Raw genomic sequence first — 144179 nt, 5'->3', positions numbered from 1 at the left:
CACTGTTTGCTTCGATAAATTTAAATCCTTAAAGTTTTTTTTCACCGCTGTTATACCTTGTTACGATGGTTGCTCTTAATTCTGATTTTTTTTGTATCGAAATAAAAACGAAAAAACAAAAAAAATACTTACCAAGTTTTACCTAGACTTCTAGTCAAAATACCTCTGCCTATACAAAACGAGCACTATAGTTAAACACGAATTTATGTATACCTACTCTCGAAAAGCACGACTCGAATAAATTGAATTATCTTCTTCTTCCTTTTTTCTCGGCGCTGTTATGATCTCGATGTCGAGGGGATCATAACTATCCCACGTTACTGCTTCACACTAGTGATCCGCTTGTGGGGTTCGCCGGGTTGACCTCAGAAATCGGCGGCAAGCCTCCCGGTTTTGTATTGTTCCATTTCTAAGGCCAACTGAATGCTGGTGTTTTTGCATTTGCTTGTACCAGGAGTTTTTCTTTTTATTTCGAATAAATTGAATTATACTGTCAAAAAATGAGAAATAATATATGCTTACAATGATTGAGGAGTCGGAATATCTCACTCAGCACTGTGGTCAAAATAGGGCCTCCGCTAGTTGTTGGGTTGGACGTGGTCTGTTTAAGAACCTTACATTCCACGTTGATATTTGAAATTGATTATCCTTATTTCGTTTTCTGGGTTCATCATCAGTAAACCCGTCCGTATCCGTGGCTTTTCGTCGTTCCTCGTTCCACAACTACATCCAGGCCAGGCGATTACCTCGACACGGTAGGTCCTTCAATAACTTCAAGAACGGGAGGCCGAACAAGCCGCTCATTATTGTCCTTAGATCTGAATAGTTCATCCTAACTGGGAACACTTCTCCCTCCTCTTTCGTTTGAGGACTTTCAGTCCTGGCAATATTGTTATTTGTTGTGAAGGAAACTTTTTAAGAAAATATAATATTATTACATATACGTAATAAGTTAATGTATATTATTCTTTTAAAAGTTGTCAAATATTTAAATCAAAGTCAACAAAAAAATTAGAAAAAATGATGACAAGCGAAAAAAAGGAAACTAAAACTGTGCATCATAACTGTACTCGGTTATTCCCAATAATTGCCACCTCACTCTCAAAACCCATATTCATACATTTACATATATATGTAGGAATATGACATGCATGATGTGCTTTGTATTTGCTCATCCTTAGGCCAGGTAGGTTAGCTAGATAGATAGGATAAGAACCATCAGGAAATGCACATAACACACAGAATATACAGAAAAGCCACATTGCAAAAGGAAGGCCTTCAGCTTTTTCTCTTATTTGTAAGTTTGGGAGAACGTGCAGAGTTGGGTCGTTGGGTGATTGTTCCTTTGAATTAGTCCTCTGTCTTTGTCGTATTTAGTTTTGAAAAAAGAAAAGCGAGTATTGCTGAGTTATGAAAACTTTGTCATCGTTTGGCTTGTTGGCATTTTTTTTTTTTAACTTTTGTTTTGTTTTTGCATTTCATTTGTTTTTAATGATGGTTTTGTTTTGATCTAGTGTGACGTAACGAGGAAGTTACTTTCATGCAGCTTTGTGTATGGTAATTGACAAACAACAGCGGTTGTCAGCAGTACTGTGTTTGCAATGGCTTGACTAGCATGTTAGGAGTTGGTTTTCATTTTTGTTTAAGTAAAACAATAATTATGTAGAAAAAAAATCCAAAACTATGTGTTTCTTTAATAGACGAGTTTGTGGGTGGTGTGAGTTTGTATCTTTTATGTGTGTGCATAAGAAAACTCTCGGATGAATATATAAGTCATTGTCATAACATCTGAAAGAATCTGACCCTGAAAATAAAGTTTTTCATTTGTGTATTTATGTTGTGTAACACTTTCTTGGAATTCTTTGAAAATACCGGGAAGACTGTTAATAGCGTATTCGACCCGTAAAAAGAGCATTAGTATGTAGAAAGTGAGGAAGGTGTTTTTATTTGTTTTTTTTTTTTTTTTTTTTTTTGAATTTCTATTGATAATAAATGGAAGTCATACATTTAAGTCGGTTATTAATTAGAAAGTTGAATTGATTGGGCTATTTTCCCAAGCTCAATAAATTTTCTTCTTTTGAAGTACATTCTGCGTTGCATGTACTTCCTCTTGCAGTTCAAATTACTTTTAAACTGTAGATTATAAAAACCTCTTAATAAATTTTAAAGAAATTAAGTTGGAATGATGCTAACTCCAATTGTTTCTTAATTGAGTTTTTGAGAGAAAACAAAAATGCACTTTTATTGAAATTAATTTTAATATTGCATGTGCAATATGTGTTTTATCAAAGCGGTTAGAGACGCTTTCGAGGAAATTTCAATAAATTGAAAATTTTGTATTGGAGGTACACTTTTAGGCGAGATGTTAAAAAAAAATTACTTTCAGAACTCTATAAAAATAATCTTTACTAAATTTGAAAAAAACCTTTCCACCCGTTCAGACTGTGAAAATGCGTACAGATATCTCTCCAGTTTAACCTTTTGTTCCCGGAGTAACTTTTTTTTAAATTTTTTTTACGAAAAATTACAAAAATCTTGAGAAAAAGTTTTGATATTTTCTAATTACACACGAAAACGAAAAAATAATGATTGAACTAGTAATTCCATTGATAAGGAATGCTTTGAGCTGAGTACAAAAGTTGAAGTCCATTTTTTAGTAAAAAAAAAAAACAAAAAGATAAAAATGCGCGTACAAACCAATGTGTTTTACCAAAAGGTCTTAATAAACTAGTATTTAGATTGGAAAAGCAAATTTTCTGATGAAAAACATGTTAACATATTCCATAGATTGAAGAACTATTATAATCATTCTCTTTCAGTGCTACCGTTATTTAGTTTTATAGCTCAAAGCTTAAGGCTACTTGAAAAATTGAGAAAACCCTCACAAATCCTGCATTTTTTTTAACTAAATATTAACTTTTATACAGATATTAAATTTTTTGTTGATCGTACTACTCATAATGCAATAAATAGCTCATGCTATAATTTTCATATTTTGGTTATTGCCAAAAAAAATAATTAATAGGTGGTTTCATGGTGAAACCACTAGGAAGCAAAGGTTAGGTTATGAAAAGAATTTCTTTTCGAATGAGCATTTTCTAATATATTATTTTTTGTTTTGCCTTTCACCATCAAGAAGAATTCCACCTCTAAATAAAAAAAAATGAAAGATTGAAGAATGAAGTCCAAAGTCGATATGCTATAAAGAAAAACTCGAATTTATCAATAATAAAATAATCAAGGAATACATACATACGTAGTTAATTTTGATCTGTTTATAATTGGATATCAAAAATTTTTACTTTGAAAAACTATTCAATCTTTAAATAAATAGTTTTCTATTTAAAAATAATTTAAATATAATATTTTCATTTCTTTCTTGATTATTAAATTCAATTAATTTAAAATTTCGTATAAATTTGTGTGATAGAGATAATTGTCAAAAAAAATATCTTGTTTACGAAATGTATACAGTGGAGTATTTGTCATATAATAAATCCAATTCATTTTTGTATTTCAATTAGGGGATATATTATAGTTTTTAATAAATGCATTCAGAAAAAGTCATAAAAAGACTACTTTTAATACTTTTTACCCATATTTTCTTTTTTTAACCATAAAAACTGAACCTGCGTTTATAGGTGACTGTAATTAAGTATAATATTTAAAAAGCTAATAAACAACATTAATAAATTTTCGACAGCCTTGAATGAAAAATTTAAATTTAGAAAGCTAACATGTTTATACTAAACACCACAAATATGAGCTCTATTCTTAGTGTATTATAAAACCATCGTTTAAAACCTGGCTTTACTTGGTAAAGTAGTAAAAACTAATAAAATTGCACTTTTTGGACCGCATTATTTTTCTTGAAAGCAATCGGACATTTGAAAGGTTTTCATCTTTAAAGCTATCAAGTTTAGTTCGTTCCCCATATGATCTCGTGAGTTTGGTACCAATCCATTCAAGGATTTTGTTTTTTCCTTATGTCATGAAATTATTGTTCTTTTTATGAGAAACAATTACACCGATCATTCTTTCAAATATATGAAAACCAGTAGCCTTTTTCAGAGCAACTACAAGATGAAAAAAACACCTAAAAACAAGCAGATTTCTGCAAAAATGAAAACTATTTAAAATTTTTTTTCAAGGAAATTAAAACTTATTAACATATTTTGTATGCAACATTATTTAAACATTGCATATAAACTTGACGAAATTTGCAAAAAAATCGTAATAAACGTAATATGTAAAATACAAATTAATTTCCTTTTCGATTTTTGTTATTCAAGAATATATTTTTGATAATATCTTGGAATGCAATTTGCTTAGGATAATTTTGATTTTAATTGTGCAAAATTAGAACAAAATCAATCAAGTCGTAAAGGAATAATCCAAAAAAAAATCCCAGAACAAGAATTTCACTTTGACAAAAAGCGAGTAAGGGGTATAGATAAAAATCCGACAAAAATAAAGTTTTTTTTTATTTGTTTGGAGACGATTGAGCGGATGTCTTCCTTAATTTTCAAAAAAAAGCAAATAAGGACCGCACTAATTAATATGTATTCATTTAGATTCTTTTATCAGTTATAGAAGTTATTTTTCACCGTTCCTTTTTGGTAAATAGATAAATCAGGTCACAACTTTTTCAACAAAATAGCCCACTGTTTAACCAATATGACAGTAATATTAACGTTGTGAAAAACAATTTTTTTGTTTATGCCGTGTGTTGGCAATTTTCCAAAATGTGTGAGATTATGACCGAATGTATTTTTGGCTTAACCCATAACGTTAAAGAAGGCAATGGCTTTGAGATGTGCGATTCTATATTCTGAACACACCTTTTTTTTATAATATCAGATAAATATTTCGGCATTTAAATAATCATTGTATATGTAGAGCAAAAATCGCATTTAAATATGTATAAATGTACTCATTTTTGTTCGGTTTAAGGAAAATACGAAATTCTTTTCTTAAAACATGCCCATTTAAATGAATGATATAAAAAAAAACTGCTGTCGTGTTGTCTTGAGTGGGATAAATTATCCACCGCTTAATCTCTGAGGACAATTATTAAAAATCAATCATGTTGTCGGAAAGGAAACTGACACAATTTAAAAAAAAAAAAAAACAATATTTTTAAGGAGGTACCGAGTAAAAGATTTAATGAACTTGAATTTTTAAAATTTTGTATTTGTAGGTATGTCTTCCAATATTTAAGATTTAAACTTAAAACATTATTATATTTGTTGGGTTTGTATAAAAAATGGTAACTGCAAAAAATTGACTTTTTCATTCAAGACTATTGCTTAAATATTATTGCTGATAAACTAACATACATGAGTCATTCCATAAAAATTAATTGAATAATTACACTGTGTTACAAAATAAAAATCATGTTAATTTAATCACTTTGGATGTGACCTAGCAGAGGTTGTAGGTATTACTGACTACATCATATTTCGGCACTTTTTCATGGACCCTCAAAATTTCAAGTTGTCGTCAAAAAATCTTTTTTAATGTTTTCACATTTCAACGATTTTTTACTCAATCATTTTTCGGTCAATTTCAGATTTAATTACAGAGGAATACTTGTTCTTTTTGAAAATATTTTTTTATTTTGGTCAAGCGCCAAATTGGGTGCAGATTTTATGGACTGAATATCAAAGTACAACAATTTTTCACCGTTTTTTAGAATTCGGAGACCGTTTTAAGCTACATTTTGAGTTTTGAATATTTTTTTTATTAAAAGTTTTATTGTTCTATTTATGCTGAATTAAATAAGTTTTATATAGCAAAATCAGTAAGATATTGTGGAAGTTATGATTTTTTACTCATGAAAGAAATTTTAATTTATTGCGGGTGACCGGTCCAAACGGACTTGTAATTCGGATTAAGCGGGTCCAAAAACATATAGAATGATAGGTCTGGTCCCAAGTACACGCCATTTTTTTTTTGTGTGCCGGTGTTATTAGAACATTTTGGGATCAAACACGCAAATTTTTAATTCAAAGTTGAACAACGTTAATTTCAAAAGTTTTTTTTTTTAATTCTATTGTTTGTAACTGTTATTTCTGCAGTAAAGTTGAACTTTTTTCAACTAATTAATAGAAGAATAAAACATTTTGATCATAGGTTAAAATTATTGTTGCTTTTATTTCAAAGCAAAACAAATAAAATTTAAAGATTTTTCATTTATTTTAACTCTCTCATTTTTTTTTTGAAACCTTGTTTGATTTCATATAAAAATTATTTTTTCTTCATTTTTCTACTATTTCCGAGTATCCCAAGTTTTATGTTTATCTCGATGGGAAAAGTTAAACGCATTATTCCTATATCAGCAATCAATTTGTTAAAATTAGAAATTGTTTTTTTTTTTTTAAGCGGATACTGTGATAAGTGCATTGTTCGTACTTTGTTTCTCTAGAAGGGACTTATTGAATTAAACTCCATTATGCTTACATATGCATGCGTACTATATAGGGAAATATGAAAAAATGCAAATAAGGAAGAAAAGTTAGCAGAGGAAAAATGCACGACTGGGTCGCACAAACTTGCCATAAGAGTTCAAATTTTTAAGACTTTTTATACCTAATAATTTTGTAAATGAATATATAAAAAAAAAAAAAAAACAATTAAAAAAAACATCATGTTAAATCAAAATGAGCTCCAAAATAACTATGCAATTTAATGACTGCTATTAAGATGCATTTTTAGAAGAAATATTTTCAAAATCTTAGAGCCGCTTTTTAAAAGACTATTTTTATACAGGGTGATTCAGGAGTAATGTGCCAAAAAGCTAGAGCGTGTAGGTTAGGTCGAGATAAGAAAAAAATCTTATGGGAGGGGGGGTCTATTCCTCTCCGTTTAGCCGGGAGGGGCAATTTTCTAAAAAATTGACTTAATTTGGAAAAAAATTATTAAAAATCAACGGTTATACCTACAACAACGTGTTATACTTTTTTGTAAAGCTAAAATCCTTTTCTTTTATTTGGTTTTTAAAAAAGCTGGTTTTTGAAACAGTTTTTGAAAAATTAATTTTCAAAGTGAAAATTTTGAAAAAAAAAATGAAAAAAAAATTGTTCAACTAATTTTTCTCAAAATTTTATGTAATTAAGTACTAATTTAGTTTCTTAAATTCGATGCTCTCATTTGTTTTGAAGCAAAAACAGAAAACCAGATGCAAAAATGTCTTGTCGTTTTTGAGAAATAAAAATAAAACCAACACAACTTTTTTCTAAGAAAAACCCTTTTTTTTATTTTACGTGGAAAGACTTTTGGTAAATTGATTTATAAAACTTTAACCCTTTTTTAATTATTTTTTTTTAACCCGGAAGTTTATGAGGGTACATAAAGTTACATAGTATTAGATAAACATGGATTTTTCATTAAGGAAAAATTTCGGTTTTATCGACTGAGCGCCTAACATGTAGAAACTATGGGCAGCGGTTTGTTTGTCTTATTGCCCTAACAGGTAGAAACTATGGACAGCGAGCGACCCCATGGGGTCGTCATAAAAAAAATTGACAGGTCAATGGTCTTTCATGATTTATCAATGAAAAAAGGACTAATCCATGTTTATCTAATACTTTATTGTACCCTCATAAACATCCGGGTTAAAAAAAAATAATTAATTTTTTCCAAATTAAGTCAATTTTTTAGAAAATTGCCCCTCCCGGCTAAACGGAGAGGAATAGACCCCTCCCATACGATTTTTTTCTTATCTCGACCTAACCTACACGCTCTAGCTTTTTGGCACATTACTCCTGAATCACCCTGTATAAATAATTTGTTGAAAAAAAATGCAAAATAAAATTGGTATGCAATTTTGAAGCTATCATTATTTTACACCTAAAACCAAAATTTCAAAAAAATAAATGTCACGTTTTCGAAAACTTGATCTTTCAAAACAAGAATTTAAATATTTTTTTTTAATCCATACAAAAACAAAATGCACGACTGCTCTAAGGATTCAAGTAGCTAGAATTTTTAGGACTTTTTATATAGAAACTTAGTAAATTTAATTACTGTTGGTGTATAAAAACAAACAAAAAAACAAAAAATAAAAAAAAAAAAACATAAAAATCGTTTTTCAAAATAATAAAGCAACATCAGAAATTAAATTGCCCTCCAAAACAAGTATGCAATTTCATTTGTTTTATTAAGATGCATTTTTAGAAAAAAATAATTTTTAAATCGTTAGAGCCGTTTTTTAAAAAAACTATAAATGATTTTTAGGAAAAAAAGTTTTAAAATAAAATTGATATGCCATTTTGTAGAAATCACTAATCAACATATTAAACCAAAATTTAAAAAAAAAATTAAATGTCCGGTTTTCGAAAATTTGATTTTTCAAAAATAAATTTTCAATTTTTTTTTTAAATCCAAAAATCAATTTTATCAAAATTTTATTTTTGGCTTATATGTACATATTAAAATTATATAAATGCTTTCTTACAAAAAGTTTAGTTGAAATCGAATAAGCAGTAGGCAGGTACCGTTAATAATGAGTTCCAAAAGTTTTGCATTAAAAGATATACCTTGTCTTAAAACTTACATTTGAATTTTTTTTAACCAAATCGTTAGAGCCATTTTCGAGCAAATTCAACTTTATTAAAATTGATATATGACAGGTACCGTTGTTTTTGGTCCAAAAAGATTCATTCCAAAAAACCCTCTGGAGAGTCCCCAAAAAACGCTACACGCCAAGTTTTACATAAATCGGTCCATCCGTTTAGGCTTTAGCTTCGTATACTGACAGACAAACTGCATAATGCATAACTTGATATTTACCTATGCATAGTACCTATATCGCAAGTAAAAAATTTATTAAAAGATGGACCTTGTCTTAAAACTAACATTTATATTTTTTTTTTTTTAACAAACTCGTTGGAGCCGTTTTCGAGCAAATTCAACTTTTCTTAAATCGGTATCTGAGAAGTACAGTTATTTTTGGTAAAACGATACAATTACCAAGTTTTTTGGCAGCGGAAGACTACGTGTTGTCTGATAGTTTTTCAGTTCTATGTATAAAGACCTTTAAAAATGTCAGATATTGCGTCGAAAATCTATAAATTCATACAATATTGTTTTTAGCACAGGGCCCTAACCTCAATTAAGATGAAAATTCGGACCTGAGAAATCGATGGCATCATTAGTTTTTCGATTTATCGGTACGACTTCGAAAACAATGTTTTCGGAAGTTTTTTCAATAATTTTAAGCATTTTGTCCGGTTTAAAGTCATTTTTTGTGTTTATATTGCTATTTATTCTGCTCAAATAAACAATTTTATGCAATTTGTTTAACAATTTAGTTTTTGTTGAAAAAATTCAAGAAATTTGGATTTTTTTTTGCATTCGGACCTGAGAATTCGATGGCATCATTAGTTTTTCGATTTATCGGTACGACTTCGAAAACAATGTTTTCGGAAGTTTTTTCAATAATTTTAAGCATTTTGTCCGGTTTAAAGTCATTTTTTGTGTTTATATTGCTATTTATTCTGCTCAAATAAACAATTTTATGCAATTTATTTAAAAATTTAGTTTTTGTTGAAAAAATTCAAGAAATTTGGATTTTTTTTTGCATTCGGACCTGAGAAATCGATGGCATCATTAGTTTTTCGATTTATCGGTACGACTTCGAAAACAATGTTTTCGGAAGTTTTTTCAATAATTTTAAGCATTTTGTCCGGTTTAAAGTCATTTTTTGTGTTTATATTGCTATTTATTCTGCTCAAATAAACAATTTTATGCAATTTATTTAACAATTATTAAAAATCAACGGTTATACCTACAACAACGTGTTATACTTTTTTGTAAAGCTAAAATCCTTTTCTTTTATTTGGTTTTTTAAAAAGCTGGTTTTTGAAACAGTTTTTGAAAAATTAATTTTCAAAGTGAAAATTTTGAAAAAAAATGAAAAAAAAAATGAAAAAAAAATGAAAAAAAAATTTTTCAACTAATTTTTCTCAAAATTTTATGTAATTAAGTACTAATTTAGTTTCTTAAATTCGATGCTCTCATTTGTTTTGAAGCAAAAACAGAAAACCAGATGCAAAAATGTCTTGTCGTTTTTGAGAAATAAAAATAAAACCAACACAACTTTTTTCTAAGAAAAACCCTTTTTTTATTTTACGTGGAAAGACTTTTGGTAAATTGATTTATAAAACTTTAACCCTTTTTTAATTATTTTTTTTTAACCCGGAAGTTTATGAGGGTACATAAAGTTACATAGTATTAGATAAACATGGATTTTTCATTAAGGAAAAATTTCGGTTTTATCGACTGAGCGCCTAACAGGTAGAAACTATGGGCAGCGGTTTGTTTGTCTTATTGCCCTAACAGGTAGAAACTATGGACAGCGAGCGACCCCATGGGGTCGTCATAAAAAAAATTGACAGGTCAATGGTCTTTCAGGCTTTATCAATGAAAAAAGGACTAATCCATGTTTATCTAATACTTTATTGTACCCTCATAAACATCCGGGTTAAAAAAAAATAATTAATTTTTCCAAATTAAGTCAATTTTTTAGAAAATTGCCCCTCCCGGCTAAACAAAGAGGAATAGACCCCTCCCATACGATTTTTTTCTTATCTCGACCTAACCTACACGCTCTAGCTTTTTTGCACATTACTCCTGAATCACCCTGTATAAATAATTTGTTGAAAAAAAAATGCAAAATAAAATTGGTATGCAATTTTGAAGCTATCATTATTTTACACCTAAAACCAAAATTTCAAAAAAATAAATGTCACGTTTTCGAAAACTTGATCTTTCAAAACAAGAATTTAAATATTTTTTTTTAATCCAAACAAAAACAAAATGCACGACTGCTCTAAGGATTCAAGTAGCTAGAATTTTTAGGACTTTTTATATAGAAACTTAGTAAATTTAATTACTGTTGGTGTATAAAAACAAACAAAAAAACAAAAAATAAAAAAAAAAACATAAAAATCGTTTTTCAAAATAATAAAGCAACATCAGAAATTAAATTGCTCTCCAAAACAAGTATGCAATTTCATTTGTTTTATTAAGATGCATTTTTAGAAAAAAATAATTTTTAAATCGTTAGAGCCGTTTTTTAAAAAAACTATAAATGATTTTTAGGAAAAAAAGTTTTAAAATAAAATTGATATGCCATTTTGTAGAAATCACTAATCAACATATTAAACCAAAATTTAAAAAAAAAATTAAATGTCCGGTTTTCGAAAATTTGATTTTTCAAAAATAAATTTTAAATTTTTTTTTTAAATCCAAAAATCAATTTTTTCAAAATTTTATTTTTGGCTTATATGTACATATTAAAATTATATAAATGCTTTCTTACAAAAAGTTTAGTTGAAATCGAATAAGTAGTAGGCAGGTACCGTTAATAATGATTTCCAAAAAAAGTTTTTTTTGCATTAAAAGATATACCTTGTCTTAAAACTTACATTTGAATTTTTTTTAACAAAATCGTTAGAGCCATTTTCGAGCAAATTCAACTTTATTAAAATTGATATATGACAGGTACCGTTGTTTTTGGTCCAAAAAGATTCATTCCAAAAAACCCTGTGGAGAGTCCCCAAAAAACGCTACACGCCAAGTTTTACATAAATCGGTCCATCCGTTTAGGCTTTAGCTTCGTATACTGACAGACAAACTGCATAATGCATAACTTGATATTTACCTATGCATAGTACCTATATCGCAAGTAAAAAATTTATTAAAAGATGGACCTTGTCTTAAAACTAACATTTATATTTTTTTTTTTTTTAACAAAATCGTTGGAGCCGTTTTCGAGCAAATTCAACTTTTCTTAAATCGGTATCTGAGAAGTACAGTTATTTTTGGTAAAACGATACAATTACCAAGTTTTTTGGCAGCGGAAGACTACGTGTTGTCTGATAGTTTTTCAGTTCTATGTATAAAGACCTTTAAAAATGTCAGATATTGCGTCGAAAATCTATAAATTCATACAATATTGAGGAATTTGAATGAACAACAACAACTTGTGTGTGTTACCACCAAGTTCATAGGCTGGAGTTATAGCTATTTTACGGGGACCAACCCGATCATCAGACTCCTTTCAGTGGTGCTAAGTCGCTTATGTTCAATTGATTTTGAAAATTGCCCGAGCTGGGCTTGAACTCACGACCTAGCGGTTGGGAGGCCGACGCACTACGCTTCGCACCACCGCTGCCACTTGAGAATTCATAACCCCGAACAGGTTTTTCCAATTATCAAGTTCACTTGAACCGACTAGCATTTTTATTAACTCAGACAAGTCTGTTATTGTTCATTCGGTTTCTTTCACTTTTTCTCCAACTCTATTCGTATGACAACAATTCGTTGTTCGTATACAAGGAGGGAGATGAGCGGAAAGAAGTTGACCACTGGTCAAATTTTAATTCATTATTAGAAGAGGTTTGTGTATTTTCATACTTGCAGGCAGCTGCTTGTGTAATCAATTTATATTGAGGAATTTGAATGAACAACAACAACTTGTGTGTGTTACCACCAAGTTCATAGGCTGGAGTTATAGCTATTTTACGGGGACCAACCCGATCATCAGACTCCTTTCAGTGGTGCTAAGTCGCTTATGTTCAATTGATTTTGAAAATTGCCCGAGCTGGGCTTGAACTCACGACCTAGCGGTTGGGAGGCCGACGCACTACGCTTCGCACCACCGCTGCCACTTGAGAATTCATAACCCCGAACAGGTTTTTCCAATTATCAAGTTCACTTGAACCGACTAGCATTTTTATTAACTCAGACAAGTCTGTTATTGTTCATTCGGTTTCTTTCACTTTTTCTCCAACTCTATTCGTATGACAACAATTCGTTGTTCGTATACAAGGAGGGAGATGAGCGGAAAGAAGTTGACCACTGGTCAAATTTTAATTCATTATTAGAAGAGGTTTGTGTATTTTCATACTTGCAGGCAGCTGCTTGTGTAATCAATTTATATTGAGGAATTTGAATGAACAACAACAACTTGTGTGTGTTACCACCAAGTTCATAGGCTGGAGTTATAGCTATTTTACGGGGACCAACCCGATCATCAGACTCCTTTCAGTGGTGCTAAGTCGCTTATGTTCAATTGATTTTGAAAATTGCCCGAGCTGGGCTTGAACTCACGACCTAGCGGTTGGGAGGCCGACGCACTACGCTTCGCACCACCGCTGCCACTTGAGAATTCATAACCCCGAACAGGTTTTTCCAATTATCAAGTTCACTTGAACCGACTAGCATTTTTATTAACTCAGACAAGTTCGGGCAATTTTCAAAATCAATTGAACATAAGCGACTTAGCACCACTGAAAGGAGTCTGATGATCGGGTTGGTCCCCGTAAAATAGCTATAACTCCAGCCTATGAACTTGGTGGTAACACACACAAGTTGTTGTTGTTCATTCAAATTCCTCAATATAAATTGATTACACAAGCAGCTGCCTGCAAGTATGAAAATACACAAACCTCTTCTAATAATGAATTAAAATTTGACCAGTGGTCAACTTCTTTCCGCTCATCTCCCTCCTTGTATACGAACAACGAATTGTTGTCATACGAATAGAGTTGGAGAAAAAGTGAAAGAAACCGAATGAACAATAACAGACTTGTCTGAGTTAATAAAAATGCTAGTCGGTTCAAGTGAACTTGATAATTGGAAAAACCTGTTCGGGGTTATGAATTCTCAAGTGGCAGCGGTGGTGCGAAGCGTAGTGCGTCGGCCTCCCAACCGCTAGGTCGTGAGTTCAAGCCCAGCTCGGGCAATTTTCAAAATCAATTGAACATAAGCGACTTAGCACCACTGAAAGGAGTCTGATGATCGGGTTGGTCCCCGTAAAATAGCTTTAACTCCAGCCTATGAACTTGGTGGTAACACACACAAGTTGTTGTTGTTCATTCAAATTCCTCAATATAAATTGATTACACAAGCAGCTGCCTGCAAGTATGAAAATACACAAACCTCTTCTAATAATGAATTAAAATTTGACCAGTGGTCAACTTCTTTCCGCTCATCTCCCTCCTTGTATACGAACAACAAATTGTTGTCATACGAATAGAGTTGGAGAAAAAGTGAAAGAAACCGAATGAACAATAACAGACTTGTCTGAGTTAATAAAAATGCTAGTCGGTTCAGGTGAACTTGATAATTGGAAAAACCTGTTCGGGGTTATGAATTCTCAAGTGGCAGCGGTGGTGCGAAGCGTAGTGCGTCGGCCTCCCAACCGCTAGGTCGTGAGTTCAAGCCCAGCTCGGGCAATTTTCAAAATCAATTGAACATAAGCGACTTAGCACCACTGAAAGGAGTCTGATGATCGGGTTGGTCCCCGTAAAATAGCTATAACTCCAGCCTATGAACTTGGTGGTAACACACACAAGTTGTTGTTGTTCATTCAAATTCCTCAATATAAATTGATTACACAAGCAGCTGCCTGCAAGTATGAAAATACACAAACCTCTTCATACAATATTGTTTTTAGCACAGGGCCCTAACCTCAATTAAGATGAAAATTCGGACCTGAGAAATCGATGGCATCATTAGTTTTTCGATTTATCGGTACGACTTCGAAAACAATGTTTTCGGAAGTTTTTTCAGTAATTTTAAGCATTTTGTCCGGTTTAAAGTCATTTTTTGTGTTTATATTGCTATTTATTCTGCTCAAATAAACAATTTTATGCAATTTATTTAACAATTTAGTTTTTGTTGAAAAAATTCAAGAAATTTGGATTTTTCTTTGCATTGTTATCGTTTTATTATGTTTTAGTGGAGTAACTAAAGCAAATTACAGATCCAATTTTGATAATTTCTGTTCTTAAACGTTGGTAATGAAAAATACTTTTAAATCTACTTTAAATTGCCGGTGTTGCCGTTTTGTTTTTTAAACTGAAAATAAATTTCTATTAAAAAAAAACAAAAACTATAAATTACATACATAAACAACAGAGTTCAAGCGTTTATTCTAAGTAAAAACTCGTTAAAAAGTTTAAATGGATGAGTATCAATTTGAGAGTTAAGTTCGCAAGCACTACTGTTTGACTGAGTCAATTGCCACATAATTCGAGAAAATATCTTAAAACGTTTGTACTTTTAGGTCTTTCAACAGTCCGTTGGTTATATTCCCTCGAAAAGGTGGCAAGAGCCTCCTCATTTTTTTTAAATTTCTTTTGGAATAAGGTCATATTTTCATGAATTTAGTTTGCCTGATTACTAAATATTCCCATATTTTGTGAAAAAATTGTTATTGCATTTGTTTGGTTTGTACTTGTCAAAATCAACACGTTTGCCGTTGTGTTTATACTTATCCCTTCGATAGTTTTATGATTTGCTTTCCTTAATTTTATTTATTTTATTTAGCTAAATTTATAAATATACATGTACATATGTAATAAACAATTTAATAAACTAATTATTCATTTTTCTTCTTTCAGGTAAGTTCCTTTAATCGTTTTTTATTCGTAACGTATTCAAGGTAAGTTTCTGAGCATTACACTGATATACCAAGAAAAGTCTTTGTCGATTCCCTAGCAAAATAAAAAAAAAACAACAAAATTAAAAAAATATAAAACAAATATTCTTCATATCAGTATGGATCCCGTTATTAACACAAAACTTCATTTACAACAAAACAAAGCAAGGAGAAGTATATAAAATAGATTTAATACATTTAATTTCTAGTTGGTAATGGCGAGTGAACTGAACTGATTTTACTCTACTTGTGTATTGATATGCAGTGAACGTCGAAACGAAAACGGTAAATAGGGTGGGTGGTGACATTATTTAAAAAAAAAGAACATGGCAGCCATGTACCTATAAATTTAATAATTTACAGGCATTCGAAAAAAAAATCGAAAAAATGGTCACTCCGTAAGGCCCATTTCACACATAGCCGCGAACCGGGTAAACGGCCCGGATACCCGGTTGCTAGGTACACGTTCTTGGGCGCCTTCACACGAATAAATTGAAAGCGTATGAAGTAAAACCCGGGCCAGTTAGCCGGCTATATGTGAAATAGGCCTGACGGTCTTTCAAGCACGTGATTACAAATCTTAATTTTTCTCAAATTTTCACCAAAACATAGCCGTTTAAAAAACTCATATCTTGAGTTCTATGAGTTCTATTGATCGCATCGTCAAGTCTTTCAGGGCTTGTAAAAATAACAGAGCATAAGTTCCTATAAATGTGTAGAACATGGCTAAATTTTACAAACAAAGATACAAAAAACGGAAATAACGCCCGTACCGATTAAAACTAAAAATTGCTGTTCTGTAAAATATTGAAAAAGCAGATAGGTCAGTTCGTGAGATGAGGGACGATAATAATAAAAAGCCGCGATTTAAAGCTGCCAAATTTTTGAGATCGTTTTTCATTCGTTTTTTTTTCATTCAAACTGAAACTACACCAACTAATTTTCACTTCTTAAAAATAACCATCACATAATCAGAAAGTCGGATTTTCAAACTTTAAAATATATTATTAGAAATAATAATTACAAGTATAATAAATATCTTATTTACATAAGATCAAAACATGTATTTTATAATTTTGATTTTCGTTCAGAATGAAACTGACTATTGTGCTTTTGTTTTTATTTTTTTTTATGTAAAAATATTGACAAAATAGAGAAACAATATTGGTTGGTTGTAACGTTCTATTTTACTCTTCACCTTCAGAAGAAAAATGAGTATGAACTTAGCGAAGCACTTTTCACAAATCGAATTAGTACTTTATATTTGTATTGCCATTTTGTTTATAATTAATTACGGCAATTTTGATTTTGTTGCTCCGGTAATTTTTGTTTTATAGGTTGTTTCGCTAAGTTCATAATAAAAGTTGTCGCAACTAATTAACAACAAAATAGTAACAAAGCTTGTAAAGCTAGTTTAAATTCGCTACGTTGATATAAACTCAGCGAAACTAAAAAAAAAAAAAAATCAAAATTGCCGTTACTAATTATAACTAGCAACAATATAATAAACTACACTTCTTAAACAATATTCAGAGTAATCAAAGAAGTTTCCATCAATTTATTAAATAAATCAAACTAAAAATGAGTGCCGTTTTGTCATTTTGTATAACATTGAAGCTTTTACAAAAAGTATTTTATTTGTAACAGGCAACACTGACAGCGAGCTTATTAAGTGTTCGTATTACTGTGTGTATTCGCATCTTCAATGATGTATTTATTAGCAAAGCTTTTTCGGAAATGTTCAATTATTTCATTTTTTAAAATTGTTAATGCATATTTTTAGGATAACACATTTTTTTCTCTAAAAAATACACACACACAAATACAAAAATAAATGTTTTCCAGCATTCTTAATGCGTAGAATTTGTTTATTCATGAACGATATTTCAGTTGAATTTCTTTTTGTCAGTTTCAGCTTTGATAAGGCATAGGCATGCAAGGTTGGATTTATATGGTAATTGAAAGGCAATTATGGTTTAATTGACTTGAACATTATTTATGCCCGAAGTAAAGCCGAGCAATGTTAATGCACTTAGTCACTTTTTAATTAAATTATTTTATTATCAAATAAATAAATGTACACAATATTGAATCAATAATGTATACGATTGTTTTGCAATTTGTGTTCAATTTTGCAGTTATGTAGTTATTTGCTTTTGTATGTTTGGTTATTATATAAATGCATTTTATCCATTTGTGAAATACCTACGTCACAAGGATACAACTTCTGCACGTTATAGGTTAGACCTAAATGATGCATCAAGAAATATCAAAATCATTCATGGCTGCGGAACGTCCACGTAAACTTGCCCCAGCCTCCTTTTTCAAAAGTTGGTACATATGCTAGTGTTAAAGTGTACATTAAAATTTATTTTTAGAAATCGCGGAATGTTTTTAGAATTAAAATAAATTTTTCTTGTTATAAAGCAAATAATAATGACAATGGCTGAATAATTGTGATTTTTGACTTGTAGCGTCTTAAATGCTTAACTGTCTTAACTTGGTTCAGTTCAGTATCAATGAGCTTTTTTTGATAAGATAAGGATGTTCTCTTAATTAAAAAATAAAAAAAAAAACATCTTTAATAATTTTCATTTCAATATTTTAGTCAATTATTTATTTAATTTGAAAAGTTAATCAATTGAAACCCTTTTTTTTGAATTTTATAAAGAGACATATATTTTAAGAAACTTGTTACAATTAATTATCTGACCATATTTTTAGCGATTACCTAAAACGCCGGGTATCTTAAAAAAAGAATAAAAACCGAAATAGCTTACTTAGGATTTAAATTTAATTGTTGTCTGTTTAGTTCTGTTATTTATTTTGAAACTTCCTAAATAGGGTCATTTTTTCTATAAAAAATTAAAAATTAATTTCATTTGTAGGGAAAGTTACAAAAAAAAAAATGATAATAATAATTAGGTAACTAAATAACATGTAAAATTGTAAACAAAAGTTAAACAATGGAAATGTGTTCGTCGGTACTAAGTACTCAACAAGGAGATATCTGTAATTTTATACAGGGTGTCCCAAAAGTAATGGATCAAACAAAGTATGCTGATAGGGGATCTTAAGGGCTCTCAGAATTTGGTAACTTGTTCATCCCAAATCTTTACGGTTTTTGATTTAATGCGATTCTTGTGAAATTTCGAAAAATACCTTCTTTGCAACAGTATTTTGCTTCCTGCGCCCATAATTGATTTTTGTTTTTTAAAATTATTTTACAAAAACATTGCCACATAATTAGGAACAATTAATTAATCAAAATAGTTGGTATTCCATACGCCATTTCCCTGCAAATTAACTAACAGTTTCAAGTTTTATAAAAAATCATTTTCTAACTTTTATTTGAGAGCAACACCGCAAACAAAATTTGTACGGTGTGAGAATGGTTTATTATTTTAAAAAGTTGCCCTGTTATTCTAGTTTTCAAAGATGTATAAGAGTTCCCAAAGTTGCAGTTAGATCGCAAAATATTACAATTTGAATTCAACAAAACAGGGTTTTTCAGAGCAAAAATACAAACAAAAATAGAGGCTTTTGTTTTAAGAAAAATAAACAAATAACAGTTCGAGGAAATGTGTTTATTTTTGGTTGTTTTTTGTTTTCTAAAAAACCGTGTTTTGTTGAATTCAAATTGTAATATTTTGCGATATAACTGCAACTTTGGGAACTTTTATACATTTTTGAAAACTAGAATAACAGGGCAACTTTTTAAAATAATAAACCATTCTCACACCGTACAAATTTTGTTTGCGGTGTTGCTCTCAAATAAAAGTTAGAAATTGATTTTTTATAAAACTTGAAACTGTTAGTTAATTTGCAGGGAAATGGCGTATGGAATACCAACTATTTTGATTAATTAATTGTTCCTAATTATTTGGCAAAGTTTTTGTAAAAGAATTTTAAAAAACAAAAATCAATTATGGGCGCAGGAAGCAAAATACTGTTGCAAAGTAGGGATTTTTCGAAATTTCACAAGAATTGCATTAAATCAAAAACCGTAAGGATTTGGGATGAACAAGTTACCAAATTCTGAGAGCCTTTAAGATCCCCTATCAGCATACTTCGTTTGATCCATTACTTTTGGGACACCCTGTATTATTTAGGTCGAAGATAACAATGTTGATTAAAAGATCAAAATAAATAATAAATGGTGGGATACAGGGTGATACATTACAGAAGGTCTGAGAATGTAATAAAAAGGTTACCCCTTTTTTCACCTTAGGGTAAAGGCACCCATTTTCGTTATTACTTGAGAAATAAATAAAGATATCTATTTCAAACAAAAGCAGATTTATTTTAAAACTATTTCTTAAATACAAAATGGGTACATAAGTGTAATTCAAAGATAATTTCGGGTTATTTTTTGCAAAAATAAAAAACATTAAAAAAAACATGATTGAAAAAATGGAGGCTGATATGGCACCTAATCGAGGGTGATATGGCACTCTATTTCTTCTTGATATTTTTTGGTGACACTTGTTGCATGTGTTGTTGAAAGACGTACACGAATCATGAGACCAAAAGTGACATTATGATTACTGCCTTATTCAGCCAATCTGAAAAAATATTTGGCAAACTTTTAGGTTCTGGTCATTTTAGAAGCCTTTTTAATGTGGTGAAGTTTGAAGTGAATCGCAAAATGCTTAGGTCCTGCTTTTTTTTGACATTCAGTAGCTCCAACCCTTCAAGCAAACAGGTCCGACCTCGGTCCGAATCCGCTCCGCCTGAGGCGGAGCTGAGTCCGACTTCGGATCAGAAACTGGTCCGAAGGCGGCTCAAATTAGTATGGAAATTATAATCACCGCGAAGTCGATTGCATATGTATTAGTGTGGTGAAAATCTCCATTCCGAGAAATTGGAGCCGAAGTCGGAACGAATGACGTCCGGCATTGGAATGGAAAAAAAATGGCGCTTGACATTTGGAAGCATTTGCAAACAAAACAAAACACGAATTATTTTCTTTTTCTTAAATTTTTTTATTGTTTTTTTTTTTTAACACAAAATTTTGTATTTTTGTATTGTATTCGTTGATACAGCTGCTGGAGAATTTGCATCATTGAAGAATAATTTAGCTGTTGTGCGTTGTGGGAAGTTTAGGTTAGGGTGAAAATTCTCAGCTAGCGTCTCATTATTGAACTCCTTGAAAAACAACAAAATCATAAATTATTAATTATAAAATCGCAGAAGCACGTTAAGCAATTCATACCTATTTTTGAAATAAAATTTTCCATATTAATAAAACAATGTATTTAGTTTAAGAACGAGGCACGACGCACGACCCGACCACCGACGAAATACTGCAACAATCGACAAATAATAACAAAATGACGCATTATACCTTGTCTTGTTGTCTTTGTCTTTCCTACGTTCGTTTTCCTTTTCTCACTTTTTCACCACGATTCTCTTTTGACTTTGTGTTCATACACAAAAAGTTGCAAGTGTGTGAGTGCAACCCCGTTTTTCTCGGTCGGAGGTCGGACTGTCTTTTCTGAACTCCGTTTTCTTGCTTGAAGGGAACGGCTGCTGTGATCTGGGTTTGAGTCCACTTGGCCTCGTTTGTTGAAGTTTTTTGTAAATGCAGTTGTAAGTTGAAAAATAAATAGGTTCAAAAGTAGATACGGGGGAAATGGCACCGGTGCCATATATCCCGAGGTCTTTGGGTGACATATCCCCCATTTCACTAAACTTCTGTTTTCTTCAAATGACACGAATAATCATGTTTGCTTAGTTATTGCAATGGGCAAACACAAAAATACAACCGTTACTATTCTTTTTGTGTTAAAATGAACCCTAGGCGTCAAATACTTTTGGAACCATACGTACAACAATTTTACACAAAAAAACTTTTCGCTCAAATTGAACTCACTTTTTTGTTTGTCAATTTTTTAAATTTAAGTGGCTACTGCCGAATGCATCCACTGAAAGCTTACGTCAGACTGAATTCTATTTTGCTCTTTTTGCTTTGAAAAGAAGTCATTAAGTGGGAGATATTGAAAGGGTGCCATATCACCCGACTTTACCCTATTTCAAAATTCTGCTTTTCAAAATTCTGTTTTTCAAAATTCTGCTTTTCATAATTCTGTTTACAAAATTCTGCAAAAAATAAAAAAGGCTTTGGAAAATGTTAAATATAGATACTTAGCTACTTTTTGAAAAAGTACAAAAGTAAAAATATTGTTTTCTCAGTCGCGAAATTAGTTTGTAAAAAATGGTATAGGTGCAATTGTTTTTTTATACCAAAATCCTAGCTTTAGCTTACTGCAAACTATCACAAAATTAATTCTTCTTGTCAGTTTTTAGGGTTTAAGAAGGTTTAGGCATAGTGTTTAATTGGGTATCTTGAAGACAGTGCAAAATAGGGATGTAGCAAATCGTATGTATTCGTTACTAAAATGCGAGTATTTGCTTCAGTAACGAGTAACGAAACGTTACTTTCTAAACAGTATCGTTACTCGTATGTTTCGTTACGGGGTACTGAAGAAACGAAACATACGAGATACGAAACACAAGAGTAACGACCCTATTCCAATTTCAATACTAAATCATCCGATTATATGAGATAAGAAACGAAGTGATACACTCAATTTGTCGCATTTAGCATCTCGTATCGATATCGTTACCGTAGTCGAAATGCTAACTCCAGATAATTATCTGGAGTTTACTTTTGTCTCGTTAAAAACAGTAGTACATAATTTATACAGAAATATCAAAAGAGACGTTTTTGGTATTTTCTCTATGTGGCCGAAATATACCCACGCCGCAACTAATGTGTTTATGACCTTTTTGTTAATGGTCTTGAAATGTAGCTTAAGAATGTACAAGTTTTTTGTTTTTCCAAAAATTTGTTTATTTCCAGTGCAAAATTTTCAACTAAAAAAAAGCAGAGAAAACGAGGTTTGAAAATCACTCTCAATAGAAAAAAAAAATGAAAAATTGTTCGACATGGTTGTATTGAAGTGTTAATATTCCGAGATCTGCGCGATGTACTTTTGAAACAAAGGTCTCTAAAGAATTGTGAAAAGATTACGGAACGAATAAAAACAAAAAATTACGAAAGTTTTGTCGAAAATTAAGAAAAAAAAAATAAAAAAATGTTAAAAAATCTATAAAAAATCAATAAGCCACCTTTAAACTCTTATAAAATGAGAACGAAGCAACTTAAATTAATGTTTATGGCCTTAAAATGAAGCTTAGATTATAAAAATTGTTTTTGTTTTTTTTTCAAAAAAAAAAAAAAATTTACACCCTTATACCAACGTACGAAACATACTTAAAATACCAAACATACAAAACGTATAAAATACATGAAATATACGAAACATACGAAGCATGCGAAAGTAACGAAACATGCGAAACACACGAAACATACGAAATATACGAAAATGCGAAACATATGAAAGTAACGGGTAACGATATTATTGATGCGGGTACTACATAGTACCAAAAGTAACGTATACATGCGGTTACTCGTTTTGTCGTTACTTTTACAGCCCTAGTGCAAAACACATGAAAGATAATAGGAGGTTTTATTTGGGTAACTGCTAAACAAAATTGTTTTTGAGGGTCATTAACGTACTAACCATTAAAGATCATTTAACTTCCAGCAATAACTCTAGGTACTCCTAATGTTTAAGTTAATTTAGTGTTAGGTTTAAATGTTTGAAATTTGAATCAGAATGTTTGATTTCATTTTGCCTGTGTTCAATTTTTGATTTATTTGCACACGATGAATTTCTGCTATTTAAATACATTCTAAAAATTAAGAAAAAACATCAAAAATCACTCGTCTTGAATAATGTACAATGTATTATTTTTTCAATCTTAATAACTTTGTGCCAAACTGTAAAATAGGGTGGTCCAATTTTTTGGTTTTTACATTTCCGTTGTTCCCCACTCAAAAATTGGTTGCATATGTGTTTTGTATTACACACGTGAAATTTCAGCTTTTTAGGTGAAGTGTAAGTGGGCGCTCAACAAGCTCAAAGTTTTTGCTCACATGCTGTTATAGCTGGGTCCTCATGCCTAGTAATTAACTCTTGTTTTGATTTATCAAGTGGATTAAGTTATGATGTGGTAAAGTTTTTCAAAAAAAACCAATAGTTAAGTGATATTTTCACAGATAATAATTTTTGTTCATTTAAATGCGTCTGTAAGTATTTTTTGCTTAAAGTTAACAAAACAGAATTAATCAATGAAATACGAGCTAGTGACTCAAAACCAAAGAAACATGAAAATCATTTACATGGTTGTCGGGAACATGTGTGCTTATCATGTTTAAGCCAAATTCCAACCTCAAGCCAAGTCCTAATACAATATAATCAGATATTAAGGGTAAGGTAAGGGTAACAAAGTCTAATATTCCAAAGCTGATGAGCGCCCTCTTCCTTTTACTTTTGAGGGCTAAAACTTTCAGCATGTGTTGGTATTGATGTCTGAAGCAAAATAATGCGTGGGGAACTAATGAATTATATGGTTTATTTTTTTGCCTTATAACGTGGACCACACTACTGTAAAATATATACAAATTAATGCAACATTTACTGTGCCATGTGTCAGTCACATGACAAGAATAACTCGATTATTATCAATAAAAGATCGAAGTCTCAATTTAACCGCCAACATCGAACATTAAATACCTACACCTACACCCAAACAAATCCAGTTTCTAACAGTTTTATTATCTTTATGACTTTAAACGAAATGTCTGTCGCTGATTCACGCGTGTAAATGATGAATTGACCTCAACCTAGGCTAGAACATGAATAAATGATAAAGAAACACACAAAAATTACCAAAACATAAGAAAAAAAAAAAAAAATAATTCATTCATATATAATTTCACCATGTTATCTGAAAACAAGAGAAGATACTCATGTTATTTTTGGTTTGTGTCACACTTATGTGAGTTTTTATTTTGGTGCACCCTGTAGACATATATTGCTGTGACATTTTCTAGAACAAGGCGCTTATAGATATTTCCGTTCGTAAAATACTTCTCGGCTGGCGCTCACTCTAAAACCGTGTACCTATTGTGTACCCAGTAACATACACTCCCCATGTTTTCTTCTCTTGAATTTTATTTCGTTTGGATAAAAAATGTATGGTGAGTGGTGACGATAAAGAGACTTAAATTTCTCGTCGACCAACATTCAATAAGCTTAAGTTAATTAAACAGGGTCGGATTCATGTATAATTAATATGCAATTAAACAAAAAGGCTAAAAGCTACAGCAAAATTAGTAAAGTAATATGTACCAAACATATCGGTAGTTTTGGGAGTTCTCTTTTAAAGAGCCTAAGCTAATATAGTGTATAATAAAATGATAATTCGCATTGGAATGTTCTGGTGTAACAATTAGTAAAGGTTTATGCTGTGTTTTTAGAGACGAACGCGAATCTCAAGTTATCCACTAAATATTTTTGCACTAAATCATAAGTAAGAAAGATCGCATACTCAAACAAATCTGTAAATATTCTTGATTGCGGCTTGAATTATTAAAAAGTTAACCTTTTCGAACCCAAACTTTGAATATCAATATTTAAATTGTTTTTCAGTATTCTCGTCTTAAAAACATTACAACTAAGAAATATGAATAGCAAAAGGTTATTTTCCAAAATAATAAAAAGCAAAACTAATGTGTTACTCTCATGTTACATGTAAGTAACATACACCATCGACAAACTATACCAAGACTGGAAAATTTCGTACGTCTTACCCCCAACGCCCTTTTGTGTACAGTGTTGTCTTTGAATATATGTACAAGCCACCACGTTGGTAAATGAAGTTAACACGCACACATTTATAGATTCACGACATTCACCAGACATCGATCACGAACACAACGATAGATTCACGACATTCACCACACCTCGCTGCTTGTAGGCAAACGTCATTAGACCGCTCAGTTTATATACATATATATAAAGGTAGAGGTACTACTTCTTGTAAGCTAAAAAACAAAACATTTTCTGGATTTACTTTTTTATATCTTTTTTTTTTCAAAATTATGACAATATAAAAAAAAACTTTTAGCAAAGAAAAAAATGTGAATTTGTCCCTTTTTTGATAAAAGAAAATTTTAAGTATGATATTTAACTAACTTCCGTACTATTCCAGTAACTAGAGATTATTATCTTTGAGCCATAGAAACCTAAAAAATTATTTAATGTAATAATTTTTACGAATTTTTAAATTATGTTACAAGGCTAAAAACTGTTAAAAAAAAAAACAATACAACAGTTGGAATAACAAATAGAACAGATTAACCAAACTGTCACCTTAATTTTTACGATTCATGTATTGCAAGTGAATTAATTAATCTCATCCCCTAAATCAAACCGTTTAAAATTTTTTTAACTGTATAAATTATTTTATAAATTATATAATATCAATATGAAATTGATATTTAATGTTCTATTGCTTTGAACAATCGTGTCGAGCTGTCAAAAATCAAAGTAGTCGACCAATTGGGGTTTTTCTTTTTTCGTTTATAAAAGAGTCATCTGTAATGTCAAAAAATATCGTGTTTCTTTTTTTGTTCAGAGCATTCAGGGTTTGAAAATTGTGTGTATTTTTTTTTCAGAAAATGTTCAAAGCCTGTTCAGAAAAAATTGACCGAGCATTCTAAACAAAAAAAAAACGGAAAAAATGATAAAATTTCAAAAAATCATGAAAATTGGGTTTTTTTTTGCAATAAATTAAAATTTCTTTCTCGAGTAAAAAAACCATTACTTCCACAATTTCTAACTGTTTTTATTGAGTAAAAGCTTTCTTGATTCAGCATAAATAGAACAATAAAACTGTTATTTTTCAAAACACAAAATGTATCTTAAAACGATCTCCGAACTCTAAAAAACGGTGGAAAAGTGTTGTACTTTGAGATTCAGCCCATGAAATCTACACCCAATTTGGTGCTTGAGCATAATAAAAAAATATTTTCAAATCAGAAATTGGCCGAAAAATGGCTGAGTAAAAAATCGTTGAAATCTTAAAACATTGAAAAACGGTTCTTTGACGAAAACATGAAATTTTGATGGTCTACGAAAAATTTCAAGTGCCGAAATATGATGTACTCAGTAATACCTACAACATCTGCTAGGTCATTTCCAAAGTAATTGACATGATTTTTATTTTGTAACACAGTGTTATAATTAACTACTTTTTTGTTTTAATAGATAGAAGAATGAAATTTATACTGTAGGTAGGTAATAAAATAAACTATAACTGTACAAAATATCAATTTTTTTACAAAAAAATGAAAGAGAAAAAAGATTGCTTTTTTTTATGAAAACTGATTGGGTTCAAAAAATTCTAACTGTTTTTGTAGATGTTGTATAGACATGGTCGATAAAAAATTTATTTATTATTCAAATGTGGTTGAAAAAAAAAAATCGAAAAAATCTAACTTAACTCCATCACATTTAAGTTCATTTTTTTTATATGAAAAATGGTTTTTCAACTTAGATGATGTGTCTACGCCTAAAGTTGTCATTCGCACCAAAAAGTCAATTTAGGAAAAAAGTGGATTTATTCTGTTCTTAGAACTGACGACAACACAATTTATGTTTTGACAGATACCTAAAGGCAAATTACAAACGCTTGGAAGGCGCTTTCTCTTTTACTTTTCTCCAGAGCTATAAATTGACAAATAATGATGACAACTTTGTTCTCAAAATTTGTTTTTATAGTTTTTTTTTCAAATATTTCTTTTTTTTTTTTCAAAATAAAAATTCAAACATTTTATATTTTTGAATGCCAACGGCTGCTAAAGTGCCTATTTCTGTAGCACTGCATTCAATCATTTGATGATCATTCACTTAAAACTAAATTGTTCGCCAATGTCTCTATGTTATATGCGTCAAGTAATGAAGGAACAGTCTTTTATTGGACTATCGTAAAAAAAAAAATATTTTTGTTTGACAATGCAAGGCTCTAAAAAAAACGGATCCGACACCGTCGCAGCAACACTAGCACCAGATTATGCTACCTACCAGCAGAAACGTCCATACACCAGCAACATCATACACCAGCCAAGAGCAGAATATATTGGCGGCTCTACAATCAGTGTTTCTTTTCCAGCAATTTAGTATCACTTCGGACAAACGAAACGTTAGACACGCCAGTCAATTTAAGTTAATTTTATATTTTTTTAGTTCAGTACCGTCGTTGTCGTCGCCGCCGCCGATCATATTTTAAGCAATTTGATGCGCATGTGGCTCATATAAAAATAAATATATATAAAAAAAGTTGAAATATTTAAATATACAAAAAGATATTAGCTAGAAAAATCTTTTAGTGAATTAATTGAAGTTTGATTTTTCGTGTGTGTTTTAAGTGATTTACTGTTTTTAGTACTCTTACATAAGCAATTTTACGAGTTTTTTTTTTGGATTAAAACATTTTTTTTTTTTTCATCAAATCAGCTGAAAAAAGAAACCACATATTTAATTGGTAAATACACACATGCAAAAAAAATATGTACTTATGTATATACAATACTGTTTAAGTAATAAAATGCAAAACAAATGCATTCTACGTGTGAACAAACTCTTCGCAGCATGTTTTCAGTTTTCACCACCAACCAACATATTTTTTATACCGAACCCAAAAAAAAAAAACTCATCAATGGAAAATTTTCTGCAATCAATTTTTGTTTTCTTTCACTCTGGGAGTATCTTCATTTTATTGTCTCTTTCACTCGCTTAAACTTCGACTGAAAATCCGAAACCAGTCTTATTTTAAACTCCTACATTTTTTCTTCTTTGCATTTTGCTTTATCATTCTTCGTATATCTTTTTTCTTTTGGTTTCATTGAAAAAAAAGTAAAAACGTTTCTTTTTTTTTTTTGAAGAAAACAAAAAAAAAACACCTCGTACTGAAATTCAAAAAAAAAAAATATATATAAAATCTGCCACACACTGTTAGGCGCTAGTGTAACGAAGAAACGATGGATTACTTAGTTGGGACTGTGCGTTGAATAGCGAGTTGCGACTGCCCCCGTTTATGCGCCAACTTACACGCGCATTCGTACGGCATACCAATGGATGATGATGTGAGTTGTGTGGTGGTGCATTGTGGCAGCTATGGCTGTGGGGCTTTTGGTTGGGGATTTTTGTTGAGGCATATGAATGGTGGATGAAAAGACGGGTTAGAATGCCCTGGGGGCTCACATACCTACATAAAATGGGAGCATTTGTATAGCTTTGTAATGCTGTCGCAATGTAGATTCACATGTCGCGACAATGGTCGATGGCTTGGTGGCGGCGTCTGTCTGATGGATGAGAGATGAACTAAACGCAGACGATAGTATTTCTGCCGACCACTTCGGCAAGGTTCATTTGCAGAGGAATGTTGGCAAATGATTTTTCGTATTCATATTCCCAATTAAGCTCCCCTATAATATCAAAAGTGGGATATATTCATGTAAAATCTTTATTTTTTTACTGCACCGGAAGAGATCGATCGATTTAGATACCCACATACAAGTATCTATAGATACCTACGAGTCTAATTAAGTGTGGAGGGAAACTTTTATTTTATTTTTTAAATGTTTTTGAAAATGTAAATGGAATACTTAGCATTCTGTTTGATATTTTGACTTTACCTAAAAAAAAAATGTTTCATCAACAAACAAAAATTCGGAAGTAGACTGCAATCAAACTGAATTAAAAAAGTAATTTGCTTTAAACTTGTTAAACAAAATTATATGATTTGCAGCATTGTAATTTTAATTAAGAGCGAAGTTTTCAAACGTCTGTTTATGATGAAATACTATCGTTTTATTTATCTTGATCTAGAATCATATGATTTGGATTTAGGAAAGGTTTCTATGCAAATAATCAAAAACATAGGGAAAAGATCAAAGATAATGTTGTTTTACAATTAATTGTACATTAAATAAGACAAACTGATTAGATTAACAGGTTATATGATATTTTTAGACACCGATTAATTCTATCAACTAGCAATTATTAGAAGCGACTTTATAATTTAAGTTTCTATTTTACTTTTTGATCAGTAATGAGCGGCTCTAACTGGTTATCTATCAAACACACAATTCAATACACTAGCAGCAAGAATAAAACTGAAATACTTATAATTTTTTTTCTCAGAAAAAATGTCCTGGGCGAAAGATAAGTTGTGACCTCTCCTAACAATATGATACAATATGAAATCTGAATGCACAAACGCATCACTGCTTTTGCATCACAATTTTTTGTTTGGAAAGAAAGTACTGCCTTACCTACAAAGCATCACGTTTGTACCAGAAATATTTTTGACGCAAACTTTTAAGGCGTTTATGAACTCAGCCACAATTATAAATTTTTGTTATTAGTCTTCAAAATGTTAAGTTTATCCGAACACAGTAGGTAAATATCTACGGCAATTTATGCTGTGCAAAAAAATTTTAGCGACTTCTTCAAAGCATGTGAAATAAATTCGGTTAAGTTTTTTGAGTTATTTCGTTTTTTTTTTTTAAATACTCGCAATAGAATAAAAGCCAATTTCAATTATCATGTTAAAGTTCATTTAAAACTTTATAAATTAAAAAAAATTACGAGAATGAATCTAATATTTGTTAGTTCGGTAGTGACATGATTTGTAGATCATCATTTAATAAAAACATTGAACATATCTTCTCTCAAGTCATAATTTACTTTAATATCTGCACGTGTATTTCAGTTCAGATATAGTGCGCGGCTGTGACAGAACTGGTTAAATTTTGCGAAAGTAATAAACGGAAACGTGATTCATTGAAGGTCAAAAAATAAAATACCCTTGAACGAATCCTGTTTATATAAAAAAAGTAAGAATGAAGTAAAAAAACATGCGACAACATTTGGATGTAATCTGAAACCGAAATTAGTCACTATTACTGCATGTAATATTTTTTCTTAAAATGCTGTAAACTGATTAATATCTCATTTTAAGTTGTAAAATTGTTTTCTTGAAAAAAAAAAAAAACAACAACATTTTGGGGATTCCAAACATTTTGCCAAAAAGTAGGTGGTCTTATGAACAAGCAGACGCATTTTCTATACTGATTATGAACTCTTTAAACTGAAAATTGTTATTTATAACAACAATTTTTTTCAACAATTTCTTATCAAGTAGTGAGCATTAACAGCGCTTTAACCATGAGAGTAACTCCCATTAGAAAGTTATTATAGGTGAAAGAAATTTCCAATCAAAATTCTTGCAATTTGTATGTGCCACTAGTAGTTCACCCGAACGAAGAAACTTTATGATATTTAGAACTGTAATCAGCCATTTAGAGCTGTTTGGAGAGATTTAATCTGCTGAAGATCTGCAACATTTTGATGTATAATCTCGATCTTTTCTTTTTTTCTATTTGTAACTTGTTTTTAACTTAATCTGATTCTCCTTTAAAAAAAATATTTGAAGTATTCCAACCACTTAGAATTTCAACATAAAGTTGGCTATTAAGATTAGAAATTATTAAGATTAAAGATAATAAATCTAATTAACCAATTTGGAACGAATCTTATGGGTTGATTAATATTATCAGTCAAGTAATTGAAATCAAAAATCAAGTGGATGTTAACATACTTTATAAATATTTTGTTCTACATTTGAAAACCAATACAAAAAATATTTGCACATAAAAGCTTATCGTCTTTGGGATCTCTTAAGTATTTCCTCATTCTAGTTTCAAAATGTCTTTAAATTTACAGATAATGTCAAGTAATATGAATTTGAATTTTGTCAAGTGCGATTTCAACCTAAATTCTGCAAAACACCAATGAAAAAAAATTTGCTTTATTAATAAATTCCGGTTTGGAACTGTTAACGATATCAATATCAGTATCTTGGTTAATGAATAAGAATGCTATTTGAATGCATAAGGTTAGCATAGGTTATCGTTTCATTCTGCCAATATAAATATTGAATGGTTTTCATTGCAAATATGTACATACATATGTATATAGATCATAATATTTGTGTATAAATGTATGCATATATAAATACTTTTATGCCTGAAAGTCAGTGTCGAGGTTTCGCAAAAACAAAATACTTCTCACAGTCAGTAAGTCAGTACAGTTATTTTCTACACAAATGCAATTCTAGAAATAACATCTAGTAGTTGGTAATAAAACATTGACGTTCTTTAAATGGAAATTACCATTTGCAAAGTGCAAACATGACGGAACTCCTTAACACACCCACAAAAATGCTTACACAAGAAATACAAGATGTATTTCGTTCGTATTGTGTACCAATCTATGGTTTGGATAGTTTGTAAATTTAAGTGTACACCTGTGTCGCATTCAATTGAAATTCATTTAAAAATGTAAATTGAAATTTGAAAAAAATAAGTGATTTTTGAAATGATTATACCTATAATTCAGGTTTTTAATTCCATATGATATAGACATAACATTTTTAATATGTTTTAATATCAATTTATAATGAAGACAACATTTTTAACACTTTACAATTTTGAGTTTTGGATATGCTTCAAAATTACATATTTATTTTCTAAATATGTAATTTTAAAGCATATTTAGAAGCCCCCTTAACACCATTTTAAATCCACTGTCCTAAATCTAGATTAAGGTTAACGGAAACGCAGTATAACACAAATTACCACACAATGTAAAAATCAATTAAAATAACGACAAGCTTGATTTTTTTATATTTTTTTGTTGATGACGATTTGGTATAATTTGAACAAAGTAATATATAAAAAAAATTCTAATATTGCATACTTTTTGTTCCGGAAACAAAACATTACGAAAATCAGTAAGCAGTATTTAAAGACTTGACGTTACTATGATGTGTTTTTTTTTTTTTCTAACTGATATTTTAACAGTAAGTTGATGGTTTACGCCAGTAAAACTGATTGACTTTTATTATTAAAAATAACGTAAATAATGTGTACCAAAAAAAAAAAAAATAGAAAAGGTTTGTCTATAACACAAACCGGCAAGATTTTTGACACAGAACAAAAATATACTTTTCTGGAGGTTTCAGGGATTCTGAACTGGAATCTGAAGTTAGAAATATTCTATTGTCCTCCTTTTTTGCAATATAGCCATTATAAAATACAAAAAAAAAAAACGTTTGTAGACTGTTTCTGTGGTTAGGCTTTAATGTGTGGTACATAATTTATTCACGCTTAGTTTATAACGATGAAAAAAACGGTATTTTGCATTTTATAACCGAATGGTATTGCTTACTCAAAAATCATTTTTTTTGTTTGTATATACCACGTTGTTGTAGAAAATGAGTGATTTATATCAATTAATAATCCAACGAATACCTACTTACAGTCTTCAGTGCTTAACCGTTCAATTAGTAACCAGTAAGTGCGGCCCATTAGTACATATCATTTCTTTCATGAATTGATCTTGGAATGCTTAGAACTAAAGAAACGGTTTTCCACAAGTCCTTGATAATATTCTGTTTACAGTGGAAAAATGTATATCTACAATGCAATAGTTTAATAACTCGCTTAAAATGTTTCACCTCAATGCATCTCCTTGGTGTTTTGACAGCCTTTGTGTCCATTTTTTGCATTTACTCGACCTTCATAATTCAAGTTTGCGTATGCGTAGAATTCTTCTTCATTATCTAGTTCTTGTTTCTCAGTATTATTTTATACCAAATAAACTTACCATACCTTCAAAAGAATAATTGAAAAAATAAGTTTTGGTAGACGTCATTAACAATATCTTATTTACTGCCTTCAAAAAAATTATGAATAAAATCTAGAGTACAGGGGTGGAACGAAAAAAGTCGGAAACTTCTTTATAATTGGAAGTCCTATTCAATTAATGCGTATATTATCTCGTTTGCGAAGCGTGCATTGATTTTTTTTTTGTAGTTCAATATTTGTTTTTCCAAAAATTGTTTTATCAGGTAAAAATCCCCGTGACCTTTTTTTTTAAAGAATAATTTATAAAACAACGCAAATTGAATGATGCAATGTTTGTCGGGAACTTCATTATACCAAAATTCGACCTTCTCTTTTTGACTTAATACGCCACGTAGTGTTGCTCTGCTTTTTCCTTCGCCGACTTATTGACACAGTAAGTAGTTTAAATCGATAAAACTCTCGCTATGTGTCATCTTTTGAATGAAAAAAAAAAACATACTTTAAAAGTTGGCCGAAATTATACGATTTGATATTTTTCTACCAACGACATAAGGTTATTAATAAACTTTTCAGTATAGGAGTAATAAAATATGTAGATAGCAAATACTATCTCGTTATTTACATACACATACAAATAATACAAACATTTTGAAAGACTGTTGATGTATTTATGTTTGTTAAGGTTGGTTCACTAAATCCCAGCACAGAATGGCTTAACAAAGTTGAGAGAAACTTTATAAAGCCAAGCCCCTTAAAAATCTCCTTACTCTTTTGATACTCCATGGGATTTAATAGGTATTGTATACTTTTTCATGATCATAGCTCTTAAATTTAGCTATTTTATTTTTCACAAAGAATAGCTTTATGTGGTTAAACTTCTCTTAAAGAGAGCAAAAGTGTTTCATACCAATCACAACACTAACTCAGAAAAAAAAAATTCAAAGCAAAAATTATGAAATATAGAAGTAGGAATTTTATATCTGTACAAACATAGACATATGTATGTATGTATGGATGTGTATGGTACATATATTTAAATAAAATTTAAATAAAAAAAAATCTTCGGTCAATTGCTTTTTGATAGTGAAACAGCATTTGAATTACCATGAACTCAGCAACTTATGAGCTTATGACGCACACGCAAATATTGGCATTCGGGTTTTTGTATTTATTAAATGCGTTGGAATAAATTTCTCTAATGAAGTATGGCATGCTGCAGGTTTGCGATTATGTACCGGTTATATTTTAGAATTTAAAGTAACTACATACATAAATAACTTTGATAGAGTTTTTGTATATTTAGCCAGTTTTGGGTAAAGGTTTTAAGGCACTCATTACTCTCATGATTTATTGTATAATGACATAAATAACTGGAATATTCAAGAAAGTTAACTTAAAAGTTAATTTAAAGAATGCAATATGATTCTTCGCACAAAAATGTGGTAGCCAGTTTTTTAACTGTTCCAATCAAAATCAGTTTAACTTTGAAGAATAAAAATATGTAGAAAGGTATGTATATATAGCTTTATTCCTCTTAATTATTTCACGTGAACTTACTGTTCGGATTCTACAATCCATTTATTTCGTAAGGTAAACGTTTACATAGCAAGCTCTTTTTGCGGGCAGCTTTAAAAAACCGGCACGTTTTCGGGAAAAGAACTTCCTTTTTCGAAAATCTCATATAAATTAATTTCTTATAAACGGACTCGGAGGCAGACAATTTTTCTTGCTCATTAAATTAAATTTCGTACCAAACCAACTTTTTTTGAACGCTTAAAAACCTTAACTATTAATCGGCGTAAAAATCCATAAAGCATAACTTATTTTTAACATCCCGGAAACCTTACTTTTCTATGTGACATCAAACTAAACTTAAGCTTTCATAATTTGGTTATGTCTACATTCCCAAAAATTACTTCAAATCTGTGTGACAGCCTACAAATACCGAATTAAATTTGAGTATTTTGTTTTATCGAAAAAATGCACAACATTTTAAATCTTCTTTTACCCAAGGAAAAAAAAAACTTTTTACGTAGTTTATCAAAGAACCATTAAAAACATCATATTCTTGATAAAAAATAAATTTTATAACATGCCCATTTGCACATTTTAAATATAGGACTCTCAATAAAAAATGCATTTCATAAATATTTCAGCATCTCCGTCCATCCGTCGCCGTTATCACGTCATTGCCATTCAAGCTCAAGAAATTTATTTATATTGGTTGAGGGGATAAATCCCTTCTTCTTCTCTTGGAAAATTTATATATCAATTTTTTTTTTCTTCTTTTTTTTAATTAAATTATGCAAAGCACGCAACTCCACTCGAATTCCACTATTATCGAAATGTCATATTGTACGTTGTCTTTGTCATGCACAACGAAGACTGGACATTAATTTAAAAGAGGACATTCTTACAACAATGTGAATTGTAAATAAATAAGTTTCCAATTCGTATGTCATCAAATGAAAACCACTCAACATAAAATAGGGTGACCATGTTTTTTATACAAAAGAAAATTGAGACTTTTTCGATTCAGTTAAAAATAATATTTGTGGCTATAGACAATTAATTTTCATATTTCTTAAAGGAATACAATACTTTCATATTATTTATAATTTCTTTGCCGCCGGGTACAAAGGGGTTAAGTCACTAAATTGCACTTTCCGGGTTTCGATGAAATAAGAATAACCTCTTTTTTCTCTTTTATTTGGTATCAAAAACATACATTTAGAACAACTCTTTTCTATAAAAATAAAAGGATCCATGCTCAAAAGTTCATCGATTAGCTCAACTTCACATTTTCAGGCAAACTATCAATTATGACTTAACCCGGCGGCAAAGATTTATTTCATAAGACAATGCATGCGTAGTTATTTGTTTTTTGTCATTTCAATTTCTGATCTGCTTGACGCCAAAGCTATACTTATTTCATTATTGTGATTGATTGTGCGCTATTAATTTTTATTGGTTTAATGTTTTGTTTTTGTTTATCAACCAAAAAAAAACAAAACGTAAGCAAAAAAATAATTAATGCTACATATATACATATTTGAAGTGAATACACTTTGTCGACAATTCAGAAAACATCGATCTAGGCTAGGTTAATAAAATTGATAATGTCCAGATATATTCGTCAATAATTAATCGTTGATTTTTTCCTTTTTACTTCTTTACCAAATAAACCTATAAAAATTTGTTGGTATTTGCTGATATTACAACTTTAAGTAAAAATACCAATTTCGTTCATTTTTTTTACAAAATATATTATTCGTAAGTTGGTATCAATTTCGTGCATTTTTTTTTCAAAGAATATTATTCGTAAGTTAGTTTAAGTATCTTAGTCAAATGTAGTATTCTAATAGAGGTTTACTTTAAATTTAAATAGCAGTTATTTTTACTGTTATTTCTTGGATTTCCTATTAACTTTTATGATATACGACACCTAGACTAATATTGTTAGTCCGATAGACTTTAAACTCACAGCATTGGAATTTAAATCCAGCCTTCGCCACCTGTTTTTTAGAGGTACTCCGTTTTTGTAGTATTGAGAAAATATCACTGTCATTAACAGAAAATTGTAGGTCCCCTCCCTTCTTATTATGCATAAGCTCACAGGAATGTTTGAGACTTGTTTATCACAAATTAGTTATGTACATATTTATTTATAGTTAAAAAATTGACATTAATGAAATATAAGCCTCCTATGACAAAATTTTTATTCACGATAGCCACCAACATTTTTTAATTTAGTTTCTTTTTTGCATACGATTGCGTTTTTCAATAATTTCATTATTTCTAACCGACAATTTTATACCCCACTCTAAACATATTTAAGTTTAAAATTATTTTTCTGAAGAATTGTTTTTGTTTCCCCTACACTTTTGTTCTTATAAATTTACCAATAACTAAATAAATCCAAAACTTTTTTCTAAAATGCAATTGGAAACTTATAAATAATAAAAAGAGATATAGTCCAAGCACTTTTATTATTTATTTAACTTAAACATATTCATGGTTTCGTTTTGAATTTGTGGTCATTCTTTTAATATATCTACGTATATTTTACAAACACTTCAGCAAACGGAATCAAATAAAAAAAAAAAAAATGTATTTAATGCCTTATCAATTTTTAATTGCAATCTCTTCCTGTAAACCTATATCGAAATCAAACGTTATTTGACGCCGCGCCACTCAGGCTAAACTAATGAGCACTAGCATTTATGAACTTTATAAGGTCAATGATTGTATACATCGCATCGATTCAACAAGTTCATGTTTTCTCAATGCCAAATTGATCTAAACACACGTCTTAACGTAAATAGGAAACTAAAAGTGCAAATTTTATATTGACTTGCCAGATCGGAAGTGAACAAAAAGAAAATTATAGTAATTGCAAACATTAGTTAGTGAGTAAATCGAGTAATAGATTAATTATTATGAAGTGCTTTGATTTTGCATTCATTTGTCTAGATCACTGATTTGTAATCTTTCCACTTGAAATCGAAAGTTAAAGAAACATGATTATTCAATAAGAATAAAAATAAGTAATTCCTAAATTTTCGAAATGTAATGTTCACATTTTGATAACCCACCCAGCTGTCTTGCTTCTAGTTGACAATAGGTTAAGCTTTCATTTCCAAGGTTTTGTGGTATACATTAATGTTTATGGGTGTTTTCATAAACGTCGGAAATCTGCGTCAGTCCAATCGTCTTTCTGGTTTGCTGCATTAATGAACACACCAATTCTGCAGAATGTTTGCAGGCCTGCGTTGGTACAATTTTCAGCAGTCACTGAGTGTTCATAAACGTCAGAAAAAAAATATAAAAAAATTGCCACAGAATGAGTTTTGTTTAAGCAAAAAAATATTTCTTTTTCAGTTCCCGAAAATATTGTTTTTAATAACACGAAAAATTTGTAAACCGTGTTACATTAGGGTGGCTAAAAAAAAATACTTTCTTTAAAAAAAAAAAAATAATAAAAACACCGAGTAGTTCACATTTAAAACAAATTATCTATGGAAAAAATATTTTTAATTAGGGTGTTCAAGAAAGTTTTTTTATGCGTTTGAAAAAAAAAAATGAATGATAGTGCACAGAAAGTTTGTTAAGTGCGTTTTTGCTATAGTAATATTAAATTCATGCCGAATTAATTAAATTGAATTTGGTTGTATTCCAAGCGTAAATGTTAACTATACCATTTTTCTGAGCCCCCTAATTCGAAAATACCTACCCCAATTTTACATTACATTTCATAAACCATGTTTTACCAACTTTCTCTGCAGTTAAAAATAATTTTTGTAATTAATTTAAAAAAAAAATTTTTTGAACCACCCTAACGGAAATTTTTTTTTCTTCGATGATTTGGTCAAAACAATATCCACGTTGATTTTTTTGGAATTCTTCAAGCAACTGTAAAAGATAACATTTTTTAGAGCCACCCTAATACGAAAAAAATTTAATATAAACTCATTATCTCAAAAAACACGATATCGAAATTTTCTGTGTCATTTAAATTTAAATTTTTCGAAAAATGAAAGAAGAAACATTTTTTGCACCACCCTAATTAATATGTTGCTTTTCATTTTTTTTAACAATATTTAAATTTATTAACAAAAAAAAATCGAATCAAGAGTCAAATAAATTTCTTCTTGAGTTCTGCAGCAATAAAATTTTGGCTACGCAATCTGCCCGATGCTGACGACATACTGACGTTTATGAACAGCAGAACTGCAGTTGGACTAAGTTAGTCCGATCGCAGATCTGACTTTATGAACACGACTAACGCAGGCCTAAGTTAGGCAGACGTTTATGAAAACACCCTATTTCGAATTGACAACTTTTTTATTTTTTACTTTTTCTTATTTTCAAATGCAATTATATTTAGCCCACACCATTTAAGGATCAACCTTCACATTTTCATTTAATTTTATTTAATTAGTATGATTGCTGATAATTGGCTTTTTATTTCGAGTGTGTTCAAAATAAAGATATAAAGACAATTATTGTGAACATGTGTGGTCTAAGTTCGTTCAATTGTACTACTAGCAAAAAATTAATTATTATTGATAGCGATATAGTAATAACAGAAATTTGATTAATATACCCTTTGATTTATAGGAAATGCGGTGTTTTTGAAGTATACATATATATTTTTTTAATGGTTGGTTGTTTTTGTTTCCATGAATTTGAATTTAAATCTTTCAAGTGACTTTTGAATACTGTCCAATCCGATCATTTGCTTTTCCTTCTTTATATAAAAAAAAAATTAACATAATATGCAATTTGCAAAAATAAAAAAAATCTACTGGGAGGTATCATTTTTGGTATCTGTCAATTTTTTGAAAATAAAACGTTTAATTGTTAAAGGATATTTGATATTGAATATAATAAAGATCTTTTTTGTTTTATTTTTATTTCTAAGTCATAGGAGTCATTTTTGAGAAAATATGGTTGGTTACTTTATTTTTTGTCCTAAAAAAAACTACGCTTTAACTGTTTATAAAAACAAACTAACATAACATTATAAGATATCATTGTAATATCACAAATTTGTTAATTTTCGTTTGACTAAACTTGTTCCTCAAAAATTTTAAAGTAACTTAAAAAAACCACAGTCATTTAAAATTAAAGACATTTTGTGTAGACTGAATGCACTCATCTTTAATTCAACGCTCCTGAGCAGACATCATTACCAAGGCCAAAACACAAAAATGTTTACTGTATGTATTTTTTATTTTTCTTAACAATTTTCATTTTTTTAATTTTACTGCATCTCACATTTAAGTTGTGAGTGACAATTTAAAGTTAAAAATGTTTGTTAAAGTTTATAAAAAAAAACTATGTCTGAAACTTTAGTTGATCATGAATGATTTGTGTGTTAAAGGCATGACATATTTTACCAAATCAATTATTTGCTCAAAAAAAAAAAAAAAACAAAAAAAAAACACCCAATAAATGAATCAACTTTTTTATATTAGCTTATCACGCAAACTTTGGTATGTTTTCTGTTCTGTCAATGTCATACGCATTTTATTGAAGGACGAACCTAAATTTAATTTATTCATTTCTAACATGAGATACAAAATTTCATAGATTTAATAAAGAATAAAATTGTATATTTTTATACTTATTGAAACATCTTCTTGAAGGGATGGGCTGAGGTTTTTCTAATTTATTATTATTTAATTTGTTTCATTAAAAGAAAAATATATTTGTAATTATTAGCTATTTATGTATATTTTTGTTTATTTCTGATGAGTGAATAAATACGCTCAATGAATATCATACTCTTTTCTATTTGTTTAAACAAACAAATACAAATCTTTTCACTTGTTCAGGTAAAAAGCAAGCGTTTTTAAAAATAAATCTTGAAAATTCTATTTTTATTTATTTTTTTTTTAATATACACACAAAATTTGGCATTGATTTGCAAAATAAAAAAAAAAAGGTGTAATTCACTAAACAAAATAAGTTTTAATTCAAATGTTCGTACTTCTGTAAAATATACAATGTATACATATATTTGAGTTATTTTTGACGACCAAATTAAAAATCATTGTAAAAATAAACTAAACGTGCATTTTATTGAATTTATTCCACAAAGGCTGTATATTATAGGGGCCCGTAAAATGGGGCTTTTGAAAAATCATTGTGCAATTTGAGAATGAATATTGTGTTCTTCAAAAAAGGTATAATATAATGCGTTTTTTTACACAAAGCTTTTTTTTGGAATATTAATCAATACAAAAATTACTTGAATACTTTTTAAATGATTAATATGTGTTTAAAGTAAGACAAATTTTAAGTGCGTCCAAAATGCACAAGTTATTACATTTCGAATGATAATATTTTTCTTAAAATTGAAAAATGTTTATTGACTTATATTTCCGCCCGTGTGCTTGTTTTTTCATTTGCATTTTACAAAGAGGTGGAAAGTAATGACACTTGTTAACAAACGGCCTAGATCTATTTTTTTTATTTTTCAAAAATAACAGACGCAATGCGATGAGAAAGAATGAAAACATAATATTGATTTGATTTTTTAAACTCATATTTTCTTATTCATAATTTTGTGATCTTTAAAATATTTTAAATAATTAATAATCTATCATTATTATTACTCAATCTAAATAAAATAGAGTAAAGTTGAGCTCGTGAAAATGGCTCATTTAGTATAATAACAACTTTTTAAATTCACATTTAGGTAAGTTTGTTCCAAAAAAATATTTTGCTTTCTATCTATATTTTACTGCAAAATCTAGAACTCACTTGTCACTTGTTTTATACTTTTACAATAGCGTAAAAAAAATGTCTGCCCAAAAGTCTCTTTAGTGAAAATTATTTGGTATCCTTGTATAGATTGTATTTTATCAACATTACTTACATATAAGCTCGTAAATTTTTTTTTAGTATTTCTTCGCAATGTCGAGGCAATTTGCCAAGGGCCTAAGATGACGTCTAAAAATAATTCCGAACAGAATTTTTATCCAGTACATTTCCGAACTACAATTATTTGTAATTTGATGCATTTTGCCTTTAGCATTTTTTTTTTTCATTTTGACTTTACTTTCTAAGTTCTAGAAATGTTTCCAATTTAATTGGATCCATCTTTTTTTTAACTTTTGTTGATAAGTGATTCTTTTTAAGTTTGACAGGAAACATTTCTTATTTGATCTACAACTTCATTCTTTTTTTTAAACTGCTCAGCATAGTTAACAGTAAACAAATATCATTTGCAATAAATAATTAAAACAGTTAAATTTAAACAATATAATCGATCGGCGAGCAATAATTACATGTTTTAATGATACAAAATTGAACATATTGTTGTTTACTTTACTAAAAGGATAAATTCAACTAAATTCTTCAATGTCATTTGTGAGTCAAACCAAAATAGCTCATTGAGTTCGCGTGCTCGAGTTTTCTATGTCTCAGTCTTAAATTACTACGATAAAACTTTCTTTATTTTCCTTTTGAAGTAGCTAGAACATAGTTTGTTTATTAAAATAAAATAAAAAAAAAATAAACGTGAATCCCTTTACGAGAAGCAAGACCATAACATAATATTTATTGAAGATACCAACAGCCAACAAAGAAAAATCTATTTTATTTAAGTTTTAGTCCTTTATTCTCTTTAAGTATGTATATATTTTTATACGAAGAGAAATTTTCTGCAGCATTTTATTTGCGCTTTCGTCTATTTATATGCATTTTTAGCCAAAAATAACTCGGGCCAAAAGTAAGACACCATTGAGCTGAATGACGAAATTATTGTGTTTTCGTCTAGCAGCACAAACTGGGCTGTCGAATGGAGTATATTATTTGAAGAATTATACACGCCACTTATTTTTTGTAGTTTGTGTAATATTTTCCAAAGTCAAATCACACATTAACTCAAATAAAATATTTTTTTTTTAGTTTTGTTTGGAATATACATTTTTTAGTGCATTTTCTTTCTTTTGGTGTACTCCGGGTTTTTGTCTTTAAGATTTTGACGTTTTTTTTGTCAAGGCTATTCTTTTTTTGCCGCTTAATATAGAAGTAATTTTTTTTCTTGATAGGCTATTTTGACTCTTTTTATTTGCTTTTTTTTACACCGATAGTTATTTGTTTATCAGTGACTGACTATCAGTGAGCTCTTTTATGCAATTGTTACCAGTGCGTTCCGTACTTTAATTTGTTTGAGCGTTAAGTCAATGATAAAGAAGTTAACTTCTAACGCGTGCACATGGGACATGCACTTTATTTTTCAAAAAAAAGGAGTTTTTTGCTTTTTTGAAAACAGCAAAAAATGGGAAAAAAATAGTAAATCAATAGCTGTGTTTGTTTTGGCATGGCTCTAAGTATCTGCAATTGGCGTTAACATGCATTACAAAAAAAATGCAGCTTCCGATAGTAAGCTTAACTACTGCGGATAGAATTTTGACGAAGTGTACCTATATACGTTTTCCTTTCTCTTGGTGCATGCATATACATTATTGTTCAGTGTTGATATTTGGGAAATCCTACTGCGGATAACTTTGCCAAAGAAAAAAAAAAAACCAAATATGATATACAATAAAGAAGCTTACAACATTGAAACTTGACGGATAATGGGTTCAATACATTATTTCGTTGAGAAAAAAAGTTTTTATTACACGTTTTTGTACAGGTTTTTTTTAGTACAGGAAATTTTAGAAAATATTTATATACTAGTTAAATTTGATGCGTATGTTTCATTCAAATCAAGAATTGTGTTTTTTTTTTGGAAAAATATATCAATATAAAACGTTTAAAAAATGGAAAAAAAAAGCTATACCAACAATAAGTTTTAAAAAAATATTCTGAATAAAACAACTACTGAATGTTATCTTCTTCGTTGGCTACAGGTCTTATTTTGAGGAAGATAACATTCATTAAATAAAGAAAGGCCACGTAATAAGGGAAAATTTAAAACAAGTACTTTTCCATTCAGCTTCCCATCAGGAATATTCTAACATCAGCACTTTTATCAACAACCCTGTTTTATTTTATTTTTGTTTGACGACTACCCTGATCCGAAATGGTGCTGATAAATCTAGCGCCGCACCCCCACTTTTATATTATATCAAAGAAAATTACTTTCGCTCTTATTCTCTGTCCCACCCATAAGAACACACTAAAAACAACGCAACACTTTCATTTAGCTCAGTTCATTTGGTTCATTATGGACGAATAGGCAGAGGAATTTTTTGTTTGTGCAACCATAATAATAAAACAAATAAAAAATATTTTTTTAAATAAAATACAAAAACTGAAAATACATGGCTTCGAAGATGTTGGGTTCACACAAATTAAGCATTAAAAACTATTCTAACCCAATTTTTTTTTTTCTTTTTTATTTGTTTTAGCAATTAAAATTGTAATGTGTGATGCTTGAAAAAAGGGAAATTTATCGCAAGTGGAAAAAAATAAGGAATAATAATAATAATTTTATTTTCAAATAAATATTAAAAATAAAGTGTAGTAATATTATAGAGGTGTAAATATAAAAAATATAACCGTTATCAAATAAAAAAAAAAAAACTAGAAAAATAAATTTAAAACAATATCAAGTGCATGAAAACAATTCTGATGGAAACAACACCAGCACTAACGGTACCAATTAGAATTCCCTTGAGCGAGAACTTCTCCTCATCTACTATTGGTCAACCGCAATTCGGCTGCTCTGCCGACAGTGGGGTCATCACCCGAAAAACGTCTAGCCAAAGTCTACACACTCGCAGTACATCTGGATCGTTGTGTTTACGACCACAAAGATGCAGTACTCTACGATTACCCTATAAACTCTTGTCACAGGACAGTGGCATTGATAGTGTTGCTGACGTCAATTGTGGTGGCAGTGAGAACGATTTAAAATGTCGAACAGGACGATCCTCGACGGTGTCGTCATCAACAGAATCCCTCGGAACGAGTTCCTCGTCAGGGACTTCGTCAGGCAAGGTTTCAGAATGCATAAGCAGTATCCTGCCCGTAGATTTAGAATTACTGCCACCTGTAAAGGAAGGATATGCAACTGGGGAAGGCACCATAGATGCAGTCAGAGCTGCTGCTGTTCCTTTAAGACAAACAACAAAGTTAAGAACGAATACGATCACTGCAGCAGTAGTTGTGGAGGATAAAATTGATGAAGTCGTCCTAGAGGACGACGATACAATTTTTGAAACTTCCATTAATAATTTGAAAAGCAACCAAGGAGTTACCGCTGCTGACTCTGCATCAGGTCAGCCGGTTAGAGAAGGCTTCCAAAAGGCCGATGACATTGAATTGTTCTTTCCAATTTTTAAGAACGCCGACGAACCAATGATCGATGCGAAATTGATCAATAAAAAAGATGGTTTGCAGGACACAATGTATTATTTGGACGAATTTGGTAGTCCGAAATTGCGAGAGAAATACGCACGTAAAGAGCGCCAAAGGGCAATGAAAAAACAAAAGAAAAAGAAGACCAAAAAATTAGCTCATAAAACAAATAAAGTTCCTTGTGTTGTTGTTGTAGCAACAGATAATGGCGAAGAGGAGGATGTTAATGTTGATGTTGTGGAAGATGATAAAGAAAAACAAAATTGTGATAATAGACACTTAAGTGAAAGTAGTATTAAGAGTAGGGTATCTAAGGATGAAGCAGATGATGAAACTGAGGATAGTGACAATAATTGTGATGAATCGGAGGAGAAGATGACGAGCAGTAATACAACGTCATCTTGTGTCAGTTGGACAAAGGTTTTTTCGAAATTTCGTAATATTTTGGGTAGGTTGTAATGCTCAGAAACTTAAATATACATAAATATTCCCTTATTTATTTTTATTATACATGATCTATCACAGAATCTATCTATCGGTATTCTCTTTTAATAAAATAAACCATTTTCAAGATACATAATAGATTGAAGAATTTCGAAAACGATAGTTTCTGCTATGATTGTAGTATCTAATAAAACACAACATAATTAATTTTTCTTCGTATTTTCTTTTCCAGGTAAGTGCGCAACTGGTAATGAAAATTCACTTATTTTACAAACGGACCAAGGTAAGAAGCAAGAGTTATACATATATTTATTTATCAAATTCTATAATAAAAGAAACTAAAAATTTAACAAGAATAACAGATCTATTGGAATACTAGGAGTGTTTTTTTGTTTTTGTGAATTTCATACATGTACTAAACAAATCGTCGAAACTAACACAAGAAAACAGTCAAAGCAAGAACATAAACTTTTTGTTTGCGAAATTTTAGTTTTTGAAAGCTTGAAGTACAAGAAAATATAGATAACCACAGATCCCGCTTTGTTTTTTTTTTTCTCAAATGCAATACAATTTGATACAAATTTTATTTTGTAAAAATTGTAAAAAAAAAAAAAAAAAAACAAAACAAGTGTAAAAATACTTTATTTTCCAGGCTTTCAATTTTATAGAGATGTTAAAGTGTGATAGTTAAAGAGTGCTAAGTTTTCGTCCGCTTAGAGTGAAAAACAGCTAACTCCAATTTTAAAATCTTTACACAAATATTAAAAAAGAAAATATTTCTAAATGTTTAAATAAATCCAAAACAATATAAAATTATTCTTTAGATTTTAGATTAGAAACGAAAAATAATTTGATAACATTTCAATCTTTTTGTATTTTAAATCAATTTTTTAAATCATTTTTATGTGAAGTTAACAAGTGGCAGTAAGCAGGTTTAAACTCTAAGCCAACGATATAATTTTCTAATGATATATATTTAATTTATAAAAATGATAATGTATGGTAATGACTAATTGCTATTTTAATGTTAAACCTTCTATTTCAAAGAAATCATAGTAAAAATTATTTTTTGAACTAAATTTTAGCTATAGTAAATCCTAGTAAAAACAATAACCTAGTGTTCTCAAATGGAAAATAAATCCAATGTATCCATTGTTTAAAATTGAATGCAAACACTCACTGCGAGTACCAAAATTTTAAACAAAACATCATTTCCTTAAGTTATCATTTAGGTTATCGGCATGTTGCAATGACAAAAACAATAATGTAATTTCTGAGAAATGTAAACTTTTTTTAAATTTTAAACCAATAACCAGATTTTAAAATTTTTTAATGTTTCTTTTTTTCGTCGAAGAACTGAACAAAAAAAAAGGAAAATCAAAATATTGATCTTGTTAAGAACCTATGTATATATTTCACTTTGGAAAATAATTCCTGAAGTTCTTAAATTCTCTTATGATAAAAATTAAATATTCGGGGTTTTCGTTTTTAGCATTTAAAACAATGACTCAAATGTCTTAACTATTTAATGAAGCGCTGTCGTTCAGATAATGTCCCATCTAAGTTATACATATGGCCTAAATCGTACTTGGGATTTATGTTCCAGGAACCAGAAGTATCCGAATTATCGATTTTTGTACATATAACCATCTTTACAGTAATAATAAATCGACAATGTTTATAAAACAAAGAAGGGAGGGAGGAAAGTCTCGATAGGTTGGAAAATATGTTCCAAACTGAATTTGGGTCTTATATCCAATTCAAGTAAAGCATAACTCATAAAAATGAAAATCCATGCGCCTGAACTGAACCAAAATTCCATGTGCGAGTATACGAACTGAACCGCTTAGCATGTGTGGATTTCTCAGAATTGAATAAAAACAAGTGAGTGAATTTAGTTTCAAAAACAGACAATACGAACAAGCAGTTATTGTTTTTTTTTCGGTAACATAAAGCCAAATAATCTTTCTCTAAAAGGCTTTATGACTTTCAGCAAGGTTTTGGATTCAAGCCTATACATTTTCAGCGATATTGCTTCTAGCGAGAAGTTTACTAAGAAGAAAATTGTAGATTTTTGTAGCAAATGGTATGCATTCGTTAATTTCTAAACAATGTTGTTATTCCTTTGTTTTGTAACTGATTCAGTATTCTAAAAAAATACCAAATCGCACAGACATACGATAGGGCTAGTTTCAGAATATATCTGTTTTCTTTCAAGTAGGTTACTGAAAACTTGTACATACATACTTGTTGTTTTTTCATGTTTTAAATAAAAATAAACTTCAAATTAAATTTTATACAAGTATTTAAGTTGTCGTCTGATAATTATGGGCTATGACTCCTTCATTGTTTTTAGCTAGTCAGCTACGAAAGAAACAAAATGTTTAAAATTTCTTTACCTGATTTACACTGCTTTCAAATTTTGAAAGTAGAATTTCGTTACTGTGCAAAGTATACTATAAATAAGTAAAGTAATCAGTGGGATATCAGTGGTATCATGTTTGACGTAATGTTTTGCAAATCTGTTTTGCTGTTTTTATATTGGCCTAAATTTAAAAACAAATCACATGACTATGATGCTAAAGAATTTGAGAATTATTTATTGTTTTTCTCGAGCCAAAGTTGTTTACTTGAGACAGACACGCCTCTTAAATAAAATTAAGAAACAAAAAAAAGTTTTTTTTTCGTAAGTTAAGTATCAGATATTTTCATTGACAACGAGCCCCATTTACCGAAAATATCACTAAAAGTTTCCAAAAATAGTCACAGATACATAAATATATGTAAATGTATGAAGAAAATAACACAAAAAATCTTTGCTCTTCTTATTTGTTTTTAATTGAGACTTTCTTTTAAATTTATTTAATTTTGCAAAAAATAAACAAAAAAAAACTTGCGTAGTAATATGTGTTTTTTTTTTGTTTATATGTCATTTTGTTTATTTTTATTTGTTGCCTACAAAATATTTCTGCACGAACACAATAAATGCAATAATATAAAATTATCATTTAATAAGCAATGACGCGCATGATAACCTTTAACTAGGCTCTCGTTGTAATCTTATCACTCGAAGTGATGTGTAATATTTGGAAAATTTTAAAAGTAAATTTGTTATTTACATTAATACTAAACATACAAATTCTATTTTAATAAATCAATTAAAGTATGTACATTAGGGTGGGTCAAAAAAAAAATCGAAATTCGTTTTTTTGATTTGGTACCTCGAAAACTCGATTGCTAGACTCACCAAATATGAGCTCTTTATCTTAATGGGAAGGTCCTCCGCTTTTCAATTTTCCATTTTTACATCAAGCTTCTACAAAAAAAAATATTTTTTTTATTAATTGAATTTTTAGCCAATTTTTTTACATATTCTTGTAGAAAATTGAACGCTCTACAAAAAAAAGTTAAATACACTTTTTTGAATTATCTAACCGTTTAGTAGATATTTGAGGTCAAAAATCGAGAAAATCTTTAAAAATTTGTTTTTTGTTCTTAATTTTGTAACAAATTGAAAAATTATAATAATCAAACGCGCATGACATATTCTTGTTGGAAACAGATTGCTCCACAAAAAAGGTCCAATTAACTTTTATTATTAATCTAACCATTTGAAAGATATTCGAGGTCAAAGTTAAACAAAAATATAAAAACTTTTTTTACTTTTCAAAATTTTCTACTTCACTGAAAAGTCATTATTATTAAATTAGTAGGATGGATTATTGTAAGGGCTTAAATGTTCTACAAAAAAGTCCTCGGTTCTTATGTTTCCTATGCATTGCGACTTGGAAGCGAATATCTTCTAAACAATTAAAGCAACCAATTTGAGGCCTAGGACTTTTTTGTAGAACATTTAAGCCCCTACAATAATCCATCTTACTAATTTAATAATAATGACTTTTCAGTGAATTAGAAAATTTTGAAAAGTAAAAAAAGTTTTTACTTTTCTACGTTTTTGAAGAATATTACAAAATAAATGAAGTCTAATGGACCGATTCATAAAAAAAAATACATGCAACTTAATGTAAATTTATTTACATATTTAAATTTGTACTTAAACTTTTTTTGCTTTAAACTCACCAAATACATATCATATAAAGTGTAAATATCGATTTACTTAATATAAAATGATATTTAAGTACAGATAGAAAAGATATCATAGAAAACAAAATTCCGAATGGCCTCAGTCCTCAGAAAAATGAAAACCTTCTGAAAAGATTCTGCAGGCAGAATTGTTATGTCCTTTGAGATGTCCTCGGACTAAAGCCAAATATTCATTGGGTATTCCTAGTGATAAAATTAAGTTGTATTTATAACAAAACCCACAAAGCATAAACAAATAAACTGCTTAATTGTAGTTTACAGTTGGAAACGACCACAACTTGGCTCAAACTCTAAAGTTAGGCTAAATTTTGGAGAGAATTTGGTATGGAAATTAAAATTTAGTATTAAATTTAAGAGACAGCTTAAATTTAGCTCGATCAGCGTACTAGGAGTTTTAACTGGTATAATCTAAAATTGATCTTGTAGCTAAATTTAGCGTGATCTGCATACTAGGTTTTAAGTCAAAATTTGTTCAAAGTGTTTCAAATTTTAAGTCGCCATTAAAAAAATCTATTTTTAATGTCGACTTTAAATATAATTGAGAGTAAATAAGAACAGAAATTGTTGAGTCCAACCGCGCGTCAAAGCAATCAATCGAGAACAAAAATGACAGATGTTAGCTCGGTGTATGTGCTCACAAAAAACAAAACTGTTGAAGAATAAGAAACTAAAAATAAACGCACTTTTAATTAATACAGTTCCGAAAATGTGCTAAGTTTCTTAAAAAACACCTTTTATTCAAAAATATTAGTTCAATACGCGTCAACTCTGAAAACAAACATTATCAAAAAAAATCACTTACGTAGACACTTGAAGTTTTAAACAACTCCTTAAAACTTTTTCATAAAACATAAAATGACATTTCAAAGTTTTATCATAATTCATAATAATTCTATAAAAACAAATACATAATATTTCATAAAGAATATTTTCCAGTAAAAAATTTGCGCTCAAGACTTCTGACAAAAAATTAAAAAAAAACAATATCCAAATGAAAACGTTTCCTGTCTTAGACCAGCGCAGTAAGTATGTTCTCTATTACTATTCCGATAGATTGCCTGTTTTTTTTTTTTTGTTTATTTTATTGAAAAAATCAAAAGAAATATATCAACAATAAAATATTATTTGTGATGATATATTCACGTCTCTTTCGCGTGAGACTGCTGATTTAGCACATTTTATCACACGCTCTTTATTATAAGACTCGATCTAATTGAAAAATAATAAACACGTTATTGTGACGCAGATTTTCAGGTGTATTGTCAAATGAAAAAGCAGTCAAAAGGTGTTCTGTAACTGGATCAGTTCGATTTTCAAGCAAATTTTATTGCTTTTTCTTGTTGACATATACCATTTTTTTTTTAATTTTTTGTTATTTCTTAGTGTAGTAGATTTGTCATTCAAATGCAATTGAATGTATTGCGGTGTGTATATGAAATGGTTTGCCAACTGTTTATGTGCAAGAAAAAGAGAAAAGGTATTTGTTTCCAATTTCTTTATACAAAAGATGTGTTCGTGTACTTCGTTAAGATGTTATATATTTCGTTAAGTTTTCGCCTTACATTTGCTATCCCGCGGGAGATTAATAAAATTCACCATCTGACATTACATGTGTACAAGAAAATATTGTTTCGTTAATATTCGTTGACATTGTTGGTGTGTGGTATCAACAAAAGTGCGTATATTCGATAGAAAACCATAAATCAAAAGTTATATTAATCTTTTAAATGTTCCCTAGCAGCTCCATAAGCTTACTAACACTTTAAATACTATAAATAATGCCTAGTGTTTTAACATTATTCTGTTTCTCTAATTGACCATTGATAATACAGTCTGATCTTTTATCTTTTCCTATAGAATTGAATAATAATGTTGAAAAATAACTTATCCAATTTTTTTTATCTCGTACGCTATTTTGACACAAATTAATTAAAAGTTCGAAGTTTTAGTAAAACTCAATTTTTAGTTTTAATTTTACTTTAGCACCCAGAACAAAAATCAAAAATACCAATACCTTTGATGGGCTTTAGACTTTTGGTGTCGTGTCAAAATATTCAAGGCAAATCTACAAAAAAAATGGCTTTTATGTGATACCGGCCATCAGTCTATTAGCCTGTGCGTCAAATACTATTTAAAATTTTCTCAAAAACGACTTTTACAATTTTGATTAATCTTTACGTGTATTCTCAAAGTAATAAGAAAACTAACATTTTTGGTTGTTTCTCAAAAAATCGATAAACGGAAAGATAATGGTTACTTGTTATTGGTATAGGTCGTAACGCCTGAAAATATTAAGTTCAAAATTTCTTGTTTATAGGTTTGAAAATATTCCAAAATGATCATTAAATTAAATAAATAACTTAACCAAAAAGTAACATCTTTAATGTTTAGAGAATATATTAAAGCTATGAAAAACAAGACACAGAACGTACTAAGTATCATTTATTTACTTTAAAAATTTAATTCAGATCTAAATTTAACCAGTTATGTGACATTGGGATTCATTGTGTCTAAAATAAGAACAAAAATTATTATAAAATTTATACATTTTATTTAATTTTTTGGGGTTTGCCATCTTGTGTAAGCACTGCTGTTTTTAATATAAATATTTGCTTTATTTGACACTTGTCTTAAAGAACATAAGCAAAAACAGAAAATGAATGATATCTGATATGTTTACAATCATTTTTTAAATCCACTCTGTTTCTCACATTGTGGTTTTTAGTTTTAAACAAAAATTATCTTTTTTATTCAATAGTTTCTCCTAGTTTAGGAATAAAATAAGAAATTTATGAATTAAGAATAAAAAAAAAATCAACAGTATGCATGCCCTGAATATGATTCATGCAAAATGAAACGTGTTAAACTTAAATTATATCTTAAGAATATTCTAGAATACAACTGGAAGTTGGTAATTTTGCTGCAGCTTTTCAATCACTGAACAAATAATCAACAGTAAAATTTACAATATTCACTAAAAATTTATAATTCATAACATTAAAATTTAATTATATCATCAAAAAACTTCTAATTATATTTCTTAAATTATACAAAACAGCATATAAAACATCAAATAAGATTCTAAAAATTTCCATTCCAAGATCCTTTGTTGAATTTGTTTTTTTTTTTTTAATAACAAAAACATTGCAAAAATTATTGTATAAGAATTGTAAACAAGATAAGGATTTTATAAGTATAATATAAATTGCATTTGCAGCAAAAATATTTGTGCAATAAATTGTTTTCTTGTTGTGTTCTTTCAAATACAATTTCTTTCATTATTTATTTACTTGCTAAGAAATCTAGGTTTGTAAACATACCTATATTTCTACTTTAATTGGTTTATACATTTTTGTTTATTTCATCATTATAATCTGAAGGAGATGAATTTTATTGATTCAATTTTTGTGTAGTTATTTCCATTTTCCTCATTATATTCAAATTTTTTCATGTTAATCAAATTATCATTAAAGTGTTAAACTTAAATGTTATTTTTAAAATCTATTTCAAGAGTATATTCTGAAGAGTATTTCAGTTATTGTTTGTTGATGTTTTTTTTTATTCAATGTAAATATGGACTGAACATTTAGCAAAGAAATTCATATCAGTTGTTAATGGAGTATCTTTAAGCAAATTATAATTGCTTTCTAAATGAATTTGTTTAAATCTAGCTATTTGTACGAGTAGGTGTATATTTTTAAACAAATTGTATGGCTTATGAGATTTTGCGCTAGACAAGATGACGCTGAATGCATTCGAAAATTGAAAATTCATCAAAAAGTACTAATGTAGAAACTTGATAATTTTTTTTTTATAAAACTTAAGTATATAATAAAATACATTGAATATTTTAATTTGTATATTCCTTCGAAATAGGTACCTTTTGTATGGGATTCGACGTGATGAATGTACACCACGCTGAATGGTCAGTTTGTTGCGCTCAGTTTTCGATAACTCAGCCACAAAATTCAACGAAACTCATGTCTGTAATTTTTTTAAGCTAAATATTTCATTTCAAACAAAAGCAGAGCGTTTTTACATTCAACATAGTTGTAATTCTAAGACATGATCTGTATACTTTCTACTAATTTTCCAGAGCAATTTGCAATTTAAAAACTTTTACAAAGGTTGTTCTTATATATTGTATAAGCCTTATAATGACTAAATGGCCTTAAAAAAAAAAAAAAAAAAAACAAGGTACATTCCACCGTTACGTTAAAACAAATCCACTATATTGTATGGAGGTTCAAGAGGTTATGTTTCAGGAAATCTATAAATTTTGAAATTATAATGTCTGAAGAATTATTGTTAGCCTACATTTTCCAAATTAAGTTAAAACGATCTCTTAATATTTGTGTAAATATATAAAAATGTTTACTTGTCATTTACGGAAAAAACTTCCGTTTTTCTTTGGCACACACCATAAAAACTTTAGTAGTTTTGTCATTTCTGTAATATGTACCTAATAACTGTCTCCTTAGCAAAAAAAAAAAAATATTTATTTCATTTGATCAAAATTATAAAAAATTTCAAATTTTAGTTGGTTATATAAGTGAAATTTACTGGATTAAAATAGAACTTAAAAAAGAAATTCCAACATTATTCATCTTTTACTAGCATAAGACCATAAAATTTTTGTTTCAAAAAGATTTTCTTCTATAAAAAAAATATTGCTAACGTTAAGAGAATAATATGTATTTAACTTAATTTAAATCTAAAACAAATAAATAAACAGCGCCAATAAATTTTGTTTTCTTTTAATGACTTTCTCATAACATCTGGGAATGTTTTTTTTTTACATGAACCTATATAAAATATATTGAAAAAAAAAAAATACATTGACCTGTACTCTATGATTGCAATCCAATTCGAAATCATCTAAAAAAAATACCTTCTGTCGAGGTTTCTGAATGCTCTTGAACTGTTTCCTAAAAAATAAAGTGCACTTAAAGGCTGCAAGTACCTACTTGCTATGACTGAGTAACTGAGTTAAAAAAAAAAATTCGAATTGAGGTTTAGTGGATTATACCTTGAACTTCTTCAGTTTCAATCATTTTTTTCTTAGAGCCGATTTTTCAATCCTCTAATAAACAATCAGTTAACTGTGCGACGAATAAAGTTATTAGACTCATAAACAATTAGATAACAACATTGAATTTTTCTACCACCCAGTTAGCTATTCTACAGAATAACAAAAAAAAAAAGTCCAATTCAAACATTTTCAAAATTAAACGTCATTTTTATTTATAATTGTTTTTGTTTTATCAAAATTTCTTTCAAAACAGCTTTTACAATTGGCACATTAGAATAATTTTTATTCGTCTCTTAGCAAGCAAATAGTCTTATTCCTAGGAAAAAGCTTTATTTGACTGTTGAAAAATTGATTTTTTTGCTACCTGAAGAATAAGTACTAACTGACTGTTTAACTGACTATTGAAAAATTGGCCCTTAATGCTATAGCTATTAGCTGTTTATAATTAATTTATTTAAACTAATGATAAAGTAAAATAATCAAGATTAATAAAGAGAATAGGCATAAAAACCAAAAACTTCGTTACACTCCAAAGACTAATTTTTAAAGGTTAGGCTATCTTCTATAAACTAATTTCAGAACGCTGCTTAACTTTGAATTTTTAGCTTAACTTAAGAACTTAAAATTATTTTGCATTGTATTTGATTAAAACAATTTACTTTATTATAATATATTTAGAAATGGCCCCCGCAAGAGCATACGTCAGTCAATGCTATTAAACTATTTTATATTTAATCTAATTTAAAGTGCAGACAATCAATATTATTCGGGGGTAGTTTATCTATCTTTGCATCGTCACTTATAAGATACAAAAATAATTCTAGTACTGTTGTATTCTTTTTTTAAGCAATGGTTTTTTTTTTGGTTATTATCTTTTTTGTTTATCTCTTGTTTGCTTTTCTAAACATTTTAATGTATAATTCTTTAAATGCTGTGAAAATAAAATTTTTGAAATTCCTTGTAATAAATAGATATCTTAATAATGTATTATTCTTTGTCACTCATTTATGTGAGAACAGTATGTAGGTTTAAATGCAATTTAAGATATAAACACAAGAAAAAAAAGTCAAAAGTTTAATATGCTTATTTTAGAAATATGTAGTACTTGTTAGTCAACATTGTGTCCAATTAATTTTTTATTTTCATGACAAGACAAGTTAATTTTGTAAATTGTTAACTTCGCCTACAAAAATTTATGATTTTCTATTAGAATTCCAAATAGTGTTCATATAATTTTCGTTGATGTTCACTGTATAAGGTGTACCAAAAGTACTGGTCCAAACAGAAAAGGTCTGTTTGGGTACTGCCTAAAACAGAAATATTTATCCTTTTTTAACAATTTCAACCCATTTCCTGTTTGGGTACTCTGGAATTGTGTAGTTTTGTTCATTATTTTTGACAAAAAAAGAAATATGTATTTCTGTTTTAGGCAGTACCCAAACAGACCTAAAATTGAGGAAGACCATCTTATAATTAAGACAGTTCTTGTCACGTTTAAGAAAATCACAGATTTTGTAAGTTTGAAAATTATTAATTTTTCGTCGATGATTCGCTTGTGGTTACACGCGAAAAAAAACAATGCAACCAAAAAATGTTCATCTTAGTTTAAAAATTTCATATCTTGTCTCCGACCCCTTTAAGTTACTGACAAAAAAGGTACATCTCAGCAAAGCAAAGTTTTTGGTTTGAACTTTACGGGATTGGCCTTACATTCCACTCTTTTTCATGAAAATCGCTTCGATTTTTTACTACCTACATTAGGGTGTTCGTTATTTAGGTTTTTTTTTTAGAGAATCAAGTTCCTAAGTGTAAAAACAGTTTCTAAATAATAAAAAAAAATTCTCTAATTTATTTCAGATTTGTATTTTGACACTAGATGACGCCCCAAGAGGGTTAAAGTTTTTTATCATTTGAAATATGTATGTGTTGACTTATGAGGCCATTTTTTTTAGATATAAACTTCAATCAACATTTTTTGACGAGGTTCTTGTCTACATTAAACAACGTTTTCAAAAAGGTATAAACCATTTTTCTATGACTAGGGGTTTAGTCAGGGCATGCATGTTTTTTAGGGTTTATTAAAGCAAGCATGTTTTATTAAAACAAGCATATGAAATAGCATGAAAAATAAAATACAAACAAAAAAAACATGCATGTCCTGACTAAACCCCTGGTCCTAAAAAAATGGTTTATACCTTTTTGAAAACGTTGTTCAAATTTGGACATTTTTCATTTAAGCCTATATCTATGGCCTCATAAGTCAACACATACCTAATTCAAATGATAAAAAACTTTAACCCTCTTGGGGTGCCATCTATTGTCAAAATAAAAATCTGAAAAAAATAGAGGATTTTTTTTTGTATTATTTAAAAACAGTTTTTCTACTTAGGAACTTGATTCAAAAATAACGAACGCCCTAACCTACATACCTTTTAAAAAAAGAAAAATTATTTTTGTAAGAATTTTTACTTTGTCAAAAAATGATTTCATGCATTTTTCATCGAATTTTTTAGAATGAAAGTTATTAATCGGGTAGACTAATCTTTAACTTGTTGCTAGTTTTTTTTTTTTCTTTTTTATATAAAATTTATTTTAACATGATTGTCGTGAACAATCAGATCCCTGATAAGCACCTTAAAAATAAAAGTAAACCATCATAAACAAAAATTAGACCAAAACTTTAACCTTTGATATGAGTCTGAAATTACAATTTGAGTGGTCTTTTAACTTGATGGAAACATGTAAAACATTTTAATGACAAAATTATTTCGCGAGTTTATGATATGACGCGACATCCATATAAATTTTTTTTTATATAATTTTATCTTATCCGGCTGTCAGGTTTGTCAGTATCCGGAAACGCATATTTTAATAGGAAGGATGCCAAGGTCAACAATACCAGTTTGTGTGTGTGATATTAATTTATCACTATCCTTGCGTGTGCATCATCATTTCTTAATGCCAATGCTGTGATGCGCTCGAGATTTTAATTTTAATTACAAAAATAAAAATGCATTGACTATCGTGTAGTCGTCTATAACATTAAATTGTTTTTGTTTTAATTAGATAAGACTCGAAGTTTTTACCTTAAGCTATTAGAAACAGTGAGGGTCGAAGGAATCATCGCGATAAGAAAATTTATCGAAAGAAGAGATGCAATGTATGTATATACCTAGACAGAAAAAAACGAAAATCAATCAATAGATGCTTTTGTATCTTTTATTTTTCATCTCAATCTTCTTTCAGTATTTTTATTTTGTTTTTTTTTTTTTTTTTTTTTTATTCTATGTCGCACTATATTCTTGAACACACGAAATGCGCAAATTTTAATTAGTTCATGATTGATCCTCTACTAAAACGGGGTCGTAATAGTTCGGTGTTTTTTTTTTTATCTCTCGGTCATATTTGAAAAATCTTCCTGTCTCTTTTTTCGTTGGAGTGCAAAGTCTTTAGATCATTCTGGATTATTAAATTAACAGAATAAAAAAAAACATACCCTTTCTATATTTTTTTACAAGCCGAATCCATTCCAGTCTCAAAGTGTTAAAAACGGGTCGTTTAAAGAAAGTCATAAAAATTAGGCGAAAAAAAAAGAAGAACGATGATAGTAGTGAACTCGATACGGATCGTAAAAATTCAATTGTTAGATCATTTGATGATGATGGCGATGATGAGGACGTTACGGACGATATAGTGCTGGAACAGGAAGTTAAAAAAACTAGACTAAGACGACGCCCTAGTGATAGATTAAAATGTGATTCCGATAAAACCGATTCTAATGCATCGTCGACATCAACATCGTCGAGAAACGTCAAAATTGTGCGATCACGATCGAAATCTTACACAGATTCAAGTAATAATATTCCTTAAAAATCTTTCAAAAATCAATTAAAGCAAAATAAAAAATCTCCAGGCGAATTTAAAAAAAAAAACATACCTAATAAATTTAAATATAATTAAATAGGAACAAAATCAAATGTGTTTGGATTACGAAAACAATATTATTTACCATAAAATGCTATCTATAATATGTATGTCTCGATCGAATCTAAAAATAACTCTTCAGATCTTGAGAGTTTTTTTTTTAAGTGAAAGTTATTTTCTTTAGTTTTGCTCTGCGTTGTTACTTGATCTTGACTTATATTGTGTGACCGTGTAATACATTGCATGTGACCAAGAACGCAATGAACTGAAAAAAAAAGACATTTACAATAATTTTAAACTTAATTTGTTCATTGCTAAAACTTTTTTTCGAAATAAGTAGTCAATCGCTTTGCTCGTTTATGGGATCTTTCAGATTAGTGAAATGTAAATAAATGCATCAGAGTTTTCAGAGAATTTATTAATTTATTTGATAGAAAAAAATAACAAAACAATGTCATTTAAAACGGATTAGTTCTCAGAACAAATCGAAGAAATTCAAGAAAAAACTAGACCAGATTTAAGCACTGAAAAGTCGTAACAAAAAAAAATCTCTCAAACATAAATTTTTTCACGTTAATGAGTTACCTTTACGCTACACTTAATTTTCGATTTTTTTTTTTTCTATTTTTATGAGAAATCATCGCAATACATAATACTACTTGTTAACTTCTTTTGATACACAGTAATCAATTTAAATGACAACTTCAACTTCATTCATAGCTTCAGTTACACTCAAATATGCTCAGTAGAATTCCCGCCCTATTTAATTTTAAACTTAATAAAATGTATCAGTTTTTTGTTCCAAAATATAAGTTAAGAAAGAAAATCAATTCTTGTCCATTTTTTGAGTTTTTTTTTATATAAAAAAGTTAGGATAAATACATTTCTAAATATAAGAGAGAAGGGCAAACTTAAGTTATGCAGTTCTAAAAACGGATTATTTCTTTAAACAAATTAGTTTCAGTTGAGTAAAAAGAACAAAGTTTCAGAAATTTCACATTTAGGAATCTGGTTTTCTTCCATTCCGATTGTAGTATTTTTTTTGTCAAGTAAACTATAGATTAAAAAAAATCTAACTTGTATTCTAATTCAATTTAAACACTTTAACTTCGTTGAACAAAAGAACCTTATTCCAATTAAAGTATACTGCCCTTTCAATAAATAAATCATATTTATTGTCAATTAACTATTCCACGACAAATCTTTTGTTGTCCTTAATTGAAATAATTTACAAGCGGAGTGATATTCAATTGAATTATATTGTGTTACACATTCTTACTAACGAATTGACGTTAATTATATTCAAACTATCTAAGGTTACGAAAAATTTTGTTGAATGTTTGAGAGGAATGAAGTGCTAGTGTTTCATCAATGCTAAATAGTTAAGTACATAAAGTATTTTTGTTAAATATCATGAACAAAAAAAAAATATTTGATAATTAAATTTCATGAAAGAGCCCTCAAAAACACATTTAATAGAAATAAACAAAAGTAAACAAAAGTAAGAAATAAACAAAAGTAAAGTTACTTATGTTATAACTATAACTATAACTAAAGTAAATGACATTTTTTTTTTTCAAAGTTTTACTTAACTACTTCAAGTAAAATTTTAGATTTCAAGGTTATTCTTTTAATATAATACATGCTAATTTTTTGATAAAACGTAATCCAATCATATTTACGTTAAAAAAAAAACATCGAATTAAATCGCTACATTCGCCTCGAGTTTTTAAAACGTAGCTATTCTCTATACATAATCTATAAAATCAATATTCTAAATAAAATCAGATATGAAACAGCTTATCGGCAAGTTACAAGATCTCTGGCCGGAACATAGTGTTGCACTTTCCATTCCAAAGGAAATAGACAAAACGAAAGAGAAATTAAATGGAATACCAGCAGAAGGTATTGAATGTAAAATATAATTATTGTGAAAGTCAATCAATTTATCACAGTTTTTGTATGAAAAAAAAGAAACATAATATATATTATATTTAAAGACATTATTACCAATTTTACCCCTCATTTTGTCCCTCATAACACTTTGAATTTTGTATCAAGTTTTGTGTGTTAACAAAATCTATAACTGTGACAGACATTTTTCTAGTAGATTAGAAACTTTGTTTGCATTTTCTGTCAGCAGATCGTAATAGATCTTCGTTTAGCTATTATTTTAATACAGAACCGATTTTTATTTATTTTTTAGAGTTTTTTTTTTAAGGTCAAACAGTAAAATTAATTCGGAAAATTGTAAAAAATCTAAACAACGTTCAAGTATTTCAATTTTGAAATTCGCTTAGTTGTTGCCTACAAAATTAAAAAAAAAACGTATTCACTTTTTAAATACTGATTTCTTCAAGGAAACTGATATATTTATATGTGTTTGCAATTTTTCTATAAGCCATCAAAATATAAGTTACCCTCAAAGTTCTTTCACTTACAAAATTTAAAATAGAAGAAAAAAAAATACTTATAATAATAATTTTAACTATATGCATGTTTTTCTCGGCGCTGCACAGTGTGGCCAATCACGAATCTAGCTGGACAAAATTAATAACTCGCGTTGAATCGACTTTTTTTCTAAACAGTTTTAAACAAATGAATGTGAATAGATAAAATTCTATAAAAAAGAAAGATTTTTTAAAAAGAAATCTATAATTTCTGCAAAAAGTGGGTCAAAATAGTGATGAAGAAAATGCATTTTTATAGTATTTGAATTTATGTTTCCGTAAACATATTCTATGATTGGATATACTTAATTATTTTAAAAAACGCTTGAAAAATCTCAATAAATAAAAACTCTATTGCTATTCACGAAAAAAGAGAGGCAGAATAATTAGTTTTTATTAAGAAATAGAACTTTTACACACGTTTTTGACAGGTGACATACATGATTTATTTTCTTAATATCATGCTTTAAATTAAAATTTTAGCAATGATTTTAATTAAATATGCTTCATAATCATAAAAAATGGCATCACCCTTAAAAATATCTGCAGATAATTTAAAAAAGTAACTCCTTTTTGTGCGATGCAAACTTGAAACATAAGGGCCTATTAAAAGCAGCTGTGTTTATATTACCTTCGATGTTTTTCAAGCTAATAATTCTCTAAATTTCTTCCTGACCCTATTTCTGCCCTTTTACACTTGCTTCCTTTTTGCATTGAACTTCTTTTAAATGTCCCGACAGAAAAGCATCATTCATCAATGATAATGCCTCATTAGTTGAAAATTCCAGTGTTTTAGTGGTTCCAGAGGATCAGAACTTAATCTTTTATACATTTTGATCCTTCACTCAAAGAACATTTCGATAAATCCTTTCCCTTATTATTGGAATATGCTTTTTCAATTTTGCGGAAAGCGATTCTACTGATTTTAACTATTTTCTAATGGATAGGTGCACTTAGGAGACTTTTAACCTTCCGTTTGTTATATTTATCCCGTTTTTTTAGTTTTTAAAAATTTTTTTCTTCTTTTGTTTCACTATCTACTGTTTTTGTTTATTTAGTTATCACATAATATTGGTCAAGCAAAATGAAATTCATGTTTAAAGAGCGGTCCAAAGTGTCTTCCACCTTTTTTGTCTTTTTTTCGCTTAACTTGAAGCACAAAACTTTTATATATGTTTTTAATTTTTATTTAATGTCAAAAATGTTCCAAAGATGATACCTGCTCATTAAAAGATCAAAAAAACTATCTTTTCGATCTTATTTGGCAGTTTTGACACATTTTTCGAAAATTTGTTTTTTTGAAAATCTTGACTTCATTTTGAAAAGTGAAAAAAGTTGTATGGCGGTCGAGAAAACGCGAGACATGTAAATAGCTAATCTTAATGACAACACTCCACAATACATTAATTAATTAATTTCAGACCGGAAAAATGCGGAAAAATTAACTTTACCTCTAATTGAAAAACAAAGATATTTTTTTTTGCACTTCCTAGCCTTCTTACAGAATTTTTTTTTTTTTAAATAGTTGCAATGGTAATTAATAAATAAAAATTATAATACTTTACCTCCAAATGTAGATTAACAATTAAAAAAAATAATTACAACAAAAAAACTACCACAGCGTTTTTAATCGTCAACCAAACTCAAGCGAAAAATAGAATACTTTGTATTATCTATATCCAACTGTTGACAAGAACCAACTTTCAAGCTTAGCTTCCGTTAATCCGAGACGAAAACAAAAAAACCAAACATGAATTTCAGTTACCTATTGTATTGAGAAGCTCAACTCATGATTTAAAATCATGTGGCTAAACTTTTTTTTTCTATTTTGTCCAGTCAGATTGGCGAATTACCACACTGTGCGCTGTTATGATCTCAATGTCAAGGGGAATAGTAACTATCCCACGTATCTGCTTTACACTAGTGATCCGCCTGTGGGGTTGGCCGGGTTGACCTCAGAAATCGGCGGCAAGCCTCCCGGTTTTGTATTGTTCCATTTCTAAGGCCAACTGAATGCTTGTGCTTTTGCATTTGCTTGTACGAGGAATTTAGGCCTACCTTTCTTTTTATTTCGTGCATGTAAGACCTAAGGTCTTTTAAATGCATACTGCACGGCACTAGTTAGAAGGTACTGTTGGTACAGTGAATTGAGAATAAGATGATTATTATCTAGAACCCACACCTCCAGGTTAGTAGTCAAGCACTATATCCACTGCACCATTGCCACCCGCAACTAGTTTTCAGCTTTTTTATACTTTAATTCACTTTATTCTGTACAGCTAAGCTATGAGTACATATTGAGGATTCTGTTTCATTAGTAAATTTCTCTTCCTTATATATAAAGAAAGGAGTTTAGTTTTAAAAAAGTGTCAACGATAGCAATATTAGAGAAAATTATTGTGTTCACTGCGGTGTATACGTGCTTTTTCGACATTTTTTTTTTACATTATAATTTAATCTCTTTTAATAATTTCATTTAAACGCTGAACAGGTGAAGTTATAACAGAACAGTAATTGTTAAATAATCTTCTTTCTCAAAAAAAAAAAAAAAAAAAAACAGACTTCGAAACATAGCTTCCTTTTTTGACGAAAAAATAATCATTTTTATCAAAAAACTAAACCGACTTCCATGGCTAAAATTGGGTTTTATGGTTTTTCTAATAGTTCCTATGGCCAGAACTGAACGAAATTTAAATGGGACCACATTGCAGCTATCCAATACAAAAAGAATTATCAAAATTGGTTCACTCAGTCCATTATGTTACTGAGGTAACAATCACAAAAAAAACAGACGAATTGAATACCTCCTCCTTTTTTGAAGTCGCTAATAAACCTCCACGATGATCGTGTACTACAAAAATCGACCTATAAAAGTCTAAAGAGAGGTAATTTACATTTGTTTTCAATTCTTTATCTAGTTCTACTCATAGAAACATTGATTAGCAATTTTATTTAACATTTGATTCTTCAGTTTAGTTTCAGCTTTTTTGCAAATATTCTCCGAATCTTATGTGATTCGGTATTGATGATTTTGCAAAGTGATGTATTTGAAAAAAACACTGAGCCAAATAACATTGTAGAATGTAATAAAAACAATTTGAATTAAATTCAAATCAATTCAAATAATTGAATAAAAAATGTGAATATTTTTTAACATTGATTCACTTAATTGAATCATTTATTTGCAAAACATGATAAGTCCATGATTTTTAATTTTTCAGGAGAAGAAAAAAACGTTCTATTTTCTTTTGATATGCGTAGCAAAATTTATAAAAAATATATTCTGTAGAGCTCTTGCCTAGCTACAAAATACCGTTTCGTTTTTAATTTTTGGAGCGATAGTTCAAAAGATAAAAAATAAAAACGCTTTTCTACTTATCATACTTTGAAAATAAACGGATGTGAAATTAGTTTTAAAATGGAAATACAATTTTGCTTTTAGCCCCAGTCTATCAAACAATTGTATTAGAGATTAAAATACAATGTCCGGACTATTTATTTAACTTTAAAGTAGCTTTAAACTTAAGATTTTCAATCATTAGTCGAATATAGCATTTAGACAAAAAGAAGCTGTTGTTTATTTTCAAAAGATGATAAGTCTGGGACTTATTATGTTTTTGATACTAAAAAAATATTTCGCGTAACTGTAAAATCGGATATAGATGGAGTAGATGCTTCATATTTTGAAGACAGACGTGGTTATCCCTGGAGTACTAATTTAGTCAAAAAAACGAAATTTGAAAAAAGTGGACTTATCATGTTTTGAAAATAAATGATTCAATTATGAAATGCATTTTTTCCCTCAGTGTACTAGACTCTTAACCCTTTGTTTTCCGGTGGTTAAAATAAGAAACCACCTTTTAAACTTTATTTTTTTACTTTTATCCCAATTAAATATATCAGCAAATACCTAGTTCAGAAGTTTACTAATATTATGATATTTACTAGTGCAATGGATATATTTTTTTCTGGTGCAATATTCAAGAAATATTTTAAGTTTTTTCAACGTTTTTTTAATTTTTTTGATAAAAAAATTGCTCCGGGCAACAAAGGGTTAAGAGAGTTGATATTCGTCTGACTATCCGATTTCTGAAATCAGAAAAACTTAAAAAAACACAATAATTTTTTTAAAGTTATCGTTCAACGCTTTGGTTTGTATTAAATATGCTGAAAAAGTTTGGTAGGTACATTAAACCCAAAATAGGAATTACATTAATTCATACCACAAAAACAACTTACTCTTATGTTTGTAGAACAAATAAGATGGTTATTTTTTAAAATTATTGAGAAAGTAAAAAAATTAAAAAGACAAATACTATTTTCATCGAAATCTTTTCCTAAAAATGAAAGCCATAGTTTTTTGAACCAAAGTTATTCCACTGCACCGTTTCCTAACTTTTTCTTTCAACTTTATTAAGGACAACATACACTAGAAATTCAGAATTAACAAAGCTACAAGTACAACACAAAGAAAAAAACAACGCCTTGGCGTTACAGGTTAAGTGAGTTGACGTAAATATAAAACAAAAATTGTATCTACCAACCAAGTTATCTTCAATTAACTAATCCTATTCCCAATCTAGCTAAATTGGTATCCCGAATAGAACATATTTTTCTTCCCATTAGACTTCATCAACATCATAATGCAATTTAAAATATGGTAAAAATTAAAATATCTTTTGTTATGTATTATTATTGAATCATTCAAGCCTAAAACATCGCTAGCCTCCAATAGATTTGTATATTTTATTTAACAATACCTTAAGCTTACCGCTTTGACGTGTAACTCTTGTATCCGACTGGTTCTTGTGGTATTTATTAAAGAAACATTTTTTATTAATTATTGTAAAATTGTAGGCAGAGATGGTTCGAAAATTACAACGGTGGTTGCCACACCAGGACAAGGCACTGATCGTGTGCAAGAAGTTTCATATACAGACACAAAAGTTATTGGCAATGGAAGTTTTGGAGTTGTTTTCCAAGCTAAATTATGCGATACCGGAGAACTGGTAGCAATTAAGAAAGTTTTACAAGATAGACGTTTTAAGGTAAGGTTGAATTGAAGTTCAGATATAAAATTTAAAAAAAAACTAGCATTTAACTAAACATATTAAAACTATCCTCTTTTCAGAATCGGGAGTTGCAGATAATGAGAAAATTGGAACACTGTAATATTGTGAAGTTATTGTATTTTTTTTACTCGAGTGGTGAAAAGGTAAGAAAATGTAAAATGTTATCATTTGTTAGTTTTTTTTTTCAACTTTCTTTTGCCAATTTCTATTTATCAGTTGCATGTATTTAAAAAAAAAATATATACATATATGTACCTACTTATAAACAAGCCGAAAGAACTGTATACTAGTTATAGAACAAGCATTGCTGAAATGATTACACCACTGATTTAATTTATTTATCTATCAAAATCATTTTGGCACTACAAAGTTTTATTGGATACAATTCTTTGAGTTACATATTACAATTTTAAACTTTATTATTTGTTATTAGAAATCGCATCAAAAAGCAAAACAAACCGAAACGGGATAATAAAACAAGAATAAATAATGTACTAACAAAATAAATGTTTTTTTGTAATTATGTTAATATGAATTTAACATAAAATAGATCACCTTTATTACAGAATCCTGCGTAACTCGTAGCCAAAACAATTTTTAAAAAATAATGTTGATATTTATTATTTGAATTCAATCTTCGAAAAATCTTCTCATTATATTTTGTTTTTAAAACCTTGATTCTAACCATATTGTTGGTGTTTCGATTTTCTTGTGCGAAGCTCTGAGCAATCATGTTTCATGGTCAATTTTTTTTAAACGTTTTTACATTAAAGATTCATGCAGGTGTCAATCTCGTTTTCTAGTTACCAAAAATTCTTTGCAAACTGAGTTTTTATAAAATACTTACAACTTAATCAAATTTTCAAAACAAAGTCTCCTTAACAAACAATTTTTGAATTTTGAGTCAATTGACAAGTTTCACGTTGGAAACCAGGGAAAAAGTTTTACTCAATATGCAAAAATTTTAAATGGAGACTGTAAACGGGAAATCTGATGCAAAAAAATATCCATGAATATTTCATTTCCATTTTTGTTTCAATGTTTCATAGTACCAACGATTACGACGGATTCAATGTAATGAGGATGGCAAAATAAACACATCATTATTTAATTTTTATTTTGGATACTTGTTTTGTTAATGACATTTTACGTTTTTTTCTTATATTTCGTTTATAATTATTTAATATGAAAAAAAATCCACTATATGTACATGTTTAAAAAAATACATATATTACTATCGGCCATCAGTTAGCCGAATTTCCCATCGATTTGGGAATATTTGCGGGGGTGCTTAAACCACAGGTAGATATTTTTCAACTAACAATACAATTCACCCGTACATTTTAATTTTCTTTTCTTATTTCACGATATTACTACCATTTTTTTTTTAATTTCCAATCCATATGCAAATAGCTAAATTGTAAAGTACATAATCTTATGAATTTACATTTTACCGCTCGTCCACATACATATATGTAATAATATATGTTTTTTCTATTTTTTTTTATTTTTTTTGTTTTGTTTTTATTTTGTTTTTATATATATTTATATAAAAAATTGTTTTTACACAAAAACAATTACCCACGGTTTTGCAAAAAAAAATGTGAGTGTGTTGTCAAAGAAAAAAAAAAAAAAAAACATAATAAAACATCATTGATAATAATAATTATAAAATTCTCATTAGTTATGCCTCAATTAAAACGTTTGGATTTGCATGTTTTGCAAGTTGGCATTTGTACTGTTTATAAACTCCATCTAAAAATTGAAAAACAAATTTCCAATCCAAACTTAATTCATGATAAGGCCGATTAACTTTTACATATTTATAAATGTTCTGAGATACAAAAGGACAAAGCTACCCTTTGAAAACACTTGATCTTTTTTCCACTCTTCGAGCAGGTACCAATTGGTCGACATTCGTAAGGGTCTTAAAAACATCCTTCTAATCAAAAACGATTAAGAAATTATGTCAAGAAATACCTAGAATACCGGTTTTTAAAAGTTTATTAAAGTTAGATACTCTACGAATTAATTTAATTAAAAATATTTGGTCAAATTCAACCTTTTGTGCATTAATTTAAGGTCACATCACCGTAGTGACTAGACAAACTGCTAACAGTTAATAACACTGGTCAACAAAGTTCGGTAATATTTCAAGAACGAAGGCTAATAGAATTTTTCTGATTGTGAATTCGAGTTCAGCTACCCAATAACCTTCAGAAAAGTATATTTTGGTTCTTGTGGCAAAACAAGTTTAATTTGGTTGGCCAGTGTTGTTTCTGATTCAAAGACCGCTATTTAAATTTTAAGTATATCGGGTAGTAAAAGAGATATCGGAAAGATCTAAACATTTTTTGAAAGAACAAAACCAGTTCTTATAGGCACCGTTACAAATTTATTCACAATGAATTACCCCACATAAATACATAACCTCGAAAACAGCCAAAATGACTATTTTTGACATTTTCTAACGGTAATATTTCAAAAACGGAGGCCAATCAAATTTTTCTGACTTCAGATTCGGATTCAGCACCCCAAAAACTACTAGAAAAGTATATTTTGGTTCTTGTGGCAAAAAAAAAGTTAAATTTTGTTGACCAGTGTAATTGCTGTTTTCGGATAATTTTTTTTTTTTTATTTGTATGAACAAATTTTTGAGTACTGTACAGAACGTTGGAATATTTCTTGTACGAAATATCCTCTTTTTAAAGTTCACCAAAACAAATATACATATAATAATAATAAATCAAAAATCAAAAACATACAACTTGAATAAAAAATAGTACTCAGCAATGTGAAATCTAAAATAGGACCAACAAATACAAAAAAGGACGTAGGTAACTTTCAATGTCTAAATGTCAGCATGTTAAATTAATATGCATTTTGTTTATATAAAACCCGTATTTTGAATCTATGAAATGTTTTATTTTTTTGTCACATGAAGTAAAGGTACTGTTTTTTCCAATGTTGTTTTAATATTAATATAAACTTTTTTTGAAGATGACATTAGATTATTGAGTACCCTTTCGACATAATATATTTTGCTTTTTGATGAGATATCCTCTATTTTTATTTCCTAAAATGCTTGTTCGTTTTTATTTTTTGCGGTGGTTTTATAGACGAACAAATATTTTTTCCACAAATAGTGTTATTTTTTTTTTTAATTAAAATCATTTCTTCATCCAAAATTAAAAAAATAAAATAAAATACTGAAGAGACTTCGTAGTTTATATACATCGAAGGACAAAATGCAGTCATCATATACTAATTCCTTTATTATGTTGTTTTATGATTTTATCTTTCAGCGGGATGAAGTATTTTTGAATTTAGTACTCGAATACATACCGGAAACCGTATACAAAGTTGCTCGTCAGTATGCTAAAACTAAACAAACGATACCAATTCATTTTATCAGGGTAAGTTATTTTGTTTAGTTGTAATTATTCTTTGAATTTGTTTTTATACATGTTTATTTATTTCAGCTTTATATGTATCAATTATTCAGAAGTTTGGCATACATACATTCTCTGGGCATCTGTCATCGTGATATTAAACCACAAAATTTATTGCTAGACCCAGAAACGGCTGTGCTTAAACTTTGCGACTTTGGCAGCGCTAAACAACTGCTCCATGGCGAACCGAATGTTTCGTACATATGCTCTAGGTATTACCGTGCACCCGAGCTAATATTTGGCGCAATTAATTATACCACAAAAATTGGTAAGTATAATATTGCTCTTATTCATGGTGACCATGTTTCTTTTACTTTGCAAAGTTTCGACATAATGTTTTCAATAACTGATTACAAAAGTTCACTTTTGGCGACTGGCTCTCGTTAATGTTTACTAATAAATTTTCAGATTTCTTTTTTTTTACCTACTATATTTAAACTTTTTGCTGTCTTTTGTTCTTTCACCCCAGAAAAGTTTAAAAAAAATGGCACACACAGTAAACAAAAATTAGCTGATAAATTTAATTTAGATAAGAAATTTAAATTTTAATTATATAGCAGGTGAAATGCGTTTGATCAGGAATGATTTTCATATTAATTTTCATGCAAATCAAAAAAATTCAATTCGACCCATGATTTTTATTGCAATTTATTTCAAGACGATCGGTCATGAAATACCAGAATGGTGAATGCTAATTTTCGTCCTGCATCAACTAGATGCACTTGTCATAGCGTTATTTGAAAAAATAGGTGTGACACAGGTGTGTTAAAGTAAGAAGGTTAAAGTGGCAACTATTGAGAAACTCAAAAAGAAAAGTAGAAAGAAAATATGGAATTGTTTGAATTCTTATACAATTTTTTTTACAAAACAAAAGATGCAATCAACAAAACTCTTTCCTTGAATCCTTACAAAAAAAAAATAAAATTGATTTTTAGAATTAGCTTTGTTTTCGTTAGGATTTTATTTGTAAGCTTTTCAAAAAATAAATCGCTTTTGAAATTAGTTAGAATAAATAAATTTTCAAAAAACTCCGACAGAATAGAGACCTTAAAAAATTGTCACAATAAATAAATAATTAACAATAATAATAATTAATTTTATGATATTTCTTAACAGATGTGTGGAGCGCCGGTTGTGTACTCGCTGAATTACTTCTGGGACAACCAATATTCCCCGGAGATTCTGGTGTCGATCAATTGGTCGAAGTGATCAAGGTATTGGGTACACCAACACGAGAGCAAATTCATGAAATGAATCCAAATTATACGGAATTCAAATTTCCCCGAATTAAAAGTCATCCATGGCAAAAGGTAAGTCACACAAAAACCATTTAAAAAACACTATAGCATTTTGTTTCAATATTTTTTTTTATCGAATTGGGTTTGAGTTTAAAAGCTCTCATCTGACTATTATTTTATAAGCACTGCATGTGTGCTTTCTTTTTTAATTGTTTAAATTTTCATTTCATGTGATTTCATTGAACATTTGCCAAAGGTGCAATTAAGTAAATTCAAATTAAATTAAATAAAAAAAACTTTTTGCAGTCACTTCTTGAATGTAGTCTATTTCCAAATGCCTTAAATCAAAAACAACGCTGGAGAGTAAGGAAAACACCTTAAGGAAAAAGAAAACCATCAACAATAAATTTTGAATTAATCTATTTTGTTTTTGTTTTTACTATACACTCGGGTCAATTTGAAAAAAAGAACATATTTGCATGCCTTTTGTTCATTTTGTGTTTTACCAATATGGCTAAAAAGATAAAACAAGCTGGCATCTATTATACGTGCTATTTTAAGTGCGCTTGGGCATATTACACCGCTTCGATCTGAGAGTATGTCTAAGAACATCTCCTTGGTGTTAGTTTGTGTTAAGAAAATTTAAAATATCTGCTACACAAGACGTTCTAAACAGAAAATCATTTCGCATCATTTCGTTATGTTTTTTGTATTATAAGTTCACATTTTTTAATCTTTGGATATTAAGAAACATAATATAATGTATATAAATTAATTATAATAATAATTATTGATGGTTGAGATCCTGGTTTCTCACTCAGTGTTCTTGATGTTTGATATCAGCATATCAACCTCATTTTAATTTTATCAAATCATTCATTAAAGACAAAAATGTTCAATTTTGAGCTATTTGTAAATATAAATATATGTAAATATATACATATTTCTTATTCAAAAAACCCGATGTGTAAGTTTTTTGGTAATTTTCTTGAACTTAACCAAAATGCATGTTATTTTACTGATTTGCAAATACATATGTACATATTAGCATTCAAGCTTAGTTATTTTTAAAATGCTAGAAAGCTAAAGGAGATGGCACATTTTTCTATGGAGCTTGGGCCCAGTGTGTTCACTAACGAAATTGGTATCAAATGAAAGGTGACGGTAAGCACATTACGTGGGTAAAATATTTTCAAATTCGTTAGTGGGGTTTTGGAGATATTTGAGTTTGAAGTTTCGGATTTCACAATCAAGATTTCAGCTAATTTTTCGAACAATTAATCGTAGAATGCGTAATAATGGGTGTACAGAAATAATATTGGTATCAAATAAAAGGTATTTCTCTTGTCTATAAATCTGTATCAAAAGTTTTTTTCTTTGTTAAAAAAAATAATACATATTAGGTATTTACTTCTCAAAAGGTGATTTTTTTAAGCGAGGCATTTGGCACATCGAAATATCAAAATATTCAGTGGTGACATGCACTTTTTTTTTGTAATTTTTTCGATAGCTTAATGTGTTACCTTTAATTCTATATATAAAATAGTTCTATAAAACATACAAAAACCTTATAATAAGCAAAATACACAAAAACGCGCTGAAATATGCCTATTAAATAATAAGAATAGAAACTATAGTTCAGTCAATGGGGAAAAATCTGGAAAAAGCTATGACGTGAGCTAAGTTTGAATGCAGTATTGAAGAGGGGTTTATCCCAAGTACAAATCTCAGATTGCGTATTGTTTGGTCTTGTGGGGCGACCGCCATTTTGAAAAACGCATTTGTCTCAATATCTCGAGAACGACTGGTCGGACAGAAAACTAGAGAGGACTTTTTAGATTGGAAATTAGTTAATCTTTCTTTATCTAGTACATCATTTTTCTCTAGGAGTTATAATTTCAGAGTTACACTACCGAAAATTGTGTGTTTTTTGATATTTTAAATATTTTAAACAACCCTTAGAGTTAAGTGCGGAATTACTGAGAATGAGATACTTTGCGGTTCTGTTACTCTGAAAGTATAACTCCTAGAGAAAAATGATGTACTAGAAAAAGAAAGATTAACTAATTTCCAATCTAAAAAGTCCTTTCTACGCATTCTACGATTAATTGATCGCAAAAATAGCTGAAATCTTGATTTTGAAATCCGAAACTTCAAACTCAAATATCTCCAAAACCCCAATAACGAATTTGAAAATATTTTACCCACGTAATGTGCTTACCGTCACCTTTCATTCGATACCCATTTCGTAAGTTAACACACTGGGCCCAAAAATGTGCCATCTCCTTTGATTATTATATTAAAACTTCATTTAAACTGGTTATTAAGGAATTTTAAATTCTATTACTTGTGAAAGTTTGATTGCCACTCCATATTGAATTTCGGTCGGGAAAATGACTAAATAGTTAAGATTACAATAAGATTTGAAGATTTAAAGAGTTAAAATGACTTAGACTAAAGCATTCTTAAAACAAATGAACTCTTAACAAAGAAATGAGATTTTACATCAGAATTACATATCGCAAAATCTAAACTCCTGAACAAAACTTGCCGAGACATATAAAAAATGAAGTGTATAATTTTGTTGATCGAATCCTTTAGAGCCGTTTTCGAGAACATTGCAATACGTATCTCGAAATTGTTGTATGGGAAATATGCATTCTAATATCTTTTAAATATCCATGCATTCATCAAACATTTTAGTGGTAAATTGCCACTTAATTGAGTTCGATTTTAAGGACAAACTCTTACAGTTTGCCCTATCGCAATAACAGTTATTTGTATACAATGTTGCATAGCAGCTGCTTCGTATATTGGTCTACTACCCTCAAAACTAACCACATCCTAAACGCACGTTTACTCAGGACTTTCAGTTTGTGTGCGTTAATCTAATCGGTTTCTTCACTTAAATAAAATATTGTCAGTTTTAATTGATTTGAATTTGTTAACCTTACATTTCACTCATTCTTAATCCTTACACCAATCCGATTCAATAGAAATCATACAAAAATATATTTATAAATTTTGTGCATAAACTTTAAATTTTGTTTTAATTTCTTCTAGGTATTCCGCATCCGAACACCTCCAGAGGCTATAAGTCTAGTATCGGAACTACTTGAATACACACCTAGCGCCAGAATCACGCCCCTTAAGGCTTGCGCACATCCTTTCTTTAATGAGTTACGTGAGGGTCCTCAAGTCTTACCGAATGGACGGGAATTTCCCCCATTGTTTAATTTCACTGAACATGGTATATAAATAACAAATTATTTATTTTCTGTTCAATTAAAAATTTTTAAAATATGTAATGTTTTATAATCCAGAACTTTCAATACAACCAAGTTTAATCCCACAATTGTTGCCACAACGACAACATGATGCTTCAAATCGATCAGGATCTGGCGCTGCAACAGCTTCTGGCTCAAACTCAAACCCATCAAGTGGCGCCGGAACGCCAGGAGCAACCACGCAATCAACAGGTGAGAAAATAATTCTAACATAATGAGAATCAAACATTTGTTTCTTCGTTGTATTGTTGTAGACTAAGGCTTTTGTTAATAAGTAAGTTTTTTAATATCAAAAAAAATTTCGCTATCGCTTAAAAAGTGTTGGTACTAGTACAAGGTTCTGGAATATGTTTGTGGAATCCATTCGTTTTCTATTTCATCATAATTCTCTAATTTTTGGTAATGTCATTTTCTCTTTCAAAGACATTTTTTGTTTTCCAATGTTAACGTGATGAGTTAACCTCCACTGCTAAGCTATGTAGTTTTTTTCCTACTTTCAATAGAAACCCTTAACCTATTTTAATATACTTAGTTTAATATTAAAAAAAAAAAATAAATGAGAAAGTATGAGCAATATATGCTATTTATAAGATAAACCTTTTTGGCGTTAGCGAAATTTATGAGGAAGGGTTTTTTAATTGATTTCTTTTTAATTTTACTCTAACTAACTGCAATCATTACAACTTTCCTTTTTCTTTTATGTCTGTTTTTTTTTTTCGTTGTTTTCCCATTATTTTATTTTGTTCTACTTTCTATTCTTTGCAGATATGTAGTTGGCATTACGAAATTACAGTCTTGCTTTATTTTAATGTATAAATCTTAATATCTATTTAACATTACATCTGATTTGACAAACAAACCGAGATAGAAGCATCTCACTGTAATTTTTTTTTTTTTGTTTTTATAAAATAATGTAGTTAACACAAAATCAATAATTTTTTAATCAATTAATTATTTATAAATTTTAATGTATTTAAAATAAAAAACAAAAATATATGCATACATATACATACATAAATTAATATTCTTTTATAAAAATGTAAAGCAATTAAATGATGAACCCTATTTTTTGTTTAATATTTGAAAGAAAATGTGAATTTAAATAAAAATTATTCATGGTATTCTCGATTTGAATAAAATGACTTTGTATATTAACGATGATTTTAATTATTATAGTATAATTGCCTTTATATAAAAATAAAATATATGCAATGCCCAAAATAAATAATTTAAATTTGTATTTTCTTTCTTTGGCAGTGATGTTTTTAGAAAAAGGTTTGTTTAATATTATTATTTTTTTTTGTTTTGCGGTGGTCAAAATATAAAACACATAAACAAAACACAAATATTCTTCTTACATACTTACTTTGCTTCTCTTTCGTGTTATAATCAATCCTATTTCACTAAACTGGAATATGAGGGTCGTTATATCTCAAATGCATGTATTTTTCATGTTTTTCGTCATGAATTTATATTTTGTAAAATGTTTTAATTTTTTATTCACTTCAACAACACTGGTTAACAAAATTAAACTTTTTTTTTGTTGCCGAAACAAAAATATACTTTTCTGAAGGTTTTCGGTGTGCTGAACTCGAATCTGAAGTCAAAAAAAATTAATCAGCTCCCGTTTTTGAAATATTACCGTTAGAAAATGCAGTACTTCGGACCTTATTCTTTTATATAAGGAAAATTTTTTGAGCATATTTAGTAACGGTTTTCATAAGTACTATTTACCACCTTTTTAAATCAGTTTAAATCTTTCCGATATCTTTTTTACTGCCCGAGATATCCTAAGTTGTTTGGTATTTTTATAAATTTTATAACGTCATTATCTTCTTTATGATATATGAAGCCAAACCCACTTACTTCAGTTTGAGATATCTCGGGCAATATAAAAGATATTGAAAAGATTTAAACAGGTATCGAAAGATGGAAAACAGTTTTTAAAGAAACCGTTACTAAATATGCTCAAACAATTTTCTTTATACAAAAGAATAAGGTCCGAAGAATTCAATTCTTGCAATTGCTTGGGAATCTGTCCCGCCGCAGCATTGCACCTTATTTATAATATCTGTACTAGACAAATGCAACGCTAAGTCTAACACCGATGGGACAAAACTGCTCATTCTCCTTTTGTTTAATTGTTTTTTTTTTTTTAACGCTTATTGAAAACTCAAACAAAGGGTGAATTCACATAAAACAACATAAAGGCATCACTGGTTTTGCGCGGTCAAATTTCATTTATTTTGCTTATGTCATGATTGAGATGACACAAAAAAAAAATCAAAACATTTGAAAAGGTAGCAGAAGCTAGTTGTTCTTCGACTGAATGGGCACGTTCAGGAAATATTAGGGACTAGATATTTAGGCAACGTCATATTCTGAACGGAAATTTGAGGAAATTGACTAAATTAGTTTGGATATGATGCTATTGTCAAATTTCAAAATTTACTTAAGTATTTTACCGATCGCATGGGGAAGACACCAAATTTCACTTAACTTTAATGAATAAATAATATTAATTATAACTCGTTTTTCACACAAATAAATTTAATTTTGCTAAATTAATTCTTTAATTCAAAACAATCTGCTGTCATGTTGACAAAACAAAACTTTCCTAAATTTTTAGGGAAAATTTTCTCGCCTAACTTTCCAGTTAGCTTTCCAATAATATTACCTAAATTGGAAATATTTTTTTTTGACAGCTGACCAATCAGAGACCGAGAAATTACCTAAATATTTAGTGCCTAACGTTTCTGAACCTGTCCATTATTTTATTAAATTTGACAAATTTTTGTCAGCTTGTCAAATTTTTTGTTATGTGTGACAGTCCCGTGCTCAGGTTTGTTTCTTTATTAACTCGGAAAGCTCTGAGCTACTCTGCTCAGACCGAGTTCGATGAGCTCAGGCTCTACTCGGTGCTCTACTCAGAGCTAAAAAAGAAAAACGCCTAAAGCATCATTTTTGATTCAAATTTTTTATGAACTCAGCCAAATCTAATGGTTTTGATAATTTACGAGTAGTTAGTAATTTAATCAACCAAATGATAAATATTAGATAAAAAACAACTGAGTTTTTTTAGCAACCATTGAATTTATCTCTTAAAGATAATTTTTACTTTTACATATTTTAACAGAAAAAATAAGCCTTGGTTATTCTAACATCCACGCAAAAAAAATAAATTAAGGTTTTGTACTAGTCGTACTTATGACATTAATTAGCAAGTAAGAATGATTTTGCTTCATCTCTTGTCTATGTGTAATTAAAAAAAAACAAACTGATTTTATTGTGTATTTTTAATGTTAGTACTTGATCGTTACAGTTTTAAATCCAAATTAAGAATTTTTTGTTAATATTAAACTCTTCAAAATGATTCCAGGCAACCAATCATCGAATGTTGGAGGCGCCAGTGGTTCATCAGCATCAGGTGGTGGCAATTCATCATCAGCAGCAACTAGTTCTGCTGCTATAGGCTCATCATCATCAACACAGCCTCAGCCGGCCGAAGGAACTGCAAATAATAGTCAAGCTGCGGCAACTTCAGCAACAGCTGGAGCAGCTGCAGCAGGAGCTACGACATCGCCGGGGGCAGTGGGAAGTTCACAAATACAACAAACAGCGACGACAATGGGTTAGCAAGCTTCATTCAGGTTTAATTCCCATGATTATAATACAATAATAGCTATTATAATGATTATAACAGAAAATATTAATAAAATTTATATTATTATTATTACATTAAAATTATTATTATTACTATTGATAAAAGCAACTATTATAAATACTATTAAAGTACTAAAAACCAACCAACAAATCAAAAATTTAATATAAACTGCAAAACGATTTTTCAAAAAAAAAAAGAAAAAAAACATGCACCAATTTTTTTTGTTCTTCCTCGTAAAAGATACAAATAATAATAAAAAAAAAACAACAAAAACATCATCTCATTTCAATTTAATCACCATCATTTTCTCATTAATTTTTCTTATATAAAAAGATTGCATAAATATATAAAATTATTTACACAAAAACCAAAACGCATAACAAAAAAAAAAAATAAACAGCAAACAAAGTTTACATAAATGCAAATACAAAAAAATAATAATAAAAAGTCCCTTTTCCCTTTAGCGAAATATTATTGAAAATAAAAGTAAAAATTTAAGCAAATTAAAACAAAACTTATATACTAATTGCAAAGAAAAATAACATAAATGAAATCCTTTTACGTGTATCAATAAATTTTAGAGCAAAAACAACAATTGATGGTAAAACAAAAAAAAATAGTAGCTGTTTGCTTCTGTTGTTTAAAAAATATAAAAAAAAAAAATAAACAATTTCAAAACTAAAGTTAAATTAGTTATTTTTTAGTAAGACACAGTAGGTACGGTTACTAATAATTGAAAAAAAAAAATAACATTATTTTAAATATATAAATATTTAAATAAAAATGTTATAAAAATAGCTACCGCCGCCGATAAAAAAGATCTTTTTTTGACGATGTATAAATAAACAAAATTATATATAAACTTTAAATTTGAGTAGATATTAAAGTAAAAAATATTAAGGATACATTTTAAACAAAGAAAAATCATACCACACATTGCAAACAAAATTCATAATATACTATGTCCTGATGTACTCCATAACCCGGGAGACTAATGTCAGCAATATTTAAAAATACACAGAAGACAATGTTTAAAATAAAACAAAATTTTACTGATGAAGAAAAAAATCATTATAAGTACACGTACATAGCTTATGTGCATGAAGAAAAAATAAATTTAATATAAAATAATGTTTTAGTGTCTTTTTAGTTAATAAGTTTTCAGAAATATATAAAAGAAAAAAAAATGGCAAAATAAATGTTGAAGCAAATCACTCTTACCACAGAAACCGACGTAATCGAAATTCTAACATGAATTTGAAAGGAAGCCGATAAGAAATTACTTTTCAAAAGTTGTCTGTTTAACTGTATTCCAGTATTCGTAACAGAATTTCGATTATGGTGGAATCTATTATAGGACTGGATTTATATCTTTTTTTTTATTTGCTATAGTTGGAAATAAGGTTAAATATTTAATTAATGTATGTATATCTGTTTTATTCCCTCTTATTATGTCGAAAGCAAAAAAAAATATATAAGTTTATAAACGTCATTTTGTTACACTACGCAGGGCCAGAGGCAAATGGTATTCTTTGTAAAATCTTATCTACTTATAGTTTTTAAATATTAAGTAAGTTGTGTAGGCTTATTAATTTTTTAAATACGCTGCTTGTAACGCTTCATCACTTTTTTTCGAGTTGTCAATATGCAAAAATAACAATTTATCATAAAAAAATATATGTATTTCTTTATTCAGTTATAGTGTTTTATTGATTTAATACTTGTTTATTGTTTGTACCTACTTTATAAAAAAAAAAACATGAAAATCAACAAAATATAATTTATATGTATGTATATATATTATACATGTATATGCATATATATACATTTATATTTCTGGTTTAGCTTTTAAGGTCTTTTAATTAAATTAAAACAATTACAATAAAACAAAAATTAAAAAAAAAAAAAACAACTAGATAAAAGAAAATATTTCACCGGTTATGTTTTTTTATATACATATAAAGAAAGATAACAATTAAAATTATATAAATAAAAAGAAAATACAAATAATACACAACAAAAACAAAAATAGTTTAGAAGGAAATACTGATGTTTATTATTAAATTAAATATTATTTAAATATAAATGTAAAAGGATACAATTTAATAAACAAAAACACAATTCACTGTATTTTCTGATAAAATTAAAACTAAAATAGAGAAAATGATAATGTAGTAGAAAATAAATAACGGTAAATAAAATGATGAGAAAAAATAAAACATAAATATGCCAATCTTAGTGGAATGAATTTTTTTTTATTTATCCTTATCATGCTCGGATTAATAAAGCACTGACGAAGTTCAGAATCATTCCAATATCGGTTGGACACTCAACAAATACACCTATAGTCCATGGATGCAGGGGTTATCCTTAATATTATCTAAGAGCTCTACCGCATACAAACGTGTATACCAGGGCGCTCGTTATTTTTAAATCAAGTTCCTAAGTGAAGAAACTGTTTATAAATAATAATAAAAAAAAATCCCCTAATTTTTTCAGATTTTTATTTTGACTCTAGATGGCGCCCCAAGAGGGTTAAAGTTTTTTCTCATTTGAAATAGGTATTATGTTGACTTATTAGGCCATTTTTATAGATATAGCCTAAATGTAAATTTTTGATGAGGTTCTATTCTATATTAAACAACCTTTTCAAAAAGGTATAAACCATTTTTCTAGGACTAGGGTTTTAGTCAGGACATGCATATCTTTTTTTGGAAATGGTAACGGAGTTACGAATAACAGAGTTACGCGCGACAGAGTTACGGCCGTCAAAGTTACGCGAAACCGAAGTTACGAAAAACTAGAGCTACGAATTCTAAAGTTATGTTAAGCTATGACATGTGATTTTTGGGTTGGCAACAATTGCAATAACAGTTCACCACACCAAAATAACGTCAAAAAGAAATAAGAAGTTAAATTCAATTATGTCCCCCAAACTTATATAAATATACTTATGTTTTTTTTTTCTATTTCAACGTTTTTGCGATCTTCTCACAAAAAAAAACCATATATGTATATCTATACCTATCCAATCAAAATTTTACAAGATTAAATAACACCCATTTTCGCTTAACTCATTTAGTTCTGACAAATGAGAAAAATGTTAATCTCTTGTTTGTATTTCCATAATTGCATATCGTTCCTCGCAATTGTTGCCAACCCAAAAATCACATGTCATAGCTTAACATAACTTTAGAATTCGTAACTCTAGTTTTTCGTAACTTCGGTTTCGAGTAACTTTGACGGTCGTAACTCTGTCGCCCGTAGCTCTGGTATTCGTAACTTCGTCGGTTTCCCCTTTTTTTGGGTTTTATTTAATTTTTCATGCTATTCATATGCTTGTTTTAATAAAACATGCTTGGTTTAATAAACCCAAAAAAGACATACATGTCCTGACTAAACCCCAAGTCCTAGAAAAATTTTTTGTAAACAGCATTAAAAAATACCTCGAAGTTGTATATAATATGTTTATATAATACCATTGTCTATTATTGCTAATTTTGAAAATCTCCATTTCGCGATTTGATCTTGAAAATCGCGACTTGCAAACATGAGACTTTTGAGGTATGTTATAGAATGCCAAAACGAAGGTATTGAGCAAACAAAAAACCCGTGCCAATAACAGAAAATAACAGTGGCATGCATACAACATACATATCACCTGGGAAAGCAAAATTATTGTAACTCCATAGGATCTGTTAAGGACATAGTACCATTTTGCTTTCCGCTGAAGATTTATGTTGTTATACCTTAATAATAATATTAATGAAACTTCGTACCCATTCCAATTAAAATTATAATAGATAGCTGTCAGACAAATGGTTTGCTTTTTTTAATACTTTATACAATTTTATGTTTGTGCTCCATATATCAAGTTGTGGCCCGATTTTTTTGTATTGGAAAAGGTTAATACATTACAAAGCCAAAAATTGAAAATAAATACTAGAAAAATGCGTAATGAAGTCCGCCGGGTCAGCTAGTTATATATAGAAGTGACACCGGAAAAAACATTCGCTATGTTTGAGCTTTGAGGGGTGGCGCTACAATCGTTTCAGGAGTGGCGCCACAATCGTTTTAGGATTGTGTATTCGATGGCCAAAAAATTCCTAAAAAGGACTTTTGGTTACTAAGTAACCACAACTACTATATTATTTATATTTGGTGTATTTGTATTAGTTTTGTGTTAGTAGTGTGTTTGTTTATTTTTGTTTCTGTAATATTCAAATTGAATTTATTTTTAATTTTTGTAATATTTTGAATTGAATATTTATTTTTGAATGTTTGATTCTTATGTACCTACATATTTGAAAGGATTTTGTTTTTTGTTTTTATTAACGACAAGAAGATTTTTCTTCAGTTATAGAATGCAAGTGTTTATTTAATTTTGATTAGGGTGCTTTTGTAATAACATCTAGGCCAAAGTTGTAGCTCACATTATTTGAATGTTGTCCACTTGCACTGTGGCATATACTTTCTATTTTCTTAAACCGCAAAATGAAAGAGTAGGTAAGGATCCATACAATACATACAATATGGCCATATTACACATTATTTTAAAGTATTTTTGTACATATTTCAAAGTATTTTAATACAATACGAAACTACCTCGTTTATTTGCTTAAACTGATTTATGTTTGTATGGGAACAAGAACTTTTGATATACGGCTTTGTTCAAATTTGCAGCTGTAAATGAAAATTTAAAGTTTTTATAAAATGTTAAATTTTGAGGCCTAAAAACTCCTGGTACAAGCAGATGCAAAAACACCAGCATTCAGTTGGCCTTAGAAACGGAACAATACAAAACCGGGAGGCTTGCCGCCGATTTCTGAGGTCAACCCGGCGAACCCCACAGGCGGATCACTAGTGTGAAGCAGTGACGTGGGAAGGTTATGATCCCCTCGACATTGAGATCATAACAGCGCCGAGAAAAGGAAGAAGAAGAAGAAGTTAAATTTTGAAAAAAAAAAATCTTATCGTACCATTTTTGGATACTTTTCTTTTTTTTTATCTAAAATTTAAACTATATTTATTAATAAAATGTTCAAATAAGCTCAAATTCTTTTGAAAAAAAAACCGTAAAAAGGCCTATTTTGATCGCAAATGTAAGAAAATGTGGTTTTTTGGATAGTTCCAATGATTTTTCTATTTCACCATTTGAAATAAAATATTTGGTTCTAATTTACTAAATTAAAAGAATGTAGATTTTACATGCTTTTTATTTTGTCATGATACTATATAGTCAAGCTATGCATTCGTACAAAAAAAAGTTCATATAACAATCAGACATAGCATTACTATAGCCCTGTTCCATTGGAGGTGGTAGTCTACTAATAGTAGATTTTTTGGTTAATCTAGTAGGTACTATCATCTACTCATGCTCTTCTTCCCGAGTGGATACGATTTGTATTGAATTCGTTGAAAGTGCGTTCCATTTAAAATCGCTAGTAAACTACTAGTGGTACTTTGCCAACTCCCAAAGGAACAGGGCTTATAATAGAGAATGCAAAAAAGTGGGTCACGGAATTACCGTTTGTCTGTCTGTCAGTCTGTCTGTTTGTCTACAGCTAAACGGATCTACCGACTAACATCAAACTTAGTATGAAGCACTTTTTGGAGACTCTCCAGAGGGTTTTTTAGAACCAATTTTTTCTTAACCAAAAATAACGATACCTGTCATAAACCAATTTCGGAAATGTTTAATTTTCTCGAAAACGGTACCGGTGATTTTGTTTAAAAAAATTATATAATAGTTTTTGGGCAATCATGGAAATTTTTAAAAATTATTATTAACCTACTGTAGAATCGTGTCAAACTAGTATAGTTTAAACTATATAGTTTAAATATAATACAGAAAGAAAATTTGGAAAAATAATAGTTTTTGGATTAAAAAAAATTGAACATTTTTTTTTGAAAAATCAAATTTTCGAAAACGGGACATTAAATTTTTTTGACATTTAAGTTTTGAATGTTGATTAGTAATTTCTACGAAATTGCATACCAATTTTATTTTTGAATTTTTATTTAATTTACATATTTATAAGGTTCCAACGATTTTGAATTTTTTTTTCTAAAAATATATCTTAGTAGAAGAAATCAAATCGAATAGGTACTTGGAGCTATCAAGAATTTTGCTTTGTTCCTTTAACTTTTTGGGCTAGTGTATAAAAACAACTCAGGTTAAAAGCTAACGCTCGGTTAAATTTTATGGTTATGAAACATAACTATTAAATTAAGCTGAGCGTTAGCCTTGTACCTTAGTATTAAATTGTTTATATTGTAACGATGAATTACTGAACTACTTTTAAGATAAAAGTCTGAACACACTACCTACTCCTGCAAAGGTAGAAATGTGAACGGACCTTTAGTAATTAAGAAAAATATCTCATTGAACACATCTAAAAATATCCCACTGAACACATCTAAAAATATCTCACTGAACACATCTCAAAATATCCCACACTGAACACATCTCAAAATATCCCACTAGACTGGAAGTATGAAGTGCCCTTCCTGGAAAGGAAGTTTCGAGAGACAGGGACGAGAGCCTTCGAGGACGTTCTCGAGTCTCGAGAATCCGGTATAAAAGGCAGCGTAGACACCGACCGGAGACAGTTTAATCTTGAAAGTGAAAGAGTACAGTACAAAGTGAAATAAAGTGTTGCGAATTGTTAGTAGTAAATAAAGTGATTTAAAAGTGTGTTTGTTTGAGCGAATAATAAAAGTAAATTGAGTTGAAATAAAGTGTGTTCTTATTTGAACGGAAATATAAGTGGAAATTAAATAAGTTTTATTGTGAACCCGGAATAAAACATTACATTGGTGTCAGAAAAGTGGAATAAAACTTATTTATTTGTGCGAATCAGATAATTTCGCGAATAAAATAAAAAGTGCGCGTGTGTTTTAACAATAAACAAAGTGTAAAACATTTTGAAATAAGTAAAAGTGCTCGCGTTTTGAAAAGTTAAAATGGGTAAAACACTAAATCAGTTAAGTTTGACTGAGTTGAAGGCGGAATTGACTAAGCGAAGTCTTCCTACTGCTGGATCGAAAAATGATCTCATTATTCGTCTACAGGATTATTTAACCCAGAAAAACGAAGATTTGGATACATTTCAATTCGAGGTTGAAATGATAGAAGAACGAGTAAGTACTAGTTCCGATATGTCATCCATGATGGCTGTTCTCCTTGCAAAATTTGAAGAACAGAAAGAACAAATTGAGACACAACGCAAGGAACAGAGAGAACAAATGGAAAAACAACGTACCGAGCAAAGGAGTGAACAACAGAGTGTTCTCGAACAAATGGAAAAACAACGTACCGAGCAAAAGAGTGAACAACAGAATCTTCTCGAAAAATTAGATGAACAGAAAAACATCATCCAAGGTAAGCTTGACGCGATCGAGAACAAGTTCGTTGCTATTGATGCTTCCATCAAATGCGTTGAAAAGCAATCTCAAGAAAAGTTCGAGAAAGTTGAAGAAAAACTCGAGAAAGTAGAAGGAAAGTTCGAGAAAGTGGATGACAAGTTTGAAAAAATGGAAGTTAAAATGCAAAGTATTACTGAGGAACTTGACAAGGTTCGGAAAATTAAGATTCGAGAAAGTTCTGGTGAGTACCCAAAGAAGAAGGAAATGCATCCACCAACATTTGATGGACAAAGTTCTTGGTCGATCTACAAGAAACAGTTTGAGGCAGCTGCAACAACAAATGGCTGGGATGACGAAGACAAATGTATAGCGCTGACTCTTGCTCTTAGAGGTCCTGCTGCTGAGTTGTTACAAACGTTACCACCAGAAAAGAATGGTAACTTTAACGCTCTTGTCCAGGTCATTGAAAAACGCTTTGGAGATGGCCATATGCAGGAAGTCTTCCGCGTCCAACTCAATACAAGAGTCCAGAAAAGAGGAGAAACTCTGCAACAACTTCAAGCAGATATTGAAAGGTTGGCTCATCTGGCATATCCGACAGCAGGAGACGACATTATCAATCAGTTTGCGACAGAAGCCTTTGTACGTGCTGTATCTGATATAAATCTTCAGCGAGCAATTCGAACAGCTGGAAAACGTTCCCTTCCTGAAGCATTAGCGTTTGCACTGACTATGGAAGCAGCAGAACAGGCTTCTCAAGGCGTTCATCGGGTAAGAGAAGTTGCAGTGGAGGAATGCTCTTGTCAAAAACTCGCGTTCCAAAGAAACCAGCGAGACGGAGCTGCTCGATGCTGGAACTGTAACAAGACAGGACATCTCCAGCGGCAGTGCAGATTGCCACCAAGAAGAACTGCTTGCGAACACTGTGGAAACAGGAATATTGCCCAACAACAGGTAAGCGATACAACTAACACTCATGCTCATCTTGTTTCCCATTCGGGAAACGAGTAAGGACCAACTTCGAGGGGCAGAAGCTGGTTTCTGGTATCGATGGCCCCAGAACCACAATTCAAGTCTCACAGAGTAAACGAGACAACAAAAGTCTGACAGTGGAGGCGACCATAAACAACAAACAACACGTGGCTACAATTGACACCGGTGCCACCGCCTCTATTGTACGAAGAGACTTGGTGAAGATGACATGGCTACATAACACCAACAGCTACCGTCTGAAGACAGCCACAGGAGAAGCAGCAAGGGTGTACGGTGAAGTTCGTCTTACGATCCGTATGGCAGAACTAGAGTTTTCGCATGTGTTTTTGGTGGCAGATATATGTGACGAGTGCATCATTGGAATCGACTTCATGAAGGACCATGAAATCATTTTGGATATAGGTAATCAAGTCCTGAAATACAGAAATGTGGAGATCCCAATGGTCTATGGCAACGAATATTCAACAACAATTAGAACTGTCATCAAAGAAGACATGTGCCTGCCTCCTTCTTCAGAAGTTTTTGTGTGGACGAAACTAAAGGGGAATATTGGAAGCCATCGATACCTCATGGTTGAGCCAGAAGTTAAACAAAGTTCCCAAAACATCATCATCGGGAAGACTCTTGTGGCACCAAAGAACAACATGGTACCTGTACGCATACTTAACATCAAACCGTACCCAATCAAGCTTAAGAAAGGAGAAGTTGTTGGGCAATGTGAATCTGTGGCCGCAATAACTAAGATCAACGAGGTGGATACACAGATGACTATGAACTCGGAGAAACTAAAGAAACAAATTCTCAAATCAGACAACTTGAGTCAACATCAGCTTAATGTTGCGGGAAGTCTTCTTCACGAATATGCTGATATTTTCTCTTCACCCAGCGGGCAATACGGCCGAACACAACTGGTGCAGCACCGAATCGATACAGGAGACGCTAGGCCGATTCGTCAACCAGCAAGACGTCTCCCGTTGGCCAAACAAGGTGAAGTTGAAGAAATGATAACAACAATGAAGAAAGACGGGCTAATCGAAAATTCCAAAAGCCCTTGGGCATCACCGGTAGTTCTCGTCAAAAAGAAGGATGGAAGCACTCGATTTTGTGTCGACTACCGCAGGCTGAATGATGTGACGAAGAAAGACAGCTACCCACTGCCAAGAATCAGCGATACTCTAGATGCAATGGAAGGAGCACAATGGTTTTCGACTTTGGATTTGAAGAGTGGCTACTGGCAGGTAGAAATCCATCCAGAAGATCGGGAGAAGACGGCTTTCTCCACAGGAAATGGTCTGTGGCAGTTTAATGTCATGCCGTTTGGGCTATGCAATGCCCCAGCTACTTTTGAGCGCTTAATGGAGTGCGTTTTAAATGGATTAACCTGGAAATCTTGCCTAGTCTATTTGGATGATGTCATCGTTTACGGGAAAACATTTGATGACCATTGTGAAAACCTAAAGGCTGTATTCCAAAGGCTACGAGAAGCACATCTTAAGTTGAATCCAAAGAAATGTGCACTTTTCAAGACCGAGGTTAAATATTTGGGGCATATCATCTCATCCCAAGGAGTGAAGACTGATCCTGAAAAGGTTGACACTGTGAAGAACTGGCCAACCCCTCAGGACAAGCATCAACTTCGGAGTTTCCTCGGTCTGGCAACGTACTATCGACGATTTGTGAAGGATTTTGCGAGAATCGCCAAAAGCTTGCACCAACTTACGGAGAAGGGTAAACCCTTTAAATGGTCAGGTGAGTGTGAGAAAAGCTTTCAGGAACTGAAGCTGCGGTTATGTGAAGCTCCTGTGCTGGCCTATCCGACTCCAGGCAAACAATTCATCATTGACGCAGATGCAAGTAATGTTGGAGTTGGTGCTGTTTTATCGCAAGTTCATGACGGAGAAGAAAAGGTCGTTGCCTATTTCAGCAAGGTACTCTCGAAACAAGAAAGAAACTATTGCGTGACCAGAAGGGAACTTCTAGCTCTGGTATTGGCAACAAAGCACTTCCATAAGTACATCTATGGACAGAAGTTCCTTCTTCGCACAGATCATGGTGCACTAAATTGGCTTTTGAACTTCAAAAATCCAGAGGGTCAAGTAGCAAGATGGATCGAGATACTTCAGACGTATCAATGTCAGATTCAACATCGAAGAGGAAAACTGCATTCAAATGCAGACGCATTATCTCGACGCCCGTGCAAGCAAGACTGCAAACATTGCACACGACCAGAAGAAAAGGAAGTTGTCGCTGTTAGAAGAACGAGAGCTGATCCCATTTGCGGCTGGAGTAATGAAGAACTCAGAATGGCCCAACAGGAAGATTCGGACATCGAACCCATCCTTGCATGGAAGGAACATCAAGAGAAACCAGAATGGGCCGACATCTCCGACCGAAGCCCCACTCTAAAAGCATATTGGGCACAATGGGACTCACTTCATGTGCAAGAAGGGCTACTCAGGCGTAAGTGGGAATCCGCAGATGGTAAATCCTATGTAATGCAGCTAGTCGTACCTCAGTCGAAGGTAAATGATGTTCTCCGAGAGATGCACGGTGGAACTTCTGGAGGCCATTTAGGCATCAACAAGACGCTGGAAAAGCTACGACAGCAATTCTACTGGTTACGTATGAGAGAAGACGTTGAAAAGTGGTGCCGAAAATGTGATACTTGTGCCGCTAGCAAAGGACCAGCTAGAAAAATCCAAAGCAAGATGCAGCAGTACAATGTGGGTGCACCTTTTGAGAGAATTGCAATAGACGTAGCAGGTCCTTTTCCCGAAACCAACAACGGAAATCGATACATCCTTGTAGTGATGGACTACTTCAGCAAATGGCCTGAGGCATTTGCCATTCCAAACCAGGAAACCAAAACAGTTGTGGATAAGATTGTCTTTCATTGGGTGAGCAGGTTCGGAGTACCCATGGAACTTCATTCCGACCAAGGAAGGAACTTCGAATCTAAGATTTTCAAGAGGTTTGCTCACTCCTTGGCATCAAGAAGACGCGAACAACACCGCTTCATCCACAATCTGATGGGATGGTTGAGCGATTTAACAGGACACTTAAGGAACACCTGTCAAAAGTAGTCAATGATAATCAACGAGACTGGGACCGACATATTCCATTATTCTTGATGGCTTATAGAAGTGCAACACATAGTTCTACTGGACATACACCATCGGAAGTCCTATTTGGCTCAACAATACGTCTGCCAAGTGAGATAAAATTTGGAAGTGTTCCAAACGAGCCACATGAAATGGATGAGTACGTAGATAACCTGAAAGGAACACTGGCTGACATTCACCAACGGACAAGGACAAATATAAAAGCGTCTAGTGACAGGATGAAAACAAGATATGACGCACGAGCGACAGCAACAGGGTTTCAAGAAGGAGAACTTGTGTGGTTTTACAATCCCCACCGACAAAAGGGACTATCACCGAAGCTACAACAAAACTGGGAAGGCCCTTACACAGTAATAACCAGAATTAACGACGTGGTTTACCGTATACAAAGAGGGGTAAGAGGCAAACTTAAGGTAGTTCATTGTGACCGTTTACATCGTTATAATGGTGATAGAAGCAATGGAGTTGTTCGGGACGAACAATCCTAAGAGGGGGGCAATGTAACGATGAATTACTGAACTACTTTTAAGATAAAAGTCTGAACACACTACCTACTCCTGCAAAGGTAGAAATGTGAACGGACCTTTAGTAATTAAGAAAAATATCTCATTGAACACATCTAAAAATATCCCACTGAACACATCTAAAAATATCTCACTGAACACATCTCAAAATATCCCACACTGAACACATCTCAAAATATCCCACTAGACTGGAAGTATGAAGTGCCCTTCCTGGAAAGGAAGTTTCGAGAGACAGGGACGAGAGCCTTCGAGGACGTTCTCGAGTCTCGAGAATCCGGTATAAAAGGCAGCGTAGACACCGACCGGAGACAGTTTAATCTTGAAAGTGAAAGAGTACAGTACAAAGTGAAATAAAGTGTTGCGAATTGTTAGTAGTAAATAAAGTGATTTAAAAGTGTGTTTGTTTGAGCGAATAATAAAAGTAAATTGAGTTGAAATAAAGTGTGTTCTTATTTGAACGGAAATATAAGTGGAAATTAAATAAGTTTTATTGTGAACCCGGAATAAAACATTACAATATGTATAATTCAGTTAAATATTAAAGTCAGTCTTAAATTTGATTATTGGTTAGGGCTGTAGAAAATAAAATTTACTAATGATTAGTTTTGGTGAATAAAACTTCTTATTCAGAATTCTTTGGCGCAAACGATAACTTCCATCTTCGTCAAATGTATTTGTCATGAAGTAAAGTTATCAGGTGTAGGTTAGCCTAATAGTAGATAAATGGGCACGTTCAAACACCTATCGGATAGGCTATCTGGGATACCCGTATCTGGAATATCTTTTTGAACAAAGAGGTATCCAGATAGCTTGCCCAAGCAGCTACTAAAAAAATATGTAAATATTGAGAAGAGGAAATTTTTTCTTTTGAGCAAATTACATTTTTTTTATTGTTGAAAAGTACTTGCACAATCGCTTTGACTTTATTTCTTGCAATTTTTTTTTATTTTGAAGCTGAATAATAGCCCGAAAAGCAATCAAAATAAAAAAAAGTCAAATGTATATCAGCTGATCACTCGGATACCTGAGGTATACCAGAAATTCTGGGATACCTTCAGATTATTTTTTGACAGAAAATGGTTCGTTTCCTTGCTAATTTTTAACATTGTTTACAACAACAAAAAGCTATCCGATAGCTTTATGTTAGCTCTTTGAACGTGCCCAATGTATAAGCGTGGTCGAATGTTCGGTATTCGGCCGAATCATTATTCGCAGTATCTCTAGTTGGTACCGTTAAAAAATTTCAATTTCCCCTCCTTGGAATCAAAAATAAACAAAAGGTTTTAGCTAAATCGACTTATTGGTTTGAGCTGATTTACAATATTACGTTGAGTTTTTCTTAACGCTTTTCTTTTTTTCATTAAGGGCTGAAACGAACCTTAAATAATTTATTTTGAACATAAACTTGTATGCTCTACTTTTTCTTCGGCGTAAACTATCACATAAGAATTTATGTTGTAATTAAATGTTTTAGTTTCGATTTAGCAAAAAACGGCGCTAGTTGTTACGCATTTCGTAATATTGCCAAAAAAAAATATAATATAAAAAAATAGCAATCTCTGTGGCGATACGAACTCAGAGAGCAAAAGTAAAGAGCAATCACCTAGTCACCTACGCTAATAGGACTATTGAAATAAGGGTAACTTTCATGCCCTATAAGCTATAACGTGCCTAGATATACAACAATAACATTTAATTTTGTTCAAATTCTCGTCGTTAATAAAAAATTTCTTGTTTTTAGTTTCGAGTTACTATGGATACTTTTATAATGTCAACTAACTTTTCAATATTTTTGTTTGATATTTGTGTAATTTCGTATGTATGAGTAAAATCTCCTTCTGTGTATCTCTCGTAGATACGATTTATTTTTATTTGATATTTGTTTCCTTATGTTTGTATTAGTGAAATTTCCTTTTTTTAAAACAAATTTTTGGAAACATAATTTTCTAGGACAAGCCCCATTCTCTCTGGGGATTTTTTAGTACATCTGATTGCCGAAAAAAATAAAATTGTTTGGCGCTAGAAACTATCGGTGTCACTTCTATATATAATTATTCAATGGCTATATCTAAATAAAATGCTTTATAAGTCTACATATACCTATTTCAAATGAGAAAAAACTTAACCCTCTTGGGGCGCCATCTAGCGTCAAAATAAAAATCTGAAAAAATTAGGGGATTTTTTTTTTATTATTTAGAAACAGTTTTTCCACTTAGGAACATATATTCCGAACGTTGTCAAAATTTGTTTGTCAAAAATGGGCACCAATTTCAATTTTTATATTTCAATCGCAGTAAACAGGAAATTTGTTTTTGTTTTAATTTATAAAATGTCATTTAAAAATATTATAAATTGAAAAATAACAAATTTTCTTCGTGTTTCATCGCGGAAAATGATAAATAATTGTTTAAAAATTAGTGGTGTGCGTGGTTTATCGGTTTTTGTGCGTTTTTCGTCGGTATTTTAAACAATTAAGAGGTCCGTTCCACACTCAGTTTGGAACTGCCGAATTTAGTAATTTTTGGTTATTTTTGGTCAGAGTCTGTTCCCAACTTCAAAAATTGTGTAGAAGAGAGCGCTCACGAGAGAGTAAAAAATTTCCCCACCCTGACAAATTTAGCCCAGAGAATTTCTTCCGGCAGAAATATGAGTTCTGTCAAATGAAAAGTTGACGTATATCAAACAAATAAATTGAGAAGAAAACAAATCAAATTGTAGTGATTTTTTTGAATTGAATCGCGTTTATGTATGTTTGCATTAAAAAAGTGTTAAATGTTTATCGAATAAAGCATAAAATATGAAATTGTGTTGTATAATGGTGTTCAACTTGTTCCAGACTTTTTGGCAGTCTTTCGTAGTTTTATTTACTTCTGAGAGAATTCTCTCCCAACTCTCATTAATTTGACAGACTGCCGAATTTAGTGCACAAAAAGTCTGGAACAAACCTAAGAATTCGGTAGCTGACATTGGTCGCCAAAGTGTCATGTTTTGACAATCTGGCGACCAATGTCAGTTCGGAATATATTACCTTTTTATGTGTACTGTGCTTAGGAACTTGATTCCCGAAAAGCACAGTACACATAAAAAGGTAATATATTCCGAACTGACATTGGTCGCCAGATTGTCAAAACATGACACTTTGGCGACCAATGTCAGCTACCGAATTCTTAATTGTTTAAAATACCGACGAAAAACGCACATAAACCGATAAACCACGCACACCACTAATTTTTAAACAGTTATTTACCATTTCCCGCGATGAAACAGAAGAAAATTTGTTATTTTTCAATTTGTAATATTTTTAAATGACATTTTATAAATTAAAACAAAAACAAATTTCCTGTTTACTGCGATTGAAATATAAAAATTAAAGGCCGACCTGACAGATTGGTGCCCATTTTTGACAAACAAATTTTGACAACGTTCGGAATATATTACCTTATTATGTGTACTGTGCCCGAAAAGAGCCTAAATAACGAACGCCCTAGTATATACACTATACAGGGTGTCCGGTAAAGAATGGAAAAGCCTGAAATGGCTGATACCTACACTCCTACACTTATGACTGTTCTAAAACCAAATAGAAAAAAATTCTATCGCAACCAGCAAATAAAATTCTTCTAATACATAAACATTTAAAAAAATTTATAATCGTTGAACAGTGGTTACAAAAAAAAAAATTAAAAATATTAACTCTTATTATTGGCATCCATTTGTTTGATAATTGTTTGTTTTGGTTTCAAAAAAGAATTAAAATAGTTTTGAATTTATGTAAATGCAAGTAATCTTAAGTGAATTAATTTATTCGTTCAGCTCATCTTCGGATAAAAAAAAATTAACGGTAGAATCAATATTATTTGTCAACTGCGATCGCAGCCTCCTTCACAGAAATACACACCAATACTATAGCAAATAAAAATCAATCTGAAAACGTATTCGTTTCGTAAAGAAAAAAATCAATTTATAGATCAAAATATAAATTTATCAAACGAAAACAATATAAGAATTGCGACCGTTTGAATTCAAAACGATTTTAATTCTTTCTTAGTGCTTTTCTATAGATTTTTGATGTGCTGAACTCGAATCTGAAGTCAAAAATATCCTATCGGCTCCCGTTTTACATTTGAGGTTATGCTTTTATATGAAACCATTTTTTGTTAATAAATATGGCCTTGATTATGAAAGTGAACTAAGTCACTTTTTGCATTGGCTAAAGAAAAACTTACATAAATTTTCTTATAACGATTTAATTGTACCTATTTCTTTTATGAAATCACTGAAGGAGCAATACAGAAATTTATTTACTACAATTTTGCGTTCAAACTTTACCCCTTAAATAATAATTATTTTTAGAAGTAAAGCCTGAACTACGTCAAAACACAAAGTCAAAAAAGTACACAAAAGTAAAAAAAGCTCAAAATATAAAAATCACATGTATATTTACCTGACATCTATTGGAACAATTCGGCCATCTAGGCCGAATTGTCACAGGACACGATAATTGGTTCGAGTTGGAGTGAAATTCGACTAAGGGGAATCTATTTAATATGATTTCATTAAAAACGGTAAAAAAAAATTTGATTAGAGGAAAATTTAACCTAAAGGAAGTACGACATATAGGGAATCGACTGTATTTGAAATTTCAATTGTTTGTCAAAAGAGCTCTTTTTTCGCAAAATGACAGGGAGTTTGGATTGAGATCTGATTGCGTACAGACGTGTTTTCTGGCAGTCTCCTATTTGGTTGGTGTTTCTCCAAAATCTTTGTGCGGTTATTTGTATATCGAATTACCTTGTTATAAAAACTTTTAAAAAACTTTAAAATAAAAAAACAAAAAAATATAAATAAAAAGAAAAACATTTATAAATAAAAAAAAAAAAACATTTTAATCGCTCGTCTGGACTGTGTTCGGAGTGATTTATTATGTCTTCGGACGTGAATGTCCCCAAAGGGGATGATGGGAGTTTTCGGTTTGTCGCTCCCTCGAAACTTTTGAACGAGGCTGACATACAGCGAATAAATTTGTTGGTCGGCGCTATCGCCGATGGTTTTTTAATGCCAGACAAAGCCAACGGTTTTGTAAGTGACGCCGCGCGCCGGCCCGACGCCGGTTGCTATGGAGATTAGTAGTGGTAGTGAGTTTGCAGCCGCAGCTGCAACTAATACCAACATGAATACTGGTGTAACTAACACCAACACCAATATGGGTGATGGTGGTACTGGTATACATAATGGAAGTATCCATAATGGCGGTACTAATACCAATATAAACAACAATGGCGGTACCAATGGAAATGGAACTAGTCCAGTGATGCCAGGCATCCAAAACAATGATGAAAATTTCAAGTCAATTTGGGGAGATGATTTGTCGGTCATGTCGGACCTTAAGAGAATTCTGCAAAACGACGCAAACACCTTTCAGCAGGTTATGAGTAGAAAAAGAAGCTCTTCAAACTACCAGCAGTCGTCATCTAAAAAACAGGCAGTCGAAAATATCGACAATAATAATCGATTTTCTCTATTGGCGGATACGAATGAAGAAGTAGCTGCTCCTGCACCTGCACCTGCAACAGCACCTGCACCTACAACAAACAACCAGCAACATACATCACAACTGAATAAAGAAGAATGGTGCCCTCCTATCTTTGCAAAGGGGGTAAGTTCAAAAAATTTATCAGAATTTTTGTCAAAAAACTATAAAAATACCTTAGATGTAAAGTTTGAAAATAGGGGTCTGGGAAGGCTCAAAATATTTGTCAAAGATTTTAAATTACATTCGTGTCTTCTCTCGACACTTAGTGAAATGAAAGTTGAAGCTTTCTCGTTTGCCCCAAAAGAATTGAAAAAATTTTCAATCCTTTTGAAGGGTTTATCGGATGGCTTCACTCCTAAAATGATCACAGACGATTTAGTTAGGGTGGACCCTTCTTTAGTAGTTGAGGTCAAACCATTTTCGACCAAATGGTCCAAAGACAACGACCTTGATCTTGGCATTTATACTTGCACGGTAAACAACAGAGAAAGCTTAAATAAGCTTAAAAACATAAGGGCATTACTCTATCATAGAGTCAGGTGGGAAACCCTTAAGCGTAGTAGCACTGTACAGTGCTTTAAATGCCAACGGTTTGGGCATGTAAGTGCATATTGTGCATTTCCAAACCGCTGTGTAAAATGTTTAGAGTGCCACGATCCTGGGGCTTGCTCTATTAAAACAAGCGATGATAAGTCAAAAGTAGCTTGCATTAACTGTCATTCCACAGGGCATCCAGCTAACTTTAGTAACTGCCCTAAAAGGGTGGAATATATAAAAAAAAGAGAAAGTAATACACCCAAAAATGGGAACATATTTGTTATGAATGGTCAGCCTACAGCTGTTCAAAGCCAATCATCCCGAGCTTCCTACGCGGGAAGGGCTAGAGAAGCGGTTTTGCAATCTGAGCGAGTTGCACAGGCAACTCCTCAAAACCTACCGAATTCAATTTTTGGAGATTTCTTGAATGAATCCAATAAACTATTTGGTATGCCGCTAAATATTTTGATTATTCGCATTCGCGAATTTTGGCCAAAATACATCAATCTAAAAGAAGATGATAAACCAAGTGCGTACCTTGGTTTTATTGCATCTATAACACCATGATTTTAAAATTTCTTACCGCAAATATAAACTCCCTCATATCTCACCACAAATGCGCTGAACTAAATCTGCTGTTGGGAGACTTCTCGCCAACAGCAGTTCTAGTTCAGGAAACCCTTCTTAAGGGTAATATACACCGAACATTTGATGGTTATTCAATTATAAGAAATGACGCCGGAAGAGGTACAGCTATATTAATCAAAAATACTATAAATCACAAATCGGTTTCCTTCATTAATAATATCATTTCAACCACCATCATTAGTCTAACGCTTTATGAATCTTCAGGTAGCCATAAATCCTTAGCTTTAGTCTCTCTCTACATTCCCTGCAACACGGGTGCGAATCTCATTAGTGCCATGAATGATCTATACAATCTGCTTTCCTCATTTGACTTCTTCATCATTGGGGGTGACTTCAATTCACGACATGCTCTTTGGGGCGACTCGATGGCCAATATAAATGGAAACCATCTTTATTCTTGGTTCCAAAATTACGCTTTTCTTGATTTGGAGATCATCTCACCAATGAGTCCCACTAGGCCGAGTTCGTTGTCAACTATTGATTTTTATTTAGTGTCTGAAAATTTAACGGCACCTCAACATCTTCCTCGCAATTACAGCTGCCTCACCTCTCAGGCCTTCTCGGATCATTTTTCAGTTTTTCTTGCCATGCAACTCGATAACTTTTCCCCTATATACTGCGATCCACCCACTAACATCTCCTTTCTGGATACCAACTGGGAAAATTACAATGATGACTTATACCAGAAACTCTCGGGTCTTAGCATTCCAACAAACAGAAATCTATCAAATGAGGAGATAGATTTTTTCGTTAACTCCATTGCCAGTTCTTTTAAAGACTGTATGGATTTGCACTCCAAAAAGGTAAAAGTAAAAAGCACCTATAAGAACCTTAGTGTTGAAACTTTAAATCTTCTTAAAGTTAGAAAATGTTGGAAAACACAACTCAAAAGAATTTTTCACAAAGAAGGTAACCGAATAAACCAGGCCTATAACGTTTTATCTTCAAAAATAACCTGCTTAAGCAAAATTATTAATGATCAGATAAGAATCCATATGAATGCTCAATTCAGATACAAATTAAATAAACTTAGACCCTCTCCGGCTGTCTTCAAGCAAATCGACCGGATTTCTGGTCGTAAACGGGTACAAAACATTTCTTCTTCTCCCATTATCTATAATAATGTATCGCACCACTCCCCCTCCGATAAACTTAGCGCTTTTGAGTCCTTCTTTGCTCAATTATACTCCCATAAAACTCCACATTACTTTCCAGAACATTCACTTGAGGTATCAACTCGAGTCTGTTCTTTTTCGGCCTGGAATAGCAATACAGTTTTAACTCAATTTTCCCAAGACAATAATTCTCTTTATATCTCTTCGGATGAGTTTGCCTCAGAAGATCTAATTAAAGACATCATCTACAATCTAAACAACAAAAGATCATCTGGGTTAGATAATATCTCGAATTTTATTATAAAGAAATCTTTTCCCTCTTTTCCTAGGTTCCTGACCCCCATTATAAACAACTGTATTAACAACGGTTACTTTCCTAGTGCTTGGAAAGTAGCCAAACTTATTACTATTAAAAAGAAAGGCAACTCCAGTAATATCGAAAATTTCAGGCCCATTTCCATGTTATCTAATCTGGGGAAAATCTTTGAAAGAGTACTCTATAACAAAATAGAAGATTTTATTTCTGTTCATAAAATAATTCCAATTAACCAGTTCGGCTTTAAGAAAAGGCATTCCACGGAACATGCCCTCATGCACCTCCAAAACGAAATAATATATAACCTTAGAAACAAACTATGCACCGTCGCGTGTGCTCTTGACCTTACTAAAGCCTTCGACTTGGTCTGGCATGAGGGTCTACTGTTTAAATTAATTTCTTTTAACTTTCCCTCGTTCTTCATAAGAAGTATTTTTAGCTTTCTTTCCAACCGCTCAATTATTATAACCTTAGATTCAATATATTCCTCACCAATCCGAGTCGCCTCGGGGGTGCCCCAAGGGTCAATCCTTGGCCCCCTCCTATTTAACATTTTCCTCAATGACTTCCCCCAACAAGTTCAAGCCTCAAAATCAATTTTATATGCAGATGATACCATTATTTATGATTCAAACGAAAGGCCTCACGACGCACTCCATGGTGTTAAAAAGCATCTTGAAGCCATTTTACCATACTATGATAAATGGGGGATTAATTTGAATACCTCAAAATGCGAAATGATATGCTTTAGAAATGCATCTACAAAAGGCCATCATCTAGCCGTAAGGGAGAGCAAACAGCTTAAGCTCAATGTTAGAGGTAATATTATCCCTTTGAAAAAAACAATAAAATACCTTGGAATTTCACTACACGAAAGATGGAAACTAAATCCACATGTAAGACAGGCTTTAACCAAATCGAAAGCAGCTGGTGCTAAGCTAAAGGTGCTCCTTAACTCTCGTGAAGTCGAAATGAAAACTAAATTACTTATCTATAAAGCTTTGATTAGACCCGTAATTTCTTATGGATTTGCTATTTGGTTCCAAATCTCTCCAACTGTCGCTCACGAAATGCAAAGATTTGAAAGAACCATTCTAAGGAAATGCACTCAAAAATTTAGAAGACCATCTGGGAAATGGTACACAAACAAGGCACTGTATGAAATCGCTAAAATTCAACCAATTCTATATTATCTTACAAATCTCGCCAAACGTAGATTTTCCAGCTTAAGACTACACCCTAACCCCACAATACGTAAGATTCTCTCTGATAATAACAGAAATTCAATCTCAGACAATTATTACATGTCACCAATCAACATCCTTAATGAGGGGTCCACCCCCCACTTCGTGATGGATGAAGACCATCACTTTCTTTCAAATTTTTACAAATCAAACAATACCAACTCATACAGAGGGTAACTACTTACCCCACTTGAGGCTCAACTAATTCCAGAATAACGTTTTCTTTTCATTCTTAATCCATTTGGTTCTTATTTTCTTCTCAATACCCAATTTTCAAACTACAATTAATTAAATATTAATTCATTGAAATACAAAACTGTAAAAAAAAAAAAAAAAAAAAAAAATAAAATAAAAATTAATAAAACAAAAAAAAAAAATAAATAAAATAAAACAAAAAAAAAAAAAAAACAATAATTCACATAAACATAAATTTATATAGATGTACATATGTAAAAATTAAAACATAATTCATTAAAATAAACCTCATCTACCAAGTTTACAAAATCAAAAACAAAAATGTATAAATGTATCATAATGAATTATTAACCAAATTTTAATTTTAAGAAAACAAAATACTCAAATTGCCAATTTTGTAATTATCTTTCCTTTTCCTAGTTATAGTTCATCTTAAAAATAAAATTAAAAACAATAATCTTCCATATAAACCTAAAATTCAATTTATCTTTAAGTTTTGGTTTTCTTAAATTCTTTAAATTCTGTTTTGTACTAGTAATAATAATAGAGTAAAACTCTAAGATTCATTAAACATGAATTTTGTATAATCCTCATATTAGCTATTAAGTCTTTTAATATACATTACTTTTATAATGTTAATACATTAAATTAGTCATACTTTGTAAAAGTGAAATGAAAAAAAAAAAAAAAAAAATTTTTTTTTTGTTATCATTATCAAGTTAATAAAAATTAACTTTAAAACTGCCCAATTTGTTACCACTTTGGTATCACTGTTGAGCAGTCCTCTTCACTTTTGCCATTTTGTTCCCCTGTTAGTTTAGTTTTAAGTCACATATTAGCTGTCATGTTCATATTGAGCAAACATGTAATACTAGAAGTATCAAAAAGTTTCACTATTTTCTGTTTTCCTCTTAAGTAACTTAAATGTATATCGTTGTTGCCTGACCAATTCTAAGTCGGCTATAATTATCTTTATTTATGTAAAAAACAATATTAATGTAAATCTGAAGTCTCAATAAAAATACATACATACATACATACATACATCGCAAAATGACAGGAACTATGTGATTGAAGAGCTACCTTACGGAAACGATATAAAATATTGTTTGAGTGTATTTGTTTTTAAAACTTTGTGAAAATTGAAAGCGTGCTCTTGTTCAAGCTTTTTGAATCGAATACTTTTTTAAAATGAAAGAGAGATATACAAACAAGCTACTAGGGGGAAGAAGAAAAAACATCGTGTTTACTTTTTTGTACTTTTTTTACTTTGTGCTTTGATGTAGTTCAGGCTTAACTTAGTCCACTTTCATAATTAAGAGCACAAATTATTACGGTTTCTTTAAGAACTATTTTCCTTCTTTCAAGATCTTTTTAAATCTTTTCGATATTTTTTTTGTTCGAGATATCGGCAGTTTTTTTGGCTTATTGCAATGTATCACGTTTTCATCTCCTTTTTTATAATTTAAGCCAAGCACACTTTATTTTAAGATATCTCGGGCATTAAAAAAGATATTGCAAGGAATTAAACAGGTCTTGAAAGAAGGAAAATAGTTCTTATAGAAACCGTTATAATTTATATTTTAAAAAATTTCTTCAAATTAAGGCATAACATCATCATAACCTAACATCATTTTCTAACGGTAATATTTCGAAAGATGGTTGATTGTTGATCATCACAATAAATACTTTTGCTCCACGTAAGGTGATTATCAAAGTGACGATCACCTTTTTGGTATGGTTTGTGGGTGACAGCTTGTTAGATGTCACTTTTACTTTCTATTTTTATTGAAATCCTCGATAATATTCTAAACTAATACAAGAATTTTAGTTGTTGAGTAAAATATGGTTTCTTGTCAAGAAAAAATATAGAATATTTAAATATTTATTAAGAATAAAAAATAAATTGGCTCCAGCGTGTGAGTCGAATACTCATCAAAATTTCTGCACTTATGGGGTTTTGGTGTTCACTTTACTCAGAGCAAAGAATAGGTGTTGGTCAAAACTCAAAAGTGGCAATCAAAAAGGTGACAATCAGAGATACACAAAGGGTATCTCTGGTGACAATCAACTATCACCTTAGCCGATTCCACCCCAGACCTTTAGCCGACGAAGAAGATCAAATTGTATGAATAAAGAAGTCACGAAATAACGATGAATTTTAAAAGAACAGAAATAAGAAGACAGCGGATTAAATATAAATAAACTGCACATCTAAAAAAGTATAGGTTTTAAAAACCGTTATCGAGTTTTCAGTTTGTATTTGCCAGGTTTTTTTTACTTCAATACATTATTTATAAGTGAATACAATGTGAACGAGCGGAAATTGCAGCTTAATGTGAAAACACACTCAGTAAGGTCGTTAGGTGTGTTAAATGAATCTATTCCGACAGAAAAGATTCAAAAGGTACAGTTCTGTTTATTCTATGAGGAAAAACCATGCTTTCAATTAAGCTTCCGTAAGCATCCAGAAGCCTGTTGAGTGTTATATTTCACTTAAATTACAGCCACAACCCTTCTCAGTAAAAAAAATTTCAAGTCAGTATCCACAAACCAAATTTATTGGTGCAAACACCAAAGAACTTATGTTTTTTCTTGGGAGGTATACACTTTCTTAGTAAGTTATTAAAAAACAAACCTCGAAAATTACAAAATAATTGTCTGTACCTCCCTAATTTCAAGCAAATCTGTCCACCCGTTTAGTCTTTAGCTTGTTGTACAGATGGACGCACTCCTTCGGTAATTTAATAAAATATTTAAAATCGCTTAAAAATTAACTATGTCAATGCTGACTATATACGTGTGGCTGTTTGACCTGGCCTCATATGACTTGTCCTTTAAGAAGAAATTGCAATCTATACCACGGTTAACGGGAAGTGGAACAGAAGGATGAGTCATGCTTTTTTGTGAATGCAGCCAGTGTTCATCGATATTTAAAAAAAAAAAATGTTAGTGCAAAACAAATGTCTGTATCTTTCATATCCCATCCCTGTACCTATTCTAACTTGACCATTGTGACACAAACAACAAACACCGTTATTTAATATGTAATTAATTATTTGACAAATTAATAAGTTATCTGTTTTTTCTTTTTTAACTCTCGTGGTATTAAGAAATATAATTTTTGTTTTATAGTTCGATCTTTTTCGTTTACAATTTTACTATCGACTAAAATCAAGTTCATAATAATTCACAATAGCAAATATCTTTGTCGAAAGCGATACACAATACCGAAACATATATTTATCGATTCGATCGACTTTTATTGCATCGAAACTTTAACGACACTCACAATAAGGGCCTTATGCCGTTTATTATTTTTTGCTATCGCTTAAACCCAAAATCTGGTGCGGTCTCTCGGTCTATAAATAAAAAAAAAAAAAAATTACTTTTTTATAGGCCAATATTTTGAAAACTTTAATTTATTTGAATTTCTAACAAAAATTCATATATGTATGTATAATTATTAACCAAAACAAGTTATAATAAAATTTTATTTACAATAGTTAAATAGTGTTTTATTCTATAAATAATATTTTAAATTTAATCGCAAAACAAAAAAGACATTGCCACTGCAATTTGAGTTTAATATGTAACTATAAACTAAGCTTATTTAAACTATAATTTTATATTTTCAAAACTTATATTTATGTGTTTTATTTTTACTAAGTCTATCAACAATTTTTAAACTCTCTTGAAAAATGATTCAATCTTTGTCTGATTACTGGGTAGACTTGTTATTCCTTTCTGAAAATATATACAAATAAAGGTAAAAATATTTAACATGCTATATTATTTCGTGTTTAAAATTTTACCGGAGACTTTTGGGAAGGAATGCGTTTAGTTTTATTTTTTTTAATTTTTGATTTGTCTGCTCCAAACAAATTATCAAAGCCATTCAAATTTCTATCTGTGGCAGTTCCGTTTTGATTTGCTTTCTCTTCTACTGATAAATTGGCATTGTCTTCTTGATTGCTTTGTTCCGAATTGCTAGACTGTGAAAAGTTTGAGCGTTTTGAATGGTTTGGTTTGTCTGTAAATATAAAACAAAAAATCTATTATTTTGTATACAAATAAATTAAATTTAAAGAAAAGAACGAAGTCAATAAAATGTCGAAATTGAACTCTTGTCTCGTTGCGACGCTATATTGTGAATCAATGATGAATAAGTGTGCGTACGACTTCGCCTTTGTGAAAAATAGAATAAGAGTAAAAATAAGAGTTAGGAGTCTTGTCGAAATCCATCACAAAACTTGCAAAATCCAAAAGTATATTTTTCACTACGCCCGGTGCAACAAATGTGATCTTCCAATACCATTTTTATTTTTTTTTGTTTTGCTTGGAAGTTGGAAATTATGTATTAAAAAAACCAATTGATTTAAAAATTTAAAAAAAGCGGACGGGTTACGAATAAGGTATAACTACTGGTGCGATTTTTTTTTTTAAATATTTTATTTTTCTTTGGAAGTCATTTGGAAAAAAACCTCTTCGCAGAAAACCGGAGACGGATCACTAGTGTGAAGCAGATACATGGAGAATTATGATCCCAAAGACATCGAGATCATAAACCGCCGAATAAAGAAAAGGTACATAAGGCATGATATAAAAAATATTATATACAGGGTGTCCCAAAAGTAATGGATCAAACGAAATATGCTGATTGGCCTACTTATGGGCTCTCAGAATTTGGTAACTTGTTCATCCCAAATCCTTAGGGTTTTTGATTTAATGCAATTCATGTGAAATTTCGAAAAATCCCTACTTTGCAACAGTATTTTGCTTCCTCCGCTCATTATTGATTTTTGTTTTTTAAAATTCTTTTACAAAAACATTGCCAAATAATTAGGAACAATTAATTAATCAAACTATTTTTTATTCCATACGCCATTTCGCTGCAAATTAACTAACAGTGTCAAGTTTTATAAAAAATCAATTTCTAACTTTTATTTGAGAGCAACACCGCAAAAAAATTTTGTATGGTGTGAGAATGGTTTATTATTTTAAAAAGTTGCCCTGTTATTGTAGTTTTCAAAAATGTATAAAAGTTTCCAAAGATGAAATTAGAACGAAAGATATTACAATTTGAATGCAAAAAAACAGAGGTTTTCAGAGCAAAATAACAAACAAAAATCGAGGCTTTTATTCAAAAAGAAATAAACAAACAACAGTCGAGAAAAGTGTTTATTTTTCTTTGTTATTTTTCTCTGAAAAGCCCTGTTTTGTTGCTTTTAAATTGTAATATCTTTAGTTCTAATTTTAACTTTGGAAATTTGTATACATTTTTGAAAACTGCAATAACACGGCAAGTTTTCAAAATAATAAACCAGGGTCACACCATACAAATTTTTTTCAGGGTATTGCTCTGAATTAAAAGTGAGAAATTGAGTTTTCATAAAACATGGAACTGTTAATTAATTTGTAACAAAATGGTGTATGAAATAAAAAATATTTTGATTAATTAATTATTTCTTATTATTAGGCAATGTTTTAGTGAAAGAATTGTAAAAAACAAAAATCAATAATGAGCGGAGGAAGCAAAATACTGTTGAAAAGTCGGGATTTTTCGAAATTTCAGAAAAAATGCATTAAATCGAAAACCGTCAGGATTTGGTATGAACAATTTACCAAATTCTGAGAGCCCTTAAGCTGGCCTATCAGCATATTTCGTTTGATCCATTACTTTTGGGACACCCTGTATACTCATTCCAATACAAAAAATAAAGCACTTACTTTTAACAAAAGCTTTACCATCTTCAGTCACACTAGATTGTAATTCAATGATATCATCGGCGGTTTTAGTTTTATCTGTAATAAACAAAAATCATCAAAATAAAAGAAAAACGGCACAATGTTGGATTAAAATACGCACCAAACTTATCCTTCAGCTGTTTAATATAAGGTGGAGTCATGTAAGCGTATACATCAGTGATGTTTGCCATAAGAGGAGATCTTCCTCTCGATCGATGATTTTTCAATCCAATTGATTTCTTATAGTTGTTTTCGTCCTTATAAACAGACGTAGTATTATTATTTTGTGTAAGCGTACAACGCTCATTATCAGTTATGGAATCCAGACAACTGCGTTTGGAGGATCCAGAGTCTAGCGACTCGTTCAGTCGTTTCAATCCATACGGTTCGGTGATTGTTTGCAATGAACTTGGGTTGCAGCTTCTCCTTCGAGAGATACGTGGGGCTCTTTTTGAAAAATCTTCCGATTGACTTCTCAAACGCATAGGTGAAATTTCCGTTATTGGGGAAATAGGTTTTACACTATCAGCCATTTCACTTGAAACAGAATTATTAGATGGCATGGTTTTTGATTCCTTATACGAAAAAGAATCATGTTTTTGATGAACTAATGGAGAACTTTGCTCTTTTTCATAATCTTCTGATCGACTTCTTAGACGCATAGGTGATATTTTCGTTATTGCGGACTTAGATTTAAGGTCTTCAACCATTTCACTTGAAGCAGGATTGTTGAATGATGAGTTTTTATTTTCTTGATTTGAAAAAGAGACATGCTTTTGAAGAACTGGTTGAGAAGTTTGCTCTTCATTAAAAAGTCTTTCTATTTTTAACTCTATAGTTCTTTCATAAGCAACTGTGTTAAGAAAGCCATCTGTTTCATATTCTGATAAATTGGAAAATGTGTCCTTATAGTCCGAAACGCACCTTTTGGGTTTAATCTTAGTTTTAGTTTTATTAATTCCGTCATTTAATGATGTGAATCTGCGGTTACATCTTTGTTCTATTTCTAAATTTTTTAATCTTTTCACATAAACCACCTCTTTTTGATCAGATTTTTGAGAAAAATCGCTGGTTGAATTTTCTAAAGAGCTCTTGCTGTTACATTTATAGCCACTACTACCGGAACGATCACTCTCTGCTCCGCTATCGAAAAGACTTTCTGTTTCACTGGAAGGTAAACGTTTCTGTCGTTTGCAAGATGTCGTTTGGATGTCTGAACTGTCACTTGATATAATTCGATTGGTTCGCTTGAGAGTCTTTCTGTTCGAAATAACTTCTTCTTCTAATTCACTTTCCAATACGTTATAGTCAACGATTTTATATTTCTCGGGTTTTATTATGCCTAAAGGTTGAATTATATCATCGACATCAATATCAGTGCCTTCATTCGAAGAGTTATCTGATTCACCATCAGATGAATCACCATTGTCTACTAATTTGTTGTTCTTAACTCCTAATCCAAGAGGTTTAATTGTTTCTTCCTCTTTGTCTTCCTCCAGTTCATTTGTAGTTTCAGAGTTATTCAAAGGGCCATCTTCCAAATCGTCGCAAACATCAATTTCTTCGTTTTCATCTTCTTCGTCGTTATGATTACTTTGTTGAGTGGCACTAATATTAACAACAGATGAATTATTTATTGCAGCAGTGAATGATGTGCATTCGTTACATAAAAAGTTCTTGGTTTGAGTTTTCATACACCGGCGGTGAATAGCAACAGAACCACAAGTTGAGCAAAAGACAAACTCATTGCGTTTGGTTTTTGACTCTCGTCCCCCTTCAGAGCGGCAGTTTTCAGCTGAACATGAACTTGGCCTCTCCAGGAGTTCAGCATAAGCATTCGGTTCTAACTCCCATGCTGCATCCCTACAATTTTAAAGTAAAAACATTTTATTATTAAGTCGGTCGATATATTATTAAAACCTGCATAATTATTTTTGTTTGTGTTTGCAGTGATATTTCAAATGACAGAGAAAACTTCTAGACTATTTCAACATTAATTTTATTTGTATTAGAATCTTATGTCATTTAATGTGACACAACACTCAATGGGTCAAGTCAACTTGGTCTCTAGAATTCGAATTGAGTTTTGATTTAACCAAATACCGCGATGATTGGAAACTGAAAGACTAATAGGAATTTATTTGCGACATAGTAATCGCTTATAAGTTTGATGACCGATTTCATAAAAATTTAACTGGCTTTTAATCTTTTAAATGACGTTTTTTTATGAAACAAATGTCATTTTAGGATGTAAAAGCCTGATAAATATTTTAAAGGGCTTCCGTCTTAGAGGATATATAATATATGGAGTGCTTGTGCTGTTAGTTCCGTGAAGCTTTTATAGAGGGCTCTAGTTTCTTTAAGTTTTTCGATGAGTGCATGCCTCCATTTTATTTTCATTTGATGGCTGTCATCAACAAGCTTGTTTATTTACAGCTGCGGAGCCGGACTCGCACTGAAAAACGAAGGCAGCGACCCCTAAAAATAAGTACCTATGTTAAAAAATTACATTGGTCGGAAGCCCAAAAAAAAGTAGTTTACACAACAAACAAAACCCACCTAAACTTAATCTGATAAAAATTGGCAGTACAGGCTTTATGGGAGAGCTTTTTTAAAATCAGTGGGACTTAACGATTTCCCAAAAGCAATTCACGAAATATATATGCCATTGAGACACACAAGAAAACTGGCATATCATTTTTTTTATTAAGCCACGTACAAGTACATGGCTTTGGTGCCGCATGATCAATGTCGACAATGAAGGCCAACATTCCCGTCCCCGGACCTGGTGCCCAACTACGCAAGAGTGAGTTTTTACGTGTACACGAAAAAAAAACTGTGAATTGCGTTGCGAACAACGCAGAGAAAAACTCACACAGTTAATCTCACTCTTGCGGGATTTGGTCCCTGGGCGAAGTGAAAGAAGTCATGTCCAAACTTAAGTTTCTAAAAAGTTTCTGGGACTAATGACCTTGCCACTGAGCTATTTAAAGCAGCAAGAGACGACCTGGGAGTATGCATCAACTCATCTGTCGAACATGGTCGGAGGAAAGCGTGACCGCAGAATGGAATCTTAGCATTGTATGCCCGATCCTTAAGAAAGGAGACACTCTGAACCTCGCCAACTACACAGGAACTTATTACTCTCTTTAACATCGTCTATCAGATCTTCTCTGCCGTAATATGTGAACGTCTGAACTCTGAAGTCCATTATCAACAATCTAATATGTAAGTCCTTATTAGTGTGGCTTTAGAACCGAAAAATATTCAAATTACGACAGATTTGTTCATCGATTTCAAGGTCGCGTATGATAGTATTTATAGAAACGAGCTGTAAAATTGATATCCAGTTTTCGATGTTTGGCCAAATAATTTCCTTCTTTTTACACATTCTTTTTAATCCATTCAAAGATAAACAACTACCCAAAACAAATCGTTATATTACCGAATGGCTTACAATTTAAATGACCAAGAAAAATCTCTCGTCGTCTCGCTCTCGTCTCGTCGTCGTGTCGCAATATTGCTAATCAGGCAATAATCCGAAAAATACAGCGTGATGTCAGTGACACTTTTGTCACTGAAATCAAGCTTTCTTGATATATGGTGCAGAGGTATAGACTTTAAATTATTTTGAGAGAAAAGTTGTTCGGGAAATTTTACATAGATTGTGATTGGAGAAGAAGATACGACATCGAACTGTACAGGTTGTATAAGGACATGGTATAAGTAGACATCATGGTACTATCTTACATTACATTAACCAAGAGAGTAAATTTGAAGCACCTGAGATGGCTAGGTTAAGTGGAGCGCATTGAAAACAATGCAAAGGCCCGGAAAGTTTTCGACGAAAACGGAAAAGGAACGGTGATGTAGAGGAATAACTCGTCCTACAATACTTTTATTGGGGTCTGAATTGATGATAAGTAAACTGCAAATGTTACGATAAGGGTATTCATGTAACCATAGAATTTTCCACTTTATAGAAAAATATAAATTTCCGGAAATGGTTTACGTGAACACCCCACAAAGAAATATTTGCGTAAGGTCCAGTACGCAGCTGAAGCGAAATGCAATTTTCCATACAAAATTTCGTTAACGAAATCTTGAACGAAGTTAAATTTGTTTTGTTTTTGCTTTAATACTTATTTTCTGATGTTTTTTCTGGAATTTTTGTATTTGTATTGTTATTATTTTTACTTTGCTATAATACCCGATGGTATTTTTTCGTTAACATGTTCGCTGTTGACCTTGGAGACTTCAAAATTTTTCGTTTCTCTTCAGCTGCGTACTAGGCGTGAACGTGAAAAACAAACAGCTGTTTGTTAAACGTCAAATTGAACTTATAAAATTTGTTCAATTAAAAAAATAAAGTTAAGCTAATTTTGCAAATACTATGAAACACTAAAAAAATCCCTGTGCAGGGACGGGTTAGAATATTCCTGCAGCGCCTCCCCGCTTGTCGTAAAGACGACTAAAGGAGCAAATTTATCTAGGTCACAAACACCAACGTGAACCTAGCGACACTTAACACCTGTAAACTTTCCCAAAAGTGTGCATGCCAGTCCCTGGGTTGGCACGACTGGAGATCACCGGTGCTGTTAAAGAGAGATCAAATACAAAACTGGAGTATGCACGCGTCGAAACAAAACAACAACAACAACAACGTTTCGCAAGATTTTGTGAACTGAAGCATTATGGAAGTACTCGTCCAAAGAAATGACACTACCCCGCCAGGCACTACCATTACTAATGGTACTGATCCTGGACCGAGTAGCAATGCTCGGGTCAGAGCTAGACGGATTCCGGGGGCTAGCAAAGTAATGCCACAGATTATACAAAATCTGAGAGTTGCGAGTTGGAACGTTGGGAGTATGACAGCTCGAAGCTTCGAGCTGGAAGAGATGATGATAAGAAGGCGAGTAGACATCTTGTGTGTCCAAGAAACGAAATGGCGTAACACGGGAAATAGGGCCCGTTTCTTGGATACAAGGACAAAAAATTACAAGATGTTCTACTATGGAACGGAAAAGGGTAAGAACGGAATCATCCTTGCAAAAGACCTCTTAGGCAGCATATTGTCCATTTCGAAATCCAGTGACCGTTTGATGTCCCTTAAATTGGTGATTAAAGGAAAGTTGTGGAATATTGTCACTGCATATGCTCCCCAAATTGGATGTGAGCAGGTTGGAAAAGATGCATTTTGGCTAGATTTTCACAACCTACTTAAGGACATCCCAAAGGAACGGTTTTTGTTCGTGGGCGGAGATTTAAATGGACATGTCGGGAAAACAAACGAAGACTATGAAGATTGCCATGGAGGCCTCGGATACGGCATCAGGAACTCTCCTGGTGAAGACATCCTGAGCTCGTGCAAAACATATGGTCTTATCGTACTTAATACCATGTTCATCAAACAAAGCCGACACCTGGTCACTTACAGCAGTGGTGGAAATGAGACTCAGATTGATTACCATTTGGTACCTAGTTTCACGAAACCTCGGGTCAAGGATTGTAAAGTGATACTGGGAGAAGCGATCGCCCACCAACACCGTCTCCTACTGACAGAATTTTTTATGGAGACAGTGAACGACAACAAAAAGACAAAGACTTTTGGGAAGATCAAATGGTATAATCTGGATAAGGAAAAAGGCGAAGCTTTTATTTCGAATATGCAAAACTATCTGTATAACAACACCAATATATTTCGAAATGAAGAGAGTACAGCACAAAGTATGTGGGACCTCCTACAGCGAACTTGCATAGAAAAAGCCAAAACACTGTTAGGGGTTTCAAAAGGACACAACCAACAAGGCAAAGAAACATGGTGGTGGAATGATGAAGCCAAGAATACGGAAGACCTGTATCGGGAGCTAGATGAAATTTCTTCCCCGACTGCTGGTGCTATTCAAGAGCTACGACAAAACGTGAATAAGGGCGCAACCATCTTCAAAATAGCCGCTCAAAGAAGAAGAAATGCTCAGGAGATCTGTTCGCCAAAGTTTATTAACAATGCTCAAGGCCAACTACTTGTGGAAAACGAAGAAATCCTCCACAGGTGGCGACAGTATTGTGACGAACTTCTAAATGAACAATTTCCAAGGCTACACTTTCCAATAGCTTCACCTAACATAAGCGAAGTATTCGATGTCACAGTCGAAGAAGTTAGTGGGGCTGTAAAATATTCCAAAAAGGGAAAAGCTGTTGGGCCAGACGAAATACCCTCAGAGTTTTGGAAAAAGATGGGAGACATCGGGTCTAGATGGCTCATGGTTCTTGTTTCCAAGCTTATACGAGGTGATCGAATGCCTAATCAATGGAGGGAAAGTTATCTTCTTCCAATATACAAAGGGAAGGGTGATACTCGAAGCTGTGATAATTACCGTTCGATTAAGCTGATGTCACACACCATGAAGATCGTTGAGCGAGTCTTGGGTAGCCGACTGCGAAAAATAATAAGGCTATCTGATGACCAGTGCGGGTTTGTTGCGGGTAAATCAACCACAGATGCAATCCAGAGTATCAGAATCATTATGGAAAAACATCGAGATTCCTTGGAGGATTTGCATGTGGTATTGGTTGATTTTGAAAAAGCATTCGATCGACAACCACGAGATCTGATATGGGTGGCCCTCAGACAACGAGGAGTTCCGGAAACCTATGTGCGGATAATTATGGACATGTATGATGGAGCAGTTACTAAAGTAAGTTGTACAGCTGGAGTCACCGAAGAATTCGAAATCACAGTAGGTGTACACCAGGGAAGCGTCTTGAGTCCTCTGCTCTTTATTACCGTTCTTGATTACCTGCTCGAAGGCAAAGTGACGGACCCAAAAGTGCATCAGTTATTCTTTGCTGACGATGGAGCCATCATAAGTGAAGACCCGATATCCCTGCAACGAGCACTTGACGTATGGGTGGATGTTCTAGAAGGTAGTGGGTACCGCATAAGCGCGAAAAAGACAGAATACCTATGCTGCCCATTTTCTGATCCACACAGGCCTATTCCTGACATTTATTTGAATGGTGTAGTGCTTCCCAAGTGTGAAAAGTTTAAATATCTGGGGTCTATGATAAATAACGAAGGTACTTGTGATGACGATATCAATCATCGCGTAAGCGTAGGGTGGATGAAGTGGCGGGAAAATTCTGCTATCTTCTGTGATCGAAAAATGCCCCCTAAGCTGAAAGGAAGGCTCTACACCGCAGTTGTCCGTCCAGCACTCACATACGGTTCACAATGTTGGACAATGTACAAAAAGTATGAGAGTAAGTTAACGGCAGCTGAGATGAAGATGCTTCGCATGACAGCAGCAGTAACAAAGCTTGATAGAATTAGAAGTACAAAGATCCGAGGAAGCCTTCATGTTAAAAATACCATCTCCCAAAAAATTGAACACGACCGACTCAGTTGGTATTGCCATGTTCAAAGGAGAGATCCTGAGAACCCCGTCAAAAAAAGCAATATCATATAACGTTCCAACACGAAATAAAAAGAAAGGTAGGCCTAAAAACTCCTGGTACAAGCAAATGCAAAAACACCAGCATTCAGTTGGCCTCAGAAACGGAACAATACAAAACCGGGAGGCTTGCCGCCGATTTCTGAGGTCAACCCGGCGAACCCCACAGGCGGATCACTAGTGTGAAGCAGTAACGTGGGAAGGTTATGATCCCCTCAACATCGAGATCATAACAGCGCCGAGAAAAAGGTAATTTGCTCACATAAAATAATATTCTCTCTTCTCAATATTAACATATTTTATTTGTGGTTAGCTGAATAATAAGACATAAATCGCGTTCAAAAAGATATTCCAGATACGGGTATCCCAGATAGCCTATCTGATAGGTGATTGAACTCACCCAAAGTTTATCAGATTTTTTTTCTACGGTTTCTACTTCAAATTTGTAAGATAAATTTCTAACGTATTATTGGAAAGAACACTGTTTAGAATTCAGAAAATCCCTAGCTGCAAGATGTAACATAATAAAATATTTAGGTAGTAGCAAATGTAATATCCATGTAAGTACAATGTCACATATAACAAAAATGTTAATTTAAAGTAAAATTCCCCGCGTTCATCGCAGGCCACCTGAACTTAAGATCTGAACTTTCAGAGGCTCTGATTGATCAGATGTCATAAAAAGTTAGGTTAGGTTAAGTAGTAGAACTATAATCTGCCCTGACAGTATATCTGTGTTAAAAGCTTCTAATAAACCCAAACAACAATGTAGAAAACCGAAATAAGAAATCAGCTTTTCAAACTGCAAAATAAAATCAAACTAATGTGGGTTCCCGGCCATACTCGCATAATATACGGTAACGAAGAAGCAGATCGAGCTGCCAGTTCGACGAAAGAGGCATCCGTGTACTTCTTCAACATTTTTATAAAAAAAGACCTGAACAACTTCATACAAAAATCTCTCAGAAAGAAGCAGCTGAATGATTGGAGCCAATACAATCACCACTACAAGGAAATTAACCCCGACAAAAAATATCCTCAATACCCGGATCTACCAAAATATATAATCAGAAATTATATTCGACTTAGGCTTGTACATACAGCCGTCATAAACGAACGCCTCCTCACCAAACAAAACCCGCCCATATGCACCACCTGCAACGTAACTTTAAATTTAGAACATTTATTAAAAAATTGCATAACATCTAAAAAGTTTTTAAAAAACAATAATGTAATGATCTACTTTCAACTCCAAATCATACAAATTAGTACAGGAAAGTTAGTAAAAAAACAAGCATATTGTGGAACGAAATATAGGACTGCTGAATTTTTCAAATCTGAAAGAGAGACATTAGAAAAGCTTAAGTCCTGGTTTTCGGGACGCCACCCCCCTGGCGAATTCCGCCATTTTGGAAAACGCGAATCGCTCTATATCTCCAAAACTATTAATCCTAGAGAAATGATTATCAGACCAAAGTTCTTGGAAATTTAATTATCTTTTTCTTTGTAATACATTATTTTTCTGAGCGGGCAATAGTTATGAGGTTATGTTGTTTTAATTTATTTTTTTTCGGTTTTTTTAAGATTTTATCATTCCCGGTATTAGTTACATAAATTTTTAAACAGTTAAAGTTATAGACCATCAAATTTCCAATAATTTGGTATATTTTTGAAAGTCATGCGATGTATGAGTCGAAAGTTATTGATCTGAAAACTGTAGTCTAAGTATAGGAAAGTTAGTAAAAAAACAGACAATTTGTAGAACGAAATAAAGGGAGGCTGATTTTTTCAAATCTGAAAGAGGAGTATTAGTAAAGCTTAAGTCTTGGTTCTCGGGACGCCAAGCACCTGGCGAAATCCGCCATTTTGAAAAACGTGAATTGGTCTATATCTACTAAACTATTGGCTTGACCGAATAAGTTACTTAGCCAAAGTTGTAGGTAATATAAATATCTTTTCTTGTACATGCACTGTTTTTCAGCGAGGACAACACTTTTGAGGTTATTTTGTTTTTTTTTGTTTTATTTTTTTTTGTTTTATTTTTCTCAGTCTCTATGATAGAAACATAATTTTTTAGCATCATAAAAGTTGGATGTTTGACTTAAAATAAAATATGTGTACCACAATATTCTGCGGTTTACCATAACCCACCTTAATAACTAACTTCCTCTCATATCATATGTTTCTTGTTCTTACATTACGTACACGATTTAGTATTTTAGGTATGAACCTTATGCAAAAACATATTAGTATATTTTTAGAAAATCCCTGCTATTAAAATTCCGTATCTTTGGTTTGAAAAATCATATAATCTTCAAAAGTATACCAAATTAATGGAATATTGATGTTCTACAACTCTAATCATGCTTAAAATTTTTTTTTTCTATCATAGACAATGAGAAAAATAACCTTAAAAATGTTGTCCTCGCAGAAAAACAGTGAATGCACAAGAAAAGATATTTATATTACCTACAACTTTGGTTAAGTAACTTATTCGGTCAAGCCAATAGTTTAGTAGATATAGACCAATTCACGTTTTTCAAAATGGCGGTTTTCGCCATGGGTTTGGTGTCCCGAGAACCAGGACTTAAGCTTTTCTAATACCCTTCTTTCAGATTTGAAAAAATCAGCCCCCCTATATTTCGTTTCACAAATTGCCTGTTTTATTTACTAACTTTCCTGTACTTAGACTATAGTTTTCAGATCAATAACTTTCGACTCATACATCGCATGACTTTCAAAAATATACCAAATTATTGAAAATTTGATGGTCTATAACTTGTACCGTATATACAATTATGTTACTATTACCGGGAATGATAAAATCTTAAAAAAAACCGAAAAAAATAAATTAAAACAACATAACCTCAAAACTATTGCCCGCTCAGAAAAAAAATGTATTACAAAGAAAAAGATAATTAAATTTCCAAGAACTTTGGTCTGATAATCATTTCTCTAGGATTAATAGTTTTGGATATATAGAGCGATTCGAGTTTTCCAAAATGGCGGATTTCGCCAGGGGGGTGGCGTCCCGAAAACCAGGAATTAAGCTTTTTTAACACTCCTCTTTCAGATTTGAAAAATTCAGCCGTCCTATATTTCGTTCCACGAAAAAGTCTATCTTTCCTGTACTAAATATTGAAATTATAAACAATCTCATATCAAACCTAAATATTAAAATTTGAATTTTATTGAAAAACAATCAGAGCTAATAGTCCTCGCAGCTAAGTTCTTTACACTATGTATTAGCTAGTTACTTTTAAGTGCTTGTTAATAAATAATAAATAAACAAAAAAAGTAAACATATATTATGAGCAGCGATGCCAACTGCAACTGGCATTGAGGCTTATTTTTTGCCAAAAAGGCATAATTTTTTTCATTCTACTCTTGATTTATATTTTAATATTTTGATAAAAAAAAAGACAAAATCAATATATTCTATAAATTTTAAATAAAGGTTTTTTGAAATTTTATTTACAGAATTTGTTTTTACCATTTAACACATGGTAGTGTTTAATTTTTCGAAGAATTTTGTCCACACTAATCAATTTTACTACAAAACAATCTGCAAAAAGCAATTTTGTTGCTATAAAAAGGTCTAAAACGCTTGCAAATAGGCAATTATTTCTTATTTGTGAAACAAATTGGTCGCTAATTTCTTCCAATTATGTAAAGCAATGTCTTAGTTCCCTTGAAAAATTCCTTTCGAAGAAAATAAGTTGCCGTTTCGTGACAAATAAGTTGCCTTAATGTATAAATTATTTAGTTAAACATTTTGTTTTGTGTACTTGCACTTTTTGTATATAATTTTTTAAACATAAACTAAGAAATCTAAATTGAGGCATAATTTATTTGAAAAGGCATAATTTTTTTTCAAGTGAGGCATAATTTTGACTAAATTATGACGTATTGAGTCATCTAATCTAGTCAAAATGAATGTATTAGTTTCATGTAAATTCTTTACTCATTGATATATTTTAATAAAAACAAAACTTACCTATCTGGAATGAAAATACTTTTGTAAGCCAGACGTTGTCGAAACAGTTTGCTATCATTGCACAGAGGACATTTAAAAAAGTAACCAGCAGTCTTGGCAAACGCAGCCAAACAATATTTATGGAACCAGCCATTTTTACAACAAGGAGCTCGAATCATGTTCACAGTATCGAATTTCTTACCCTGACCTAGTATATAGTCATAGCAAATGCAACATTTTTCGTCTGGCAATGGTGGAGTGACTTTCTTTCCCTTAACATGATGATGACAAAAAGACTTGAACGTCCCAACAAAATTATGTTCCGTACTATTTTTCTCGCCGCACGTTAAATGGAATGACTTGTAGCATTTGGAAGCACAGCACGATATGTTAGCACTGGGTTTCTTGCAATAGTAACACATCTATAAAACAAATTGGTTGTATAAAAACTGTAATGTTTGATATCTTTTAAATTCATACCAACGGCTTGACTCTATTTGCTTCCTCTTGGATGTCTTTCGGCATAAATCCCAATAAACCTTCGTCGTCTCGACCATTTTGCATTAAATTTGAACTCAGGAGCTAAATGCAAAGTTAAATGTGAGAAATCGAAAAAAAATGTAGAGAAAATTTGTGAAGACATACCAAACAAAAATAGTGCACAGAGATTTTGCCACGGGTCATGAATTCACCAAATTTGACTTCATCTTTTGCTTTGGATTTGCACAAAAAACATTGCTTATCCATTTCAGCATTTATTTCATTAAATTAAATATAAAATAAAAATATAAAATGTTATTTGTAATTTAATATCGCGTTGAGTTATTTTTTTTTGTTGAATATTTCAGCATTCTATATATTTTGGCGGTACCATTGACATTTCCTTGCGTTGTTCTTGTTGGGGGGCACAGCATGACAAAAAATGACAAAAAAAAAGGGATATTTTTTTCAGGATCTTGAAGTTACGTAAATTTCCTTTTACTTTTAAGCTGCGTCCATATTATGTCGATTGGGCCAAACGTCAGTGTCGAAGAAAAAAAAAAACAGAAAAAAAAACTTTTGACATTTCAATTTTGAGGAAAAGTGGCGTGTATTCTTACAGCCGTATTTATTATGTCGTTTTCTATTGACGAATCTCAGAATGAGATTTGTGAATTTGACAGCTGAAAGGGGGGTGAAGAGGGGAAATAGTGGACAAATCTCAGATTTCATGATCTATTTGCGTCCTGAGATTCAAAAAAATGACAAAAAAATGAATCTGAGATTCAAGAATCTGATTCTGGATTTTTATCAAGATTCACGCATACAAACACACGCACTTTCACACACACTCCTCTGTTTGACATTTGTCTGAACATTTGTTTTTGTTTTATTTTTTTTATACGCACAGATTTCGCACACAATTACAAAACTAGATTTCATATTCTATTTTCAGTGGAAAATCTGAGAATTTTACACTAAAATCTCAAAAGTCAATAGAAAACGACATTAGATTTGCTTAGATTGGTTCTCAAAGGTTGTTTAGTTAAGCTTGCTTAAATATTTAATTCGCCTTTAAGCAACGTTGCTTAAATTTTTATTTATAATCGAATTTCCACAGATGATTAACTAATCGATAGTTGTGTCAAAAAATGAAGGGGAATTGACTAATCTAGTACAAAATACTATTACATTTATGAAACATCACGTGGTTTTTGACAGCTTGAGGGTATGTAAACAAAAATTCTTAATCTTGACTGCAAAAAAAAAACACATTAGGTCGTTGACGATGATTTTGCTTTCGTCGGGTTCCTTAATAAAATACACAGAGCAAAGTCAGAGAGCATTAATTTTTTTTATTTGTATTAACCATTTTAATTTTGTTTTTAACATTCTTTAATTTTAAATTCAAACTCCTGTTAGGGAATAATTTCATACGCCTTCACCCCACACCCTAGATAAATTATTACCATGATACTGAGCTCACGATCTTAGTAATAATTCATATCTGGTCAAATCAATCTTAAAATGGCTCTAAGCAAGCTCTAAACGCGGTGAATGGCGTTTAAGTTAAGCAATCGTTAAGCAACGTTGCTTAAATGTGTAAATTTTTTATAAATACACATTTTGTACTTAAAAGCTATTTAGAGTTTGTTTAACATTAAACAACATTTAAGATTCTTTTATAAATATCTGTTAGAGGATATAATAGGTGTGTTTTTTTGTTTATCTATATAGATTTTGTGCAAAAAAACGATTTTTGAAATCAAAACAATTTACGTGTTAAAAACAACAAAAAATTTATTATCAGCCATATTTATAAAAGAATCTTAAAGGTTGTTTAACGTTAAACAACCTCTAAATAGCTTTTATATTTATACAGTGCTGCCAAAATTTCAGGTTATAATCAGGGCCCGCGCCTAACATCTTTCTAATCACTTTCCTCCTTTCGTATATGCAACGAATTGTTGCTATGCCTAAGAGTATGGAGAAAAACATGAAAGAGCCGAATAACAATAATCATACTTGAAAGGAGCTAGTTAAAATGCTAAGTCTATTCATTTGAATGTTGTTAAACTATAAAGCCTACAATTGGGTGAAGCTAATCATGTGGGTGAGGTAGCGCAGTGCGTAGTGTACTGGCTTCTGAACTCACTTGGTCTAGGTTAAATACTCAAGTGTGACGGAAAAAGTTTTTCAAATTAAATGAAAAATTACTAGACTAAGCACCACATACAAAATGGAATAAGGAGTCTGATGATCGGATTGGCATCCGTGAAACAGTACTGTAACTCTAGCCATGAAACACTTGGTGGTAGCACCTTCAAGATGTTGTTGTTGTTCAAAGATTATAATGGAATTGACGGAACAAAAAGCAGTCACTGCAAAGTATGGAAACATACGAAAAAACTGTAAAGTTTTTTTTTTATTTTTGCTCAACTTTTCATGGGACTTTTGAATTGAAACGACCTGTACTTATTTTTGAATAAAGAGGGAGTCAGAAAAGGCTCAATTAAGGAATTTAAAGATCAATCTAGTTTTAGAATTGCAAGTGTTTGTCTTTTTGTCTGCTATTCCTTCTGTTTTTGCATATTGATGGAATTTGTAATCCATTATTGACAATTATCTTCTGCGCTGTAAATATAATATTAAATTTAAACGTAACTTAAATTAAAATTAACTTAAATGCAGTCCCACTTGTTGAGCTTGCAGCAGATGTTGAGGAAACTTCATTGAACCGACGTGGGTAGCAATAATCATAGTAAGAACAAGCTTCTGCTGCTGAATCATAACACTGCCATTTAGAATTTAAATTTACCACCATACAATATAAACGAGTAAATGTTTGGCATTGATTACTTGGGCTCGTTTTATACTTTGAACCGTATTCTTCCCCGCCTTAATCGGGAATGCAAGGAAGTGATTTTCAATGCGATCATTGGTCAACAGAGTTGACGATAAAGATATTTCAATATTCATTCAAAGCATAAATAATCCTTTCTTTTCGGTATTTATCGCCACCCTTTTTTAAAGGCTTGGCCACACCGGAGGGTATGCGGTAGCGGTACGGGTAGCGGTGAGGGTACTTGTATGAAAAAAATTCCAAACTGACACATCAACGTTCAGGTGTGGAATTTTTTTAGTACAAATATCGTTACCGCTATACCGCATACCCTACGGTGTGGCCAAGCCTTAAGGCTTGGCCACACCGAAGGGTACATGCGGTAGCGGTACGGGTACTTGTATGAAAAAAATTCAAAACTGACACATTAACGTTCAGATGTGGAATTTTTTTCATACAATTACCCGTACCGCTACCGTATGTACCCTTCGGTGTGGCCAAGCCTTTAATGTCCCAACATAACACGGCCACTTGTTTACTAAAAAGGATAAATAGAAGGGTTTGAATAAGATAAATGAAAGTGATGGATTTGGTATACTTACTCTTCCATCCTTTGTTGTTGACGACCAATAACATGACCCTGGTCGACAGAGTCTTAGCCATGCGATTGCTTCCAGAGCTGTGAATGTAAGCACCAATTAAACTACCAGTTCTGCTAAGTCGAAGGATCATGCTTATATGATTGCCGAGCTGAGGAAAGACATGCCTTCGATGTTTGGAAAGGAAAGCAAAAAGAAAGATTTGAATCTGGGACAAATTTATGATAGGTTACAGCGAGAACATCAAATATCACCTGGAGATTTTCCAGACATGAAAAAAATGCAAGAACATCTCCAACATCAAGATGTTGTTTTCAGTTTGAAAAAATTAAATTATTTTTCTTAGTTTTTTTTTTTTTTTTATTTTATTTTGTCATTTCAAACGTCAGTTTTGACGTTTCTAAGCAAATTCTAAACAATTTATGGTTTGGTAGCACAGATTTAAAACTCTTAAAAAAGTTAAGCCCAAAGAATTCTCCGGGCTAAACAACTAAGCCCAAGGGGCTAAAGTGTTGTTGTTTTTAACATGTAAATTGCTTAGCCCCGACTGCGTTTTTTTTGTCCAGTTAAGACCGGTGGTAATAAAAAACACACCTAATGGTCGTCGCCACTTATTTTTTTTTTTTTTATGTGAAAATTAACAAAACAAAGTATTAATTTATAAAAAATGGAAAAAAAATAAGCACAGTGGAGGAACAACTCCGTAAAAAAAAAGCCGAATGAAGCCTTAAAGTACAAAAGTGAAATTTTTGAAAAGCATTTTTGTATAGATTTTCGGCCTGAAAAATTAAAACAAATGATGCAGAAAGCTTATTTTTTCGACTAATAAACAATTTGTATACTCTTTTTCACAAAACAATTGCGTTAGCCAGAAAAAAAATATTTTCACATTTGTACTTTTTCAAAAAGTGGTGTATGTAGTTAAGCCTTGAAGCTGATATAAATAATATCATGGATTTCATTCATGCTTCAATTTTAACTATACATAAGAAGAGCTGTGTTCACGATCTATTGTAAAAAAATAATACTAGGCCTGTTGCACCAGATCGTGAATACCTCTAGTGTAAGAAAATGTTACACTTTTGCACTCTTGCAACGATACCAGACCATTTGCATCGAACTGTTAGCCAGGCACACTATATACAAACCGCAAGGGTAAACATTTAAATGCAACTCACACGGAAGTATGAACACACCTTTTCCCTAGTTATAATTATATTGTTCCATTGGGAGGTGGCAAAGTACTACTAGTAGTTTACTAGCGATTTTCAATGGAACGCACTTTCAACGAATTCAATACAAATCGTATCTACTCGGGAAGAAGAGCATGAGTAGATGAAAGTACTAGATTAACTAAAACATTTACTAGTAGTAAACTACCACCTCCAATGGAACAGGGCTAATTATAACTTTCTGAAATGATTTCAGTACATAAACTGAACTGGCCCAGTAGGTAATGCAGTTTTTTTTTGTTTACTTCAATTTTTGCTCCCCCAAGAAAAAGAATACAAAAATACCAAATCAAAATAGTTTCCTTCCATTCCGTTTTGCATTGTCATTTTTTGCTGTTTAACAAAATTAAATTTAAACAAAAAAAAATTAAAGAAAACCAACATTTATAAAATAATTTGATTTCCATTAAAATAAAACTCTTCATATCTTGATTCAAATGCAATGAAATGCTTCCCAGGCAGTACAATAACACCTACGATTTGGATTTTCGCAAAAGACAAATCGACACGCTAAAGATTTTCAATGACAAGTGAGTGTGTTGTGTGTAGTCAAATTTCTAGCCCCAGGGCTGCTCTATTCTAATTAAAATTATTTTCAATGTTATTTTCACTTTAAGTGTTCGTGAAATAACCGAAAATGAAGATTACACTATCCAATTTGAATCGGGTGGTCGAATTTTTTACCTAAACGTCCAACTTGGTAAGAATTTTCCCACGGAAAAACCAAAAATAATTGTATCTCCACTTGTCCAACATCATTGGGTTAATTCGAATGGATTTGATGTTGAAAATGCCCCTGGATTGCTTAACGTATGTATTTTATAGTTGTCAACATAGAATTATCACAATTTTTTTTAAATTTTAATTAATCATAGTTTAATATACCTATTCAATTCTTCATTTTTTGACTAAATAAATAAACGACTTGACAATAATAGCCCAAAAACGATCAGGGTTGATTGCCAAAAATTCTGAATGGGCAGGTTCAGAAACGTTAGGGACAAAATATTTAGGTAATTTCTCGGTCTCTGATTGGTCAGCTGTCAAAAAAAATCCTTCCAATTTAGGTAATTTTATTAGAAAGCTGACTGGAAAGTTAGGCAAGAAAATTTTCCCTAAAAATTTAGGAAAGTTTTTTTGTCAACATGACAGCAGATTGTTTTTAATTAAAGAATTATTTTAGCAAAATTAAATTTATTTGTGTGAAAACAATTAAAAAGTGCATTATCGGTTATAATTCATTTTATTTGTTCATTATAGTTGAGGGAAGTTTGGTGTCTTACCCATGCGACCGGTAAAATTCTTAAATAAAGTTCGAAATTTGACAATAGCATTACATTCAAACTAATTTAGTCAATTTCCTCCAATTTCCGTTCAGAAAATGACGTTGCCTAAATATCTAGTCCCTAATATTCCCTGAACGTGCCCAATGTTTTCTTTTTTAATTAATTACTAACAGTGGCGTATCCAGACAAAATTTTGGAGGGGGCTGGAAAATTTTTCAAAAATTTTGTATAGGGTACATAAATGTAGGAACATTTTTATCTTTTTTTTATTCGTCTTTGATCGAGAGAAAAAGCGCTGTGCTGCAGTACTGAAAGTTGCATTTTACTGCTCTCGGCAGCTTCGTACTACTGTCTTCCTTTCACAGTCAAAGTAGTGTTTTTTTCAAAGTTCTTTTATCTCAATCATTTTACACAAACAGCAAGGTATTGAGTAATCTTAAAAAAAAAACACTTTATATCGTTTGAACTTTGTCATGTGCTGAATTCAAAACTGTTTACGTATTTATTCCTATCACGTCTTGTTTTTGAACTGTACTGAATTGAAATCACTTTTCAATTTCACGTGAAATGGATCTTCGATCGATTTCGACAACTTCTTAAATGCTTCGAACTGTCAAAACTGAAGTATCATCCATTTTTATTTTGTTTCTAAAGTGAAATTATTACTGCTGCTTTGAGCATGGATGCAATTTAATTTACAATTATAATGAAAAAAAGCAGAATTTAAAAGAAAAAATAAGTAGACACATTTTTCGAGACATATCCAATATGTATGTAAGTGAAAGGCAGAACATGGGCGATATTATTGCAATTTGTAAATACTCAAGAAAAAATTATTTAGGTAAAGTGTAAAGCGAATGACGTGCAAACACAGAGGCAGTGATGAATTATGATATAAATAAATTAACAACAAATTTTGTCCAAAGATTGCAGATTTATTGAAAAAGGCACCAATTTCACTTACAGAAACAAAGTGAACTGATTTCGATCAGAAAATCCAAAATGAGTGAAAAAATGCAGAACATTTAAATTCACTATCGGAAAGTGAATGCGCAAAAAGTGAAATGCAGAACGTGAAAGTCTGAAAAACTAATTTTCAGAAGCGCAAACTGGAATTTCCTTAAAGAAACCATTAGTTATGTTGACCGCTAAGATTTTAAGTTACCAAAAATTTCTATTATCTTTGAGAAAAATATTATTTTGAAAAAAAGTAAATATACTGACGACGATCAAATACGGTGTTTAGAGTTTGCATAAGAAGTTTTACAAAATTTAACGGTGATGTAATTCGACGCCAAAATAAAACAAAAAAAAATATTTGAAGAATTCCGAATTGGAATAAAATCCGAAAAAAATGTATCCCAACCCTCAACGTCAGCTAAGGCCCTTACTCAAACAAACACAAACAGCCTTTTCAGAATTTGGAGGGGGCTCAAATATCTGAGCTGCCTCCAAATCTCTAAGATTTACGAACAAGTTTCAGTTAATCATGTACATTATGAAGAAATCAGCTAAATAGTAATATTGTCTTGGAGGCTTGGGGGGGGGGGGGGGGGTTGGGCCCCCCCCCCCCTTCCATACCCCACTGATTACTAACATTGGGCACGTTCAGGAAATATTAGGGACTAGATATTTAGGCAACGTCATTTAAAAAAAAAAGAATTAAAGTATATTTTACTTCAATAATTATTCGAAAATGAGTCCCCGGTTAGAAAAGTGCTGCGCGTAGATCTCGAAATATTTACGTTTCAATGCACAGAGTTTTTCGTTCCTTTTTTCTATGAGAGGTCTATATAGTTTATAAGTTTATTCGTTAAATACTAACGTTATAAATAGGTACATTTTCTTAAAATTAAAATTACATATATAGGTATTATATTATTACAAAACTAAAAAGAAAAACTTACATCTAATGTACATTATGGGTTATTTTGAATAAAGAATATTTTTTTAAAGTTAAGTCATTTTATATTGTCAACGCTAGAGTTATTTATATTTGAATTTTTATTGTAAATATTAATTAAAAGATTTAAAGGGCTATTAGCACCGTAGTTTGATCTACTGTAAATGTTAGAGATTGGCAACTGCCTTCTCAAACTATACTGACTAGCAATGAAATTTAATCGACAGAGGATCGATGGAGCTGAAATCGATCCATTGATTATCCCGACAATAAAACAAAATTGTAGATACGCTCTGTGACTAGTTAGAAATGGAAGATTTATAAGTTTAATACGTTGAGCGTAAGGTGGCAAGTTAATTCGATTTGGCCATGGTAGAAATCTTAAGCAAAATCTCATAAATCTTCTTTGAACGGACTCCAATCTATTTATATGAACCGCATAATATGGCGCCCATATAACGCAACCATATTCTAAAATGGATCTTACGAATGAGACATAAAGAGTTTTTAAAACGTAAGGATCACGAAATTCCCGAGCAAATCTTTTGATAAAACCAAGAGTCATGTTAGCTTTTTTAATAATGTAGTCAAAATGGTCAGTAAAAGTTAATTTTGAGTCCAATACTATCCCAAGGTCAGTGAAACTAGACAAATTAGTTAGTGGTGATAGATTAATCGCATAATTATAAACAATCACATTTTTTTTGCGTGTAAAACACATTGTTTTACACTTGCCAATATTTAAAACTAAACCATTAATATTGCACCATTCCCAGAAACGTTGAAGATCTCTTTGTTAAAGATCACAGTCATTTGCAGAGTTGATTGTACGAAAAATTTTTACATCATCAGCATATATAAGAGACAAAGAATTTACTAGGACAGACGGAAGATCATTAATAAATAGTACAAATAATAACGGGCCAAGATGGCTACCCTGAGGTACACCAGAGTTAACAGTAAAACATTTAGAACGTTCACTTTTAAAAACAACACTATATATAACCTATCTTTGAGATACGAAGATACCCATAAAACAAATCTGTCGTTAAGACCCATATTTTGCAGTTTTTTTAAAAGTATATTGTGGGTTAGTTTGTCAAATGCTTTGAAGAAGTCAGTGAAAATACAGTCAACTTGTTGTTTTTTTTTCTAACGCGTCACAGTATGTAGTAAACTGTAACAAATTTGTAATTGGGATCTCTTTTTAACAAATCCATGTTGGTTGTCACATAAAACGGAGGAACAGTGAAAAGACAAAACATCACAAATAATAGATTCAAACATTTTGGGTATAGCAGATAGTTTAGCTTTTGGCCTTTAATTTAGAATTAAATTTTTTTTGCCTTTCTTATGAGTTGGAATAAGGAATGCATTTTTCCAAAGAGTCGGGAATTTACAGTTAATTATAATCTCATTTTATTCCCTTTTTTTACTAAATATTTTTGCTTAATTTTAATGGTAAAGCCTAGTACGAAAAATCCCACACAAAAATTACATAACGAAATCGTAAACGAAAAATGTCAATGCATGCGTTTCTGAGATGCGTGTTTGATTTTTTATTATTATTTATGTTTTGCAATTTGTGAATATTTTTCCGTCGAGATTTCGTTAGCATTTCGTTATCCTCTTGGAGACCGACAAAAAATTTCGTTTCACATCAGCGTACTAGGCTTAACCATACAAATTTATAAATCCAAACTTTAAGCTAATACTATGTTTCCACCTACCCTAAATCCGAGATTTAGCTAAGTAGATTTAGAAAAAATCTCGGGATTTATTCTAAATCTCGAATTGAAAGTAGGTGAACTTCTTGGATTTAGGGTAGGTGAACCTAAATCCGAGGTTTAGCGAAGTGGATTTAGAATAAATCTCGAGATTTATTTTAAATCTACTTAGCTAAATCTCGGATTTAGGGTAGGTGGAAACGTAGTATAAGTATACATGATTAAAAGATCTTCCAATATTGGCCGAACTGTCAAAAGCCTTTCTATAGCAACCAATTGTCAATTTTCTACCAAGTGAAGATTGTCTGTTTATAAGATTGGTTAATTTTATCCAAAAATAAGACAAATCATTGGGAGAAAATAAGCTCACATCTGCCCCCAATTTTTTGTCATCCAATGAAAATTGTCTGTTTATACCTTATACCACCATATAAGATTTGGAAGATTTTAGAGACCAAAAAATTGGTACTCATTGGAAAGCAATTTTCTTGACTGATGAAACTTTTTTTAGAGATTGGGTTGAGACAAAAAAAAATCATATGGGAGGGGGTCGGATACGAAAATGTAATGAAATTTTGAAAAAGTATTTTTTTTTACAAATCTTTCAATTAAACGTTGGTTTATAATTGAAAACAATTAATAAATCAAAATAATTTATATTTCATTCGCCATTTCGCTACACACTAGCTAACAGTTCGGAGTTTTAATAAAACTCAATTTCTCGCAACACCCTGAAAAATATTTGTATGGTTTGACAATGGTCTATCATTTTTAAGACTTGCCTATTTACAAACAGGTTTTAGTTTTAGACTTGGGTACCAAAATGAAAGCGATTGATTAAAAGAATTCTGACTCAAACCCAAATTGGTCATACAGAATTATTTTATACATCTGTGGCAACTTTTACTCAAAGAACAGAAAGTTGGTACTAAGTCATGCATTTGATTTTATTTCTTATGTCATATACAATAGTTATTTTAGTAAAGAGCCATGTCACTTATGTATAATATAATATTTATTTACAGTATTCTAAGCATTCTGATTTGGGAAGAGTTGTTCAGGCCATAATAAGAGAATTTGAAAAATTTCCTCCACCACTATTATCAACAAATGAAGTCAGTCCTAATGCATCTGCAGGTAGCAGCAAAGATGGTTCACCATTAGATAATTTAACAATACCTTCAAACACGGATCATGATCTACCAAACTTATCAGCTATGTCCTTAGACGAACTCAAAAAATTGGACACGGATCCAGAATTCTTTGATGACTTTATCGAAGAGATGTCAGTTGTTCAGCATCTAAATGAAGAATTGGACTCAATGATTAACCAAGTTGAAAACATATCAAGTAAAATTCAGATATCGTTACAAAAGATAGATATCTACTCGAAGTAATTAATAATCCTCTTGTTTTTTTTAGGAGAAAACGAATCAAAAGAATCTAATTTAAGTGAACTTAAACTCAAACTGAATGATGACGTCACAGCCTTAAAAAATCTAGGCGAAAAATGTGATCAACTTAACCTCAAGTATATTAAAAAATCTGAAGAATTTGCTCCCCAGCATATAAGAGTAAGTTATATCATTAAAAAAATTAATTTAAAATCTTATTCATTATACTCTTGTTCATAGGAACTTCTTCAAATAGCTGCTTCAAATTCCGATACGGATTGCGAAAAGCATGTGGAGCAATTTTTAAATGGTAAAATCGATGTTCAAACATTCCTGAATAGCTACACTTGTTCGAAAAAGATAAGCTCCGAGCGAAAAGCAAAAGAAGAACGATTGGGTCATCAACTCAGTGCTTTCGAAAGAGCGGGAATCTAAAAATTTAATCGTATCTCAAATTAATTATTTAAATGTGAAATATTATCTTGTGTAAAAACCTCATAATGTTATTGTCATGATCTGATCTGGATTAAATTATGATTAAAATAAACAAAATTACACAGTTTCAAAAGTAAAGTTAGCATTGTTTTTTCTTTGATTGTTTTAAATAACACCACCATATTCAGCTAGGTTTCGAAAATCGAATGGAATGAAAGCCATATCGAAATTGAAAATTTTTATATTTTATATTTTGTTTTGCTGAATTATAATAAATTGAAAATTTTTTGTTTTTTGAGCTTTTTCTCACTTAATCAAAAATGCAATTTTGTGCGGCTTAAAACATATATGCTTCGACAAAAAATTGTTTTCAGAGTTCTTTTTTTTTTGTCAATGTTATTTTTTGGGAAACTTTTTGAAAATTTTCCTGCGAAACTGGAAGCAGCTGGCTAGAGAAGCTGATTGGTTGAGGCCCGAAATCACAATGGATTATAATGCTGCCTTAACCCCCTCGGATCTCCGGTGATAGTTCTTATCACTAATTTTACAGTCCTGGGTCTCAGGAGAATAGCAAGTGGTTGTACTTGGTATATTTTCTATGAACTATAGAGATTCGTATCCCATCAAAAGATGACTTCAAACTGAATCATCTATACTAGTTTTGTGTTTAAATTTGAATTGCGAATTTGAAATTCGACCTGAATTTTTGCGTAAAACTTGATTTCCTTGTAGTTTTTTTAATTTCTAAATCAATGGATTTTTACTTTTCTTTAAGTCTTAAAATTTCTTTAAGTTGTGTTGGTGGCGTACAAAACAAATTGAACAATGTATTTATTAAATTCAGCCTTATTCTGAATGAAAACTCCCGGAGAAATGTATTTGGGAGAAGGGATCCCAATCAAAAAGCTTTTAGGTTTTTATCATTATTAAAGCGAATAAAAATTCAAACTGAAAAAAAAACGATAGTCTAGCAATTTTTGGAATGGGAGCCCTGTTCCCGAACACATTTCAGAACACGGGTGATTTTTCTCTTCCAAATATCATTTCTTTATTCTATAATAACATTCATAACTTCAAATAACACTGGCAGACACGAAATATTTTTCACACCAAACTTCATAGAACTACATCACGTTCATGTTTGTTCTTTTCTCATTATAAATAGAAACATTTAGTTAAAACATGACTAATAGTTTTTTAACTTTGAAGAGAAATAAAAAAAAGACATGAGATTCATCAAACTTTATTTAAAATAAAATAGAAAAAAACACGCATGATATTGCCCTTAAACAGTTTTAAAATAATACATTTTTATTTGAATTCATTTTAGAAATTAAAATAAATAATACATTCTTTCAAAGAAAATATTTATATATGAAATGAAATACCTTTTCCATTCAAGGTACACATACCTTAAAGAGCATACGTCATTGTTAAGTCCAAATAATTACTTTAGACACAAACTTACATTTCTCCACCGCTTTTTATCATTTCCAACAGTTGAATCAGTTCCGGTGATCGTAACGTTAAAAATTCAGTCTGGTCAACATTTATTAAACATTTAATGAGAGCAGGAACAAGTTCAGCGCTGCCAGAGCGCAAACAAATCGTTGCCAACTCATTAATATTTTTCATAGCAAATTTATATCCCTTAACAGTAGAAAATTGTTCTATTGCAGAAACAAACATTTGGGCATCAGATTCAATAATTATTTCCAAAAGAGTATCGATTGTTAAATGTGATCTGTCTCGAACTCTAGCTAACACAAAACGACAAGCATTTACTTTACTAAATCCACATCCCGTTAAAGTGTTGTAGATATTTTTTAAAAATGACGTACACTTTGGTTGCAATTCACAGTCGCGTACCATTGTCGACAGCTTCTGGCGCATGTTACGACGTCCATATTCTTCACAGAAGATAGGAAAGTAGAATTTAAACAATTTGTTATGGCGCCAAATAAATCTATAAGCGGAATTCAATACTTCATTTCGCAAAACGCTTATAGATATTGAAATAATACCAAGGTCCAAAAACTGATGACTAAATTTACAAGGGTTCTCAAAGCACATATCGGCTAAGAACTTGTAGCACAAAGAGCCAAATATCTTTGATATTTCAAGAGTTGACATCATTTGAGGAGTCGCGCCACTTACATTTCTTAGATTCAGAGACAAATTGTGAGTTTGGGGTTTTGGTGGAATTGTTAATGAAAATGGAGATGAAACACGTACAGCGTTTGGTTTTTCGGGTTCTTTCAATGTAGGCGGCAGGATGACGGTGGGAAGTTTTTCGGATAAATTATCGTCCAATGATTTTTGGCGAACTATTTTAACTCTAGGTATTTTAAAGTTTTTTAATGCTGGATTAATTTCATCTTCATAAAGAGTAACCAAACTTGTTTCGAGATGACTTCTTGGTGCAGGCACTGAATTGGAAGTGTCAGTGCAAGATTTAGTTTCGGGTTCTTCGACATTTAAAAAATTTGAATCAGCAAAGCGATCATCTAAAGGAGAGCTGTGAAAAAAGAAAAGTGTCTTTAAGTACACAAAATATAAAAAAATGAATATTGCTTGAAGATAATCTTATCTTGTTGTCTGGATTTTAACAATATAAACTTGAAAGGAACACAAACAATTAATCTACAAAATGTGGCCAACATCAAATGAAGAAATTAAAAATAAAATAACAATCATTTCCCATTTTGTGTTATATTTAACTTTATTTCCAAGTAAATTTCTTCGATGTATGGTAAAATTTAAAAATAAAAGAGATTTTCGAGCACAATCTGATCGTCATATAGGTTTGCTCTAAAAAAAAAAACAATTGCAAACTGCAAACGGCTAATAGCTTTTTTTGATTGAAATAATATTTTTAGATTGGGCCCATATTTCATGATTTATTTTTTCAGAACCGTTAACGGTCACTCCTATAATTCCTGAAGTTCCGCAGAGATCTTACGACCAATCCTTTTCTCCCCCTTCCTAAATAAGTTACTACTTGTGATTAAGCATTGTCAAATTTATCTACATATACGCTTATGATTTGTAGTGCAGTACCACCAAATCTTTTATCTGATCTTTCTGTCATATGCCCATTGAAGCTTGAAGATGGGGCTATTGAATATCTCTGCAGCACTAGAAACCTAGGAATCATTTTCAAAATTCGCCCACATCGAACGATCATCTAAATAGTGCTGTTGAAAAATTGTATGACTTTGAAGATTGCAATGTGGCAAAAAGTTAGAGCTATAGGTTGGATTGAGACAAAAAAAATCGTATGGTAGGGGGTAGGACTAATTACACTCCGTTTAACCAACAGGGAAAATCTTCAAAAAACTTTATTTAGTTTTAAAACACGTGCTAGCTATACCTTTTTGTGAAGCTAATAACTTTTTCAAAAAATAATCTACTAAAAAGGCCAGCCAACAAAATATAAAGGGGTTTCTAAGAATATAGAAGTTTTATTTCTCAATTTTCTCAAAAACGAAAAAACATTTTCGAATCCGGTTTTCTACATTGAATTTAATGTATCTTAAAATGCAAGTATGTAAATAAACAAATGAAATGAAAATGAAGTTTTGAAAACAAAGTTATGCAGTACTTAATTTAATAAAATTTTGAAAGAAATTGGAGTTTGAAAATAAATTCTTCAAAAATCGATCTTAAGAGTAGAGATGCCGCGAACATTGATTTGGCCGAATACCGAATATTCGGCCACGCTCCTCGGCCGAATACCGAATATTCGGCCAAGGACACTCAGAAAAAAACGTTGGTAATTTCAAAAATTTTATACTTTGTCTCAAGAATAGATGTGGCTTAAAAAATTCCCAACAACATCGTATTGTAACGATGAATAACTGAACTACTTTTAAGATATGTAAATGTCTGAACACACTACCTACTACTGCAAAGGTCGAATTATATATGAGGACTGTTCGCCAAGGTCGAACGGCGGACCCATACAAGTGGTGGTCAACAAATACTACAAAATTTCATATTTTGACAACATTTTCTAAAGTCTATCTACAAGTGTTTACAGCGAAAGACTATTTTTCGAAGCAGCAATAGTCTACGAAGATAAACGTAATCGTTTACTACCAACAAATGCGGAACAAATAGTTTTCATTCACCACAAGTTGCCTTTAGTAGATTATGAGTACTAAAATTTTTCAATAAAACACACATTTTGGTATAATAATTTAAGTCATTTTTCTTCTCCATTTGGTATTAGGTATTCGGCCGAATAGTTAAACTATTCGGCCGAATACCGAATACCAGAAAAATAGGCCGAATACCGAATAGTGGCCGAATGTTCGCGGCATCTCTACTTAAGAGCACCCGCACACTACAGACTTTCTATCGGTGCCCACAGGGATAGATAGATAGATAAATAAATATTTTATTAGCACATTATTTAGGCTTTAGTAACAATTAACAAGTTTTTTTAAAATTTAAATATGTTTATAAATACTTAATTAATATTTCAGTCTTACAAATTCCACAATGCTTCTCTTAATTCTTTTAATATTTGTTTCACATTTTACATGGCTCGGTAATTTATTGAAAATCTTAAAACCTTTGTATATAAGGGAATTTTGAGCTCTGGCAGTTATAAAATTAGGCAGTCTCATATCATTCATATTTCTAAGTGCATAAGGCTGAACTTCACGAACGTACTGAACATTAGGGCGGAGTGAAACTGCACTTTTTTTTCTTTTTTTTTTTTTTTCTTCTTCTACATACCAGGGACGGGTGCCATTAGTCATTAAAAAAGAGCATACCAAATCTCAGCCCGATCAAAAAATATCTTGAGGGTTCACAACGCCCTTGAAAATTTACATGCTTTTTGGAAGTAATGTACTGGGAGCAATTTTCAAAAGAGATGGAGCAGTGTGCCAAAAAGTTAGAGCGTGTAAGTTCGGTCGAGACAAGAAAAAAATCGTATGGGAGGAGGGTCTATTCCCCTTCGTTTAGCGGGGAGGGGCAATTAAAAAAAGAAATTATTTAATTTGAAACAAAAAAATATTAAAAATCAACGGTTATACTTACAATAACGTGCTATACCTTTTTGTAAAGCCTAAAACCTCGTCTTTTACAAAAATGTTTAATATGGCCTTTTTCTGGCACAGTTTTTGAAAAATTAATTTTAGAAATCAAAATTTTGAAAAAAAAAAATTTCAAACTAATTTTTTTCAAAATTTTATGTAAATAAGTACTACTTAAGTTTTTAAAATTCGATGCTGTTATTTGTTTTTAAAGAAAAACAGAAAACCGCATCCAAAAAAATCTTGTCATTTTCGAGAAATTAACAAAAAACCAAAACTATTTTTGTCTAAGAAATTTCTTTATTTTTTGTTTTTACGTGGCTGGATCATGGGGGTTGGGAGTGCTCGCCGCCCATGGATTCTTGCAGTAAGGGCCTTAAGTCAATAAAATCGCAATTTTTTAATGAAAATTGAACAATAAACAATAATGTACATGTTTTTCAAATCAAAAAAACTGAGTAAAACAGAAAAAAACTCAAAAAACTCCATAAATTAACCTCTATGGTGTTTTCATTTTTTTCAAGTGACTTGTGAACCCTCTAAAACTTCTTTGATCGATCTGAAACTTTTTTGCCGTTATTTAAGTTCCAAATGGCACCCATCCTGGCTATGTAGAACAAAAAATAAGACAACTTTTTTTTTCACTCCACCCTACTGAACATATCTTGACAAATATACTGGCATTAAATTATTTTTAATTTTAAAGACAAACATTAACATATTCATAACAATTCTTTGTTTAACGGTAAGCCATTTTAAAGATTCTAACATAAAATTAATTGACGTATATTTACTACATTTTAGAATGCTTCGCATTGCTTTATTTTGCAGTTTTTGGAGTCTGGCAATTGAACTTTCATTACATAAAAACAAAATAGTTGAACAATACTCGAAATGCGGTTTAACAATGACATTATAAATATAAATTGCTGTTAACAAAGTTATATCTCTTCTAATTCTTTTTAAAAAACCTATCTTTTTTGAAATTTTTTTGCAAGTATATTCAATATGGCTTTCAAAAGTAAGTTTGCTATCTATCATAATGCCCAGGTATTTTATTTTATCAACTTTTTCTATTATTTGATTTTTGATTATCAGATTGCCATTGAAATTAAAACATGTTTTATTTGATAATATCATACATTTAGTTTTTTGAGCATTTAATTTGAGTTTATTTTGGCACAGCCATTCATGTACACTATTAAGGTCTTCTTGCACGTTCTTGTGACATTCTTCAATAGTTTCCCCAGCACAGTAAATCAAAGCATCATCAGCAAACAGGGCAATTTCACAATATTTTAAGACGCTAACAATGTCGTTAATGTAGATTATAAACATTAGAGTCCCCAATACAGATCCTTGAGGAACGCCCAGATCAACATAATTTGGTTTTGAAAAATGTCCATTTACTTTAACTTTCTGAGTTCTATTTTCGAGGTAAGTCTTAAACCAGTTAAGTTCAATGTTTTTAATTCCATATTTGTTCAATTTACTTAACAAAATTGATCGATCAATTGTTTCGAAAGCACGTTTCAAGTCTAAGAAAACACTATAAACAAATTTTCGTTCAGAAACACTTTCCTTCCAGTTTGTGACAATAAAATTACAGGCACTTTCACAAGAATGCGCTTTTCGAAAACCAGATGGGGAGTCAATTATTATTTTATTATTTTCAAAGTAGTTTTCAACTTGTTGAAAGGCAAGTTTTTCTAAAATTTTTTCATATAAAGGCAAACTGTTCACTGGTCGAAATTCATCACATTTTTTTGTATTTGATATTTTTTCAATGGGACACACTATTGATTCTTTCCAAGAGTCCGGGAAGACACCTTTTTCAAAAGATTTGTTTATTATTGATTGTAAAGCTGGCCCCAATAGGTCAAAGTTTTCCAAGTATATTTTAGGAGACAAGAAAGTATAATCTCTTTTATTTTTTAACTGCAAAAGCACAGAGCGGATAGCCGTTAAAGAAACTGAATTTAATTTGAAAGTATATTGTAAATCTGTTATATTATCAACATAAGGTACCACCGGAATTGAATTACTGATGTCAATAACACTATTAACGAAAAAATCATTAAATTTATTGGCAATAACGATGTTATCAGTGAAAAGTTCCGAATTAAAATCGACACATGTTATCTTGGAATCTTCTTCCGACCGACTAAATAGTCGGTTAGGTAGGAAATATTTTAGTTTGAAGGAAATTGTGTAGCAAAACATACTTTTTTTTCAATCAAACAAACTTTCTGAAATAAAAGTGTAGTTTTTCTACATAGTATTAAATAAAAGGTTTTAATCTAAATAATGGCATTCCAAAATTTTCAAAAATCAAAAATTTTTTCGGTAACTTTTTTGATTGAAAAATAGGCTGTTTCTAAAAATTTCAAATATCCAAAAATTAGTATTTGGCTCAAAAAACATTTAAAAAAGGTTGAAAACATAACAAAGTCGTTTTTAACCTGGTTTTGTTAAAATTCAACCATTTTTGTAAAAGATAAAAATAAAAACAAAATAGTATTTTTGCATTTTTCTCAATATTTTTGAGGTTGTAAAAAGAAATGGTTTAATTATAAGTTGTAGACCTTTTGCATAAAACTTTTTTTTAAAGGTCTACTTTTGACATTAATTGTCAAAAACACGATTTTTAACACCCACCTCTGTCCCCCGATTTATTGGTGGGCTATTTTTTTTTTTTTTTCTTCTTTCATGTACCATTTATCCTTAATTTTCTCACCATCCTTATATTGCTAATCATTTTTTAAACTTTTGCCCTCTGAAAACCGGATTGGCGCTGGTCTAAAAGTCAAAAAGAACAAAAACTATTTGTTCTTACTTTTATAAATTCAAGTGACCTTCAATAGAAAGTCTCCTTTTCTCCCAAACAACGATATTTTTGACCAAAAATGTCACTTTCTTAAAAAATGATGAATACAGTTTTAAATTTAGAACCGTTATAGAATTTGGTTAATTTCTATTGGAAATAAAGCATTAGTAATGCGAAAAATGACACACGTGTCAAGAAAATCACTTCATTTTAACTTTTTGTTATTGTAATGGTTTTTAGTACTATATTCATGGAACCGTCATTGCCTTCGATTAGTTATTACAACAATATGCAACCAACAAGACGCAAAGCATTTTTTTTTACTTAAATTCTTATTAGATTTTCGAAAACATGCTTATATGTTTTTGTTATGAGGATAAAAAATATTTTTCTTAATTTCAAACCTCTATCGGCACATGGGTGCCAATTTGGCTGTACAAAATTTTAAAATTAAAAAAGATGTTTGCAAAACATTATCATTATAGTAGTGACAATATATTTTTTAGGAATTTTGTATGAAATATTTGAATTCGTCTCAATTTCATATACATATTCCCTATATAATGTTGAAACCAAAAAAAGTTATACCACATTGAAAAGTACAAACCAAATTCGCAACCGTGTGCCTTTCACGTATGATGTGCCTATAGAGGGTTAATTTTTTTATAATAATAAACCAATGAAGCCAATTTGAAGTTTAATTTTTTTTAAGAAGTTGAAACTTGCCCCAGAGTACGATATCACACAATGTCAAATAAAATTAAATAAAAGGGGAAAACAAATCAATATTACATTAAAAATAACTTACTTGAAGCAGGATGACGGGGCTAGCGACAAAAGGTCATCGTCCAAACAATTGCCAAAATCCAAAAGAGAATCATCAAAATCTTTTTCAATTTCAAGCAAAGACATTTCTTTTATAACTTCACTCTTGTCCTTAATGTTAGAAGGCATATGTGTACTTTTTGAATTATTTTCAAATCCCGAGCAATCACTTGAAGAGTGTAATGTTTCTCTTTTGTCAATTTCGATCGCGGAATCTGTTGCCATAGTATCTTCATTTTGATTAAACGAGCGGTTATGGTCAGATACTTGTGGGTTCATACTAAATGCAATAATGTTATCTGAAATGTTGGTCCTCTGTGGAGTAGAACAAAATAAGTCTCCTTCTTCAATATCTAGTGATGGCATACTACGGCAGGTGCTGAAGATGACGTTGTTACTCTCTTGAGTCTTTGTCAAACCCAAAACATCGGTGGTATTTGTTTCTTTGGATAAATTTCCAATCATATTAGATTGCCTACTCTTAGTCTGATTTATGTCGCCAGTGTCTTTTTTAGTTGATAAATCATATTGGTTTGTTTGAGTATTTGCGTCACTTTTTGGTGGTTCAATATTTTCAATATCTAAATGCATAGTAGGTTGGCCCTGCTGGTTGAGTGTTATTTCTTGAGTGTCAACTGTTCCTTCTAAAACTCGAGCTATTACATTATTTCCAACATCTAGTGAAGGATTATCAATAAAATTTACCTGAAATTTAAATAACATAAAAAAAAAAACAATCAATATCGAGTTCTTATAACGGATGACTTACATTATGATTCAGTTTAATGCCTGATTCACAATACTGCGAGACGACGAGACGAGAGCGTTGCTAGTTTTCGATGTTTGGCCAAATAATTTTCTTCTTTTTACATTCTTCTTTTACTTGTCAACAATAGACAATTACCAAAAAAAAGATCTTAACATTACCAAATAGTTTACCATCTAAATGACCAAGAAAAAATCTCGTCTCGCTCTCGTCTCGTCGTCTCGCAATATTGCAATCAGGCTCAAGTCGAGTTTTCTATAGTTTATCATTTTTCATTTTATTTGGAAAACAAAAATAACAAACTTTACTAAAAAATATTTTTTTTTTTTTGCGAAAACAGTTCTCGACTTTTAAATGAGTTTTTTTTTTTGTATTACAACAATTTCAGCACAAACGTATATAACGTTGTACTAGTTTCTAATATATGGGTCAAAATCATGGAGGCGGGAAATTTGAGGACCGAATTCTTAAAAAATCAACCTTTATTTATGATAAAAAATTCATGTTCAAATGTTCGCTTTAGCTATAACATACGTCGGTTCATGAACGGACAGAGTACAAAAATGAATATTTTTCAATTTACCAAATTAGTACTAGAAAAACTTTCCTCGAAATAATGTATGTCAATGTGCATGATGTATCATTATATTAAGATAATAGGTCTGAAATAAATCAAATATAACTTTATTTCTTGGTTCAGTGACCAATTTTTCCAAAAAAGGCTTTTATGCACGTAAGAATTATTTAGGTCATAAGTAATTTTTTCTTTACCTTTTTTGACTTTTTTGATAAAAGTGTTAATATACCCATATTTAGATATGATACTGATTAAAAATACCAAATTGGTTTGGAATAATAAAACTATGTAATATCAACTTTAAAAAACTGCTTGCAGCACCATTTTTACGTTAGATAATTAAAATATGGACACTTTAAGAAATGTTGGTACGGTGCGTCATTTTTCTTGGGACAACTTTCATTAACGTATAAAAAATAATACAATATAATTTTTTTGTAAAAGATGTACAAATTTATAATGAGTATTTTATTGTGTATTAGTGGTGTTGAGAAAAGAAATTTTTAAAAATAATTGACTTTATTGTGTTTTTAAATCATTTGAATATCAGCTTTTGAAGTGTGGACATGTCCGGGAACGCTATTTTTGAGTATATTAGATGCAATAAAAAAGAAATGGAAAATTTTCTAATCGAAACATATATATTCCTAGATTCGTGTCTATTATTTAATTTGTAAATGCGAAAAAAAAACTTAAATGAAATGTTATTTTGATTTTAAAAAATGCCTGGACATCAAATTTTCCACCTTCATGATTTTGACCCATATGAAGTTTATCTGAAACATGGCACATTGGGTTTAACTCATTTATCTTTTTCATTTTTTATTCTTTTTTATTTTTTTTTTTAGCTTACAGGAAAAACAACAAACAAAACAAAAGTTCTTTAGTATTGTTGTTGTTTCAATATAGGCATATTTATCTATTTAAAAAGTCCAAACCTCAGGTAGGTATAACGAATACAATTTTTTTTTAACAAATTATTCTGTAAATTCTTGTAGGTACCTATGGCCTTAATTGCGAGTGTCGTTTGTCTATCGATAGACAACTTTTGTCGATAGTCGATCATCGCAAATAAATTTTGGTATTGTGAATCTCTGTCGATAGGAGACTTTTGCCGATCGACAAAAATCAAAGCAAATATCTTGGTGAAAAGCGGTACACATACACAATATAAAAACAGATATTTATCAATTCAATCGACTTTTATCGCATCGAAAGTTGAAGGACACTCGCAATAAGGGCCTATATTTCATTAAAGTTTAAAATTATTTAAATTTTACTTACGAAATCATCAAACGGAATGAAGTTTTCATTTTCCGGTGCCTCTATCAAGCTTCCATTAGTAGTTGTTACCATCGCATGTGTCACATTGTTCGATGGAGCACTCAACGTCGTCCATTCACCGTTCATAAAGTAAGCAATTTGTGGCGTTTGTTCCGGCAAAACCTCCCAATTCTGTGTCGTCGAGGTAACAATTTGAGAAACCGCCGATGAAGGACTGTTACCACTGCATTCAAACATTTCCACATACTTGGCCAGTTCGCTCTTTTCTGTTTTGGCTTTGTTCTTCGAGCCCGGCTTGCGGCCACGTTTTTTAGGTGGACCATTCGATGGTTTCGATAATTTTCGTTTCGGTGCACGTTGTTTTTCCGATGCTTGCATTTCATCTTCCTTTTCTTCCACAATGCACACCACCGGTTCTAGAGAATCCCGCTTTTCAGATTCATGGACCGGAGTCTTAACCTCAATTTGAGGAGCATTTCCACTAGTGGATGGCGTCTGTTCTTCAACCAACTGAACATTATTGTGATCCTTGATTTCGTAGGTCAACTTACATTCTTGACTTGCACCTTTTTTCGTTTCATCAGAAGCTTTCGTAGTGTTTCGTTTTAGATCAGATTCAAGCTGAGAAACATTCAAATCCAGGATTTTCGTAGTCAGATCAAGACGATTCAAATCAATCGAGATTTTGTACTTGACACTATGAAGCTTCTCTTGCAAAATCGAAGGAACGAAAATTGTGACAAGATTCGTTGAAGCCGAGACAGGCAAACTTTCAACTTCAACAAATCCACCGAGATCCGAACCAGATTGATGACAGCATTTAGTGGAAGTACAAGCAGTCTCTGTGTCGACTTTGGTAGAAGTTGATGGAGATGATGAGCTATTTTTACTACGTGAACGCTTTGGATTTTCATATTCTATAACTAATGAGTCTGGAGTTTTAGTTTTTCGGACTCGTGTAGTTCGTCTGAGTTGTTGTTGGGCTACCGATTCGTCAATACGTTTTTGAAACTCGGTCAAAGAATTTTTAACATTCAATATTATATAATTTAAGTCCAATTGTTTAAGTTCAACTTTGGGAACTTTTTCTTTAATTTGTTCTTGCAATTTGGTTCGCAATTTCTTATTAAAGTCATCGCTTTGCGGTAAATTTGGGCACAAGGCATACATTTTTCGCACAAGTTCATCGAGATCGATGTGTTTTGTGTCCTCCATTGTTTTTGGTTATTTTGATGCACAATGTAGAGCAAAAATTTCTCGGTGTCTTATGAGAAATTATTTAATTTGTTTTCTTTGTAATAGAGGTATTTTATATTAAGGTCGTTTTCAGAATAAATTAAGAAATTTTATTTATTTCAATTAAAATAGTTTTAAATTTGTAGTTCTTACCTAAAACAATCCGAGAACATTGATGGAACAACCGTACATAGCAAAATATTTTATATTTTTGAAAAATTGAAATACATACAACTGCGATGGTGATGGGAAAAAAAGAGACAAATGGAATTTCACCGTTAAAAACTTCCAACAGCTTATCAGATTTTAGAACATAAGGGCATGTGCAAACTGTGTATTTAGAACATTCATAGGGTATACTACACAATAGGGAAATTCCAAAAACTATCTTTGTCTTTTCCTTTTCTAATTTGACATTTCTGGCAGGGAAAAGGTAAACAATAAACACACACTTAAAACAAACACATCTATGTGTTGGAAATCATTTAACCGCAAAAACTTGAATATTATTAATTTCCTATTAATTATACAATATCATTAATTTTACATATTTAAGCCTAGTACGCTGCTGATGCGAAACGAAATTTTCCATACAAAATTTCGCTAACGAAATCTTGAACCCAATTAAATTTAGGTGTGTTTTTTTGTTTATCTATATAGATTTTGTGCAAAAAAACGACACCGAGATTTTTGAAATCAAAACAATTTACGTGTTAAAAACAAAAAAAAAAAACTTTATCTGTATAGATTTTTGAAAAATCCAGATAATTATCCAGATTTTACTTTCTCTCGATAAAAACAGTGGTGCCAAGGTAGTTTAATTGTTGCGTTCATACAGAAATATCTGAAAATATTAACAAAAAAAAAAAAAGCGGAGAAAACGAGGTTTGAAAAAAAACTCTCATAGAAAAAAATAATCAAAAATTTGTTTGACATGATTGCATTGAAATGTTAATATCTCGAGATATACGCAATGCACTTTTCAGATAAAAGTCTTAAATGGATCCTGATAAGATTGTTGAACAGATATAAATATAAAATTACCAAAGTTTTTTCGAAAAATTAGAAATAAAAATAAAAAAGTTATCACATTTGATTTTTAAAAAATCGAAAAAAAAATTCAATATGGCTACCTTCAAACGCTTATAACACAAGAACGACGCAACTAATGTTAATGGTCATGGTCTTAAAATGTAGCTAAGAATAGGTGTGTTTTTTTGTTTATCTATATAGATTTTGTGCAAAAAAACGACATCGGGATTTTTGAAATCCATGCAAATATTTGGCACCACTGTACATATACTTTGGCAGCTGTCTGTCAAAAATGTTGCTTTTGTTTTTTTTTTTTTTTAACTCCGAAGTGGGAAGGCCATTACATCCATGTTGGATGCAAACAAAAATTTTCATATGGCCATGGCATCCATGTTGGATTCAAAAAAATTGTTTTTTCATAAAAAACCAAAAATTATCTGTATATTCTTAGCTACATTTTAAGACCATGACCATTAACATTAGTTGCGTCGTTCTTGTGTTATAAGCGTTTGAAGGTAGCCATATTGAATTTTTTTTCGATTTTTTAAAAATCAAATGTAAAAACTTTTTTATTTTTATTTCTAATTTTTCGAAAAAACTTTGGTAATTTTATAACATTTCTGTTCAACAATCTTATCAGGATCCATTTAAGACTTTTATCTGAAAAGTGCATTGCGAATATCTCGAGATATTAACATTTCAATGCAACCATGTCAAACAAATTTTTGATTATTTTTTTCTATGAGAGTTTTTTTCAAACCTCGTTTTCTCCGCTTTTTTTTTTGTTTAATATTTTCAGATATTTCTGTATGAACACAACAATTAAACTACCTTGGCACTACTGTTTTTATCGAGAGAAAGTAAAATCTGGATAATTATCTGGATTTTTCAAAAATGTATACAGATAAAGTTTTTGTTGTTTTTAACACGTAAATTGTTTTGATTTCAAAAATCTCGATGTCGTTTTTTTGCACAAAATCTATATAGATAAACAAAAAAACACACCTAATATACAGATAATTTTTGGTTTTTTGTGAAAAAAAAATTTTTTTAATCCAACATGGATGCCATGGCCATATGAAAATTTTTGTTTGCATCCAACATGGATGTAATGGCCTTCCCACTTCGGAGTTAAAATAAAAAAAAAAAACAAAAGCAACATTTTTGAAAGACAGCTGCCAAAGTATATGTACAGTGGTGCCAAATGTTTGCATGGATTTCAAAAATCTCGATGTCGTTTTTTGCACAAAATCTATATAGAGAAACAAAAAAAAACACAGCTAATAGGATCCTGATAAGATTGTTGAACAGATATGTATATAAAATTACCAAAGTTTTTTCGAAAAATTAGAAATAAAAATAAAAAAGTTTTCACATTTGATTTTTAAAAAATCGAAAAAAAATCATTATGGCTACCTTCAAACGTTTATAACACAAGAACGACAGGTGTGTTTTTTATTACCACCGGTCTTAACTGGACAAAAAAAACACAAGGTGTGTTTTTTTGTTTATCTATATAGATTTTGTGCAAAAAAATGACATCGAGATTTTTGAAATCAAAACAATTTACGTGTTAAAAACAACAAAAACTTTATCTGTATACATTTTTGAAAAATCCAGATAATTATCCAGATTTTACTTTCTCTCGATAAAAACAGTAGTGCCAAGGTACTTTATTTGTTGTGTTCATACAAAAATATCTGAAAATATTAACAACAAAAAAAAAGCGGAGAAAACGAGGTTTGAAAAAAACTCTCATAGAAAAAAATAATCAAAAATTAGTTTGACATGGTTGCATTGAAATGTTAATATCTCGAGATATACGCAATGCACTTTTCAGATAAAAGTCTTAAATGGATCCTGATAAGATTGTTGAACAGATATGTATATAAAATTACTAAAGTTTTTTCGAAAAATTAGAAATAAAAATAAAAAAGTTTTCACATTTGATTTTTAAAAAATCGAAAAAAAATTCAATATGGCTACCTTCAAACGCTTATAACACAAGAACGACGCAACTAATGTTAATGGTCATGGTCTTAAAATGTAGCTAAGAACGACGTCGTTGTTTTGCACAAAATCTATGTAGATAAACAAAAAAACACACTTTTTACTTTCTCTCGATAGAAAATAGTAGTGCCATGCCAAGGTAGTTTAATTGTTGTGTTCATACAGAAATATCTGAAAATATAAACAAAAAAAAAGGGAAGAAAATAAGGTTTGAAAAAAGCTCTCCTAGAAAAAAATTATCAAAATTATTTTTGCATAGAAATGTTAATATTTCGGTATATACGCAATGCACTTTTCAAATAAAAGTCTTAAATGGATCCTGATAAG

At 30.9% G+C, this 144179-nt stretch overlaps 4 protein-coding genes across 11 annotated transcripts; 2 read left to right on the top strand and 2 right to left on the bottom strand.

The window, feature by feature from the left end:
- Positions 1 to 27547: 27547 nt before the first annotated feature.
- Positions 27548 to 77970, top strand: LOC129911058 (protein kinase shaggy-like). Of its 6 annotated transcripts, none has more exons than XM_055988712.1 (12): positions 27548 to 27913; positions 43955 to 45354; positions 45583 to 45633; positions 65718 to 65908; positions 65992 to 66075; positions 67181 to 67234; positions 69238 to 69348; positions 69415 to 69652; positions 70501 to 70694; positions 73686 to 73872; positions 73946 to 74101; positions 74675 to 75143. In XM_055988712.1, exons 2-12 carry the CDS (start codon positions 44163 to 44165, stop codon positions 74680 to 74682), a joined length of 2466 nt encoding a protein of 821 aa, XP_055844687.1. In that variant the 5' UTR covers positions 27548 to 27913; positions 43955 to 44162; the 3' UTR covers positions 74683 to 75143. The 6 variants fall into 6 exon arrangements, with proteins under 6 accessions (XP_055844687.1, XP_055844682.1, XP_055844683.1 ...); XM_055988707.1 differs by lacking the exon at positions 74675 to 75143 and adding an exon at positions 77289 to 77970 and having other exon boundaries at positions 27551 to 27913; XM_055988708.1 differs by lacking the exon at positions 74675 to 75143 and adding an exon at positions 77289 to 77970 and having other exon boundaries at positions 27552 to 27913; positions 45583 to 45597.
- A 24583-nt stretch (positions 77971 to 102553) lies between these two features.
- On the bottom strand, positions 102554 to 117256 carry LOC129911059 (uncharacterized). The gene is made up of 7 exons (XM_055988713.1): positions 116995 to 117256; positions 116830 to 116931; positions 116371 to 116771; positions 105038 to 106779; positions 104899 to 104973; positions 102984 to 103201; positions 102554 to 102915 (listed from the first exon to the last, which is right to left on the bottom strand). The coding sequence occupies exons 1-7, from the start codon at positions 117094 to 117096 to the stop codon at positions 102853 to 102855; spliced, it is 2703 nt and encodes a 900-aa protein (XP_055844688.1). The 5' UTR covers positions 117097 to 117256; the 3' UTR covers positions 102554 to 102852.
- Positions 117257 to 121759: 4503 nt separating this feature from the next.
- On the top strand, positions 121760 to 128385 carry LOC129911068 (vacuolar protein sorting-associated protein 37A). The gene is made up of 5 exons (XM_055988725.1): positions 121760 to 122032; positions 122120 to 122312; positions 127444 to 127768; positions 127841 to 127992; positions 128053 to 128385. The coding sequence occupies exons 1-5, from the start codon at positions 121950 to 121952 to the stop codon at positions 128245 to 128247; spliced, it is 948 nt and encodes a 315-aa protein (XP_055844700.1). The 5' UTR covers positions 121760 to 121949; the 3' UTR covers positions 128248 to 128385.
- A 1089-nt stretch (positions 128386 to 129474) lies between these two features.
- Positions 129475 to 141085, bottom strand: LOC129911057 (uncharacterized). Of its 3 annotated transcripts, XM_055988706.1 has the most exons (5): positions 140964 to 141085; positions 139575 to 140865; positions 136931 to 137652; positions 130272 to 130765; positions 129957 to 130213 (listed from the first exon to the last, which is right to left on the bottom strand). In XM_055988706.1, exons 2-5 carry the CDS (start codon positions 140787 to 140789, stop codon positions 130074 to 130076), a joined length of 2571 nt encoding a protein of 856 aa, XP_055844681.1. In that variant the 5' UTR covers positions 140790 to 140865; positions 140964 to 141085; the 3' UTR covers positions 129957 to 130073. The 3 variants fall into 3 exon arrangements, with proteins under 3 accessions (XP_055844678.1, XP_055844680.1, XP_055844681.1); XM_055988703.1 differs by having other exon boundaries at positions 129475 to 130765; XM_055988705.1 differs by lacking the exon at positions 140964 to 141085 and having other exon boundaries at positions 129475 to 130765; positions 139575 to 140948.
- Between the last annotated feature and the right edge of the window lie 3094 nt (positions 141086 to 144179).

This window comes from Episyrphus balteatus, chromosome 2 (assembly GCF_945859705.1).
Source record: "Episyrphus balteatus chromosome 2, idEpiBalt1.1, whole genome shotgun sequence".
Lineage (NCBI taxonomy): Eukaryota > Metazoa > Arthropoda > Insecta > Diptera > Syrphidae > Episyrphus > Episyrphus balteatus.
This window is presented reverse-complemented; position numbering and strand designations above follow the sequence as displayed.

Coding starts and splice junctions, on each gene's coding strand:
- LOC129911058 (XM_055988707.1), top strand. CDS start 44,163: ATGAAAACAATTCTGATGGAAACAACACCAGCACTAACGGTACCAATT. Junction 65,909..65,991: donor TACAAGATAGACGTTTTAAG/GTAAGGTTGAAT, acceptor TCCTCTTTTCAG/AATCGGGAGTTGCAGATAAT. Junction 70,695..73,685: donor AAAGTCATCCATGGCAAAAG/GTAAGTCACACA, acceptor AATTTCTTCTAG/GTATTCCGCATCCGAACACC.
- LOC129911059 (XM_055988713.1), bottom strand. CDS start 117,096: ATGGATAAGCAATGTTTTTTGTGCAAATCCAAAGCAAAAGATGAAGTC. Junction 116,932..116,994: donor CTGTGCACTATTTTTGTTTG/GTATGTCTTCAC, acceptor CTTTGCATTTAG/CTCCTGAGTTCAAATTTAAT. Junction 102,916..102,983: donor TTCCTTCCCAAAAGTCTCCG/GTAAAATTTTAA, acceptor ATATATTTTCAG/AAAGGAATAACAAGTCTACC.
- LOC129911068 (XM_055988725.1), top strand. CDS start 121,950: ATGCTTCCCAGGCAGTACAATAACACCTACGATTTGGATTTTCGCAAA. Junction 122,033..122,119: donor CTAAAGATTTTCAATGACAA/GTGAGTGTGTTG, acceptor TTTCACTTTAAG/TGTTCGTGAAATAACCGAAA. Junction 122,313..127,443: donor ATGCCCCTGGATTGCTTAAC/GTATGTATTTTA, acceptor ATTTATTTACAG/TATTCTAAGCATTCTGATTT.
- LOC129911057 (XM_055988703.1), bottom strand. CDS start 140,789: ATGGAGGACACAAAACACATCGATCTCGATGAACTTGTGCGAAAAATG. Junction 137,653..139,574: donor TCATTCCGTTTGATGATTTC/GTAAGTAAAATT, acceptor TTTAAATTTCAG/GTAAATTTTATTGATAATCC. Junction 130,766..136,930: donor GCCCCGTCATCCTGCTTCAA/GTAAGTTATTTT, acceptor CTTTTTTCACAG/CTCTCCTTTAGATGATCGCT.